This window comes from Bombus affinis, unplaced genomic scaffold (genome assembly GCF_024516045.1).
Source record: "Bombus affinis isolate iyBomAffi1 unplaced genomic scaffold, iyBomAffi1.2 ctg00000275.1, whole genome shotgun sequence".
Taxonomy (NCBI): Eukaryota; Metazoa; Arthropoda; class Insecta; order Hymenoptera; family Apidae; genus Bombus; species Bombus affinis.
Genome location: NW_026108965.1, coordinates 39,257 through 164,479, shown reverse-complemented (window position 1 = coordinate 164,479; position 125,223 = coordinate 39,257). Strand labels below are relative to the sequence as shown.

General features: G+C 38.0%; 2 protein-coding genes and 2 long non-coding RNA genes across 9 annotated transcripts; 3 read left to right on the top strand and 1 right to left on the bottom strand.

Annotated features, from left to right (window-relative positions):
* Positions 1 to 5,021: 5,021 nt before the first annotated feature.
* Positions 5,022 to 100,742, bottom strand: LOC126927834 (uncharacterized). Its single transcript, XM_050743823.1, has 2 exons — positions 99,966 to 100,742; positions 5,022 to 7,344 (listed from the first exon to the last, which is right to left on the bottom strand). The coding sequence occupies exon 2, from the start codon at positions 7,165 to 7,167 to the stop codon at positions 5,500 to 5,502; it is 1,668 nt and encodes a 555-aa protein (XP_050599780.1). The 5' UTR covers positions 7,168 to 7,344; positions 99,966 to 100,742; the 3' UTR covers positions 5,022 to 5,499.
* On the top strand, positions 39,956 to 55,567 carry LOC126927838 (uncharacterized). Its single transcript, XR_007715963.1, has 2 exons — positions 39,956 to 40,187; positions 54,166 to 55,567. It is a non-coding gene; the product is annotated as an uncharacterized LOC126927838 (long non-coding RNA).
* LOC126927836 (omega-amidase NIT2-like) lies at positions 42,708 to 47,447 on the top strand. Of its 6 annotated transcripts, none has more exons than XM_050743834.1 (5): positions 44,613 to 44,762; positions 44,983 to 45,172; positions 45,615 to 45,783; positions 46,063 to 46,296; positions 46,448 to 47,447. In XM_050743834.1, the coding sequence occupies exons 3-5, from the start codon at positions 45,696 to 45,698 to the stop codon at positions 46,537 to 46,539; spliced, it is 414 nt and encodes a 137-aa protein (XP_050599791.1). In that variant the 5' UTR covers positions 44,613 to 44,762; positions 44,983 to 45,172; positions 45,615 to 45,695; the 3' UTR covers positions 46,540 to 47,447. The 6 variants fall into 6 exon arrangements, with proteins under 6 accessions (XP_050599790.1, XP_050599789.1, XP_050599791.1 ...); XM_050743835.1 differs by having other exon boundaries at positions 44,622 to 44,838; XM_050743833.1 differs by lacking the exons at positions 44,613 to 44,762; positions 45,615 to 45,783; positions 46,063 to 46,296; positions 46,448 to 47,447 and adding exons at positions 42,708 to 42,811; positions 42,926 to 43,169; positions 43,455 to 44,411 and having other exon boundaries at positions 44,983 to 45,149.
* On the top strand, positions 70,872 to 73,169 carry LOC126927839 (uncharacterized). The gene is made up of 3 exons (XR_007715964.1): positions 70,872 to 71,244; positions 71,360 to 71,953; positions 72,064 to 73,169. It is a non-coding gene; the product is annotated as an uncharacterized LOC126927839 (long non-coding RNA).
* Positions 100,743 to 125,223: the final 24,481 nt, after the last annotated feature.

The window sequence follows — 125,223 nt, the reverse complement described above, 5'->3', positions numbered from 1 at the left end:
ACGAATGTCTCAATCAATGTGCAGCTCGAAACAAATAAAAGATAATTAACTTTTCAATATAACGATTGATATGTTTGATGAGGAAAAATGTATGAATTTTTAAAAACGTCTCCTAGTACATTTAGCATTTTTATAGTAAAAAACTTAGAACACACACGCACACATATACTATTCCATGAAATGATTTACACAGCTATGAGTCTAATCCTATCATATTATAAAGGGATGAACGAACTTTTCCTAATAAATATAACTTTATACAAAATCTTGTTTAAAAAATTAGTTTTTTATTCTCATTAAATTAATTTAATATCAGAATATATAATTTTAGTCGTTATCAAAATTTTATGTCAAATGCGTTCATAGATACATATATAAATAAATGTCTAATCCTATGTATTTATTTCAACTGAAATCTTAACTTAAATAATTTATTAACAATATTCTGACGAATATGCAATGAAAGATAAAAACAACTATATTTTTCTTATAGAATGTCTCATGCTTCTTACTCATTTTATGTTTCTCGTTGTCAGTGCGTAACTACTTATCAGCCGCAGGAATGCTAAGTTTTACTACTGAGAAACGAAGAGACATATAGATGCAAATATACGCTATCTCGCGTGAAAAAACATCAGATACATTAACCAGAAGGAATATCCGATACATATAAAATTCAGAGCGTAGTTATTTATACATACGGAATATTTCTTTCTGTATGAAATATTCTTTCTTCTGAATTCTTATTATAAATGTATGTCCATTTCCTACCTTAAAATGTCTCTCCTTTGAAAAACTCCATTTATATATAACGATCAACAAAATATTACCAATAAAAATATTAAAACGAGATGCTGAAAGAACCTTTTAATGAAGTACAAATGATTATTTCAACTTTAATTCTGTTAAATTTGAATTGAATCATTTATAAACCGAACAGGTGTATAAAATTTTATTGCGTAAAAATCGTGAAGCTGGAAAATTAGGAACGAATAACGAATGGGTAACCTAGTTTCATTAAAAGGTACGTGTACGCCGATCCGCGTAACAACTTCGACACTCCAATTATTATAAAGCATGTATCCTTCAGAGATTTTTTGCGCGAACGCAAGATACCTTTTACACGCGCAACTGAATAAGTGGAACGTGATTTTCAATATTTCTTCTTGTAGAACTTGTAACAACGTAACTGTTTCACGAATATTTTCCCTGACACTTTTACAACGATCCGTAGAAATCTCCTTTTCTAATTAATAATTTCAGCATTTCTCTGAACAGTTTCGTTGCGATTCAAAAATATACAAAGCTTACGACGTGGTTGTTTAAAAATATTTATATGTAACAAGATTTCGAATTTGTCACATCAATCGCGATCTCAGCAGGTGTAAATTAATTCGTTCTAATGAACGAATAAATTAAACGGCTCGTGACAAAAATTATCCCTGTCCATGTTTGTCTTTCTAAAACTAATTCAAGGCGAGTTAAATGAATCGCTGTGTACCCTATTCGCGCAGCATGTGTTTTAACGACCAGCATGCAAGCGTTAACGGTGTACTTATTAATTAACGGTAACTTATTAATTAATTAAATTCGTGTATATCAAGTTTCCTATCATTTAATACTTTCGTGTAACTACAGAGATTTGATACTATGAAATGAAATATAAAACTTGGTAAAAAAAACGCGCTTCATTAGGAAATGAGGGTGATGATGCAAATATTTTTTGTAGCCATTATATAGAATTTCGATGGTATAATTAATCAGTATCAACTTACCAGCCCCTGACGGGACGAAAGTGACGAAAATAATTTGCAAACAGATGAAGATTGCAAGTATTTTCGAGTCCTTCATGGTTGTAAAAAATCAGGTAATGTTATCGCTGTAGAATATGGGAAAATCAGGCGTTTCAATATGAGTTGTGCGGGCACTGGAGTGCGTAGACCAGAAATATCTGCGACAAAAATCAGAATACATTTGTTTTCGCATGATTGGATCAGTTTTGTGTAGGACTAAGCTGATTGAACCTAACACGGGATAATTGTCCAACTTACGACCTTAACAAGCTCGCTTGATTCCCTGTAAGTGCTTGAAACTGATGCTTGTATTCTTTCCAGATTAACAAGCTTTGCCCCCCCTTCCCTCTCTATTTCCTTAGATCGAGTTAGACTGCCACAACATATAATCTTTCTTCTTTTCTTTTCTTTTCTTTCGATCTTTTAAAGCCTTAAATCGCTGGTTATTACAGTGTATACATTCAATTACCCTGTAAGTCGTAAGTACATGTTTTACGTTATTTTTCATTTTCCAGCTAAATTCCACAAAAACAAGAAATATACTTCCAACGTGTTTTCACGTGTCTCTAGCAAAGATCTCAAAAACAAGTTGCGGCGCAATTTAAAACGACAAATAGCACCGTGTGTCTCGTTGTGGCAACGCACGTGTAACGTAAATCACATCAGAGACCAGGACACACACACACACACCGCGGGCAGGATGGTGTCCCGGTTGGCATACTTCGAACCCGATGGACCGATGAGGGAAACACATGGCGACCTTGGCGACAATGTATATTGCCGGAGTACCTGAGGATTCATTTATGGACTAACGGTCCTTCCACAAAATGTTCTAGAAGCGTAGCAACGGTCACGTACGCCTACAGGGGTAGTGGGGATAATGAGGGAACAGATGTCACCGAAAGTAAAAAGATTGTAAGAGACTCAGTCTCGTACGGTCACGGCTAGAGCTCAGAAGTGTCTTATAAGTGTATAAACGAAGGAAAAATAAAGTTTTCTTCTTTCTTTTAAATTTTCTTTTATTTTACGTGACACACGCTTCGTCAGCTTTTTAAAAGCGCTCTCTGTCTGCTTTTTTCTCTCTTCACCGCCTATTTTTTTTTAACGAGTTTTTTTCTTAACGAGTGAAACCGTTTATACGAGGACGGGAGCACAGAAATGACGTACTGGCAATTCTGTTTTGTGATGACACAAGCAGCCCGGTTTCAGTGAATTAAACCTGGCCCCAAGCTTCCAATTATCTCTCCCTTCCTTTCCTTTATTTTTCCCTTCTATATCGAGTTTGAGGTTTTCTAAATTTCCATTACAATCAACTATGGCTTTTCTCTATTTTATATGTTAGCCGATGATTCATGGCAAAGGCGTCGGCTGTAAAAATATTTGGAGTTGCAACAGCAACAAGTGTGTTTTCTCAAACAGAAAATATTGGAAGCGTACTCGTTGGCAAAACAGTTCACGGATAGTTCGTCCTCTGCTTGTTATTTGTTTCAATACCGTTAGCAAATAAATTCATGAAACATAGTGTGTTTCAACCGTTCGCGGAGAGACGCGAACGCTGGATAACGCGTCAACGAGAGTCATAAATTCTCGTTACTATTAAACAATCGACGCCACTAACTGATTGATCCTCTATTTCTATTACCAGAATAGAGGTGGTTAGGTTTGAGTGTATACGAACAACTATACTGGGTTGGTTGATAAAAGTTTAATAAAAATAACGAAACAACAAGTTCAGTCAAAGATCAACAATTATAAACGAAAAAGATAACAGTCAAGGTTTGTTTAGCGGTTTGCTTATAACGAGACCTATCGCACAAGCAACAGCTTGAGACAGACGTTATGTGTTAGATTCGATTCAATGTGTAACGTTCGACGCGTCACAAGGAACTGATCGACTTTAGATGATTTCTTTGTCTCATCTTTAAGACGACCCCCACTATACTTAGGTCACGCCACCGTTCGCGCCTATGATCACGTATGTCTGTTCTTGCGTGGAAAACGTAACGGACCAAATTCGACGTTTCGAGAACTCGCTGCTTGGCGATAGCTATGCGCTCGTCGATACATTGTATATGATCCGGCGGTCAGATAAGACGATCTGACTGAGACATTGTAGGGCCGCGAGTGACGGTTAGAAAATACAGCCTGTGTTAAGCCTCGTGGCGTAACATCCTCCCCCCGTTGAGAGGGTACCGATCAAATGATATGGTGTGGAGTCAGGTGCGTCGCTGACGAATCTCCTTCGCTCCGTGTGGGTGGTCGGACTCGTCTGGATCTGGGTGAATGGGTAAGGGGACCAGTCTTTTGACGCCACGATCCAGGGTTAGTTGTTGCCGTCTGCACGGTAGCGGTCCGTATGATTCCGTCGACTCCTGGATGGACCTTGATCACGCGGCCCAAAGGCCATTGCATGGATGGTACGTTATCCTCCCTGAGGACTACTACGGTGCCTTCTCGGATGTCGTGACTGCCCTTGCTCCATTTGTTTCGGATGTTTTAGCTCGTTCAGGTACTCTCGATGCCAGCGGCGCCAGAAATGTTGTTTGACCCTTTGAATGTGTTGCCAGCTGGAGAGACGATTGGATGGAGTGTCCCGGAAATCTCGTTCTCGAAAGCTTGTTAATGCATCTCCGATGAGGAAGTGACCGGGAGTAAGGACAAGAAGATCGTTTGGGTCAGATGATATTGGAGTCAGAGGACGGGAGTCGAAGATAGACTCGATTTCAATGATCAGTGTGTTCAAGTTTTCGAATGTTAAGAGCTCGTTACCTGCGACACGTCTGAGATGTCGTTTGAAGGACTTCACCGCAGCCTCCCACAACCCGCCAAAGTGAGGTGAGTTGGGAGGAATGAAGTGCCATTCGATCCGTCGATCGGCTAAAAAGGAGTGAACCTTTACCTTATGATCGTCGGACTGCAGGAGGTTTCGGAGCTCTCGTAATTCGTTGTTGGCGCCAACGAAGTTGGCACCGTTGTCAGAATAAATTGTTACACAGAATCCTCGGCGAGCGATGAATCTTCGCCGAGCAGCAATGAAGGCCTCGCTAGTGAGATCGGTGACCAGCTCGAGGTGGACTGCTTTAACTGCAAGACATACGAAGATTGCTACATATACCTTGATTTTGCGTCGGTTGCGATCCTTTCGTTCCTTGATGTAGAACGGTCCGCAATAATCAATTCCGACGTTGGTAAATGGACGAGATTCCGTTATCCGTGCAGCTGGGAAGGTCGCCCAGTACGTAATCCACTGGAGGTGGATTGGCTCGGCAGCAACATACGCACTTCTTCAGCGTGCTCCAAACTTGACTACGGCCGTCGATAGGCCAATAAGATCTCCTTAAGGCATATAAGGTAGCTTGAGTTCCGGAGTGGAGATTTAGGAGGTGTTCATGCTCGATAATGTGTGCTGTAACTGAGGATTTGGGTAGAATGATTGGGTGTTTCTGAGTGAAGGGCATTGGTGAGTGACTGAGTCGGCCTCCGACTCGCAATATCTCGTCCTTGTCCAGAAATGGATTGAGTCGTTGCACCTTCCCCTTCACTGCAGAATTTCGATCTGTTCGGAGAGTACGTATTTCATCTGGAAAATAGCAGAGCTGTAACAATTTGACCAATTTGTTATGCGCATTGGTTAAATCATGTGTGGTTAGAGGTCCCCCCCGATCCTGTTTTTGTCTCCATCGGAAGCAACGAGCGGCAATTCTTATCAGCTTGGGCCAAGAAGAAAATCTCTCCAGTCCAGTAGACTGTGGTCAGGCGGAGTCACGGACAGACATGTTGCCTTCTTCTGCTCTGGTATTTCAGCTAATGGTACCGGGTTCCACGTCGGCCAGTATTTTTCAGGTTGTTGGAGCCATTCCGGTCCATGTTGCCAAATGGTTGATCGCAAGAAGTCTTCGGGTGATTGGCCTCGCGATATGAGATCTGCAGGGTTTTCGGTAGTGGGAATGTGGCGCCAATCGGAGGTGTGAGTTTTCTGTTGAATCTCTGTCACACGATTCGCGACGAAGGCTTTCAGCGTATGGGGTGATGTATTAATCCAATGTAGAACGATTGTAGAATCAGTCCAGTAAACGGTCCGAGAAATGTTGCTTGGTAACGCTTGAAGGACTGTAGTGGCCAATGATGTGAGAAGAAGTGCTCCACTCAGTTCCAGCCTTGGAATGGTTTGTGATTTGAGTGGAGCCACCTTTGACCTTGCAGTGAGGAGTCGTGTCCAGGCATGACCCTCCGGAGTGATGGTGCGAAGGTAGACGCATGCCCCATACGCCCTTTCGCTGGCGTCGCAGAATCCGTGTAATTCAATTTCCGCTGCAGTCTTGATTATAGTTTTACGTGGAAACTTCACGTTATTTAGCAAAGGTAGCTGTGAATAATATTTGCTCCATTCTGTGTGTACGTCAGCCGGAAGAGATTCGTCCCAGTCAATTTTTAAAGTCCAAAGTCGTTGGAGCAACATTTTAGCGCGAACGATCACTGATGCCAGTAATCCAAGAGGGTCGTAGATCTTGGCAATTTCGGAGCTGACTGTTCTCTTCGTAATTCGAGAGGTGGTAGGATTGATTTTGACGGAATATAGGATCGAATAGTCAAAGGAATTCCAAACAACACCCAGAGTTTTGAAAGTTTGCGATTCGCCTAGTAGCAGCTTATCGTTTATGTCCTGCTCGGAAAGTCCTCGTAGCAGTTCCCGGTCGTTCGCTGCCCATTTTCGAATGTTTAAGCCGGCTAGTTTAAGCAATTCTATGTGCTCCGTTCTCAGTGATAGTGCCTCGTCCTTTGTATCAGCTCCTGTGAGAACATCGTCGACGTAGAAGTCTCGCTGTAAGACCATCGCTGCTCGTGGGTATCGATGTCCCTCGTCGTCTGCCCGTTGTTTCAGGCACCGAATGGCTAGATAGGGGGCCGCTGATAGCCCGAATGTCACTGTGTTAAGTTGATAGGTGTCAACTTCTCCATCAGAGTTGCGCCACAAAATTTGTTGGAATTTCCGATCCACTGGACGCACAAGAAATTGTCGATACATCTTTTCGACATCGCCTGTAATGACGTACTGATGAGAACGAAATCTTAAAAGGATAAGAAATATGTCGTCTTGTAGTTTCGGTCCCGTATGAAGTACGTCGTTTAATGAAACTCCGGTGGTTGTTGGTGCAGATCCGTCAAACACAACTCGGAGTTTTGTAGTCCGACTGGATTCTTTGATCACGCCGTGATGTGGCAGAAAATATCCGTCGTCCGTGCAGTGGTCCGTGGTAATCTTCGTCATATGTCCTAATTCCAAGTATTCTTCTATTACGGCGTGATAGTCGGCTTCGAATTGTTTGTCTCGTTGGAATCGACGGCAAAGGGAAGTGAGTCGCTTCATTGCCATGGCTTTCGAGGATCCAAGCGGAGGAGTTGTTTCGTTGAATGGGAGAGCGACAACGTATCGCCCTTCGTTGGTGCGTTGAACGTGATTTCGAAAGTGCTCCTCGCACTGTCGTTCCGCTTCCGAAATTCGTGCGGTGGGCGGTCCCTCGTCGATTTCCCAAAAACGGGCGAGGTCCGCCTGTAAAGCCGTCGTGAAGGCGTGAAATGCGTATGCTAATGATTGCGAGGTTGGGCTCCCCCCGATGACCCATCCGAATCGCGTTTTTTGCAGACGCAAGTCGGGCCCGTTTGCTTGACTGATATCAAGTTGGCCGACACAGAGTGATGCTAGTGTTGGTCCGGCGCTCAACAATATTTCGATCGGAGCAGGTCTATGGAATCTTGGATCGGCTAATTGGAGATTCCTAGGTATCTGTATATTCAGCGATCTACGGGTTGATTTGGGACCCAAGACGCGATAGTCGGTATGATTAGAAACGTCAAGTTGCGTTCGTATGTGCCGTCAATGGAGGTGATCATGGCCGTGATGTAGCGTTTCGAGATCTTCGATAACGTGTTGAGTGTTCCGATTGGGACCGAACATTTCCGTTGGTTGAGTTTTAATGAGTTAGCGAGCCTTTCGGTGATAAAGTTCATGCTAGAGCCGGTGTCTAGCAGAGCTCTACAACGAAATGGTTGAATTTCATTGTTCAAGATGTTGACCTGCGCTGTGACTAACAAGTCGTGCTGCAATGGTTCAAAAGGAGGCGAGGTCAATGAGTCCGTTTTCTGTGGTTCGGTCCCTAACACAGTCGTCTGATGCTGTCATTGTTTTCCTTGTCGTTTAGGACTGGACGATATAGTCGATCCCGATGCCGCCGTTCGCGATAACCGAGATTCGCGTTTCGGAGATGTTCGCGGAGACGTTCGGGGAGACGCTCGGCGAGACGCTTGGGGCGATGCTCGGGGAGACGATCGGGGAGACGAGGATGTGCGTCTCGAACGATGTGAGGAATGCGGGGTCGGTGAACTAGGCGAAGATCGACCGCTCGATGTTCGGTTGACACGTGTTCGTGGTTTGCTATGCCCATGGTCTTGATGCAGATACGTGTGGTGTCGCTGTCTACAGATGCGACATGACCCCGCGGAGCATTGAGTAAGAGCGTGTTCCTTGCCTAAACAATTGGTACAGAGCGACGCCCTTTTAGCGATTTCCAGGCGTTCTTTGGGCGACTTCGCTTTGAAGACATGACAATTCCATAATTCGTGTTGTCGCATGCAGATTTGACGGTGGCAGTCGAATTTTTCCTTAAGAACGTCAATGGCGATTGCGTAATTTGACTCGGTGATGGCTAATGACTGTATGCTTCGCGCGGCCCATCCAGTCAGGGCTGATCGGAGATGATAAAATTTCTGAACTGGTGCTAAATGTTCATTTTGATCTATCGTTGACGAGAAGGAATCGTAAAATGACTGCCAATCCTCGAGGGCGCCATCAAATGTAGGTATCCGAACCTCCGGTAGTTTAAGCGAAGCAGACACGCGACCGGCGGTTGATGCGCCGCTTGTCGATTGTGACGGCGTACTTCGTCGTATATTGATCAATTGTTTAGTTATTCGGCGTTGTAGTTTTTCGTATCCTTCCGCTAGTTCAATGCCGCGCGCGATCTCTCCCTCGTCTATAGCTACGATCTGGTTTTGTATGGCACGGAGTTCCGTCTCGTAGATTTCTAGACGATCTTTAATTTGTATCAAGTCGATCTCTTCCGGACAGCCTGATTGTTCAATGTCGTCCAGTTTTTTTTGCGAAGCGTGTAAACTGGGCGATATAGTAGCCCCGCTGTCGACGCAAGGTGGCGAATTCGTTTCCGGTTGCCATTATTTGTTATGTAATTGAGAGCGAAATCGTTTGAACTTACTTCTGTTGGCGATTGCCCACTTTGCGGCAGGAGGCTGTGTGGTTGCGTTTCAACCACCGAATTATACCTCTTCAAAGGTGACGACCCTTTACGTTACTGACCTCGCTGGGGTAGTAACGCTTCCGCTGCTGGTTGTGTTGGGTTCACGTGGCACTGTATGGTAGTGGGTGTCACTGGCGTGCACCTTTCACTTGACACTGAATCCGGCTCGAAGGACCAAATGCTTCAACCGTTCGCAGAGAGACGCGATCGCTAGATAACGCGTCAACGAGAGTCGTAAATTCTCGTTACGATTAAACAATCGATGCCACGAACTGATTGATCCCCTATTTCTATTACGAGAATAGAGGTGGTTAGGTTTGAGTGTATACGAACAACTATATTGGGTTGGTTGATAAAAGTTTAATAAAAATAACGAAACAACAAGTTCAGTCAAAGATCAACAATTAAAAACGAAAAAGATAACAGTCAAGGTTTGTTTAGCGGTTTGCATATAACGAGACCTATCGCACTACGCAGCTTGAGACAGACGTTATGTGTTAGATTCGATTCAATGTGTAACGTTCGACGCGTCACAAGGAACTGATCGACTTTAGATGATTTCTTTGTCTCATCTTTAAGACGACCCCCACTATACTTAGGTCACGCCACCGTTCGCGCCTATGATCACGTATGTCTGTTCTTGCGAGGAAAACGTAACGGACCAAATTCGACGTTTCGAGAACTCGCTGCTTGGCGACAGCTATGCGCTCGTCGATACATTGTATATGATCCGGCGGTCAGATAAAACGATCTGACTGCGACATTGTAGGGCCGTGAGCGACGGTTAGAAAATACAGCCTGTGGTAAGCCTCGTGGCGTAACAGATAGTGAGGAGGAAATAAAATAGCAATGCAGATACCAACTATAAACATAGCAACAAAGGGAGAAACATATTATATAAAAAACAAACAAATTAACATGGAGACAGAAGAAACAAAAGAGCAGCGGGGACAGGAAGAGAGCAATTCAGATTATGAAAGATACTATCAGGACGTGTTGAAGAGGTCACCACTTCTAGGAAAACTCCACATCTGGTCTTTTTAACTTTCTCAAGCGCTGAAGCCATCGACAGCACATAGACAAAAGAATAGCAGGGAGGCAGACCATAAACTCTAGACAGGCGACGTTGGCTTCGGGGTTTTCAGTCATAAAGTAACACTGCTAGCGTGCGGATCTGGACCAGCTCAAATTGTATTCCTGTATTTCATCATTAAGTCAAATATATACTTTGTATCTTACACTTTATCCACGCGTATTTCTCTCTTTATATACCGAATAACCTCAACAGGACGAAAGCTGGAAGCTAGCGAAGGCTAGCAAAAAACGCAAAACAACTCCAGACATAAGTGCCATAGAAAACCCAGCTACAGAAAAGCAGCGATGGCTGCAAGAATTACCATTAAGCAACTCCTTCAGCTCACTAACAGAAGAAACAGACGCTGACCCCATAAATAAAACCACAATCCAAACAAATCATATTACAAAACCACCACCAATTTTTGTTGAGGCCCAAATAATAGACCCGCTCATCGATCTACTATATAATCTAGCCGAGAAAAACAACTACACAATAAAGCAAACAAAACTGGAACAAGTAAAAATTCAAACAAACACACCAGAAACATTTAGGAAAGTTATAAAAGCATTAAAAGAAAAAAATGCTATTTACCACACGTATCAGCTAAAAACTGAAAGGAGCTATAAAATTGTCATAAGAGGATTGCATCCTAAAACGAACATATATAAACTAAGCGATGAGTTAGCAAAAATTGGTCATCAAACAAGAACAATAAACAATATAACAAGATTCGACACAAAGCAACCATTACCACTATTCTTAATAGAACTGGAACCCGGAAACAACAACAAGGAAATATATGATATCAAACAAATACTAAACACAATAGTAACAGTGGAACCACCACGACACAAAAAAGATATACCTCAATGCATGCGGTGTCAACAATACGGACACACTGAAAATTATTGCAACAGAAGCCCAGCTTGCGTCAAGTGCGCAAAAAAACCACTTAACTATACACTGCCCATCTTCTGGAAAAATAGAAGAAGTTAAATGCTATAACTGTAACGGAAACCACCCAGCCAGCTATAAAGGATGTGAAGTAAGAAAACAATTACAACGTAAACTGTTCCCGCCCCTACGAAGCAGGACAATCACTAACACACAAGCCCAACAGGACAGCACAAATCCTGAAATAATACCAAATACAGAGCAAGCAACAAACACCAAACCCATCAGCACCAACACCATTGGTGGTCTAAGCTACGCTCAAGTAACCAGCCAATCGACACATACACACAACGAATATCACAGCAATAGTAACAATGACACTGCAGAAATCAAAGAACTGCTCAAACAATCTATAAAGAACACCGAAATGCTAACCAGAATGATAAGCGAGCAAAACGCAGTACTCAGACAGCAAACCCAACAAATCACAGTCATGCTACAACTAATTACAAACGTGCTAAGCAAAAAATAAAAAACGGACATTCTAAAAATAGCAGCCTGGAACTCAAACGGCCTACAACAACGGGCCCTCGAAATTAAAACATTCATATACAGTAACAATATAGACATACTACTTGTCTTAGAAACACACTTCACTACAAAAAGCTACATGAAAATACCATACTACACCATATATGATAACAAACACCCCTCAGGAAAAGCTCACGGAGGGACAGCAGTGACAGTCAGAAACGATATCAAACATTATCTACACAGCCAAGTTAACAAAGAATATTTACAAGCAACCACTGTTACAGTTCAAACTAGCAGCAACTACTTCCAGTTGTCAGCAGTGCCTCCGCAACACAAAATAACATCACAAATGTGGGAAGAATACTTCCAGGACCTAGGGGACAAGTACATCGCAGCGGGAGAATACAACTCAAAGCACACGTTATGGGGGGTCAAGAAACATTATACCTCGAGGCACAACACTGGAAAAATACATTAGAAATAATAACCTCAATATATTATCCACAGGAACACCGACACATTGGCCGACTGACCTGAACAAAAAACCAGATCTTCTGGACTTTGCAGTAACAAGGGGACTAAACACAAATAAACTAAAAATAACACCCAACCTCGAGCTCAGCTCCGATCATACACCCATAATAATTGAATACAGAAACAAACCAATACACTATAGCAAACCAGAAACACTATGCAATAAAACCACCAAATGGCAAACTTTCAAAGAAATAATAGAAAGCAAAATAAACTGCAACATCCCGTTGAAAACTCCTGAACACATAGAAGAGGCAGTAGCAACATTGACAGCAACTGTTCAAGAAGCAGCAAGGACAACCACTACACCCGAATCAACCAGCAGACAAACAATAACAATCCCGCAAGAAATACTCGACAAAATCAGAGAAAAAAGAAAAGCAAAAGCAAAATAGCAAAAATACAGAACTCGAGAAAACAAAAAACACTTAAACAAACTTGCAAAGGAAATAAAAAACAAAATAAAGGAGCACAACGATAACGAATTCGCAAAGTTCATAGGGACACTCTCCACACACGAGAACACCAACTATTCACTATGGAAAGCCACGAAAAAAATAAGGAAGCAAATAATACCCGTCCCAGCAATCAGAAAAGCAGGTAACACATGGGTAAGAAGCAACGAAGAACAAGCTGAAGAATTCTCCAACCACCTTTGCAACACATTCACACCACACATTATCAACAACAGCAACCTCAAAAGTCATACGGAGGAGGATCCACAAACCACTATTACCACAACCGACAAGGAATACACCATACCTAAAACATCAGCACAAGAAATTAGAAACATAATTGTTGGGAATATGATACATTTACACTGTACATGTGAATGTGTGTGTAAGCGTCAGAGGACGTCCGGGTCTTGGTTGAGACAAAAGACAAGAGCCAGTCGTTAGAAGTATCTGGAAGAGTCGGTTGACAACAAGCGTGCGTGCGAGTAGGATTTTGAGGTCTTAAGAGTATAAGATATATGTGTCGGGTTGGCGTTACGATTAGAGTTAGGGTTAAGGGCGTGAAACGAATCCCTATTGACACTGGACGTGATCATTATGCAATAGAGGAGATATTTACCAGTGCAAACATGACCATGATGGAATTGGACAGGTAATCGCGATAATTTGATACTCGAGAGGCTAATGGCAATGATCCTAGGCTCAATAACGAATCCACGGTCAACGGGATGACGAACTCTACTCTTCTTTAGCGCCTAAGTTGTACTCAATGTTAATGCATGGGGCAATCACTACGTATCCGAGAGTTACTCGAATCGTCGTCGAGATCGTATCGGAGAGTAACTCTCCGTCTCGACGATGCCGTCGAGGAAAACTATAATGGGTGGGTCTAAGGACATGAGATCCTCGGATTCGTCAAAGAAAGCTTTCGTTCCAAAGGTGAGGGAAATTAGCGCTGTTGCTAATTGGTCGATCTCCATATCGGCGTTTTGAAAGAGATGCTGGCCGCCCTTGAGGGGAGGTTGTTGACGGGGGGCATCGTTCGTGGAAGATAGGTTTCTCCTATCTTCCCGTAGTTGCAACAAAGACTACTTGTCTATATGAAGGACTTTGCTTGACTAAATCTTAAGATTTATTGCGGGTCCTCACGTTAGCTAAACATATACTGCGGAGGTATGTTGACATCTGGAGATCATCTTACCCGGAGTATAGAATCTGCGTGTGGCGAGCCACGGGACAGAAACCATTGAAATATTTACTGCCGCGTGTCGCTACGACTATTTCTTTTAAGGAGAGGTATAGAATTACTCTGTGCTTTTGTTAGATAAAACGTTCATCCCTTGACCGTGGCTACGTTCGGCGACTGGTTGTCGCCTCGAGCCCAAGCTCACTATCATAAATCTCGAACAATCGGGGTGACATTTGTTTAATCTAAATTACGACATTACGGTTTTCCCGAGAATCCAAGGAGAGGTTCCGGTGTTTTTCCATCTCCGACATATGTATAACAGTTGTGTGCTAAATAAAGGGAATTATTTGTATTTCCGAATCCATTCTATATCTTTTCATGGTAGCAGAGCGTGGTTCATAATTTTGCAAGTTATTTTAGTGCCTGTTTTTCAATATTGCGAGTTAGTTCGAGTGAGTTCTCAGTAAGGAAAGAAACGTTCAAAGGTTACAAAGAGGAAAAATACACTTCGAGCACGTAGGAACGCTTGAGTAAGAGATAAGGAATCATTTAAAATGGAGAGATCGGAAATCATGATACCTATTTTCGATGGTGAGGATTACGGTATGTGGAAGCAAAGAATAACGATGTTTCTCAGATATAAAGAATGCGAGATTGTCACAACTAGGGTGAAGACAGAAACAGACAATGAAGACTGGGACAAAAAGGATTTGAAGGCAATAAATATAATTTATAGTACCGTCACAAATAGACAATTGGAATATATTAGAGAAGAAAAAACGGCGTATGAGATAGTAAAAAAGTTCGATGAAATGTACTCGAAAGAGTCGACGGCACTACAGATCGTATGCAGAAGGAGATTGGAAAAGATAAGACTTGAGAACTACACTGATTCAGCATCGTTTTTTAGCGATTTCGAAAAATTAATAAACGAATTAAAAGGTGCGGGTGCACAAGTGAGTGAGAGAGAATAACTAAATTACATGCTGAATACGTTACCCGAAGAATACATCTACATAGCGGATATAGTAGATGTATTGAAAGCAGAAAATCAAACGGTAGCGTATGTAAAAAATAAAATTGAAATAGCGGAGAAGAAAAATAAGTCCAATCGAGGAGAAATGCAAAACAACGCCTTTTCTGCAAAAAAGGAAGGATGCTTCAGATGTGGAAGAGTAGGACATTTTGCGAGAGAGTGTCAAAATGGCGTCGAAGCGGGAAGCAGTAACAGTTTTTGGCGTGGGTCAACACGTGGTCGCAGCAGACGAAGAGGAAACAAAGGAAATACGAGCAGGGGACGTGGAAATTTCCATCGTCAATCAACAACCGGCACGAGCGAGCATGGTAACTCAAGATCAGGCACATGGATAGTGTCACGACCGGCATACTTCAAATCCGATGGACCGATGATGGAGATAGAGATGTGGCGGCCTTGGCGACAATGTATATCGCCGAAGTGCCTAATGAGTCATCTGTATCCTAACGGTCCTTCCACCGAATGTCCTAGAAGCGTGACAGCGGTCACGTACGCCTACAGGGTAGTGGGGATATTGAGGGATGACAAACAAAGAAGAAACAGATGTTACCGAAAGTCAAATTGTAAGAGCTTCAGTCTTGGAAAGTCACGGCTGGAGCTCAGAACAAAATCGCAGTCAGTGTAAATTCAGAAATAAATTCTCTTGTTTTTTTGTTATCTTAATTTTTTCTTTTCGTTCGAGCCTCCTGCTTTTTTATTTTACGTGACAATAGCAACGGCGCACGCAGCACACAGCGGCGAGGCGAACGAGATAAGTAATAATGAAGTAATGTGGCTATTAGATAGCGGTTGCACAGATCACATAATTAACAACGTAAATTATTTCGATAAATCTATTGACCTTAAAGAACCGGTAAATATATATTTAGGCGATAATAGATCGATAAAGGCAACAAAAGTAGGGAATGTTATAAGTTATTTTGAAGCATTTGGAAAGCAAAATGAAATAAATATGAATAATGTTTTTTACGCGAAAGAAATGTCCGCAAACTTGATTAGTTTGGGCAAATTAACAGATAATAAGAACACGGTTATTTCAAAAGGAAATATTGCAAAAGTAATAGATGAGGACAATAAGCTTACAGCGGTAGCGGTTAAAGAAAAGGGAACATATAGAATGAAAAGTATATTGAAAGGGAAGGAGCACTTAGCAAACAGCGCCGAACGTAGTGATATGAGTAAAAAGGAAGGATGGCGTAGGATGTTAGGACACGTAAATTTTAAATATTTAAATATTTTGGGTAAAGAGCAGCTAGTTACTGGTATACCGAATGAATTTGAGAAGGAATTTTTGAAATGTAGGGTGTGTATAGAAAGTAAAATGCACAATTTACCATTCAAAAATAATCGAACCAAGGCTAGGGAGATAATGGAAATTATTCATACGGACGTGTGCGGTCCCTTTAAGACTACCGGATTCAATGAAGAGAAATATTTCATCTCATTTATCGATGATTATAGCAAAATAGCTAGAATTTATTGTATAAAATCAAAGGGTGAGGTCTTTGATTGTTTCGTACAGTTTGTAAATGAAGCCGAGAATTTAACGGGCAAGAAGTTAAAAATATTGAGATGTGATAATGGAAAAGAGTATTTGAATAATCGAATTTATAAATTTGCTAGGGATAAAGGTATCAGAATAAATAATTGCCCAACCTACGTACATGAATTAAACGGGACAGCGGAAAGGTATAATAGAACAGTTATGGACATGGCGCGTTGCTTGTTAGCGGAAGCGAAAGTACATAAAAGGTACTGGCCGGAAATAGTTTGTACAGCGGTATACTTGAAAAATCGAATACTGGCAAATACTATAGAGAGAAAGACACCTTTTGAAATATTCTTCGAGAGAAAACCAAGTGTTGAAAATCTACATCTATATGGAAGTAAAGTTTTTGTAAGAAGACGAGAACAAAAAAGAGTTTCTAAATGGGATAAGAAGGCAGATATGGGAATTTTGTTAGGATATAGTGAAGTCGGTTACAGAGTCTTATTAGGTGGGAAAATAACAATAGCGAGACATGTAGAGGTCATAGGAACAGACACAAAATGTATCGGCTTTGTGGAAAATTCATTCGATAAAGATAACGATGACATTGAGGATAATGATTTATTGGTAAACATGAATAAGGAAGAGTTAGAAAGTAGGGAAGGTGAAAATAATAACAGTCTTGAAAGCTTAAACATCCCTAGAAGATCTACACGTAATAAGAGAACTCCAGTAAGATATCCAGAAAAAGAAAACATTAGTGAAATCCATGCAAATTATTGTAGAGTAGATATCCCTTGTACATTTGAGGAGGCGATTTGTTGCGAAGATAGTGAAGATTGGAAACAAGCTATGGATGAGGAAATAGAATGTCTTTATAAGAATAAAACTTGGAAATTGGTAGAAAGGGTAAAAGGCAAAGACGTATTAGATGTAAAATGGGTTTACACGAGAAAATCAGATGACAGGTATAAGGCTAGATTAGTGGTAAGAGGATTCCAACAAAGAAACGTAGCTGATGACATATACTCCCCAGTAGCGAGAAAATCAGACCTTTAAGATATTGCTATCATATTGTTGTCAAAATGGATTAATTATTGAGCAAATGGATGTAGAAACTGCCTTTTTAAATGGTGAAGTAACCTCGGAGGTATATGTAAATCAACCAAAGGGATATGCGGACGGAATGAATAGAGTTTGTAAACTATCGAAAGCGCTGTATGGGTTAAAAGAAAGTCCAAGGGACTGGTATGAGTGTTTTGATAAGTATGTGACGAGATTAGGTTTTAAAAAAGAATAACATAGAGTTGTGCCTATATACACATGGAGAGGGAGAAAATGTTGCTTATTTGTTAATATATGTAGACGATTTGCTAATTTGTAGTAAAAACAAAAGGAAGATACAAAGTGTAAAGAAGTTACTAACTAATAGATTTGAAATGAAAGATTTAAGTGAAGTCAAAGAATAGAGAGGATATTGGATACAAAAATTTAATTGGCGCATTGTTGTATATTAGTGTAAATACCAGACCCGATATAAGTTATAGTGTAAATTATTTGAGTAGATTTCAAGATTGTTGTAATGAGACACATTTTAAATATGCTTTGCGAATATTGAAATATTTGTACCGGACTAGAGATTTAAGATTAGATTATAAAAGGAATGAAAAATGTGAAACGATAGATTGTTATGTGGACGCTGATTGGGCAGGAGATCATTTAGATAGGAAATCGACTTCTGTATATGTAATTAGATTGTATGGAAATGTAATTGGTTGGAAGTCTAAAAAACAAAGGTGTGTGACAAAAGCCTTGACGTATGCAGAGTATGTAGCTCTATCGGAAGCGGTGAGTGAATTAATGTCTATTAGGGAAATTATTTTTTTTTTTATTTATTTATTTAAATTCACTATTTGTCCAATTTGGACATTTGGTGGAATTTTTTAGCGGTTAAATTAGCATGTTGGTGGCTACCCCCAGCGGGGTACCATCATCGTGTTTGTTAGGTTATGTCCTTTATAAGGTCTGCTGGGTGCTTCCTTTTTAGTCTTTTGTCCATATTTATGATTTTGTATGTTTCCGCAGCTAGCCGGTTTATGTGTGTTGCTATTCTTGATTTGTATTTCTCGGAGTATCTGCTGATTTCTTCCTTGACCGTTGGCATTCCCAGGTCCCTTCGTATATCTTCGTTTCTGACGTACCAAGGTCCGTTTACTATTGTTCTGAGGATTTTAGCCTGTATTACCTCTATTTTGTGTATATGGCTCATTGCTGCCGTCCCCCATAGTGGTATTCCGTACGTCCAGATTGGTTTTATGATCGTTTTATATATTTTTACTTTATTTTCTGTGCTTAGTTTGGATTTTCGGCTTGTTAGCCAATGCATTTGTCTCCTTGTTTTCTGTATTTTTTCTACTATTGATTTGATGTGTAGTTTCCAGGTGAGTTTTTGATCTAAGTGGAGTCCTAGGTATTTGACATGCTTTGTTTGCGTTATATGCGTGCCGTTCAATAGGATGTTTGGTGGTATCTTTTTCCGTAGCGTGAATGTAATATGGTTGCATTTATTGGGGTTTGCTTTTATTTGTTTTTCTTGTAGCCAATTTTCTATTTTTACGATATGTTCTTGTAGTATTTTGACTGCCGTTTCTGGGTTAGTATGCCTGACTAGTATAGCTGTGTCGTCCGCGAATGTCAATACTGTGCTGTTGGTAGTTGTTGGTATGTTCGCCGTGTATAATGTGTATAGTATTGGGCCTAGGACGCTTCCTTGTGGTACCCCGGCCTTGATGTCTTTAACTTGAGAATGTGTGTCCTTGATTTTTATTACGAAGGTTCTGCTGCTTAGATAGGATTTTATTAATTGGTGTATTTGCTCCGGGAATTGTTTCCTAATTGTTTGTAGTAGACTTTCATGGTTAATTTTATCGAATGCTTTCTCTATGTCTATAAAGAGGGCTGTGCAGTATTCCTTGTTTTCTAGTGCTATTATTATTTCGTTTATAAGCCTGTGCATTTGCTCTATCGTGGAGTGCTTGTTTCTGAAACCAAATTGGTGATCCGGTATTAGTTTTTTTGTCACTATTATTGGTTTTATGCGGTCGTATATTATCTTTTCCAGTATTTTGGAAAATACTGGAAGCAGTGATATTGGTCTGTAAGATGCAGTTTGGTGCGGGTCTTTGCCTGGTTTATGTAACATTTTGATCTGTGCTAATTTCCATGGTTTGGGGAAGTATTGAATTCTTAGAATTGCATTGAATATTACTGTCATTAGTCTTATTGCTTTTGGCGGAAGGTTTTTCAAGATTTTACCATTGATTAGGTCGATTCCTGGCGCTTTGTTGTTTTTTGTTTTATCAATTATGTTTCTAATTTCTTGTGCCGATGTTTTAGGTATGGTGTATTCCTTGTCGGCTGTGGTAGTAGTGGTTTGTGGATCCTCCTCCGTATGACTTTTGAGGTTGCTGTTGTTGATAATGTGTGGTGTGAATGTGTTGCAGAGGTGGTTGGAGAATTCTTCAGCTTGTTCTTCGTTGCTTCTTACCCATGTGTTATCTGCTTTTCTGATTGCTGGGACGGGTATTATTTGCTTCCTTATTTTTTTCGTGGCTTTCCATAGTGAATAGTTGGTGTTCTCGTGTGTGGAGAGTGTCCCTATGAACTTTGCGAATTCGTTATCGTTGTGCTCCTTTATTTTGTTTTTTATTTCCTTTGCAAGTTTGTTTAAGTGTTTTTTGTTTTCTCGGGTTCTGTATTTTTGCCATTTTGCTTTTGCTTTTCTTTTTTCTTTGATTTTGTCGAGTATTTCTTGCGGGATTGTTATTGTTTGTCTGCTGGTTGGTTCGGGAGTAGTGGTTGTCCTTGCTGCTTCCTGAATAGTTGCTGTCAATGTTGCTACTGTCTGTTCTATGTGTTCAGGAGTTTTTAACGGGATGTTGCAGTTTATTTTGCTTTCTATTATTTCTTTGAAAGTTTGCCATTTGGTGGTTTTATTGCATAGTGTTTCTGGTTTGCTATAGTGAATTGGTTTGTTTCTGTATTCAATTATTATGGGTGTATGATCGGAGCTGAGCTCGAGGTTGGGTGTTATTTTTAGTTTATTTGTGTTTAGTCCCCTTGTAACTGCAAAGTCCAGAAGATCTGGTTTTTTGTTCAGGTCAGTCGGCCAATGTGTCGGTGTTCCTGTGGATAATATATTGAGGTTATTATTTCTAATGTATTTTTCCAGTGTTCTACCTCGAAGTGTAATGTTTCTTGACCCCCAAAGCGTGTGCTTTGAGTTGTAGTCTCCCGCTGCGATGTACTTGTCCCCTAGGTCCTGGAAGTATTCTTCCCACATTTGTGTTGTTATTTTGTGTCGCGGAGGCACATATACTGCTGACAACTGGAAGTAGTTGCTGCTAGTTTGAACTGTAACAGTGGTTGCTTGTAAATATTCTTTGCTAACTTGGCTGTGTAGATAATGTTTGATATCGTTTCTGACTATCACTGCTGTCCCTCCGTGAGCTTTTCCTGAGGGGTGTTTGGTATCATATACGGTGTAGTATGGTATTTTCAAATAGCTTTTTGTAGTGAAGTGTGTTTCTGAGACAAGTAGTATGTCTATATTATTATTGTATATGAATGTTTTAGTTTCGAGGGCCCATTGTTGTAGGCCGTTTGAGTTCCAGGCTGCTATTTTTAGAGTGTCCGTTTTTATTTTTTGCTTAGCACGTTTGTAATTAGTTGTAGCATGACTGTGATTTGTTGGGTTTGCTGTTTGAGTACTGCGTTTTGTTCGCTTATCATTCTGGTTAGCATTTCGGTGTTCTTTATAGATTGTTTGAGCAGTTCTTTGATTTCTGCAGTGTCATTGTTACTATTGCTGTGGTATTGGTTGTGTGTATGTGTCGATTGGCTGGTTACTTGAGCGTAGCTTAGACCACCAATGGTGTTGGTGCTGATGGGTTTGGTGTTTGTTGCTTGCTCTGTATTTGGTATTATTTCAGGATTTGTGCTGTCCTGTTGGGCTTGTGTGTTAGTGATTGTCCTGCTTCGTAGGGGCGGGAACAGTTTACGTTGTAGTTGTTTTCTTACTTCACATCCTTTATAGCTGGCTGGGTGGTTTCCGTTACAGTTGAAGCATTTAACTTTTTCTATTTTTCCTGAATATGGGCAGTGTACAGTTAAGTGATTTTTTGCGCACTTGACGCAAGCTGGGCTTCTGTTGCAATAGTTTTTAGTGTGTCCGTATTGTTGACACCGCATGCATTGAGGTATATCTTTTTTGTGTCGTGGTGGTTCGACTATTACTATTGTGTTTAGTATTTGTTTGATATCATATATTTCCTTGTTATTGATTCTGGGTTCAAGTTCTATTAAGAATAGTGGTAGTGGTTGCTTTGTGTCGAATCTTGTTATATTGTTTATTGTTCTTGTTTGATGTTCAATTTTAGCTAACTCATCGCTTAGTTTATGTATGTTGGTTTTAGGATGCAATCCTCTTATGACAATTTTATAGCTCCTTTCAGTTTTAAGCTGATATGTGTGGTAGATAGCATTTTTCTCTTTTAATGCTTTTATAACTTTCCTAAATGTTTCTGGTGTGTTTGTTTGTATTTTCACTTGATCCAATTTTGTTTGCTTTATTGTGTAGTTGTTTTTCTCATCTAGATTATTTAGTAGATCGATGAGCGGGTCTATTATTTGGGCCTCTACAAAGATTGGTGGTGGTTTTGTAATATGATTTGTTTGGATAGTGGTTTTATTTACGGGGTCAGCGTCTATTTCTTCCGTTAGTGAGTTGAAGGAGTTACTTAATGGTAATTCTTGCAGCCATCGCTGCTTTTCTGTAACTGGGTTTTCTATGGCACTTATGTCTGTGGTTGTTTTGCGTTTTTTGCTAGCCTTCGCTGGCTTCCAGCTTTCGTCCTGGTAGTATCTTTCATGTTCTGAATTGCTATCTTCCTGTCCCCGATGCTCTTTTGTTTCTTCAGTCTCAATGTTAATTTGTTTGGTTTTTATATAATATGTTTCACCTTTTGTTGCTATGTTTATAGTTGGTATCTGCATTGTTATTTTATTTCCTCCTCACTATCACTTTGCAGCACTATTACTTTGAAGCACTTTTTCACTATTCACTTATACCTGGAGAGGACGACCGTCTAGACATGTCCGTCCTCCTCGGCTGTCCGAGCAGGAGTGATTAGGGAAATTATGAAAATCTTCAATGTAAATCTAGACGATAACCCTGTAAAAATTTATGAGGATAACTCTGGAGTGATAAGTATAGCAAAGCACGGAAATTTTACAAAAAATTCTAAACACATTGAAGTTCATTACCACTATGTTCACGAGTGCTTAAAAGAGGACAAGATAAACATACTTAAAGTAAGTACAGACGAAAATACTGCGGTTATTTTTACGAAGGCACTGTGTAGAGAGAAATTCGAAAGGTTTAGGTCATGGATGAATGTAAACTAAGAGAAATGTAAATAAATAAGTGTTAAAGTTTCTGTTACGTAATTCGTCAAAGCATGTAAATACGATTAAGTGTACAGTATAAATGTAAGGAGGCGTGTTGGGAATATGATACATTTACACTGTACATGTGAATATGTGTGTAAGCGTCAGAGGACGTCCGGGTCTTGGTTGAGACAAAAGACAAGAGCCAGTCGTTAGAAGTATCTGGAAGAGTCGGTTGACAACAAGCGTGCGTGCGAGTAGAATTTTGAGGTCTTAAGAGTATAAGATATATGTATAACAGTTGTGTGCTAAATAAAGGGAATTATTTGTATTTCCGAATCCATTCTATATCTTTTCAAGTATAAACGAGACAAGCCCACAAGTAACAAATATAGCGGCACGAGTCAAACAAAACACCAACCCAACGATAGACTCACCCCAAATAAGCATAATAAATGTCATTGAAGACTTCAAAAAAAGCATTCTAAAAGCTCTAAGCGACCAACAAACACAACTAAACGAAATAAAAAAAGCATAAAATACGCATGAAGAAAGAATCGACTCCATCTTCAACATCATCGAAAATATAGACGAAGATTAGCCAAAACCCACCCGTCCACCAATTACAGCAAAAAACAAATCAGATAAAAGTTAAACATCTGAAAATCATCTCAATAAACGCCAACTCACTAATCTCAAACCAAAAAAGATACAGCATGCTAACCCTAATTAAGAAAGAAACCTCCGACATAGTATTTATCTCAGAAATCAAACTGAACTATAGACATAAAGTTTTTTTTTTTCTTTTTATTTATTAGAATATTTACAATCAATTCTCGTTGAGAATTTTCAGTAACATAATTTGGCGTGATACAATGACATGGATTATAATAGCTTTATATTGTTGATTCTAGTAGGACTAAGGATTTAATCTAGTGGGTATTTTCTTTTTAGTCTGCGGATCTGGTCCGTCGTGTCCAGTAGTTGGGTGACTAGTGGGTTGTGGTGGTTGTTGACTCTTGTGTTATATCTGCTTCTGGACTTGTGTATTTCATCTTTGACTGTAGGTATCTTGAGGTCTCGGTGGATTGTTTCGCTGGTAACATACCAGGGTGCATTTAATAGGGATCTTAGCGTTTTCGATTGGAAGCGTTGGAGTATTTCAATGTTGGAGTTACTTGCTGTTCCCCATAGTTGGATTCCGTAGGTCCAGACAGGTTTTATTACGGCCTTGTAGAGGGTTATTTTGTTCTGTATGTTTAGTTTGGAGCGTCGGCCCGTGAGCCAATAGAATTTTCTTAGTTTTTCCTTTAGTTGCTTTGTTTTTTCCGAGATATGTTTTTTCCAAGTTAGCCTCCTGTCCAGGGTCATGCCCAGGTATCTAACGGAGTCCTTGCTTGGGATTATTGTGTTGTTAATGGTGACCTGGGGGCAGGTTTGTTTTCGGAGCGTGAAGGTTACATGGGAGGATTTTTTTTCGTTTATTTTAAAACCCCATTTTTGGAACCACTTTTCCATGGAGTCGAGACTTCGCTGGAGAGTGGATGAGGCAATTTCCGGGTCTGCGTGGGTAGCTAATAGTGCTGTGTCGTCGGCAAATGTTGCTATTGTTACCTCGTTTGACATAGATAAGTCGGCAGTGTAGATGGAGAATAGTAGGGGTCCGAGGATACTACCTTGCGGTATGTCGGATTCTATTGGGAATGTTGCGGAAGTGGCGCCTAGACATTTAACTATGAATTGTCTGTTGGTAAGGTAGGATTTTAAGATGGAGTAGTATGGGTGGGGTAGGATTTTTTTAAGCTTGTAGAGTAGCCCTTCATGCCATACTTTATCGAATGCCGGTTGGATGTCTAGGAATACGGCTGAACAGTATTTTTTCTTTTCAAGGGTTTGGCTGATCATCTGGGTTATGCGGTGGATTTGCTCTACAGTTGAGTGTTGTTTTCGGAAGCCGAATTGGTGATCTGGGAGAGTTTTCAATTCTTCTAGGAGTGGAAGGAGACGATTCGTGAGCATCCTCTCGAATAGTTTAGACAGGGTAGGTAAGAGACTGATTGGGCGATAGGAGCTGGCTTCATATATTGGTTTACCGGGTTTAGGGATGAGGGTGATCAGTGAGATTTTCCAAGCCTTGGGAAAGTGTTGAAGGCGGAGGATAGCGTTAAAGATTGATGCGATGAGTGCAATCCCTTTTATCGGAAGTTCCTTGATTGCTTTATTTCCTATTAGGTCGTGACCTGCTGCTTTCTTGGGGTTTAGGCGACTGATTGCTTCTATGATCTCTAAAGAAGTGAAGGGTTCAATAGGAGGGGACATTTGGAAGGGAGTGTGCAGATATTCGGTAACGTCCGCTGCAGCTATGGAGGAATGGAGTTGGAATACTTCAGTCAAGTGTTTGGCAAATAGGTTGGCTTTTTCTATAGGGCTACGCGCCCATCCACCCTGCGGACGGCGGATTGGAGGTATTATTTGTGGGAGGCGCGTGAGTTTCCTGGAGGCCTTCCATAGTGAGTAGTTGGAGTCGGCTGTGGGGGACAAGCTGGCGAGATATTTGTGAAAACGGTCATTATTGTAGTTTTTTATAGTTTAGGATAGTTTTCTAGTTGCGTTGTTTAGTTTGCGTTTGTCCTCCGGTGTTCTATGGGTCTGCCATATGCTTCTTAGTCTACGTTTTTCTGCTATTTTTTTTAATATGTACTGGGGGTATTCGTGATTGCTGATGGACGTTTTTGCCGGTGTGGAGAAGCGGATAGCGTTTGTTATGCTCGTGTTTAGGTATTCCGTGGCTGCTTCGATTTCTTCATTGGTTTTTAGTGAAGTTGAGGCTGAAGTTGTGTGTGTAAAGACTTCTCTAAAGAGCTGCCAGTTGGTGTGTTGGTTATGTATGGAGCCATTACGTGTATTCTCGATGATAGTTGAACTGACTGTTACTATCACGGGGGAATGATCAGAGGAGAGATCAGCCGAGGAATTGATTTGGACGTGTCTTGACGAGATATTTTTAGTTATGAGGAAATCAAGGAGATCGGGTATTTTGTTTGTGTCGGTGGGCCAGTGTGTGGGTTCGTATGTGGTAAGGTAGTTGAGCTTGTTGGTTATTATGCTGTTGAGGAGGTTTTTGCCTCTTACTGTAACCAGTCTGCTGCCCCATTGGGTGTGTTTGGCGTTGTAGTCTCCTCCAGCTATGAATCTATTGCCCAGGGTGTCCAGGATGTCGTCAAAGTCTTCTTTGGCGATGGAGTGTCTGGGAGGGCAGTATACAGCTGAAGTGGTGATTGTACCATGACAGTCTTCTATTGCTACGTTTGTTGCTTGGAGGTAGTCTTTCTGGAATGGTGGAAGTTCGTAGTGCTTAATGTTTGATGTGATTATGATTCCGGTGCCGCCGTGGGCCTTTCCGCTGGGGTGTTGGGTATGGTAGAACTTGTATCCGTTTATGTTCAGGTAGTTTTTATCGGTGAAATGGGTTTCGGATATGAGCATCACATCGATTTGCTGTTGTTTTAAGAATAGTTCTAGTTCAAATTTGTGCTGAGCTAGACCGTTGGCGTTCCGCAAAGCTATTCGCATTGGTTTTATTTTGCTTCTGTGCGTATGAATTTGTCCATGAAGAGTGTGAGTAGTGACAGCAAGTTGTTAATTTGCTCTGTTTGCTTCTCGATAAGTTTTTCGAGTCTGGTGAAGTTGTCTGTGTTTTGTGGGGTGGGAATTCTATTTTCTGTGTGTACACTGTGGGTTTTCGAGTTGTTTACGTTTCCTTGTGTCGCCTGCGCGTAGGATACTGATGGTGAGGTGAGTTTTTGGGGTCTAGGTTCTTGTATGGTTATGTCCTTGGGTCTCAGTTTTGGATACTTAATATTATGTAGTGTTTTATATGCTGAGCATCCTTTGTAGTTCGCAGGATGCTCTCCTTGACAGTGGATGCACTTAGCGGGGGTTTCGGGGGATTTAGTGTATTGGTCAGTGGGGTGATTACCTGCACATTTTACGCACCGGAAGTTATGGTTGCAGTATTTCTGCGTGTGGTCGTACCTTTGGCACCTTTTACATTGTACTATTTCTTTCTCTACAAGAGGTGGTTCGAACTTAACTATGGAGTTTATCAGCCGGTTGACGTTGTAGATTTCTTTGTTGTTCCCTTTTTGTTTTAAATCTATGAAGAATAGTAATAGTGGGTTTTTTGAGATTCTATGTTTAATGTTGCTTATGTTTGTTACCTCATGGCCAAGATTTTGAAGTTCGTACTTTAGTTCATCTAGGTCGACTGAGTGGTGGATGTTGCGTAGCACCACACGAAAAGGTCTTTCTTGTTTGAGCTGATATGTATGGAATTTAGCGTTTAACGTTTTTAGCAACTTAGTTAACTTTCTACAGGCGTCTGGGTGGGTCGGCAGAATTTTCACGTGGTTGTTGTTAATTTTTAACTTGTAGTCCTCTTTGCTGATGTCTTTTTCAATGGTCCTTATCATTGACTGTATGTCGATTACGTCGTCAATGAATATTGGTGGAGGAGGGGGAATTTTTTGAGTATGGAGATTATTTACCTTTTCGGTTGTATTCATGGAGTCTTCCGTAGACTCCAGTATTGAGAATCTATTGAAGGTGGTCACCTGGCTGGCTGGTGGTTTAGTTTGACTCTTATTCACATTTGTCTTGGTTGGTTCCAGCTTGCGTTTTTTCGAGTGATGGTCGTTTACCAGGATAGATGTGTTGCCCCCTTGCCACGGGGGAGGAAAAACGGCGGAGTTATAATTTAGCTCCGGAGAGCCTGTTTGGAATGATAGAGCCATCATCGAGCTAGTTAATTCAGTGTGGAAGAACTAGACGAGAGGCTGTTAACCCTTAGCTAGGTTTGTTGGATTTGCTTTCGACAGATGGGCGTCACGTGGAGTTTTGTGAACTTCACAGGGCACTGGACACACGTCTCGGCACTCAGCAGCAACTGGATGGTCACGTGCTGTTTTGTGGACTTCGCAGGACACTGGACACACGTTTGCACGCCTCGGCACTCACCAGCAAACTGTTCACGGTAACGCTGTCGAGGAAAACTATGATGGGTGTGCCTAAGGGCACGAAATCATCGGATTCGTGGAAAAAAGCCTTCGTTCGGAAAGTGAGGGAAATTGGCGTTACTGTTAATTGGTCAATTTCCATGTTGGTGGTTAGGGAAGGGTGCTAGCCGCCCTTAAGAGAGAGTTCGAGAAGAGGAAGCGTCGTTCGTGAGAAAAATAGATTTCTCCTATTTTCTCGTAGTTGGAACGAGGACTGTTTGTCGGTTTGAAGGACTTTAGTTAAACAAATCTTAAGATTTATAGCGAATTTATATTTATTTATAGATATCCTCGGGCTAGCTGAACATGTACTGTGGAGACGCGTCGACATCTGGTAATCATCTTACTCAAAAAATAGAGTCTGCGTGTGGCGAGGCACGGGACAGAAATCGTTGAAATGCTTACCATCGTGCCCCGTCCCAAGTATTTCTTTTAAGGAGAGCTATAGAGTTACTTCATGCCTTTGTTAGACAAAACGTTCATCCCTTGACCGCGATTACGTTCGGCGACTGGTTGTCGCCTCGAGCCCGAGCTCACTATCATAAATCTCAAATAAGTACAGTCGGATCGAATGACAACAGTTTCTTAATTCGGCTATGGTGAAATCTAAATTACAGTACTGGGGGTATTCCCAAAGTTCCGAAGGGAAGGTTCCGGTGTTCTTTCATCTCCGACATATATATATATAATTCTATATTATGCCTACTGATTGATATGAATTTCTTTCGGTCTCGAATGCGTTAAAACGGAGCGCAAAGAAGTCGAAATTACTTATTGTAATTGGTAAAACATCGTGAAAGGCAGACAGATACAAGAAAGAAGTTAAACTATAAATTATATTTGCGACATTGTTATGTTTTTGCTTTCTTTAAGCCTTTCATCGAGACAGCCGATCTATAAATATTAATCGACCAATTTCTCTAAGCTTGTAACTTCAAATTAATGTTTATATATATAAAGAGTTACGTATTAATCTATCTAAATATTTAAAAAGATGTTTAATGTTATAAATGATGGATATTAAAGATGTTCAAAAGAATGTAGTCTTCGCGTGTTCTTTATCATATCCCTGATCAAAGACATTCCAATATTATTACAATATCCAATTACATATTGATACACAAGATATACAGATTATTATTTATAACATTTTGGTTTTCTTAATTGAGTTATTCATTTAGTACAAATGATAAGTAATTAGTAATAATTCATAAAAAAACGGTATTGTAGTAGAAATATTATAAGAAAACATATTCTGTTTCAGTGTAGAGTTACTCCTTTTTATAGACAGTGTCGTACAAATCCGTACGTCTTTGAGAAAATGTAAAAACATACGAAGTAATAAGTAATGCTTGCTAATAAATTCAGCAAATACAGAGGGAGCTGGCAAAATCGATGAACCAACGAGACTAAAAGTTAATTACATCATGGATTTCTCGCTTTTAATGTTAAGCTGGAAATTACCGATATCGGTGACCACCATATTTTCCTGAGTTTCCAAATCATAAAGGATTTTCCCCCAGGGATTTGTCAACTGTGTATGTCCCCATGCGACATAACTTGCTGAAGGAACACGAGCCGGTGATATACAGGCGACGTATAATTGATTGTCATTCGCTCTGGAACAGTTCGCTGTTGAGTGTCGAAGCGTGCAGACGTGTCTCTAGTGCCCAGTGAAGTTCGAAAGTAACACGTGTCACCCAACCGTCGAAAGTGAACACAGCGTGCTCTTACCCTCCCAAGTGTTTCCTATCCGCCAGGCAGAAGAAAAGCCTACGCACCTAACCCCAACCCGAACCTTGCCTCATAGCCTCACGACTAGTTATTCATATTGAAATAGCTAGCTCAATGATGGCCCAGCAAACACGACCAGGCTCGCCTGTGCAAACTCACAACTACCCCGCGCTACTCCCCCCCCCCCCGTGGCAGAAGTGCAGCAGATCCCACCGTGCCAACGACGCCAATAAGGCGAAAAAACGCAAAATTGAACCAAACTCGAACGAACAGCCAACAACACAAATTAACACTCATAATAGGTTCGCAATATTGGAATCCTCAAACGACGCCATGGAAATCGCAGGCCCGCCAACAAACCACCACGCACGGAGAAGCCCCCCTCCCCCACCAATATTTGTTAATGATGTCATTGACACCCAGACTATGATCAAGTCCTTAGAGAGAGATATCTCCAAGGAGGACTACAACCTGAAGATAACCAACAATCGAGTCAAAATCCTGCCGACGAACCCAGAAGCCTACAGGAGGCTTACCAAGATACTTAGGGCCCTGAACGCCAATTTCCACACCTATCAACTCAAAGAAGAAAGACCTTTCCGGGTGGTGCTACGAAACATCCACCACTCTGCAGACATCGACGAGCTAAAAATAGAACTATCGAAACTCGGCCACGAAGTCATCAATGTCAGCAACATAAGGCATAAAGTCTCGAAAAACCCGTTATCCCTATTTTTTATCGGTTTAAAACAGAAACCCAACAATAAGGAATCTACATCAGTCGCCTAATGAACGCTATAGTAAAATTCGAACCACCGCAAATCAAAAAGGAGATAGTGCAATGCAAAAGGTGCCAAAGATACGGGCACACGCAGAAATACTGCAACCATACCTTCCGCTGCGTCAAATGTGCAGGTACACACCCCACCGACCAGTGCAGTAAATCACCGGAAACCCCAGCGAAGTGCATCCACTGTCAAGGTGACCATCCTGCCAACTACAAAGGCTGCTCAGCCTACAAAACACTGTACTCAAACAAGTACCCCAAACTTAGAACAAAAGAGGTAACCTACCAAACACCCAGCGCACCGAAATTCATCTTTACCCCAATCCCCCCAACCAATCAAACACCCAGCCCTACCAAATTCACCACTCCCTCAACCTCCTATGCCCAAGCGGTACAAGGCACTCAAAATATACCAAATAGCCATAGGGATCCTCCTCAAAATAGTGCCCCCAACTCACCTGATACAGACAACGTCTCTAGGCTTGAAAAGCTAATAGAGAAACAATCAGAGCAAATAAACAATTTGCTATCGCTACTAACACTCATTATGGATAAATTAATACGCCCCGGCGCAAAATAAAACCAAGACGCATAGCTCTGTGGAATGCCAACGGTCTAGCGCAACGCAAACTTGAACTAGAACTCTTCCTAAAACACCAGCAAATCGACATAATGCTCATATCTGAAACCCACTTCACCGACAAAAACTACCTGAACATAAACGGATACAAGTTCTACCATACCCAACACACTAGCGGAAAGGCCCACGGCGGCACCGGAATCATAATCAAATCAAACATTAAGCACTACGAACTTCCACCATTCCAGAAAGACTACCTCCAAGCATGGTCTTGAAGACTGTCATGGTACAATCACCACTTCAGCAGTATACTGCCCTCCCAGACACTCCATCGCCAAAGAAGACTTTGACGACTTCCTGGACACCCTGGGCAATAGATTCATAGCTGGAGGAGACTACAACGCCAAACACACCCAATGGGGCAGCAGACTGGTTACAGTAAGAGGCAAAAACCTCCTCAACAGCATAATAACCAACAAGCTCAACTACCTTACCACATACGAACCCACAAACTGGCCCACCGACACAAACAAAATACCCGATCTCCTTGATTTCCTCATAACTAAAAATATCTCGTCAAGACACGTCCAAATCAATTCCTCGGTTGATCTCTCCTCTGATCATTCCCCCGTGATAGTAACAGTCAGTTCAACTATCATCGAGAATACACGTAATGGCTCCATACATAACCAACACACCAACTGGCAGCTCTTTAGAGAAGTCTTTACACACACAACTTCAGCCTCAACTTCACTAAAAACCAATGAAGACATCGAAGCAGCCACGGAATACCTAAACACGAGCATAACAAACGCTATCCGCTTCTCCACACCGGCAAAAACGCCCATCAGCAACCACGAATACCCCCAGTACATATTTAAAAAAATAGCAGAAAAACGTAGACTAAGAAGCATATGGCAGACCCATAGAACACCGGAGGACAAACGCAAACTAAACAACGCAACTAGAAAAATATCCAAAACTATAAAAAACTACAATAATGACCGTTTTCACAAATATCTCGTCAGCTTGTCCCCCACAGCCGACTCCAACTACTCACTATGGAAAGCCTCCAGGAAACTCACGCGCCTCCCACAAATAATACCTCCAATCCGCCGTCCGCAGGGTGGATGGGCGCGTAGCCCTATAGAAAAAGCCAACCTATTTGCCAAACACTTGACTGAAGTATTCCAACCCCATTCCTCCATAGCTGCAGCGGACGTTACCGAATATCTGCACACTCCCTTCCAAATGTCCCCTCCTATTGAACCCTTCACTTCTTCAGAGATCATACAAGCAATCAATCGCCTAAACCCCAAGAAAGCAGCAGGTTACGACCTAATAGGCAATAAAGCAATCAAGGAACTTCCCATAAAAGGGATTGCACTCATCGCATCAATCTTTAACGCTATCCTCCGCATTGAACACTTTCCTCAGGCGTGGAAAATCTCACTGATCACCCTCATCCCTAAACTCGGTAAACCAATATATGAAACCAGCTCCTATCGCCCAATCAGTCTTTTACCTACCTTGTCTAAATTATTCGAGAGGATGCTCACGAATCGTCTCCTTCCACTCCTAGAAGAATTGAAAACACTCCCAGATCAACAATTCGGCTTCCGAAAACAACACTCAACAGTAGAGCAAATCCAGCGCATAACCCACATGATCAGCCAAATCCTTGAAAAGAAAAAATACTGCTCAGCGGTATTCCTAGACATCCAACAGGCATTCGACAAAGTATGGCATCAAGGGCTACTCTACAAGCTCAAAAAGATCCTACCCCATCCATACTACTCCATCTTAAAATCCTACCTAACCAACAGACAATTCATAGTTAAATGTCTAGGCGCCACTTCCGCAACATTCCCAATAGAATCCGGCATACCCCAAGGTAGTGTCCTCGGACCCCTACTGTTCTCCATCTACACTGCCGACTTACCTATATCAAACGAGGTAACAATAGCAACATTTGCCGACGACACAGCACTATTAGCTACCCACGCAGACCCGGAAATTGCCTCATCCACTCTCCAGCGAAGTCTCGACTCCATGGAAAAGTGGTTCCAAAAATGGGGTTTTAAAATAAACGAAAAAAAATCCTCCCATGTAACCTTCACGCTCCGAAAACAAACCTTCCCCCAGGTCACCATTAACAACACAATAATCCCAAGCAAGGACTCCGTTAGATACCTGGGCATGACCCTGGACAGGAGGCTAACTTGGAAAAAACATATCTCGGAAAAAACAAAGCAACTAAAGGAAAAACTAAGAAAATTCTATTGGCTCACGGGCCGACGCTCCAAACTAAACATACAGAACAAAATAACCCTCTACATGGCCGTAATAAAACCTGTCTGGACCTACGGAATCCAACTATGGGGAACAGCAAGTAACTCCAACATTGAAATACTCCAACGCTTCCAATCGAAAACGCTAAGATCCCTATCAAATGCACCCTGGTATGTTACCAACGAAACAATCCACCGTGACCTCAAGATACCTACAGTCAAAGATGAAATACACAAGTCCAGAAGCAGATATAACACAAGAGTCAACAACCACCACAACCCACTAGTCACCCAACTACTGGACACGACGGACCAGATCCGCAGACTAAAAAGAAAATACCCTCTAGTTTAAATCCTTAGTTTCTACTAGAACCAACAATATAAAACTATTATGGTCCATGTCATTGTATCACGCCAAATTAAATTAATTACTGAAAATTCTCAACGAGAACTGATTGTAAATATTCTAATAAAAAAAAAAAATCTCAAAAAAATTCGATGAAAATTCTCATGAAACATCAATTGAAGCAATTAAACGCAACAGAGAATGGGTATAATCATATAATTCCTCCCCATTTCAAAATTCATTCATATACATCGATTTTTGTTTTCATATTTGTTTTATATGTGAAGAATACGTATTTATTGGCATAAAAGTATTTCTGTTTCAATTCCTGATCATTTTAGATCGAAACTTCCAAATATCGTTGATTAAAAATTTTTTAATTTTTAAAATGAAAGGCACTAATTATAGGACAAAAAGTTGTTTCAATTATTTGAACATTCTGCTTCCTTCCTACAATAACATATTTTATTTTAAATTAAAACAAGAATCAATACTATTGTGTATAAGTTTAATGGAGTGACACAGGTGATTTGTAACTAACACTGTAGCTAACATAGTTTCTGCAATATACCCTTTAATCGAGTAGAAACAAGGGGATTTTAGAAATTTCTATTAACCGACAGTATTGTCAACAAGTTTTAACAATGACTGAAGGTTGCAAAATTAAATATAAAATGATTTATTAATAGCATATGCAGTGTTAAATTTGTAAATAAGCAGTTTATCTTTTAAGGATAACAAAGACACCAGAAAATAAAGATAATATTCTAATTATATTGCAAACTAACGAATAATGTAAAGAATTTATTTTTGTTATCTATATCACAGATTTTAGGTAAAATATTAATTTACTTATTACTAGGAGATTGAATTTGAAATATAATTATAATTTATAAGGGACACCTTTAAACTAGCAGATATTTGGTAGCAGTTCTCTAGCCTTTGTACAATATAACACAGTTCAGTTTAATTGAGTTTAATACCTTTGACCAGCCAGTTTCCAATTTCATTTATGACATAATCTCCTGACAATTTCATACCCTTCTAAAGAAACACGACTTTCTATTATTGTTTTACAATCGCGGAATATGATCAGTGTTTCAATTAAGCTCCACTGTTTTAATTTCCCGTCTACGCACGATGTGGGTACACCGTTTTTTTGTTGTTTTTAGATACAAGTGACGAGAAATTATGAAATGATATTTTAAATTTAAACTGATTTCATTCATTGATTTATTGTAGCGACAATGGTAACTTGTTTAAATAAAGAATTTATAAATAAAATATTTAAGGTCTAAAATAATAAATAAACACATGTGAAAACATTAAAGCTGTTATCCTTATTCATGGTCTTGTTGGTACGTGTTTAACGAGCGTAACGTAGGCGTGAAAACGAAAACGTTGAGACTCTTGTGGCGTAAAAAGACTGAATTCCTCATAAAAATACAAGAAACGAATACAAGAAACGTGCACATAGTTTATTCTCGACCTTGGATACATAAAACCAAAAAAAAAAAAAAAAAAAAAAGAAAAAGAAAAAGGAACAAAAATTTTTATTGGTTATTTACCGAAACTCATTGTATCATTTTTATTACTCTATATAAAACGTAGAATCATATACTGACGAATGTTATTTCGAATTTCTAACTTCAGAACGATAATTACATATTTGAAATTACCAATAAGTGGTAGTAGCATTAAAAATATTGAATATTCAACGAGATGAAATATAGGTAAGGTAGTTAAAAGAAAAAAGATTGAAACGTTCGATGTAAAACGATGAAATTAAATGATTGGATTTGAAAACTTGATTCGGTTTAATAATTCGATGAAAAAAGTATTCATCCTATGAAAAAAGAATTCATGTTCCTGTCGATATATCAACGACGTGCGCCGTTACTTCCCACTGCTCTGCAATTCAAATGCAATACTCGAATATACATGGCGAAAGAAATGGAAATTGAGCAATTTAAGGGAACGAATTACTCTCGCATCCACGTAACTTCAAAATGTATCACGTGTCGGTGTTTGCGAAACGAAATTCGTCGTTGTCCAACTAACACGCTTGCAGATGCTACGTTCACTTTGTTGCATATAGGGCTTAAATATATGAACAAATAGAACGACGCAACTGTCACTAGCGTAATTTTTAAAGTGAATTAATGCATAATCTCGTCATCTACGTTTGACCATGATTATGGCAGTGATCATTGTTATATACGAATCTTCGTGCAATATATGTGAAAATTCGTGGTTGTCCAATTAACACGCTTGCTGATGCTACGTTCACTTTGTTGCATATAGGGCTTAAATATATGAACAAATAGTACTGCGCAAGTGTCACTAGCGTAATCTGAAAGTGTTAAAGTGAATCAATACATAACTTCGTCATCTATGTTTGACCATGACTACGGTAGTGGTCATTGATATATGTGAAGCTTCGTGGAGTAGATGTGAAAATTCGTCGTTGTCCAGTTAACACGCTTGCAGATGCTCCGTTCACTTTGTTCCATATAAGGCTCAAATATGTGAACAAATTGAATGGAGCAACTGTCATTAGCGTAATTTTAACGCGTTAAAATAAATTAATGTATAATTTCGTCATTTACGTTTGATCTACATTTTTTCATCTACGTCATCTACGGCACCTACGCGAATCTTATCGATTACGTCTTTGGCAGTGTTCGTTGCTATAAATGAAACTTAATAGTTGTTGAAACCGCTCGAAAGTCGTGTTCCTAAATCATTCCCTCGTCTCGTATCGTGTTTATCAAATGGAAAAGGAGATTGTGTTTTAATGAAATCGCTTGTTACTATCAATCTTGCTGTGTCACTCGCATAGGAGAAGAAAGTGAGGAAGGAGAAAAAAATTAAGGTAAGGTCATCAATGAGCAAAATGTTTAATGTACATTAAAATTGAGTCCGCTGCAACCCTCGTGACTTTTAAAATTCCATACGTATATTGTTATACGTAACATTGCCATATTAAATATATTCGATCAAATATTCAATCTCGTTCCCTGAAAGCTGTTCCTGGATATCTGGTTGGATACTTTACGCACGGAAATAGAGAGTGTTAACAGTAACAAACCCTCTATGTAGTGTTTTTGCTTTGCTCTTTTGAACAGGTAGATGACATTTTGCTTCGAAAAACGGATATACATACCACGGATATGCACATACAGAGTATGTGTATCGATATACACATTGATATACACCTTTGTACAAAGTGTCAAAAAAGTATTTATCGCGGTATTTTTTTCAAGCCATTCTACACCTTCGATTTGATGAAAATTGGTTAAATAAGTGTAGCGCAAAATTGATCTTGACCACAATTTTCAGTGTCAAATTGTTTTTCTATTGCATCATATAGTGCTCATTAGAAAGGAAAGTTCCGTTGTTTTAGAAAAAATGTTTGAAATTTCATTAATACTTAGACTGATTTTATTCATATTTTAAGGTCAAATATGGAATACAATAACATCAATACTAATATCTACTTTTTTGTGCGAATTACTTTACATTTCAATCTTCCTTGATACGCCGTGACAAGCAAAAGTGTAAACACAGCCCGTTGATTTTATGTAGAAAGCGAATGTCGAAGGTATAATGAGAAAAGAGCATTATTTGACCATTCCACAAAATAATTTACCTAAATAGTAGTTAATTCTATTGGATATAATAAACGTGAAGTAGTACTAGTGGACGAAATACCTATGTTGAAACCTTGATTCGACGAGTATAATTAATGTGCAAAACTGTAAACATGGTTTGAGATGTCCATTTTTGTAAAATGTTTTGTACATTATTAATGCTAATGAAAATTAACTATTACATTTCGTTAATAATAACTTGTAGTTACTGTTACCTAATCTTTACCGATCACTTGAAAAATTAGTCTTTTACATTTATGTGTTTACTTTTTTCGCTCGTCGCAGTACATGTTTAAGTCAGATATGAAATATTTGGCGTATTCCAGCGGCTTTGATTAAATCTAAGATGTTGGACCATTGTCAAAATGAAATTACTTAGCATCATATATAGCCTGGCAAGGCTCGAACGTTTTATCTTCCTGTAGATTTTCTTTGCTTTTAGACTTTCCTTCCATTTCTCTGAATTGGTATCTTCTGTACACTATTTATAAAAGAAGAATAAATTACATGTTACATCCAAGTTACCAATCCAAATAATTTTAAGTAAGAAAAGAGATCTAATGCAGCAGTTTCCACTTAAATATAGATCCGACGATTATTTACGAACAAATAGTATAAATCTTTTAGCAATATGAAATTCGCAATATTTATTCAAATATTTATATTTATAGTACGCCATTAGCAAAGAAGACATGTTTGCGTGCGTTATCGATTTTACGCTTTTGCCACGCAAACATGGAAATTGCGATTCGAAATTGAATTTGCACTGGAAACGGTTGACGTTACGACATCAATAACATATTTCAAAAACACTGACGATATCATACGGAATCAGAGAGATTCTATGAGAAGTTAAACGCATAATCATCCTATTGTAAATAATAGGAACAGAAAGTACACAAGGAATAATACAGAATCATCCTATCATCCTATCCTATTATACAGGATTGCTTTGATTCGAGCTCAAACATAGGGAAATCTGAAAGAATTTTTCGCAGAATTTCCTTCCCCTTTGAATTAGCTTTTATACAGAACGACTTTAACCTTTTCAAGGAAATACCTATAGAGTGTGACGATCTATGATTTTAAATAGAGAGGTGTATCTGAAAAGAGGTGGATGTAAAACGTTGCATATAAAACGTAGATCAAATCTTTATTCAAGGTGTGGCGGCACTCGACAAGCCGAAAAATCAGCAGTACCCCGGCAGCGACATCTACAGCCCCCAGTGACAATTACAGCGGAACAGGCCTACTAACTACTACAAGTATAACTCACAACACGGCCACCTCAAACGATTTTTCTCTTCGCAGAGAATCAGGATTTCAAGATCGATCGAATATGTATGCACTTGATTTACACGTGAAGTTGTCATTAAAAATATTGTTGCGTTTAAAAAGATAAATATTCATTTAAATTTAATGAAATTGTTAGTCCAATTGTTTTAAGCTTAAAGATATGTAGGTGTCACATTTATATATTGAAAACCTGGGAGCGGCATTAATTAACAAACCTAGTCACGCGCACACGTACTTTAAAACCATGCTTGAAAATCGATATTCCCTGAAACAATGCATCGTTCTGCGCTTCCAATTTATTTTCGCACGAAGAATCAGTCCATTCATCGTTGCCGTCACCATCGCTACTGTAATCTATATTACTCGAATAAATTCTATATCTTGATTGGAAAATCGCATATTTTAACGAACTTTCTGTGTTTTTTTTTTTCTATGATTTTAATTGGCAATTTCCGAAATTGAACTATAGCTTGAGAATAATCCGATAATATTTGAGGGTATATATACATACATCATGTTTTTGATGGCTTTTGTAGTAAAATAATTGTAGAAAAAGCAAACTTTTTAAGAAAAAATTACCATATTCGAGTAATAAATTATAGAAAATTACCAATGTAATTTAAAACTTCAAAAGAAGAATCTATTACATGTAATAAAGAGAAGGACTTGTTCACGAACGGTAATTCAACAAATACATGCGTTGCAGAAACATAGTTTTGCAAGGGAGAAGAATCTCTCTAGGAACTCGACGATGTCACGTCAAGAGAAAATTCAATAAAGTGATTACTAACCGTATTACCAGCGGCAATTGTGTGTCGGCAATTCGTAAATAAGTTAGTCGTCTATTTGGAGAAACGTCGCTGGCAATATCGTCACATTTTAATTACGTCAGCGCTATCAATTGGTCTTGGAAGAAAATTTACCATTATGTACTTTTGCCCACGGCGTCGTTCCAACAAATGAATCCGAGTTTTGAATCGCTTACTCTTATATCACGAATTTGTAACGGTGTTTCTTCAAACTTTAAACGATTGTAATGAATGCCTTTGCGTACAAAGACTGATACCAGGTTTGACTAGAAGCTTCAGCTAATTAGTGCCCCAGTTAATTTGGATGTTCACTACCACGCCACTTATGAAGTGGCTTCGTGTCCGAGCGGATTTCCTCCACGTAAAAAAAAAAGAAAAAGAAAAAGGAAAAAAAAGAAAAAGAGATAGGAAAAAGAGAAAAGGAAAAAGGAAAAAAAGAAAAAGAGAAAGGAAAAAAGAAAAAGAAAAAGAAAAAGAAAAAGAAAAAAAAAGTTAATTTGGATGTTCACTACCACGCCACTTAAGAAGTGGCTTCGTGTTCGAGCGGATTTCCCCCACGTAAAAAAAACAAGAAAAAGAAAAAGAAAAAAAAAGAAAAAGAGAAAGGAAAAAAAGAAAAAGAAAAAGAAAAAAAACTGTTAATTTGGATGTCCACTACCACGCCACTTAAGAAGTGGCTTCGTGTCCCAGCGAGTTTTCCCCACGTAAAAAAAAAAAAAAGAAAAAGAAAAAGAGAAAGGGAAAAGAGAAAAAGAAAATGGAAAAAAATAGAAAAAGAGAAAGGAAAAAAAAGAAAAAGAAAAAAACAGTTAATTTGGATGTTCACTACTACGCCACTTAAGAAGTGGCTTCGTGTCCGAGCGAATTTTCCCCACGTAAAAAAAAAGAAAAAGAAAAAGGAAAAAAAAGAAAAAGAAAAAGGGAAAAAAAGAAAAAGAGAAAGCAAAAAAAAGAAAAAGAAAAAGGGAAAAAAAGAAAAAGAAAAAAAAAGTTAATAAATAATAAATACATTTGTTAAACTGAGCAGGTTTTATTTGAACTTGCCTATAATTATTCGCCTACAATTATTTTTATCGACGAGATTGACTGAATAGGCACAAATAAAGCAGTAAACTGTACATTGTCTGAACCTGCAAAGAGATTCAGATCAGAACTTCTTTCTAGATTGGATGGATTAGTATCTAACGAAAATTCTAATGTAGTTCTTTTGGCTGCAACTAATTGCCCTTGCTATGTATATCACGCTATTTCAATGTTTTCTAAGTAGAAAATATCTTAATATCATAATTATTCATTATCTTAATCTTAATTATTGTGTTGTGCGGAATATTCCTTTGTTATTATTAATATAACAGAACAATAATATTTATTGTAAATATATTATTAGGGACATTGATGCAGCTTTACGCAGATGCCTTGAAAAGAAAATATACGTATCATTACCAAATGAAGTTACTCGACTTGGTATGTTCAAATTATACCTTAGCAACCAGTTATTAGAGAATATGGATGTTGTAAACCACATAATAAAATCTACTGAAAAATATTCTTGCGTGGATATAAAATTGCTTTGTAAGCAAGCATGGCTGCTCGAAATAAGTCCAATATGGGAAAAACTTGAAAAAAAAAAAAAAAAAAAGAAACATCTGTTACGACTTTGAAATATGAATTAAAGAATTATGAAATAATAGCAAAATTGTTAAAAAACAATGTCACCTACAGTTACGGATGTGGATAGATATGAAGCGTGGAATAAATATGTATGCCATAAGAACATATTTTAAAAAATATAAATGGTTATCATAATATATATCATTAATATAATTATCGTTCGAAAAATTGTTCGTGTGCGTGCATGTATGTGTGCGCACGCGTTATAAACAAGTTTGAAATGTTCGTTCTACATATATGTATACGTGGTATACATCTTCCCTTATAATATATAATATGTGTAATCTGAGTGGTAATATCTCCACGTATTACATATGTGTTAGTGTATTTTATCGATAATCTGTCTTTTATTTCCTCTTATCTTATTAACGCATGTATGGGCGCGTATATGCGCCGGGCGAAAGCTATGGTTATATATGGGATTGTTAACAAATAAAAATTAATCTAGGTGTTATTAAAGAAATTTGTTTCACCTTCTAAACTTTTTGATGATTGGTTTACTTTGAATATTTTGCATATTTTTGCATATCATGAGCATTTTGTACATTTCTATACATTCAAACTTTCTATGAATATAAAATGATCCGCACTACTATCTACTTCATAGTATACTCTATACGTTTAAAATGCTCCATTAGAAGCTTAAATCTATCAAAATACAGCTCCTAGGGAAATGTGAATTTTCACATGAACACATAATATCGATTTTCTCATTGAAACGTATAGGCAGGTATATACTAGCATAAGCCACCTTCGGCATTTGGCCGTATGATGCAGCACTAGCTCTGTAACATAGAAAACCATAGGCGTCAGTTCTTCTTATTTCCTCTTTGATATATGTTTACTTTAATGTCACTTATTCAGACGCTTGATACATTGTCGGAATGAAATTTTAGTAATGTGCAAGTAATTTTGAGTAGATTAATAAAGTATAATAAGATATCAGATTCATGTACGTAGATTCAAGTGACATCAATCTTTATGTCTAGTATATACATGTGTATTGATCTATAAGTCAGTGTTAAAATAACAAATAAATGGCAGAAGAAGGAAAGAAGATTTCCTTCGGTTTTGCGAAATCTATTAAGAAACCTGTGTTAAAAAATGCTATTCCACAAGAAAAAAAGAAAGTTGATTACATTGAATGCCTTGATGAGAAAGGTATTAAAGTAATAGGGTGAGTTCAAAAAGTAAAATTTATAATCAAGAAACATATAACCTCAACCTAACCTATAAAAATCACCAATAGCGGAATATATATATTTGAAAACAATTTTTTTATTTCAATGAGGAAGAAAAAAAAGATGAACCTCTAATTATTCCATTACTAGGTTCAAAAACCTGGCATGATAGAATTCTTAATAAAATAGATGCAGACATTTTCCTTCCGAAGGCAGATAAGGAAAAGGTAGGAGACGCTAGTGTTAACGAGGCAAAATCAAAGCTATCTAATGGAAAAACATCGCCAATAATATCAATAAAGAAAGAGCCAGTTGAAGATAGTGAAAATAAAGTTGTTACTTTAGAAGAGCAAGCGACTAAAGAAATCATTGGGGAACTTAAGTCAAAGAATAAATATGAAACTAAAACAAATGATTTAACTTTACCTTTAGTAGAAGATGAATCATTAAGAGGCAAAGAACAGGTACGTTATCAACATATTGATGTGCAATGCACAGATGTATTACATTTGCATATTATAAATATCGTTTTGTATTTTTCAGTCTACGTTAGAAGATTATGAAAAAATTCCTATTGATGCTTTTGGTGTAGCAATGTTAAGGGGAATGGGATGGCAACCAGGAAAGGGAATTGGTTGAAATGAAAAGTATGAATTTTACTCTGGATTAAATTAATTATATGTATTTAATACATCACTTATTGGAAAGTAAACAGAGAACATCATTTTTTATTTCACAATCGTTTATTCTAACTATTACAGATTAGTAGCAGCTGTCATACCAGAATTACGACCAAAAGGTATGGGTCTTGGAGCAGACAAAGTAGCATTGCAGAAGAAAAATACAGATTTCAAAAAAGAAGAGGAAGAAGTTAAAATCGAGAAAGGAACATTTGTGAAAATTATAGCTGGAGAACAAAGTAATAATTATGGTCAAATAGAAGGATTCGATGATGATGCAGGAAGGCTCATAATAAAACTAGCTCTTGGTGGAAATATAATATCTGTAAATGAATTTATGGTACAGCCAGTGACTAAATCAGAATATTCTAAGAACTCAAAAGTTCAAAGTTAATATGAAGTGTTAGTTTTTCATTAAGGGACATTTAAGAAAATAAATTTGAATTGACATATACATATAAAGACATAATCGGACATGTAGAAAAACTAATTCAAGAGTACCTGTAAGTGTGTTGTTGCATGCAATTTTTTAAAGGTCCCTTCTATCTTTATATAAAATATGATAAATGTAGAGGTTTTAGATTTCAGTATTTTATGGGGTTAATTTCAGATACAAAAAAGTATGAGGAATATAAGGACAAGGAATCCAAGGGACTCAAGCAAAAGATGGATAGAAAAAGATCAATGTCCCCTGACCCCGAAGACGGTGAAGAACAAAAGTAGTAATAAAAGAAAGAAAATCGGAAGTACGATGCACAATAAGAACAAGTATGATAAAGTGGGGGATAAAAAATCAGAAAGACGAAAAAGACGCTCCGAATCTAATGATGACAGCGATAGTGATTCTGAAAAGAAGAGACGGAGAGAAAGAAGTAACTCTAATAGTAATGATTCTTATAAATTAAAAAGATTGAAGAAGTCAAAGAAACGTAAGAAGTACGATTGCTCGTCTGAAAGATCAAGTAAAAAACGAGACGACGAGAAAGATCAAGATCTCGATCATTTAGTAGGCAGTAATATTTTCCAGGAACGTATTCGGTCATTTTACTTTCAAGATAAATTGTACAATTTTATTTATACAGATTTTATAATAAAGTGTATTTTTACAAAAGTATATTTCTTTTCTTACCCTTAACTGAAAATTACATTTAATTATAATATGTAATAATGTTTACAATTACATCAAAGTTAATGTCCTAAACTTTATCAATAATTATTAAAAATCCCCGCGTATTGCTTACGTAATGTTGATATCGAGTAATACCATACATAACCTCAAAGAACATTATGATACTTACGAACATCGTTAAACAAGTAGTGCGAACGATGTCGAGTAAGTATTCACTATGTATAAAGTATTTATAAATAAAAAGTATGGGAAATATATAACCGAGTGTATTTAACTTTTCCAACATTTTAGCATTTCGCTTGGCGTTGGTACAACTTCAAGTAAATGAAGTAAAAAGCAAAAATGTAGAGCGGGCAGTTTCCTACATTTCAAGCGCGAAAGAGCATAATGCTGATATTATCGCTCTTCCTGAATGCTTTAATTCACCATATGGAATACGTAATAATTTGTTTCTTTTTCTAATAATTTATTATATGTATAACAACTATATAGAAAAAAGTAAAAGTAGACAAATTACCTTAACGTTCATACTTCCATAAAGATTGTGAATTGACTCGAGAATATAGAATTTCCCCATTTTTATGATTATCGTGATTTTTGTATAAATATATTTTTTAAGATACTAATAATTAGGTACTTATAAACTAGTATTATCAATTATTTTGTATTTATAATTCCACCTATAATAGTTAAAAATTAAAGTTAGTTAAAATCTAACTTTATGTTTCAAAAAGTACTAGCAAAGTCGTTAAGTAACAAGTCACTGGTACTGACCCAAATAGCATGATTGTAATTAAACATTTCTAAATATTCATTTTTCATCTTGAACCTGTAGAAACAATTTATTATATGTACTATTATCTAAGTAATTATATATTTAAGTAAATCTAAATATAAAATTTAGTTATTTTAATAATTTAAAAAATAAAAAATTGACAAACATTTCAACCTAATTTATGGTTGGAACAAAGGACAGTTATTTTTCATTAATTGAAATATTGCAATGCAGAATAGTTTCCAAAATACGCCGAGAGTATTCCTGATGAAACGGTGAAACGAGCGTTGCTTTATCGAAGGCAGCTAAGGAAAACAGCATTTATGTAGTTGGTGGTACGATACCTGAAATAGAGGGCGATAAATTGTACAATACCTGTACTATTTGGGGTCCCGATGGAACTTTGATAGCAAAACACCGGAAGGTAAATAATATACCTCCATGTGGCTTTGAAATTGAAAATATTGGGGTGGAGAAAGTGACTCTATCTAGGAATAATTTAGGAATATGCATATGTACATACGTGTACTATAACCAATTCTATAATTTAAAAAATATGTTATAGGTTTATAAAATACGTTTTGATACGAGAAACATACATTTTTGTCGTAATATAATATATAAATTTTTGTACAATATATTTGTTTTGTAATATAAATTTTTCACATAGGAAAAAACTTATTTTTTCTTAAAAAATATTCCTTCTCAAATATTATTAAATGATAAAACTTTTTAATAAAAGAAAGTGATAAAAACGCTGTCAGTTATTAAATAAAAAACAATTAAAGTTTAGAAGTTCGTAACATTGATGTTAAATTACAAAAGTTACAGCAATAGAGTTAGCAACTATATTTTTATGTTATTAGGTACATCTATTCGACATCGACATTCCCAACAAGATTACTTTCCGAGAGAGTGATTCACTCAGTCCTGGTAATTCCCTAACAATGTTTGATGTGAAGGGCTGCAAAATAGGTATTGGCATTTGCTATGATATCAGATTCGAGGAAATGGCACGCATTTATCGGAACAAAGGTACAGTAGCTTAATCGAACAATACTTAACTAGCATGAAAGTAACTATCTTTCTTAAATATATTCTATATAAAATATAATCAATATAATCTGTAACTCTGTATAAAAAGGAGCTTAATTTAAAAAACCAGTATATTCGCTGAAAATGAAATAAATAAAAGAATTAGAAGCACGACAAGAGGACTGTTCTCGCATATTCATAAATTATGGAATATGGACTGTGCAGCTACAAAGTTAACTAAAATTCAGTGGTCTCGTATTTCCCATTTCTCTGTGTTAGGTTGCCAAATGCTGATATATCCGGCGGCATTCAATATGACCACTGGACCACTGCACTGGTCATTACTTCAGCGTTCCAGAGCGAATGACAATCAATTATACGTCGCCTGTATATCACCGGCTCGTGTTCCTTCAGCAAGTTATGTCGCATGGGGACATACACAGTTGACAAATCCCTGGGGGAAAATCCTTTATGATTTGGAAACTCAGGAAAATATGGTGGTCACCGATATCGGTAATTTCCAGCTTAACATTAAAAGCGAGAAATCCATGATGTAATTAACTTTTAGTCTCGTTGGTTCATCGATTTTGCCGGCTCCCTCTGTATTTGTTGAATTTATTAGCAAGCATTACTTATTACTTCGTATGTTTTTCTTTTCTCTCAGATTTGAAAGTTGTTGAGGAAGTAAGGGCTCAGATACCTACATTTTCTCAAAGACGTACGGATTTGTACGACACTGTCTATAAAAAGGAGTAACTCTACACTGAAACAGAAAATGTTTTCTTATAATATTTCTACTACAATACCGTCTTTTTTTTTTTTTTTTTTTTATGACTTATTACTAATTACTTATCATTTGTACTAAATGAATAACTCAATTAAGAAAACCAAAATGTTATAAATAATAATCTGTATATCTTGTGTATCAATATGTAATTGGATATTGTAATAATATTGGAATGTCTTTGATCAGGGATATGATAAAGAACACGCGAAGACTACGTTCTTTTGAACATCTTTAATATCCATCATTTATAACATTAAACATCTTTTTAAATATTTAGATAGATTAATACGTAACTCTTTATATATATAAACATTAATTTGAAGTTACAAGCTTAGAGAAATTGGTCGATTAATATTTATAGATCGGCTGTCTTGATGAAAGGCTTAAAGAAAGCAAAAACATAACAATGTCGCAAATATAATTTATAGTTTAACTTCTTTCTTGTATCTGTCTGCCTTTCACGATGTTTTACCAATTACAATAAGTAATTTCGACTTCTTTGCGCTCCGTTTTAACGCATTCGAGACCGAAAGAAATTCATATCAATCAGTAGGCATAATATATATAACTGTACATAATATATTATAGTATAACATAGTATATAATTTTATATTTTAAAAACATGAGGCATAAAATTTAAGATTGTCATCGACTTAAAATTAAAATATGAAAAGAATATTCCAGAGAGAGAAAAGCACAGTATCATTCTAACAAAACATTCAGATCGTACTGACACCCAGGAATCGTATTACAATAAAATCTCGGTCTCGAATGAATTAACACGAACGATTAACATGAAACACACTTGCGGCTTAAACACCTTCGATATCGAGGAAATTCAAACTTTACAAATAAAAGCAGCCTGTTCCTCTTTCCACCACAGACTCTCATACCATATCCGCTCTTATCCAGGCTTTTACTTGAAATCTCTGTCTATTTACAATTTAAATTTACCCGGACCACTCGTTGAGTCGGCAGCCCTTTATAAATATATAATGAACCCAGAACATATACCTGTGCCCCTAGCTGGTATCAGCTCTAGTAACGTTCATACCGGAACTTTCATACGACGCCAATTTGTCACGCGTGAACATCGATTCTTTCAGGGGTCACGGCTTTATGGGATTATATCCTTTAAAGTAATTAAAGTGATACTAATGATACAGAATTTTTTACAAATATTTAATATGTCCATAAAATAGGAAGTTTCGTGCTCTCTTATTTTATATTAATTATAAATTAGTAAGTTTTACATTTGTTATCTATAGATTTAATAAATTATTAAAATTCCATGAAGACATATTCTGGAACACATTAGAAGATTTTGCTGTAATTTACAACGGATGCTCCGAGTACGAACAGGCAGTAAACGAACAAATAGAAATTCAGGCTATTGTGGTAGTATAGCTCACGTGGGATTTTAAGCTCGAATTGGACTTAAACGTTACGATCGTCGTGAATAATTACGATATATACCCTGTACGACGAGCAGAGAATCTTAAATTATTAACGGCAATTCCTTTGTGCAACGTGCAATTTTATTAACGGCCTGTAACGAATGAACGGCTCGTTTTGAATAAAGTTTACATTTAGAAAGTAAACACAGAAACACATTTTAAGAAACTAAGATATCGAGTTCTACTTGTAAACATCAAGTGCTCTTCGTTTGAGAAGATTACGAGTCTCTTCTTCGATAACGACATTAATTAAGAAGTTTCGATACCGTTTATGACATTAAGATCTCATTAGTAAAGTTATATCATTAAAATCTTACTGTTCCTAGAGAATATAATATAGTTAAAACTTCCAGAGGATCAACAGGTAAAGAAATTGTTGATAAAAGCATTGTTAGTGACAACTGACTGTAATCGATATCTGCTGGGTGAAGTTGTGTGTTCTGAGAATCTGTGTTAATGCAAGGATTCTGTTACAAATCATCAACTAAAGAGCCAGCGGGCACGTCCGACCGATCGATCGATACCACGAACCTCGAATGAATTAACGCTCAAGGTGGAACGGATTTAATAGATCGAGTGTTAGTGTAATTTGACACTTTGTTTACACTTGCTTTATGCAAACAAAGTTTGATGTTCTGAACTCGATGGTTATAAGATCTTATTGAAACTCCAGTATTTCACCCGCACGGTACGACACTTTGTTGATGATTGTCCTTGTATGTTGTTGATACTCCCCATCAGCCGTTAAATTTTGTTCGTCTATCGTACTTTTCTAGCCAGAGGTTTTCCCTGATGTTTTTCCCTACTGTCTAAGTCATCAGGTTTGCAGCTCGGGGAGGACAGATAATTCGGAATTTCCCAAAGGAAGGAGAGGTGCCGTCCGAGCCATAAAGGGACGGTCACTCAAAATGCCGAATAGATTCATTTAAATAATTATGAGAAACAAGTAAGTTTTGTAAGCACAAGTTTTCAAATGTTATAGTTTGAATCTGTTCTTATAATTTTAAAAAGACCTTACAGCCAGGATCTCTAAAAAATTCGATGAAAATTCTCATGAGACATCAATTGAAACAATTAAACGCAACAGAGAATGGGTATAATCATATAATTCCTCCCCATTTCAAAATTCATTCATATACATCGATTTTTGTTTTCATATTTGTTTTATGTGTGAAGAATATGTATTTATTGGCATCAAAATATTTTCTGTTTCAATTCCTGGTCATTTTAGATCGAAACTTCCAAATATCGTTGATTAAAAATTTTTTAATTTTTAAAATGAAAGGCACTAGTTATAGGACAAAAAGTTGTTTCAATTATTTGAACATTCTGCTTCATTCCTACAATAACATATTTTATTTTAAATGAAAACAAGAAACAATACTATTGTGTATAAGTTTAACGGAGTGACACAGGTGATTTGTAGCTAACACTGTAGCTAACATAGTTTCTGCAATATACCCTTTAATCGAATAGAAACAAGGGGATTTTAGAAATTTCTATTAACCGACAGTATTGTCAACAAGTTTTAACAATGACTGAAGGTTGCAAAATTAAATATAAAATGATTTATTAATAGCATATGCAGTGTTAAATTTGTAAATAAGCAGTTTATCTTTTAAGAATAACAAAGACACCAGAAAATAAAAATAAAGAATATTCTAATTATATTGCAAACTAACGAATAATGTAAAGAATTTATTTTTGTTATCTATATCACAGATTTTAGGTAAAATATTAATTTACTTATTATTAGGAGATTGAATTTGAAATATAATTATAATTTATAAGGGACACCTTTAAACTAGCAGATATTTGGTAGCAGTTCTCTAGCCTTTGTACAATATAACACAGTTCAGTTTAATTGAGTTTAATACCTTTGACCAGCCAGTTTCCAATTTCATTTATGGCATAATCTCCTGACAATTTCATACCCTTCGAAAGAAACACGATTTTCTATTATTGTTTTACAATCGCGGAATATGATCAGTGTTTCAATTAAGCTCCACTGTTTTAATTTCCCGTCTACGCACGATGTGGGTACACCGTTTTTTTGTTGTTTTTAGATACAAGTGACGAGAAATTATGAAATGATATTTTAAATTTAAACTGATTTCATTCATTGATTTATTGTAGCGACAATGGTAACTTGTTTAAATAAAGATTTTATAAATAAAATATTTAAGGTCTAAAATAATAAATTAACACATGTGAAAACATTAAAGCTGTTACCCTTATTCATGGTCTTGTTGGAACGTGTTTAACGAGCGTAACGTAGGCGTGGAAACGAAAACGTTGAGACTCTTGTGGCGTAAAAAGACTGAATTCCTCATAAAAATACAAGAAACGAATACAAGAAACGTGCACATAGTTTATTCTCGACCTTGGATACATAGAACCAAAAAAAAAAAAGAAAAAAAAAATGGGTTTTCTGAAACTTTCGTTTCTCGTGATGAGTACTTTATGATGCAATAAAAAATTTTGTCTGAAAATTATACTCAAGATCAATTTCATGATCCATTTTCTCTAACAGATCTCCATCTTCCACAGCTATAACAAATAATTTTTTCACACTCTATACATTTAACATCGATTATAATTCTGATAATTGAAACACCGAACATCAATGTGTTTATTCACTACGCTAACACAGATAACAATTAACAACTTTGACAACTTACTGGACACCCTGGGCAATAGATTCATAGCTGGATTCCTCGGCTGATCTCTCCTCTGATCATTCCCCCGTGATAGTAACATAAATGTCCCCTCCTATTGAACCCTTCACTTGTGCAGAGATCATAGAAGCAATCAGTCGCCTAAACCCCAAGAAAGCAGCAGGTCACCACCTAATAGGAAATAAAGCAATCAAGTAACTTCCGATAAAAGGGATTGCACTGGAAAAAAACAAGAGATTAAGAAAAAATTCTGAAAGAGACACAAATCAGTAGTATTATTTTATATTACTTTGCGAATTACTTTTCAAAGTAATTCGCAAGTAAGTAATTTCAAAGTATTTCAAAATATAGAATAAAAAAAATTAAAATATTACAATTACCATCAATAAGCTCAGCGTCCACATATGACTATGTGACACATAGTGATTGACGCTTCCAGATATGGGACTATGGTTCTGAAGTGAACCATTTCTGGGTGAGTCATCGACGGTAGTGACATTAAATTCGATCGGATCTTCTGTGGGGTTTAGGCATTCGATGTTGCAACATCTGCGTTCATACCGGAACTTCTTGCACTTCTGTAATAAAAAGAAATCGATTAATTGTACGGATCAATCGTCACTAGACTATTTGAAAATTCAGGTTATTCAAAGAATGAAAGAAGAAGGAATTGCTCCAATTCCACCATTGCTTTAGCAAAACTAGTATTTGAGAACCATTAGTCAAATATATTATAACACTAATACTAATACTAACGGTTTCACCGTCGAAAAGTGGATCTTTCTAGCATGTCTACGCAAATGAAGGTTGGAGGGGGGAGGGGGAGGGGGGAACTGTACATGCGCCAAACACCTTTACGTTCGTAATTTTTCACACAAATTTACAACTGTAGGGAAAAAATTATCTCTGATGTTTCAGATGTTAGAAATTGACAATATCGCATAACGGAATGCTGTGTTCTAGATATTCTATTTTTGTTACGAAAGTGGTACAAACGAAGTCCACTTAAGAATAGTACAACAAAATCGGTTGACGTTAGGTTATCATGCAGATATCGCGGCTTTTGCTTTGGAAAGCACGCAACTGCCAGTCTCGTCGTCCCTTGTAAACGAGAGAAAGATATTGTAATTGGTCGGGATTAACATAAAACTCGTCGCATGCGATCAGATGGCCTGAATGTTTAAAAAACGAGAGTAGAGTGCGTGCTACGTGGTTCTAACAGTTTAGGCGGAAACTAATTATTGTAACCGGAGCCGAGATATGTAGCGATATTACTTTCCTCGACAAAGCGTATAAGGTGAGGAAAGAATCGCGATAAGGTAGAACAAGAGACAGGAATTCTTTACGTAAAGCAGATCTGTCAACTAGATAGAGATCCTACAGCTATAACTACAGTGAATCCGTACTCTGGCGAATTGTCGTTTCACAAATAAAGCTTCTGAAAAACGGAATTCATAGAATATAACTGCTGTTGTAAGAATCTATATATCTGATTTTGCTGCCGTATTTGTCAGAACGTTTGTTTATCAAAAAAACGCATCCTCTGTAATCTTCTGTAGTTTAACAAGGCACAGTTAATAAAAGAGATAGAGCGTTAAACGGTGACGATTTAATCACAGTTAAATAGATATTGGTCTCTTTAGTTAAAATGCCCTATGATTTATTTGCATCATTTTTTTTCCATGCAATTTAAAATATTTAAATAAACAATATTTACCAAATATTCAAATATTTAAAGAAACAGTAGTCCATACAATATAATTTTATTTGATGGTTATTTGATATTTAATATTTTGGTTTACATACAAAATTGAAATTATACTTTGCTTGAGGACAAAAATTCTAATTGCATTCCTAACATATACCAATAATTATTGATCGAAATAGAAAGAACTGCAGGACTAGGAAGATTACTTAGCATCTTATATAGCCTGGCAAGGCTCGAACGTTTCATCTTCCTGTAGATTTTCTTTGCTTTTAGACTTTCCTTCCATTTCTCTGAATTGGTATCTTCTGTACACTATTTATAAAAGAAGAATAAATTACATGTTACATCCAAGTTACCAATCCAAATAATTTTAAGTAAGAAAAGAGATCTAATGCAGCAGTTTCCACTTAAATATAGATCCGACGATTATTTACGAACAAATAGTATAAATCTTTTAGCAATATGAAATTCGCAATATTTATTCAAATATTTATATTTATAGTACGCCATTAGCAAAGAAGACATGTTTGCGTGCGTTATCGATTTTACGCTTTTGCCACGCAAACATGGAAATTGCGATTCGAAATTGAATTTGCACTGGAAACGGTTGACGTTACGACATCAATAACATATTTCAAAAACATTGACGATATCATACGGAATCAGAGAGATTCTATGAGAAGTTAAACGCATAATCATCCTATTGTAAATAACAGGAACAGAAAGTACACAAGGAATAATACAGAATCATCCTATCATCCTATCCTATTATACAGGATTGTTTTGATTCGAGCTCAAACATAGGGAAATCTGAAAGAATTTTTCGCAGAATTTCCTTCCCCTTTGAATTAGCTTTTATACAGAACGACTTTAACCTTTTCAAGGAAATACCTATAGAGTGTGACGATCTATGATTTTAAATAGAGAGGTATATCTGAAAAGAGGTGGATGTAAAACGTAGCATATAAAACGTAGATCAAATCTTTATTCAAGGATTTTTTCTCTTCGCAGAGAATCAGGTTTTCAAGAACGATCGAATATGTATGCACTTGATTTACACGTGAAGTTGTCATTAAAAATATTGTTGCGTTTAAAAAGATAAATATTCATTTAAATTTAATGAAATTGTTAGTCCAATTGTTTTAAGCTTAAAGATATGTAGGTGTCACATTTATATATTGAAAACCTGGGAGCGGCATTAATTAACAAACCTAGTCACGCGCACACGTACTTTAAAACCATGCTTGAAAATCGATATTCCCTGAAACAATGCATCGTTCTGCGCTTCCAATTTATTTTCGCACGAAGAATCAGTCCATTCATCGTTGCCGTCACCATCGCTACTGTAATCTATATTACTCGAATAAATTCTATATCTTGATTGGAAAATCGCATATTTTAACGAACTTTCTGTGTTTTTTTTTTTTTTTTTCTATGATTTTAATTGGCAATTTCCGAAATTGAACTATAGCTTGAGAATAAACCGATAATATTTGAGGGTATATATACATACATCATGTTTTTGATGGGTTTTGTAGTAAAATAATTGTAGAAAAAGCAAACTTTTTAAGAAAAAATTACCATATTCGAGTAATAAATTATAGAAAATTACCAATGTAATTCAGCTAATTAGTGCCCCAGTTAATTTCGATGTTCACTACCACGCCACTTAAGAAGTGGTTTCGTGTCCGAGCGGATTTCCCCCACGTAAAGAAAAAAAGAAAAAGAAACAGGAAAAAAAAAGAAAAAGAGAAAGGAAAAAAAAGAAAAAGAAAAAGGAAAAAAAAGAAAAAGAGAAAGAAAAAGAAAACGAAAAAGAAAAAAAAAGTTAATTTGGATGTTATAAAATGTTATATAACCAAGAACTTATCTTCTACTTGGTAGTCGCATAAGAGAAGACCGAGCCATTGAATCGCTCAAATAGATTAGCTGATTCGCTTAACGTAATTTTACTTCCGATGACGTAAACAAGAGCAGAAAGTACACAAGTAATAATACAGAAATGTCAAATGTACAGAAGAATAAATTTCGTTAAATCATTAGCACGTAACATTTCCTTATAATTCCATTTGTGTATAGCAAAATAGCTTGTGTGCTTTCATGAATTATAATTGATATTTAGAAGCTTTCATGTAGGTAGATATATAACTCGTGTTAATTAGTAATTTAACAATACATCATGACAACATATCATTTTCGTTTCTTCGTTTATCTCGTTATGCGCGTAAACGAATGTGTAAATAAAGACATATAATCAACGATAACATGTAGTGGCAAACATGATAATTATCGACAAAGGAGAATATTGGTGAAATGATTGTGGGTGATTTCACTCGGTGTATCGGTACATAAACTTTGATAGACATTGCCGGTGGATTCGCTGTCGGTGAAATCGTGTCGATGAAATAATTGTCAGTGATTTAAAGATAACCCAATTTATTGATCTCCCCTTCATAGAGTTGTACGTCTCTCTATAAAACATATTCTACCTGGAAGGGCTGAAACATTTAGCTTAGTCACACTAAACTGGACTGGACTGCAAGTAAGAAGATTGAAATGCAAAATTCACGTGTGAGCGCAACGGTTTAGATGGAAAGTTCGATAAGGCGATTATGTATATTAACCCGAAAGAAAGCTCATGGCTTTGCAACGCGTTACACGCAACACGGAATTTCCCTCGCTGAAATAATCCTATTACAACGATACGATTTTCCTTAACAGATCTCGCAATGTAATTCTCCCTCTACAACTTTTTATTAGGTTTGAAACACGAGAGTTTCGAAGCTCTGCAAAGTCTCGCGAATCTAGAAGTCGAGTTTCAACGTATTTTCGCTTCTTATTTTATAGCTGTTAATAGTTATTATCTCACTCTGCACGTACATCAAACGAGTACTTATGTAAATCCAAAGGAAACGGAAACAACCGAGAATAATTGAGGATAATTCGAATACGTACCGATTAGTAAAGTGTTTGGCAAAGAAAAAAAAAAGGAAAATTGTATCGGAGAAATAGGGGAAAAACGGTGGCGTACATCAAGCAATCTTTATGGCTGTAATACATTTATTATTCATTTATGTTCATTTTCTATCGCGTAACAGACGTTGAAATAACTGGCAGAACGAGCATATAAATCTTGTATCGCTCGACCTGACTTTTCCCGATGGAAAAATATTCACCAGCCTGGGATCGTGCATCGCTAATTACTCCGTTCTACTTTTCGAACGCGTTTCCATCCATACAGGAAAGCAAGAAGGCAAACCCTATCGCACAGTCATGAAGAGATGCAAAAGCAAGAAACCAACCAACGACATGCCGATCGACATGGTGGAAGCAGTCCTACAGAGGCTATTCACCATGGGACACGGACCCTCCCATTACGAGGGCCGCGAAGAGGCAGAGACCGAAGAAGAAGGAGACATCAGCTTCAGCGTCGTCATCGGCGAAGGCGATGTCGTCGATGCCGCCGGAAGAATGAACACCAAGAAGGCTGCAGGAGTCGATGGAAGACTCCTGGACTGCTGGAAGCAGGAGCTGGAAGCAAGCTGGAACCAGACTGCTGGAAGACGGCCAGAGTAATACTGCTACGGAAGCCGGGAAAGGATCCCAGTCTCCCTAACGCGTACCGGCCGATAAGCATACTCCCAGCCATGAGCAAGATCTGGGAAAAATGCTTTAAGAAGATCATCGAGAGATGCATCGGAACGGACCCGTTCCATCGGAGGCAGTATGGGTTCAGAAAGAAGAATTAGCTTAGCGAATACCGATAAGAACAGGAAGAAGCTGAAACGGGCACAACGAACGGCCCTGTGCATAACAACGACGGCATATCGTACCGTCTCCCACGCGGCACTTTGCGTGTTGACCGGAAATCTCCCGATCTACATAAAGATAAAGATGCTCGGAGAGACTTACGAGTGGAACAAGATCCATAAGACCAAGATCGGCGCGGATGACGGCAACGAGCTGAAGGGGGAACTGGAGGCGCAAGGAAATTAATACCGAGTGCGCTGCTATTTACCAAAAAGAAGATGGACATCGATCATCACAGCATGCAGCTGTTAACCGGGCATGGGAGTGTGGCGGCACTCGACACTAACTAGTGTCGGACGACGGCAGCGACATCTACAGCCCCCAGTGACAATTACAGCGGACCAGGCCCAACTACCACAGCTATCACGCACGTCCAATAAATATATAACGCACACACGGCCACCTCTACAGGAGTTTCGGTGTCTATAGAAAGAGGATTGGCAAGAGCAGCGACAGCAACTGTCTCGACTGTGGAGACCCTAACGACGATGCAGAGCACGCCCTCTTCACGTGCCCGAGGTGAACGGACAGAAGGATTGAGCTGGAGAACGCTCTTGGCGAGAAGATAGACGTGGACAATCTGATCGCCACGGTGACCGCCAAGAACGAGAGCTGGGATAAATTCAGGCAATTTCGCAAGACCGTCATGTCTCACAGGAGGGTGACAGCGAAGGCCTTGAAGGAGACAAGGAGGAGAACGAGAGCAACAACAACTACGCGGAGCAGTGAAGGCAGAGATACAAGACAACAAAGAACCACAGAAGGAGATCAGCCCAGTATTCTGAACTAGCTGAGAAGATGACGAGAGCAATACTGAATATACAGAATAGCTGCCCGACGAAGAAGATACAACGGGGCATGAAAGGACAACCCTGATGACTGCCGACAGGTTTTACCGGGGTTGTCTGTCCTCAAAGCAAAGGAAAAAGGAGGAGGGGTTTTTAGTGGGTATGGCAACAACATCCGCCCGAGTCCCACATAACCCAGTGATGCGGATCACTGGGTATGCGTAACAGCATTTTCCCCTCCTCACGCAAAAAAAAAAAAAAAAGAAAAAAAACTATACACTCTATCAATTTTAAGTTGATAATTTCGTTATTATATAATTTTTCTTAGTCTAAACTGAATCCAGGAAGAAGAACTTTCATCCAATTACATACTTCATTAATTCATGAATTGTATTCGTTACCGTACGTACAAAAAGAAAGTTGACTGATATAAAAATTCAAAGGATAGAACTTCTAAGCTCGCGATTGGAAACAGATTCAGTTCAATGGTTTAATTTGCCATTTAATTGAATTCTCTGGCAATTTCAGCGAACTGTGGGCTTTAAAAGTGTCCCGCATTCAAACGCAAGACTTCTCCTCCACCTTTCTCTTTCTTTCAATTCCAACCTCAAGTAATTGACCTATTAATTCGACGATATATTTACATGCTCGCAAGGGATTCAAACAACTTCGTTGCGTTAAATTCGCAATTATAACCAACAGGAATGTCTCAATCAATGTGCAGCTCGAAACAAATAATAGATAATTAACTTTTCAATATAACGATTGATATGTTTGATGAAGAAAAATGTATGAATTTTTAAAAACGTCTCCTAGTACATTTAGCATTTTTATAGTAAAAACTTAGAACACACACGCACACATATACTATTCCATGAAATGATTTACACAGCTATGAGTCTAATCCTATCATATTATAAAGGGATGAACGAACTTTTCCTAATAAATATAACTTTATACAAAATCTTGTTTAAAAAAATTAGTTTTTTATTCTCATTAAATTAATTTAATATCAGAATATATAATTTTAGTCGTTATCAAAATTTTATGTCAAATGCGTTCATAGATATATATATAAATAAATGTCTAATCCTATGTATTTATTTCAACTGAAATCTTAACTTAAATATTTATTAACAATATTCTGACGAATATGCAATGAAAGATAAAAACAAGTTTATTTTTCCTATAGAATGTCTCATGCTTCTTACTCATTTTATGTTTCTCGTTGTCAGTGCGTAACTACTTATCAGCCGCATGAATGCTAAGTTTTACTACTGAGAAACGAAGAGACATATAGATGCAAATATACGCTATCTCGCGTGAAAAAACATCAGATACATTAACCAGAAGGAATATCCGATACATATAAAATTCATAGCGTAGTTATTTATACATACGGAATATTTCTTTCTGTATGAAATATTCTTTCTTCTGAATTCTTATTATAAATGTATGTCCATTTCCTACCTTAAAATGTCTCTCCTTTGAAAAACTCCATTTAAATATAACGATCAACAAAATATTACCAATAAAAATATTGAAACGAGATGCTGAAAGAACCTTTTAATGAAGTACAAATGATTATTTCAACTTTAATTCTGTTAAATTTGAATTGAATCATTTATAAACCGAACAGGTGTATAAAATTTTATTGCGTAAAAATCGTGAAGCTGAAAATTAGGAACGAATAACGAATGAGTAACCTAGTTTCATTAAAAGGTACGTGTACGCCGATCCGTGTAACAACTTCGACACTCCAATTATTATAAAGCATGTATCCTTCAGAGATTTTTTGCGCGAACGCAAGATACCTTTTACACGTGCAACTGAATAAGTGGAACGTGATTTTCGATATTTCTTCTTGTAGAACTTGTAACAACGTAACTGTTTCACGAATATTTTCCCTGACACTTTTACAACGATGCGTAGAAATCTCCTTTTATAATTAATAATTTCAGCATTTCTCTGAACAGTTTCGTTGCGATTAAAAAATATACAAAGCTTACGACGTGCTTGTTTAAAAATATTTATATGGAACAAGATTTCGAATTTGTCGCGTCAATCGCGATCTCAGCAGGTGTAAATTAATTCGTTCTAATGAACGAATAAATTAAACGACTCGTGACAAAAATTATCCCTGTCCATGTTTGTCTTTCTAAAACTAATTCAAGGCGAGTTAAATGAATCGCTGTGTACCCTATTCGCGCAGCATGTGTTTTAACGACCAGCATGCAAGCGTTAACGGTGTACTTTAGTTTCTCATGGTTGTGTTAAGCTGGTTGCTCTTAGAATGAGCATATACTTACCGCAGGAATTGAACAGCGGAGACGCCCGCAAGATGTTGACTTCGAATTGTAACATATGCAGTGTATGCAAATCCAAGGTCCCGGCACATACATCTGTCCATGTAAGACAGATCGTCCTTCGAAATCAGTACAGTTTCCTCCTAAATGCACTGAAAACGATTACCAGCGTCAATATCTTTGTCACTCGACAATCGTACGCGCAGTTACGCTAACCGTTTTAACGCCACGCAGCGTGATCACTCTATTCGCGTACCGTGGTAAATTGTGCCACGATGTATGGTCACGATCATTAATTCGCAACGCGCTCAAGCGTGCTCGTCGCGAGTCATATCAGAGTTTCCTCTCGTAATTACTCGTTTTTCAAATAATCATAAACCAAATAAAAAAAAAAACCAATATAAAAAATTACCTCTTGAATCGGAAAACCAAATCCTGCATTATAGAATGTTATCACACAAACGAAACGCAGAGCATAAATATTTCGCAAACTTTTGAGTGTTTGTTGTAACGCTTCCAGTATAACCGATGAAATGAAGCGCGAGCACGTCGAACGGTATATTTCGATGAAAAAAACAGGATGAAAAAGGGCAGCGCGATCGCGTCGATCGGTACTACTCGCAAATAAATAAACGAAGCGCTATCGCGCTGCACAGCACAAACCGATACGGAGTCTTGAAACATCCGACACTAAAACGGTTAATAACATTACGAAAACGACCGTACCAGGAAATTTTTGTTCAACGGATCCGCATTGCGGCTATCACGATGCTCCTTCGTTGCATCGATGCTTCATCGATGAGATTAAAGCACCGTTGAAATAGGTTATTCGATTTCTTACATGGGCAAAAAGTTTTTATATCGTGTTTGCTGTTTTACTTCGCAAGTGTGCTTTACAGTATACGTTAGAACTCCAAGTCGAGCTATCCGAGTTAAAGTCTCTTGAAACTTAAAACGGCACTTAAAGGATATAGGTATAATAGAAGGTTCGTTTAAAATTCAAAAGTGTATATACGTACATATACATTTGAATAAAAATAGCGGATAATCTCAAGTAAAAAAGTAGGTTCGTGTTAGTAAAATGGTTTCAAAATACTTGTCAAAAGTCAAACGACTTGACTAATTAAGAATGGATGTAAGAGATTGAAAGCAAAGGGCATCTAAGAGTATCAATTAAGTAACAAACTCACGGTGACAAAGAGGTTTTCACTCGCTCGAATTCAAATAAATCGGTTAATTTGAGCGAAACTTTAGGTGCACGAGAAGCGACACGCGTCCTCAAGGACTACGAAGGTTCTACTCGAACGAATGAAAACTTTTCTCTGGCCCGGTGTGTATACACAAGACGTGCGAATTTAAAGTGCAGATTGTATTAATTGAAATAATTGGTTGGTTTGATCAAATTAATCGTTTTAAGCTGAAATGACGAAGGTCATCCAAGTAATTGATGTCCACTGTAATTATTTGTTAATCGCGCGTGGAATCGGAACGATTCGACCTCGTTCCAACGCGAATCGTTACTAAGGCAGAGACGGCAATTAATAATTGTCGCGTCATTTGTTCGATCGTGTTCACAAATTCAAATACGGCTGAGTGGCGAAAACCATTTATAACACGTCCCGTACCGCGTAGGTCGTATACATATCTCAGGATGAATTTTTCGTACTTCGCCGCATATATTCTCCATGTCAGACATACCATAAAATATTTCGTGCAATCGCGTATTCCTGTCTAATGTCAGGAATTCTCTTTCCATAGGTCTGCGTTTTCCATATTATCTATTTTGCTTATCAGTAAACATTCTTACAATTTGTGATTAATACTGTACGTACAAGAACGTTAAGTTTTTGACGTTGTAATATTTCACATGAAATAATAATGGCTGTATATCGACTAACTTATTAATTAATTAAATTCGTGTATATCAAGTTTCCTATCATTTAATACTTTCGTGTAACTACAGAGATTTGATACTATGAAATGAAATATAAAACTTGGTAAAAAAACGCGCTTCGTTAGGAAATGAGGGTAATGATGCAAATATTTTTTGTAGCCATTATATAGAATTTCGATGGTATAATTAATCAGTATCAACTTACCAGCCCCTGACGGGAAGAAAGTGACGAAAATAACCTGCAAGCAGATGAGAATTGCAAGTATTTTCGAGTACAGGTCCTTCATGGTTGTAAAAGATCAGGGGATGTTGTCGCTCTAGAATAGGCGAAAATCAGCTGTTTCAATAACTGCTTTGTGGGCACTGGAGTGCGTAGACCAGAAATATCTGCGACAAAAATCAGAATACATTTGTTTTCACATGATTCGATCAATTTTGTGTAGGACTAAGCTGATTGAACCTAACACGGGATAATTGTCCAACTTACGACCTTAACAAGCCCGCTTGATTCTCTATAAGTGCTTGAAATTGATGCTTGTATTCTTTCCAGATTAACAAGCTTTGCCCCCCCCCCCCAACCCCCTCCCTCTCTATTTCCTTAGATCGAGTTAGACTGCCACAACATATTATCTTTCTTCTTTTCTTTTCTTTTTTTTCGATCTTTTAAAGCCTTAAATCGCTGGTTATTATAGTGTATACATTCAATTACTCTGTAAGTCGTAAGTACATGTTTTACGTTATTTTTTATTTTCCAGCTAAATTCCACAAAAACAAGAAATATACTTCCAACGTGTTTTCACGTGTCTCTAGCAAAGATCTGAAAAACAAGTTGCGGCGCAATTTAAAACGACAAATAGCACCGTGTGTCTCGTTGTGGCAACGCACGCTTCGTCAGCTTTTTAAAAGCGCTCTCTGTCTGCTTTTTTCTCTCTTCACCGCCTATTCGTTTTTTCTTAACGAGTGAAACCGTTTTTACGAGGACGGGAGCACAGAAATGACGTACTGGCAATTCTGTTTCGTGATGACACAAGCAGCCCGGTTTCAGTGAATTAAACCTGGCCCCAAGCTTCCAATTATCTCTCCCTTCCTTTCCTTTATTTTTCCCTTCTATATCGAGTTTCAGGTTTTCTAAATTTCCATTACAATCAACTATGGCTTTTCTCTATTTTATATGTTAGCCGATGATTCATGGCAAAAACGTCGGCTGTAAAAATATTTGGAGTTGCAACAGCAACAAGTGTGTTTTCTCAAACAGAAAATATTGGAAGCGTACTCGTTGGCAAAACAGTTCACGGATAGTTCGTCCTCTGCTTGTTATTTGTTTCAATACCGTTAGCAAATAAATTCATGAAACATAGTGGTGTCGCATAAATTGAAAATAAAAGCTTTGCGTATACTTGGCAGTTGAACTTTGGCTATTATACGTATGTTATATATGTAGTATCGTGGACAAAAGGCCTAAGATATCTGCCGAACCATAAACAATGCCGCGAGAGCCGCGGCATCGTCGGGTACATCAATGTGTCGTCGGTTCTTTTTAAGTGGATAGTTTCGTGGAAAGGGCCTGCGTGACTCTGGCCACGGGCGTTTCGGGACACGTGTCCGATAGGACGGGAAAAGACAAAGAGACGCTAAAGGCAGTGTTAGTTGAGAAGCCGGAGAAGACGGATGCAAAAGGTGTGCAGAGTGTGACTTGAGAAGCGAGAGCGAGCGAGTGTAGAAGCGGAAGAGTGTGAATCGGGAAGTCGGAAGCCGTCTATGAGAATAAGACGTACGACAGCATCGTAATCATTTCGTTGCTTCGAACATTATTTATTAAATCAAAACATCATTACTTGTCCTTTCCTCTAAGACCCATTAAGATACTACATATATATATATATATATATATAGAAGATTGCTTAGAATTTGGAGCTTAATAACATATGTCAAAATCATTGACATTAAAGAAGGTGAACCTTACTTACGAAATTTCCTTCCGTCAAATGATACATAAAAATTGAAAAAAATAATATACATAGTTTTGACTTTCTTCCGCATTATAATTTGAATCACTCGATTTATTCGACTAAAGATAATCAAGCAATAACCTCACTTTACACGTATTCTCATCACGTGAAATAGATCACATCAGGGATTTTCAAAAGTCGATGGAATATTAATGGCGATTAATTATTTATGGATGTATTCTGCACGGTTAAAGCAATCGCCTAGTGAATTATCGAGTTCCAGGAATATGAGCGGTAAACAGGATTGCAGCTATAAATGACTCTCTAACGTGTATATTAGAGATGAATTTGATCATTTATCCTCATAATATGAAATACGCTTTCAAGTGGAAATCATAATTAACAATTTCTGGCAGCGAAAAGTAAATAAATCGATACGTTTAAATCAATATTAGAATTTCTTAATATTTTTATCAAATATTTTTATCAAATATTTTAACATCGTAGAAGTGTCGTTGGAGAGAAATATTAGGTTGTTCCAAAAGTTTCTTTCGGTTTATAAAGAAATGATAGATGTACGATATTTTTTGCATTATATTATTTTATTCAATTATGTGCGATCCACCTTTCTCCAATTTAATATAAAATAACATAAAACAAAAAATGCTGTGTATCTATCATTTCTCTATAAAACGAAAGAAAATTTTGCGAAAATATAATAGAAATTTAGCTTTAACACAATATAAAAATGGATTGTTATGCCCCTAGGAGATAAGAACAATATGATTAATATTAATAATGAATACGTTAACGTAACGAAAAGCAGCTTTTGCAGAAGGCTATAACCTGAAAATGTTTACTAAAGAATGATAACATGAATTTTCTTAAGTACCCCCATTTGATACTTAATCTGCTTTGTAAATACTGTACGTCCTAACTTTGAAAGAATGCAATTTTAGCCAGAATGTTTCAAATTACCTAGCCGTATTGTTTCCTTGTAATGTAATTTATATTTACATTATCTCGCGTAATTCTTTCCACTTTATTGACTTCTAAACGTTAATGTAATATAATTTTTATAATATAATTTTAATCGAAGTTATTTAAAATTTGTAGTATCTCATCCCTACTAGAATAATATTAACAAATGTGCAGAGCTCAAGTCGAATAACACCGGCTCAGATAAATGATCATCAAACTTACTTTTGTTATCGTCGATGTCAGTGATTTTGAACCAGCCAACGTCCATGGCAATCAATATTATTTAGCCGGTCTTAACGCAATGTAAAAAGCAAAAAAAAGAGGAAGGAAGGAACAGGGAAGCAAAGAGATAAAACGAATTTTTCATTTTCTCGAAACTAGATCGAGTTTCAAGCTGCTCGTAAAAGAGTCTGTAGCCAATCCGACTAAATTCGACGAACCGCGCTTGAAAATTCCCAGAGAACTGTGATAACCATCGAAATCTGTACAATTTGTCGATTCATCGCTTGATTAAAAAATGGAACAAAATGAGGCTGATCAGCCGGCCTTTCAACTTCTAATGATCCCTATCGTTTTACCCTAGGTTGAATGCTACGATATAAGCCGAAACAGCTATAAGTAGGGTTCACGTGATTGCCGCCATCTATTATTCACGCGTTACACATTCGCCAGACAGACGCGTCTAACGGTTGACATTGTTTTCTACCCTCAGTTCCAACGCAATTACGTTGCTACGTGCAATCAAGTCTCGAGTGAAGCTAATGATAAGTTGTTGTTCGATCCTACACAATTACTAAAATTATTCAAATTAAACTAATTTAGTCTAAAAAAACAAGTAATTTCGTTATATATTTCCTTTCATAATAAGCCATGGTTGGAATATAGTAGCTGACGAAAATATTCGTATATTTGTAGAAACATTTTAGGGCTGTATTATGCATAACGGCACTATAGAATTAATACTGTAACAGAATTCTACTATCATGGTTATGCTGGTAATATTCGAAACAAATCTGAAAATCTATGTAGATGTTGTAAGATATTCAGTACGAGTACTGTGCATTACTGGTATGTACATAATCACGACGAGATAAGGAAGGTACTGTTCTCTATTGCTCATCGCTACCCGTTGCTAGTAGCAACGTACTATGCATATATATCTCGTAAAGATTTTAAATGTAGCCAACGAGACCATTTTTAATATTTGACTATCGTGACCCATTACAGTTTCATCACTTTCGATTAATTGAACACGACCCGCACCTTAAGACTAAAATACACAATATAAGTATGGCACAGAAAATCTTTTAAAATTTACGGACGACTATTTATGGTATTTAAAGGCAGCAAAGATAATAATTAGCTGCGGATTTTCCTCGAATCGTAGCATACAATATGGAATCTGATTATTAAAAATTACAGTGGAAATACAGTGGATTTCCATAAGATATTCGTGCTTGTGGGATTTTGGAAATAAATTCATGAACCAAATGGACGACCTCGATACTCGAGAAATTTTGTGAAGCTGACGTCAATGGCGATATGTACTGTTGTTGTGCTATCATTTCATAGTAAGCTGTATTGATTGCACTTCTATTCACGGAATTGATTTATTCCACACAAAAGTTGACAACAATAATCGAAAAAAGAAAAATATATTACCGCCTTTCACATCAGCATACACAAGCACATAGGATTTCACACGAATATACACACTTGTAAATTCGACGAAACGATCAAATTTAATTATTTTTCGATTTTTCGGGCATCAAGTACTACATCAAACGTTACACATCAAACGTTAAAATACGGCGAGCATACAAAATGTACAAACCACTCTAAATTAATTAACTTTGAACGTTATTGATTAATTAAAACAAACCACTGTTGCGTTGAGTTTTACATTTTAAAAAGTTGTTATCCGTTTTTGCTTTGTTTAAAACTAAAAACAGGACTACGTTCATTGTAAGTCGTAAATATCCCTTTTATTTATTTAAACAAACAGATATTTAAACAAACAACTTATAAATATATAATTTATTTACGTATATTTGTAATATCTGTTTTATAAATTTGTACAACCATTTATCCATTTATCTATTTTATTTGCATATAATTTTTATAGACTTTTTTTTCTTTTTTCTTATTTTTTTTTTTTTTTTTATTTAAGAACGAAAAATTGTGATTCTATTTTAAGACATGTCAGACTGAAGCGATACGCGATATATATTTCTATTCGGATTTCACCGTCGTCGTAATCGATGCTATTGGAAACGTTTCACGATAGACGTCTTACAAGCGCTTGCAATGTCCGTCATGTGTAAGGCTCTACCACTGAATCGCGGCTGCCATTTAGTGATTAAGGTCGATCACTTAGAGACGTTAATCCGCCATAATGGTGAGCAATACATCGAAGCCATTATTGAAAGCATAGTTACGCGTTAATTTCATCGATCTTATTCACAAATAGAAGTGTACAAATTATAGGATTTCCAAATATTTAGTTTAGTTAAAAGGAGATATGAAAATGACAGGTATATTCAAAGGATAAAACAGAACCGTACGATTGTAAAGTTTCAAATCATTATAACTATTTAAATTTGAAAAATCTTACTATATTTATACAATATATTTTTATTAAGAATGGAAGAAATTTCGAAAAATCCGCCAACACTTTTTACTATCGTCTTGAAGCACACCATATGTTAAGCTTCTTCGTCGTTACAAATTTTATCGCGGATGTAACGAACGTTTCGAACATGTAGCACGCACGCGTCAACGCCTACATTTGGATTTTAAATATATGTTTTATGCATTAAATGTATTTGTACTTTCTTGCGCAATTTCTTTTAATTTGTTACGATATGGAGGGTTTAATTACGTTTAAGATATCTATCTGAATCCTTTAAATTCAATGTTCTTTAAAACATTACGTTACGTAAAATAATCGTTTTTCCACTTTATTGTATCATAAAATAGTTACTTAAATTCATATTACTTAAAGAATCTTCCTACAGAAAGAATAAAAAAGAATAAAATCCTATATGTTAAATTTTACGTGGTTGATGGAATACATAGCGATGACGAGAACTAACTACAGACAACAAGAAACTATTAGCGAAGGCAACTGGTGACTATGAATGTCGTCTTTATAATATGTGGCGACTAAGGAGAACAACTACCAACTACGGATAACAAGTAACAACCAACTGTCTCGTTTCTAAGGGGCAACTAACTTGCAATTATCCTCCTTTGATGGTTCCTGTAGCGTGATATACGTCTTGAACGTAGTTAAAGAATATGGTCGCTGCTGAATGGCGATTTGACAGCAAGGCGATCCCGCCAGTTCAAAGCTTGACATTGCAAGCTACCGAAGACCATTAATCTTGTTATCGAATATCTAGCTTTCAGAAGAACCCTTGTGATATGATATGACGTCATGACATTTTTATGACGAAGATGAACAAACACCGACCTCTAACGAAACAAATTTTTATTAAGTGCCGTATGTGGGTTGCAGGCCGGCCAACCAAGGAAATTTATCGAATGTATAAAGTAAAATATATACGAATATATTGGATATATCATAAAATGCCCGCGTTATATCGTCTAAAGAAAGCTAAATTTAAGGAATTAAAAAATTGAAATACCAATTATAAGAGAGTTAATTAAATTCAAACCTATCGATGGTCTCATAAAGACCTATATTTCCTGGAAATTGATATCTTTCGAATTCTAAATTCTCCTTAGAAAGTATCATAGAGAAAATATGAAACTTGAAAAGTACATCACGCTGATGCCTCGATAAACCGTCGTGTCGATAAATCCATGTGTCCGAGCGATGAATTTTCCCCAAACAACAAAAAACTGAAGGGAAATCTTCTTTGAAGGACGTGACAAAAGGTAGGGGAAGCGGGAACAATGATCACGCGATAAACTGATGGTGTACGTATAGAACGTGTACGTATAGAACGTTGCGAGAGAATTATCGAGAAACAAAAAAAGAAAAAAATAATCGTTGGCCGGCGCGACTATACGCTGTCGACGGGCAAACAGCGACTGAGACTAACTGAAACGAACTCTGTCGCAGTACGAGCACGGGCTGCGTTCGCGGGTCGATCGAACACGTTCTGCGCCTCTCCTCGGCACCGGCGTCAAAGCCACCCCCGATGGCTGCAACGCACTGGTGCACTTGGTGGTCCTTCCTTTTTCGTGTGATATTATACCAGCATCTGTGATGCCATTTCAAAGACCGCAATCAAAGCATTAAATGCCAGATTAAAGCGACGCGATAATATTACCCCAATATTCGTCCGTAAATGTTACCGTATAGATGTTTAATGCTTTATTATGCTTCGATAAAGCAATAACACAGAAATAATTGCATTATTATGCTTCGAATAATTTACTATCACATGAATCGTTCCACAAGAAAACATATGTTTCACTTTTCCCCGTAGTATGATTGTAATTTATAACAAATATTTATAATTTATAATTTAAAATATTTATAATTCACTGAAAGTATCTTCCTGTCACGATTATAGGCGTAAAATGTCAAATTAAAAGTACCAAATTAAAAACATATGGTATCCCGAAACCAAACGTACGACATGGCGAATCACGATGATACGATAAAAATTGATCTATGTCTTGATTTATTCAAACAGAACGAACTTACTCGAACTTTTCCAGAATAAACGATTTATCCGATAATATCCGTCACTAGCTTCTCTTCCTTCAACGGTAACAACTGACACCGAAAGCTCGAGAGACCCGAACGGTGAGACGTACCCAGAAGCAATGCAGTTACCTGGGCAAAGAGTCCCAAAGACCAAGGACGTAGGAAATTTCGAGAAACGGAAATGGAAACTGGAGTGGCGCGTCAATCAGCACTGACGGAAACTAATAAAAATGGAAAAAACCAAACTAATTCGTTTCACAAATTATTAAAACGATATTATTGAAAATTTCACTCGATTTTCTCACTGCACACGTCAATATTTGTCGAAATATCAATATTAAAAAGTTAATAAAAAAAAATATCCTCTTTCTTCATACCTGTCTTTCTCCCGGGCGGCGAAGGAATACTAGAATGTTCGAGAACAACGGATACTTTTTGATTTTATCTCAATATCAATTTCAATCTTTTTAAACGAAATATAATCTGAACGATGAAACGTTTGATCAAATAATGTTCTTCGTTCGATGCTAAAGGAAATTGAGAAGAAACATCGAAAATTCGTTAATAAAACGAATTTCTTTGTTTCTGTTAAATAATAAACTTGATATACGTATTGGTTTTTAAAATCAATATAGCTAACCAATGGGCACACTTTTAACAAGGGTGATGGAACATACCAAAAATCTTTCAAGATGGTCTTGGCAACGGAAGAGTCGAAAATATGACAATTATGAATGAAAAATTCTAATATTTTACAGCTGGCAACGATAAACAACTCCAGATATTCTCCTAATTAATTTACAACAAATTCGCGTATATGATCGATAGCTGACGTCACTGTGTCCCACAGCCCTTGTAAAACGATAAGAATTTCCTGGGAAACTTGTAGCCACGAAATGAAAAAGATGATAAAACTTCTAACAAGAGTACTGAGACGAGCAACTTTGTACTTACCCCTTCGGAGTAGGGAACGTGATTAAACGTCCGCGAGTTCGAAACTTTTGTAAGTCACTGCACGGCCGCTGCTTATGGTGGAAATGTAATAGATATAAGTACAGAGCGCGTGAGCGAACTAAAAACGCGATATAGGGGTAAAGAGAGAGACCGTTCCGTCCTTCTCTAATGCCCGCGTACTTGTACCGGAAATGTGTAACAACGGTAAACGAGCGCCGTCAGTGTCCACTAGTGTGCATGCCTGATTAAACAAGGACAGAAAATGCTTATATACAGCCTTCTCTTTCTATTTCCATGTCGCATCCATCTTACTATACAGTAGACAGGATTCGACTATTCCATCATTATATTCGCACCCTGCTTACGTGTGAACTAACATTGCCATGACAACAAATCGTTCGTCTCCTGTTTGATGCTCAGTTTTCAACGGAGTTGAAGGGAAACTTTATAAGAGAAAGGAAGTGACGGATTGTCTCAAAGTAATAAACGAAAATTCTCGTAACTATCGAAAAACGATAGTCAATACAAGGATATCATTATCACATTTAAAACTATTACAATGAACGGTGATTTATCGCTGCAAGGTACCACAAATAAGATATCTCATAATTTGCGAAAAGACTTTGGAACTTCCATGACAGTCATGAGTGTGTTTTGTCATTGATTTGCCATATTGCGTTTTTCACAATTGTTGTTCATTTTTTGTGATATTTTACACTCGCACATAGTATCTATGATTTTTTCTTTCGATAATTCTTATAATTATTGTCAATAATTAATTATTTATAACCATTTACGCTGTATTATATATCATTAAGATTTATCTTTGCACGTATCAAGATAGTAGATAACAAAATTATGTTTATATATTTATATTATGTGTATATATTTAGATATCTTCTTAGTTGCAATTTTTTCGAATAATATCGGCGACCAATCGAAATAGAAATTAGTGCGGAAAGAGGGGAAGGAACCAAAATTTGAAAATCGACATCGGTAACTCAGTAGTTATAGAGTAACTCAATCGATAACGTAGATTAACTAGTTATAAATGAAAATATATTTAAATTCAAACTTTAAAAATTAGAAATTAAAAGGCAGAAGGCAAAAAATTATCGCCGAGGATTTATATAATAATAAATAGACAGTACATTCTTTTTGTCTGTCTTACCTAGAAATAAAACAGTTAATTGATGATTATCGTATAGTGTGTACTCATAGCATAAAATTTGTTCAATGAATTAAAAATTATATTTTTTAGATATGTAGACATTAGCGATGTATTAATCCGGGAAGCTCGTCTACCTCGGAAATATCGAGTCTGCGACAACGTCGATTTGGAAATTATTCTTACAGAATATGAAAATTATTATTACAAGATGAAATTCCAAAAATATCCTATATTGTGCAAGAAAATAACTGAAAAGGAAATAAAGACGAGGGAAATGACAAATGCGAACAAAGTGTAAGAATTTAAATTATTTAACACTATTCAACGTTCTCAACGTATTCAACGTATCGATTACAATATCATTCAATCTTCGAAGAAGTAGTAAAACGTGTCAAATCTGTTATTAAAGAAACGAGAAGTGAGTCTGTGAAAGGGAGGAATGTACAACAGAAGATGACGGGTGACGCTACGGATGATATTAATCTCGCAATGACATTGACATCAATTTTCGCCAATGAAAGCGATGAATCTTCATCAGAAGAGGAGAGCTATTTAACATCTTAATGGAACAATCCACGCAATCAAAGATATCAAAATAGGCTCAGAAGCTTTATATAGACAATCTGGAATTATGGAAGATTATTGAAGACATTTCATGCGTAAGTTATTTTCGATTAATATACGTATTGTAAATACTGATTTCAGTAAAGCTTTAAATAACGAATTACATAACACTTACGGAAATTAATACGGAGATTATGCGCCATTTCATCTTTGTATTGTCGTAGGAAATCATACTGACAAAATTAAATGTATATTGGGACAACATCGTAGGCCTAGAGGAATGTAAATCTGCTATTAAGGAGGCCATTGTGTATCTCCTCAAGTACCTTATCTTTTTTAAAGGCCCATTTTCTCCCTGGAATGTCAATGCACCTTTTTTAACATAACGGCCAGCTCATTGGTGAGCAAATGGAGAGGTGATTCCGAGAAGTATATCCGTGTAAGTTGATTTCCTTTGTCTATGAAGAAGAGATTCTGGAATATATCATATATAATAATAATCATATATAAATAGAATAGTTACATTAATACATTTGTTAAACTGAACAGGTTTTATTTGAACTTGCCTATAATTTTTCGCCTACAATTATTTTTATCGACGAGATTGACTGGATAGGCACAAATAAAGGAGTAAACTGTACATTGTCTGAACCTGCAAAGAGATTCAGATCAGAACTTCTTTCTAGATTGGATGGATTAGTATCTAACGAAAATTCTAATGTAGTTCTTTTGGCTGCAACTAATTGCCCTTACTATGTATATCACGCTATTTCAATGTTTTCTAAGTAGAAAATATCTTAATATCATAATTATTCATTATCTTAATCTTAATTATTGTGTTGTGCGGAATATTCCTTTGTTATTATTAATATAACAGAACAATAATATTTATTGTAAATATATTATTAGGGACATTGATGCAGCTTTACGCAGATGCCTTGAAAAGAAAATATACGTATCATTACCAAATGAAGTTACTCGACTTGGTATGTTCAAATTATACCTTAGCAACCAGTTATTAGAGAATATGGATGTTGTAAACCACATAATAAAATCTACTGAAAAATATTCTTGCGTGGATATAAAATTGCTTTGTAAGCAAGCATGGCTGCTCGAAATAAGTCCAATATGGGAAAAACTTGAAAAAAAAAAAAAAAAAAGAAACATCTGTTACGACTTTGAAATATGAATTAAAGAATTATGAAATAATAGCAAAATTGTTAAAAAACAATGTCACCTACAGTTACGGATGTGGATAGATATGAAGCGTGGAATAAATATGTATGCCATAAGAACATATTTTAAAAAATATAAATGGTTATCATAATATATATCATTAATATAATTATCGTTCGAAAAATTGTTCGTGTGCGTGCATGTATGTGTGCGCACGCGTTATAAACAAGTTTGAAATGTTCGTTCTACATATATGTATACGTGGTATACATCTTCCCTTATAATATATAATATGTGTAATCTGAGTGGTAATATCTCCACGTATTACATATGTGTTAGTGTATTTTATCGATAATCTGTCTTTTATTTCCTCTTATCTTATTAACGCATGTATGGGCGCGTATATGCGCCGGGCGAAAGCTATGGTTATATATGGGATTGTTAACAAATAAAAATTAATCTAGGTGTTATTAAAGAAATTTGTTTCACCTTCTAAACTTTTTGATGATTGGTTTACTTTGAATATTTTGCATATTTTTGCATATCATGAGCATTTTGTACATTTCTATACATTCAAACTTTCTATGAATATAAAATGATCCGCACTACTATCTACTTCATAGTATACTCTATACGTTTAAAATGCTCCATTAGAAGCTTAAATCTATCAAAATACAGCTCCTAGGGAAATGTGAATTTTCACATGAACACATAATATCGATTTTCTCATTGAAACGTATAGGCAGGTATATACTAGCATAAGCCACCTTCGGCATTTGGCCGTATGATGCAGCACTAGCTCTGTAACATAGAAAACCATAGGCGTCAGTTCTTCTTATTTCCTCTTTGATATATGTTTACTTTAATGTCACTTATTCAGACGCTTGATACATTGTCGGAATGAAATTTTAGTAATGTGCAAGTAATTTTGAGTAGATTAATAAAGTATAATAAGATATCAGATTCATGTACGTAGATTCAAGTGACATCAATCTTTATGTCTAGTATATACATGTGTATTGATCTATAAGTCAGTGTTAAAATAACAAATAAATGGCAGAAGAAGGAAAGAAGATTTCCTTCGGTTTTGCGAAATCTATTAAGAAACCTGTGTTAAAAAATGCTATTCCACAAGAAAAAAAGAAAGTTGATTACATTGAATGCCTTGATGAGAAAGGTATTAAAGTAATAGGGTGAGTTCAAAAAGTAAAATTTATAATCAAGAAACATATAACCTCAACCTAACCTATAAAAATCACCAATAGCGGAATATATATATTTGAAAACAATTTTTTTATTTCAATGAGGAAGAAAAAAAAGATGAACCTCTAATTATTCCATTACTAGGTTCAAAAACCTGGCATGATAGAATTCTTAATAAAATAGATGCAGACATTTTCCTTCCGAAGGCAGATAAGGAAAAGGTAGGAGACGCTAGTGTTAACGAGGCAAAATCAAAGCTATCTAATGGAAAAACATCGCCAATAATATCAATAAAGAAAGAGCCAGTTGAAGATAGTGAAAATAAAGTTGTTACTTTAGAAGAGCAAGCGACTAAAGAAATCATTGGGGAACTTAAGTCAAAGAATAAATATGAAACTAAAACAAATGATTTAACTTTACCTTTAGTAGAAGATGAATCATTAAGAGGCAAAGAACAGGTACGTTATCAACATATTGATGTGCAATGCACAGATGTATTACATTTGCATATTATAAATATCGTTTTGTATTTTTCAGTCTACGTTAGAAGATTATGAAAAAATTCCTATTGATGCTTTTGGTGTAGCAATGTTAAGGGGAATGGGATGGCAACCAGGAAAGGGAATTGGTTGAAATGAAAAGTATGAATTTTACTCTGGATTAAATTAATTATATGTATTTAATACATCACTTATTGGAAAGTAAACAGAGAACATCATTTTTTATTTCACAATCGTTTATTCTAACTATTACAGATTAGTAGCAGCTGTCATACCAGAATTACGACCAAAAGGTATGGGTCTTGGAGCAGACAAAGTAGCATTGCAGAAGAAAAATACAGATTTCAAAAAAGAAGAGGAAGAAGTTAAAATCGAGAAAGGAACATTTGTGAAAATTATAGCTGGAGAACAAAGTAATAATTATGGTCAAATAGAAGGATTCGATGATGATGCAGGAAGGCTCATAATAAAACTAGCTCTTGGTGGAAATATAATATCTGTAAATGAATTTATGGTACAGCCAGTGACTAAATCAGAATATTCTAAGAACTCAAAAGTTCAAAGTTAATATGAAGTGTTAGTTTTTCATTAAGGGACATTTAAGAAAATAAATTTGAATTGACATATACATATAAAGACATAATCGGACATGTAGAAAAACTAATTCAAGAGTACCTGTAAGTGTGTTGTTGCATGCAATTTTTTAAAGGTCCCTTCTAATTTTATATAAAATATGATAAATGTAGATCCGTCCGTCGTGTCCAGTAGTTGGGTGACTAGTGGGTTGTGGTGGTTGTTGACTCTTGTGTTATATCTGCTTCTGGACTTGTGTATTTCATCTTTGACTGTAGGTATCTTGATGTCACGGTGGATTGTTTCGTTGGTAACATACCAGGGTGCATTTGATAGGGATCTTAGCGTTTTCGATTGGAAGCGTTGGAGTATTTCAATGTTGGAATTACTTGCTGTTCCCCATAGTTGGATTCCATAGGTCCAGACAGGTTTTATTACGGCCTTGTAGAGGATTATTTTGTTCTGTATGTTTAGTTTGGAGCGTCGGCCCGTGAACCAATAGAATTTTCTTAATTTTTCCTTTAGTTGCTTTGTTTTTTCTGAGATATGTTTTTTCCAAGTTAGCCTCCTGTCCAGGGTCATGCCCATGTATCTTACGGAGTCCTTGCTTGGGATTATTGTGTTGTTAATGGTGACCTGGGGGCAGGTTTGTTTTCGGAGCGTGAAGGTTACATGAGAGGATTTTTTTTCGTTTATTTTGAAACCCCATTTTTGGAACCACTTTTCCATGGTGTCGATACTTCGCTGGAGAGTGGATGAGGCAATTGCCGGGTCTGCGTGGGTAGCTAATAGTGCTATGTCGTCGGCAAATGTTGCTATTGTTACCTCGTTTGCTATAGGTAAGTCGGCAGTGTAGATGGAAAACAGTAGGGGTCCGAGGACACTACCTTGGGGTATGCCGGATTCTATTGGGAATGTTGCGGAAGTGGCGCCTAGACATTTAACTATGAATTGTCTGTTGGTTAGGTAGGATTTTAAGATGGAGTAGTATGGATGAGGTAGGATCTTTTTGAGCTTGTAGAGTAGCCCTTTATGCCATACTTTGTCGAATGCCTGTTGGATGTCTAGGAATACCGCTGAGCAGTATTTTTTCTTTTCAAGGGTTTGGCTGATCATGTGGGTTATGCGGTGGATTTGCTCTACTGTTGAGTGTTGTTTTCGGAAGCCGAATTGGTGGTCTGGGAGTGTTTTCAATTCTTCTAGGAGTGGAAGGAGACGATTCGTGAGCATCCTCTCGAATAGTTTAGACAGGGTAGGTAAAAGACTGATTGGGCGATAGAAGCTGGTTTCATATATTGGTTTACCGGGATTAGGGATGAGGGTGATCAGTGGGATTTTCCAAGCCTAGGGAAAGTGTTGAAGGCGGAGGATAGCGTTAAAGATTGATGCGATGAGTGCAATCCCTTTTATCGGAAGTTCCTTGATTGCTTTATTTCCTATTAGGTCGTGACCTGCTGCTTTCTTGGGGTTTAGGCGACTGATTGCTTCTATGATCTCTGAAGAAGTGAAGGGTTCAATAGGAGGGGACATTTGGAAGGGAGTGTGCAGATATTCGGTAACGTCCGCTGCAGCTATGGAGGAATGGAGTTGGAATACTTCAGTCAAGTGTTTGGCAAATAGGTTGGCTTTTTCTATAGGGCTACGCGCCCATCCACCCTGCGGACGGCGGATTGGAGGTATTATTTGTGGGAGGCGCGTGAGTTTCCTGGAGGCCTTCCATAGTGAGTAGTTGGAGTCGGCTGTGGGGGACAAGCTGGCGAGATATTTGTGAAAACGGTCATTATTGTAGTTTTTTATAGTTTAGGATAGTTTTCTAGTTGCGTTGTTTAGTTTGCGTTTGTCCTCCGGTGTTCTATGGGTCTGCCATATGCTTCTTAGTCTACGTTTTTGTGTGAAACATTGTGTCAAACATGTGAAAACATTAAAGCTGTTATCCTTATTCATGGTCTTGTTGGAACGTGTTTAACGAGCGTAACGTAGGCGTGAAAACGAAAACGTTGAGACTCTTGTGGCGTAAAAAGACTGAATTCCTCATAAAAATACAAGAAACGAATACAAGAAACGTGCACATAGTTTATTCTCGACCTTGGATACATAAAACCAAAAAAAAAAAAAAAAAAAAAGAAAAAGAAAAAGGAACAAAAATTTTTATTGGTTATTTACCGAAACTCATTGTATCATTTTTATTACTCTATATAAAACGTAGAATCATATACTGACGAATGTTATTTCGAATTTCTAACTTCAGAACGATAATTACATATTTGAAATTACCAATAAGTGGTAGTAGCATTAAAAATATGGAATATTCAACGAGATGAAATATAGGTAAGGTATTTAAAAGAAAAAAGATTGAAACGTTCGATGTAAAACGATGAAATTAAATGATTGGATTTGAAAACTTGATTCGGTTTAATAATTCGATGAAAAAAGTATTCATCCTATGAAAAAAGAATTCATGTTCCTGTCGATATATCAACGACGTGCGCCGTTACTTCCCACTGCTCTGCAATTCAAATGCAATACTCGAATATACATGGCGAAAGAAATGGAAATTGAGCAATTTAAGGGAACGAATTACTCTCGCGTCCACGTAACTTCAAAATGTATCACGTGTCGGTGTTTGCGAAACGAAATTCGTCGTTGTCCAATTAACACGCTTGCAGATGCTACGTTCACTTTGTTGCATATAGGGCTTAAATATATGAACAAATAGTACTGCGCAAGTGTCACTAGCGTAATTTTTAAAGTGAATTAATGCATAATCTCGTCATCTACGTTTGACCATGATTATGGCAGTGATCATTGTTATATACGAATCTTCGTGCAATATATGTGAAAATTCGTGGTTGTCCAATTAATACGCTTGCTGATGCTACGTTCACTTTGTTGCATATAGGGCTTAAATATATGAACAAATAGTACTGCGCAAGTGTCACTAGCGTAATTTTTAAAGTGAATTAATGCATAATCTCGTCATCTACGTTTGACCATGATTATGGCAGTGATCATTGTTATATACGAATCTTCGTGCAATATATGTGAAAATTCGTGGTTGTCCAATTAACACGCTTGCTGATGCTACGTTCACTTTGTTGCATATAGGGCTTAAATATATGAACAAATAGTACTGCGCAAGTGTCACTAGCGTAATCTGAACGTGTTAAAGTGAATCAATACATAACTTCGTCATCTATGTTTGACCATGACTACGGTAGTGGTCATTGATATATGTGAAGCTTCGTGGAGTAGATGTGAAAATTCGTCGTTGTCCGGTTAACACGTTTGCAGATGTTCCGTTCACTTTGTTCCATATAGGGCTCAAATATGTGAACAAATTGAATGGAACAACTGTCATTAGCGTAATTTTAACGCGTTAAAATAAATTAATGTATAATTTCGTCATTTACGTTTGATCTACGTTTTTTCATCTACGTCATCTACGGCACCTACGCGAATCTTATTGATTACGTCTTTGGCAGTGTTCGTTGCTATAAATGAAACTTAATAGTTGTTGAAACCGCTCGAAAGTCGTGTTCCTAAATCATTCCCTCGTCTCGTATCGTGTTCATCAAATGGAAAAGGAGATTGTGTTTTAATGAAATCGCTTGTTACTATCAATCTTGCTGTGTCACTCGCATAGGAGAAGAAAGTGAGGAAGGAGAAAAAAATTAAGGTAAGGTCATCAATGAGCAAAATGTTTAATGTACATTAAAATTGAGTCCGCTGCAACCCTCGTGACTTTTAAAATTCCATACGTATATTGTTATACGTAACATTGCCATATTAAATATATTCGATCAAATATTCAATCTCGTTCCCTGAAAGCTGTTCCTGGATATCTGGTTGGATACTTTACGCACGGAAATAGAGAGTGTTAACAGTAACAAACCCTCTATGTAATGTTTTTGCTTTGCTCTTTTGAACAGGTAGATGACATTTTGCTTCGAAAAACGGATATATATACCACGGATATGCACATACAGAGTATGTGTATCGATATACACATTGATATACACCTTTGTACAAAGTGTCAAAAAAGTATTTATCGCGGTATTTTTTTCAAGCCATTCTACACCTTCGATTTGATGAAAATTGGTTAAATAAGTGTAGCGCAAAATTGATCTTGACCACAATTTTCAGTGTCAAATTGTTTTTCTATTGCATCATATAGTGCTCATTAGAAAGGAAAGTTCCGTTGTTTTAGAAAAAATGTTTGAAATTTCATTAATACTTAGACTGATTTTATTCATATTTTAAGGTCAAATATGGAATACAATAACATCAATACTAATATCTACTTTTTTGTGCGAATTACTTTACATTTCAATCTTCCTTGATACGCCGTGACAAGCAAAAGTGTAAACACAGCCCGTTGATTTTATGTAGAAAGCGAATGTCGAAGGTATAATGAGAAAAGAGCATTATTTGACCATTCCACAAAATAATTTACCTAAATAGTAGTTAATTCTATTGGATATAATAAACGTGAAGTAGTACTAGTGGACGAAATACCTATGTTGAAACCTTGATTCGACGAGTATAATTAATGTGCAAAACTGTAAACATGGTTTGAGATGTCCATTTTTGTAAAATGTTTTGTACATTATTAATGTTAATGAAAATTAATTATTACATTTCGTTAATAATAACTTGTAGTTACTGTTACCTAATCTTTACCGATCACTTGAAAAATTAGTCTTTTACATTTATGTGTTTACTTTTTTCGCTCGTCGCAGTACATGTTTAAGTCAGATATGAAATATCTAGCGTATTCCAGCGGCTTTGATTAAATCAAAGATGTTCATATCCTTAATATTGAGAATGTTGTTAGTAAAGTAACTATTTCTATCCAAAAACAAGATATCTTTGAGACAACGTGAATTTTCGTTCCAATTTTCTTAACTTACAAGTATAAAATTTTCATCGCATGATACAATCTATCCTACAAAGTTCTTGCACACGACGAAGCTGAGAACATAGATCTTCTTCAAATATTATTTTTCTCACTGCTTCGTGTGGAATTTCTACTCGACGAGATGTTATTAAACGCTTAAAAGCTTATTATTAAACGATAACATACTTTTTCCTACATGAATGAACATGAAAGACGTCGAGTGAGGAATTAGAACAATTGTGGATGGTTGGAAACTATTATGCTGCGGTCTACCATTCGTTTTTGCCTATATATACCACGGAACAAAGGATAATTTTCACCGAATTCATCCAGAGCATATTTTCTAAGTTTTACTGTATATGATTACGCCCATTATATTATATTATGTTATTACGATGTTATCTAATTAATTGTTGTCTATTTATTTTGATACTTATATTAACCATTATTTATAACATAATATACTAAATACAATTAGTATACACAATTAGTATAGGGATTAGTATAAGAAATTTTAAACAGCTTTTTTCAAAAGAACGAATTATTTACGATCCAGGGGTTTTCTGAAACTTTCGTTTCTCGTGATGAGTACTTTATGATGCAATAAAAAATTTTGTCTGAAAATTATACTCAAGATCAATTTCATGATCCATTTTCTCTAACAGATCTCCATCTTCCACAGCTCTAACAAATAATTTTTTCACACTCTATACATTTAACATCGATTATAATTCTGATAATTGAAACACCGAACATCAATGTGTTTATTCACTACGCCAACACAGATAACAATTAACATTGATATATAATATATATTTGACGATATATATCTGAAAGAATAGAAATTTCATTTAATCGACTATATGACCATACTCGGTTAAGTACCAACAACGACTATCTATCAACCTTATCTTACTTCCTCAAAGATATAGAAAGACTTTAAAAATTTCAGCCATGTGATTTGGTCCTTTAAAATTTAGAAGTAATATAACGATAAAATACCATCAAAACCTTTAAATTTAACGCACGAAAACATGTCTTCTTTGCTAATGGCGTACTATAAATATAAATATTTGAATAAATATTGCGAATTTCATATTGCTAAAAGATTTATACTATTCGTTCGTAAATAATCGTCGGATCTATATTTAAGTTGAAACTGTTGCATTAGATCTCTTTTCTTACTTAAAATTATTTGGATTGGTAACTTGGATGTAACATGTAATTTATTCTTCCTTTATAAATAGTATACAGAAGATACCAATTCAAAGAAATGGAAGGAAAGTCTAAAAGCAAAGAAAATCTACAGGAAGATAAAACGTTCGAGCCTTGCCAGGCTATATAAGATGCTAAATAATTTCATTTTGACAATGGTCCTACATCCTATTATGCATAAATTTAATATTAATATCAGCAGGTTTCATGCCAAGTATTACATCTAACGTATAACCACAAGCCCTGGTTTTAAATGCCTTATAGTAACACCGAAAAGATTATTCAGTTGGATGTCTGACTCAACATCAATATTTTACTTAGAAGATAATACGTCGAGAGCATGTTGGTGGATGGAATGGGAGATGAATGAAGGCTTACTTCTGTAAAATACGTAAAATGGTAGTCGGAATGAATTTTGGCGCTTGGGGACAGAAAAAGAGCTGACTGACACTGTCATACACCTGAATTTATAAAATTTTGAAAATCGATGTAACCTTTGAACTTTATCGTATTCTGTTTCATAGCACAAATTATTCTTCCCGAAATGTACGTTTAGTGTTATAATATATTTGACCAACGGTTCTCAAATACTAGTTTTGCAAAAGCAATGGTGGAATTGGAGCAATTCTTTCTTCTTTCATTCTTTGAATGACCTGGATTTTCGAGTAGTCTAGTGACGATTGATCCGTACAATTAATCGATTTCTTTTTATTACACAAGTGCAAGAAATTCCGCTTTGAACGCAGATGTTGCAACATCGAATGCCTGAACCCCACAGAAGATCCGACCGCATTTAATGTCACTACCGTCGATGATTCACCCAGAAATGGTTCACTTCAGAACCATAGTCCCATATCTGGAAGCGTCAATCACTATGTGTCACATAGTCATATGTGGATGCTGAGCTTATTGATGGTAATTGTAATATTTTAATTTTTTTTATTCTATATTTTCGACTTCTTTTTTCGAGTAGAATCACCAATTTTCCGCTTGTACTATCAATTACCAACCAGCCCGTATGACAAAATTCTATTTTAAACACAAAACTCGCCATGAGTGGCTATTTTGTTTACGAAATTAAACGAATTTAATAAATGAAATGGCAAGGAAGGAACTACAAGTGACCGTCAAACTATTTTTATGCTTGAAAAGTAATTCGCGAAGTAATATAAAATAATACTACTGATTTGTGTCAGAATTTTTCAGAATTTTTTCTTAATCTCTTGTTTTTTCCCTTCAAATTTATTATTTATTATTTATTCGGTGTCACGAAAACCGATTAAATATTGTCAGTTTGCTGAACTTTCTTTGAATTGGTATCTTCTGTATACTATTTATAAAGGAAGAATAAATTACATGTTACATCCAAGTTACCAATCCAAATAATTTTAAGTAAGAAAAGAGATCTAATGCAACAGTTTCAACTTAAATATAGATCCGACGATTATTTACGAACGAATAGTATAAATCTTTTAGCAATATGAAATTCGCAATATTTATTCAAATATTTATATTTATAGTACGCCATTAGCAAAGAAGACATGTTTTCGTGCGTTAAATTTAAAGGTTTTGATGGTATTTTATCGTTATATTACTTCTAAATTTTAAAGGACCAAATCACATGGCTGAAATTTTTAAAGTCTTTCTATATCTTTGAGGAAGTAAGATAAGGTTGATAGATAGTCGTTGTTGGTACTTAACCGAGTATGGTCATATAGTCGATTAAATGAAATTTCTATTCTTTCAGATATATATCGTCAAATATATATTATATATCAATGTTAATTGTTATCTGTGTTGGCGTAGTGAATAAACACATTGATGTTCGGTGTTTCAATTATCAGAATTATAATCGATGTTAAATGTATAGAGTGTGAAAAAATTATTTGTTATAGCTGTGGAAGATGGAGATCTGTTAGAGAAAATGGATCATGAAATTGATCTTGAGTATAATTTTCAGACAAAATTTTTTATTGCATCATAAAGTACTCATCACGAGAAACGAAAGTTTCAGAAAACATACTTTTTGCTTCAAATAATTAAGATAAAATTTAGATACGGGGCTTTCAGCTTATGAAAGTCGAAGAGAAGATATATATTCCATTTGGTCATATTCTATTTAAATTCGTAACTACTCGTTCCATTTACGTTATTAATAAAACATTTTTCTCGTCAAGCTACCTAACAGAAAGACCTTTTTGTCACTCTAAATTGCCTCAAAAGAAAATCCCTTGTCAAACATACCATGTTTCTCGTACGAAAATCCAAAAAGGATTTTCCAAAAAGATATATTCAGTGAACCATGGTTTGTGACTGGTGAGTTTGAAAAGAGATGAAGCGTCGAAGCGTCAAAGTTTATATTCCACGAAGCTCTCGACCCTTCTATCTCAATAATCCTGATCAAAATTCGAATGAACTACCCAACGAAACGATCACCGTTTTCTATAGAATCTCTTTAAGCATTCTTCATTAAGGAATAGTCAGATTTTACCCCATTACGTTCTTCCATCACAATCTTCGTAATGATGAATAAAAAAATAAAAGCTTTTAAAACCCGACAGCGCTGTCATTTTCTAAAAACGTCGTCTTTATACTCCTGATGGCCACGAGCACATCCGACTATCAAATATAAAATGCATTGTGAGTGTGTCATCAGCATAATTTTCGTGAAAAGAGCAATTTTTCTTGATAACTATAATTTGTAACATAGATTAAAATCGCTGATTTGATCCCTCTGATATTGTTGTCTTATGAGAGTTTCGCCTGGTCTTAATTGGTTCTGTTGATTCTTATCGTTGTGAAAAGTCGATTCGCTATATATCTTTTGTATAGAGAACTATTATGTGATGTAAGAGTGTAATGTTGTAATATTTGTGATCCTTACTTTATTAATTTTGTCACTGAGCCGTTCTTTGGTTCGCTGAGCAGTTCATGTTCCCTACTTGTTTCGCTTGGGACTTTCATAATTTTCGTAATTACAATAAAAGGTTTAATTTGTAATAAGTTAAAGATTTGGTCCCTTGCTTTATGATGTATGAGAACCTTTGAACTAACAACTTTGAAGTGACAATTGAACGAGAACTGACAATATTTAATCGGTTTTCGTGACACCGAATAAATAATAAATAATAAATTTGAAGGGAAAAAACAAGAGATTAAGAAAAAGTTCTGAAAGAGACACAAATCAGTAGTATTATTTTATATTACTTCGCGAATTACTTTTCAAGCATAAAAATAGTTTGACGGTCACTTGTAGTTCCTTCCTTGCCATTTCATTTATTAAATTCGTTTAATTTCGTAAACAAAATAGCCACTCATGGCGAGTTTTGTGTTTAAAATAGAATTTTGTCATACGGGCTGGTTGGTAATTGATAGTACAAGCGGAAAATTGGTGATTCTACTCGAAAAAAGAAGTCGAAAATATAGAATAAAAAAAATTAAAATATTACAATTACCATCAATAAGCTCAGCATCCACATATGACTATGTGACACATAGTGATTGACGCTTCCAGATATGGGACTATGGTTCTGAAGTGAACCATTTCTGGGTGAATCATCGACGGTAGTGACATTAAATGCGGTCGGATCTTCTGTGGGGTTCAGGCATTCGATGTTGCAACATCTGCGTTCAAAGCGGAATTTCTTGCACTTGTGTAATAAAAAGAAATCGATTAATTGTACGGATCAATCGTCACTAGACTACTCGAAAATCCAGGTCATTCAAAGAATGAAAGAAGAAAGAATTGCTCCAATTCCACCATTGCTTTTGCAAAACTAGTATTTGAGAACCGTTGGTCAAATATATTATAACACTAAACGTACATTTCGGGAAGAATAATTTGTGCTATGAAACAGAATACGATAAAGTTCAAAGGTTACATCGATTTTCAAAATTTTATAAATTCAGGTGTATGACAGTGTCAGTCAGCTCTTTTTCTGTCCCCAAGCGCCAAAATTCATTCCGACTACCATTTTACGTATTTTACAGAAGTAAGCCTTCATTCATCTCCCATTCCATCCACCAACATGCTCTCGACGTATTATCTTCTAAGTAAAATATTGATGTTGAGTCAGACATCCAACTGAATAATCTTTTCGGTGTTACTATAAGGCATTTAAAACCAGGGCTTGTGGTTATACGTTAGATGTAATACTTGGCATGAAACCTGCTGATATTAATATTAAATTTATGCATAGTAGGATGTAGGACCATTGTCAAAATGAAATTATTTAGCATCTTATATAGCCTGGCAAGGCTCGAACGTTTTATCTTCCTGTAGATTTTCTTTGCTTTTAGACTTTCCTTCCATTTCCTTGAATTGGTATCTTCTGTACACTATTTATAAAGGAAGAATAAATTACATGCTACATCCAAGTTACCAATCCAAATAATTTTAAGTAAGAAAAGAGATCTAATGCAGCAGTTTCCACTTAAATATAGATCCGACGATTATTTACGAACGAATAGTATAAATCTTTTAGCAATATGAAATTCGCAATATTTATTCAAATATTTATATTTATAGTACGCCATTAGCAAAGAAGACATGTTTGCGTGCGTTATCGATTTTACGCTTTTGCCACGCAAACATGGAAATTGCGATTCGAAATTGAATTTGCACTGGAAACGGTTGACGTTACGACATCAATAACATATTTCAAAAACACTGACGATATCATACGGAATCAGAGAGATTCTATGAGAAGTTAAACGCATAATCATCCTATTGTAAATAACAGGAACAGAAAGTACACAAGGAATAATACAGAATCATCCTATCATCCTATCCTATTATACAGGATTGCTTTGATTCGAGCTCAAACATAGGGAAATCTGAAAGAATTTTTCGCAGAATTTCCTTCCCCTTTGAATTGGCTTTTATACAAAACGACTTTAACCTTTTCAGGGAAATACCTATAGAGTGTGACGATCTATGATTTTAAATAGAGGGGTATATCTGAAAAGAGGTGGATGTAAAACGTAGCATATAAAACGTAGATCAAATCTTTATTCAAGGATTTTTTCTCTTCGCAGAGAATCAGGTTTTCAAGAACGATCGAATATGTATGCACTTGATTTACACGTGAAGTTGTCATTAAAAATATTGTTGCGTTTAAAAAGATAAATATTGATTTAAATTTAATGAAATTGTTAGTCCAATTGTTTTAAGCTTAAAGATATGTAGGTGTCACATTTATATATTGAAAACCTGGGAGCGGCATTAATTAACAAACCTAGTCACGCGCACACGTACTTTAAAACCATGCTTGAAAATCGATATTCCCTGAAACAATGCATCGTTCTGCGCTTCCAATTTATTTTCGCACGAAGAATCAGTCCATTCATCGTTGCCGTCACCATCGCTACTGTAATCTATATTACTCGAATAAATTCTATATCTTGATGGGAAAATCGCATATTTTAACGAACTTTCTGTGTTTTTTTTATGATTTTAATTGGCAATTTCCGAAATTGAACTATAGCTTGAGAATAAACCGATAATATTTGAGGGTATATATACATACATCATGTTTTTGATGGGTTTTGTAGTAAAATAATTGTAGAAAAAGCAAACTTTTTAAGAAAAAATTACCATATTCGAGTAATAAATTATAGAAAATTACCAATGTAATTTAAAACTTCAAAAGAAGAATCTATTACACGTAATAAAGAGAAGGACTTGTTCACGAACGGTAATTCAACAAATACAGTCGTTGCAGAAACATAGTTTTACAAGGGAGAAGAATCTCTCTAGGAACTCGACGATGTCACGTCAAGCGAAAATTCAATAAAGTGATTACTAACCGTATCACCAGCGGCAATCGTGTTGCGGCAATTCGTAAATAAGTTAGTCGTCTATTTGGAGAAACGTCGCTGGCAATATCGTCACATTTTAATTACGTCAGCGCTATCAATTGGTCTTGGAAGAAAGTTTTCCATTATCTACTTTTGCCCACGGCGTCGTTCCAACAAATGAATCCGAGCTTTGAATCGCTTTCTCTTATATCACGAATTTGTAACGGTGTTTCTTCAAACTATAAACGATTGTAATGAATGCCTTTGCGTACAAAGACTGATACCTGGTTTGACTAGAAGCTTCAGCTAATTAGTGCCCCAGTTAATTTGGATGTTCACTACCACGCCACGTCCCCCCCCCCTCAAAAGTGGCTTGGTGTCCTCCACGTAAAAAAAAAAAAGAAAAAGAAAAAGGAAAAAAAAAGAAAAAGAGAAAGGAAAAAAAAAGAAAAAGATAAAGGGAAAAAAAAGAAAAAAAGAAAGGAAAAAAAAGAAATAGAAAAAGGGGAACAAAAGAAAAAGAGAAAGAAAAAGAAAAAGAAAAAAAAAAGTTAATTTGGATGTTATAAAATGTTATATAACCAAGAACTTATCTTCTACTTGGTAGTCGCATAAGAGAAGACCGAGCCATTGAATCGCTCAAATAGATTAGCTGATTCGCTTAACGTAATTTTACTTCCGATGACGTAAACAAGAGCAGAAAGTACACAAGTAATAATACAGAAATGTCAAATGTACAGAAGAATAAATTTCGTTAAATCATTAGCACGTAACATTTCCTTATAATTCCATTTGTGTATAGCAAAATAGCTTGTGTGCTTTCATGAATTATAATTGATATTTAGAAGCTTTCATGTAGGTAGATATATAACTCGTGTTAATTAGTAATTTAACAATACATCATGACAACATATCATTTTCGTTTCTTCGTTTATCTCGTTATGCGCGTAAACGAATGTGTAAATAAAGACATATAATCAACGATAACATGTAGTGGCAAACATGATAATTATCGACAAAGGAGAATATTGGTGAAATGATTGTGGGTGATTTCACTCGGTGTATCGGTACATAAACTTTGATAGACATTGCCGGTGGATTCGCTGTCGGTGAAATCGTGTCGATGAAATAATTGTCAGTGATTTAAAGATAACCCAATTTATTGATCTCCCCTTCATAGAGTTGTACGTCTCTCTATAAAACATATTCTACCTGGAAGGGCTGAAACATTTAGCTTAGTCACACTAAACTGGACTGGACTGCAAGTAAGAAGATTGAAATGCAAAATTCACGTGTGAGCGCAACGGTTTAGATGGAAAGTTCGATAAGGCGATTATGTATATTAACCCGAAAGAAAGCTCATGGCTTTGCAACGCGTTACACGCAACACGGAATTTCCCTCGCTGAAATAATCCTATTAGAACGATACGATTTTCCTTAACAGATCTCGCAATGTAATTCTCCCTCTACAACTTTTTATTAGGTTTGAAACACGAGAGTTTCGAAGCTCTGCAAAGTCTCGCGAATCTAGAAGTCGAGTTTCAACGTATTTTCGCTTCTTATTTTATAGCTGTTAATAGTTATTATCTCACTCTGCACGTACATCAAACGAGTACTTATGTAAATCCAAAGGAAACGGAAACAACCGAGAATAATTGAGGATAATTCGAATACGTACCGATTAGTAAAGTGTTTGGCAAAGAAAAAAAAAGGAAAATTGTATCGGAGAAGTAGGGGAAAAACGGTGGCGTACATCAAGCAATCTTTATGGCTGTAATACATTTATTATTCATTTATGTTCATTTTCTATCGCGTAACAGACGTTGAAATAACTGGCAGAACGAGCATATAAATCTTGTATCGCTCGACCTGACTTTTCCCGATGGAAAAATATTCACCAGCCTGGGATCGTGCATCGCTAATTACTCCGTTCTACTTTTCGAACGCGTTTCCATCCATACAGAAAAGCAAGAAGGCAAACCCTATCGCACAGTCATGAAGAGATGCAAAAGCAAGAAACCAACCAACGACATGCCGATCGACATGGTGGAAGCAGTCCTACAGAGGCTATTCACCATGGGACACGGACCCTCCCATTACGAGGGCCGCGAAGAGGCAGAGACCGAAGAAGAAGGAGACATCAGCTTCAGCGTCGTCATCGGCGAAGGCGATGTCGTCGATGCCGCCGGAAGAATGAACACCAAGAAGGCTGCAGGAGTCGATGGAAGACTCCTGGACTGCTGGAAGCAGGAGCTGGAAGCAAGCTGGAACCAGACTGCTGGAAGACGGCCAGAGTAATACTGCTAAGGAAGCCGGGAAAGGATCCCAGTCTCCCTAACGCGTACCGGCCGATAAGCATACTCCCAGCCATGAGCAAGATCTGGGAAAAATGCTTTAAGAAGATCATCGAGAGATGCATCGGAACGGACCCGTTCCATCGGAGGCAGTATGGGTTCAGAAAGAAGAATTAGCTTAGCGAATACCGATAAGAACAGGAAGAAGCTGAAACGGGCACAACGAACGGCCCTGTGCATAACAACGACGGCATATCGTACCGTCTCTCACGCGGCACTTTGCGTGTTGACCGGAAATCTCCCGATCTACATAAAGATAAAGATGCTCGGAGAGACTTACGAATGGAACAAGATCCATAAGACCAAGATCGGCGCGGATGACGGCAACGAGCTGAAGGGGGAACTGGAGGCGCAAGGAAATTAATACCGAGTGCGCTGCTATTTACCAAAAAGAAGATGGACATCGATCATCACACCATGCAGCTGTTAACCGGGCATGGGAGCGTGGCGGCACTCGACACTAACTAGTGTCGGACGACGGCAGCGACATCTACAGCCCCCAGTGACAATTACAGCGGACCAGGCCCAACTACCACAGCTATCACGCACGTCCAATAAATATATAACGCACACACGGCCACCTCTACAGGAGTTTCGGTGTCTATAGAAAGAGGATTGGCAAGTGCAGCGACAGCAACTGTCTCGACTGTGGAGACCCTAACGACGATGCAGAGCACGCCCTCTTCACGTGCCCGAAGTGAACGTACAGAAGGATTGAGCTGGAGAACGCTCTTGGCGAGAACATAGACGTGGACAATCTGATCGCCACGGTGACCGCCAAGAACGAGAGCTGAGATAAATTCAGGCAATTTCGCAAGACCGTCATGTCTCACAGGAGGGTGACAGCGAAGGCCTTGAAGGAAGCAAAGAGGAGAACGAGAGCAACAACAACTACGCGGAGCAGTGAAGGCAGAGATACAAGACAACAAAGAACCACAGAAGGAGATCAGCCCAGTATTCTGAACTAGCTGAGAAGATGACGAGAGCAATACAGAATATACAGAATAACTGCCTGAAGAAGAAGATACAACGGGGCATGAAAGGACAACCCTGATGACTGCCGACAGGTTTTACCGGGGTTGTCTGTCCTCAAAGTAAAGGAAAAAGGAGGAGGGGTTTTTAGTGGGTATGGCAACAACATCCGCCCGAGTCCCACATAACCCAGTGATGCGGATCACTGGGTATGCGTAACAGCATTTTCCCCTCCTCACGCAAAAAAAAAAAAAAAAAAAAAAAAAAAAAACTATCACACTCTATCAATTTTAAGTTGATAATTTCGTTATTATATAATTTTTCTTAGTCTAAACTGAATCCAGGAAGAAGAACTTTCATCCAATTACATACTTCATTAATTCATGAATTATATTCGTTACCGTACCTACAAAAAGAAAGTTGACTGATATAAAAATTCAAAGGATAGAATTTCTAAGCTCGCGATTGGAAACAGATTCAGTTCAATGGTTTAATTTGCCATTTAATTGAATTCTCTGGCAATTTCAGCGAACTGTGGGCTTTAAAAGCGTCCCGCATTCAAACGCAAGACTTCTCCTCCACCTTTCCCTTTCTTTCAATTCCAACCTCAAGTAATTGACCAATTAATTCGAAGATATATTTACATGCTTGCAAGGGATTCAAACAACTTCGTTGCGTTAAATTCGCAATTATAACCAACACGAATGTCTCAATCAATGTGCAGCTCGAAACAAATAAAAGATAATTAACTTTTCAATATAACGATTGATATGTTTGATGAAGAAAAATGTATGAATTTTTAAAAACGTCTCCTAGTACATTTAGCATTTTTATAGTAAAAACTTAGAACACACACGCACACATATACTATTCCATGAAATGATTTACACAGCTATGAGTCTAATCCTATCATATTATAAAGGGATGAACGAACTTTTCCTAATAAATATAACTTTATACAAAATCTTGTTTAAAAAAATTAGTTTTTTATTCTCATTAAATTAATTTAATATCAGAATATATAATTTTAGTCGTTATCAAAATTTTATGTCAAATGCGTTCATAGATACATATATAAATAAATGTCTAATCCTATGTATTTATTTCAACTGAAATCTTAACTTAAATATTTATTAACAATATTCTGACGAATATGCAATGAAAGATAAAAACAACTATATTTTTCTTATAGAATGTCTCATGCTTCTTACTCATTTTATGTTTCTCGTTGTCAGTGCGTAACTACTTATCAGCCGCAGGAATGCTAAGTTTTACTACTGAGAAACGAAGAGACATATAGATGCAAATATACGCTATCTCGCGTGAAAAAACATCAGATACATTAACCAGAAGGAATATCCGATACATATAAAATTCAGAGCGTAGTTATTTATACATACGGAATATTTCTTTCTGTATGAAATATTCTTTCTTCTGAATTCTTATTATAAATGTATGTCCATTTCCTACCTTAAAATGTCTCTCCTTTGAAAAACTCCATTTATATATAACGATCAACAAAATATTACCAATAAAAATATTAAAACGAGATGCTGAAAGAACCTTTTAATGAAGTACAAATGATTATTTCAACTTTAATTCTGTTAAATTTGAATTGAATCATTTATAAACCGAACAGGTGTATAAAATTTTATTGCGTAAAAATCGTGAAGCTGAAAATTAGGAACGAATAACGAATGGGTAACCTAGTTTCATTAAAAGGTACGTGTACGCCGATCCGCGTAACAGCTTCGACACTCCAATTATTATAAAGCATGTATCCTTCAGAGATTTTTTGCGCGAACGCAAGATACCTTTTACACGCGCAACTGAATAAGTGGAACGTGATTTTCAATATTTCTTCTTGTAGAACTTGTAACAACGTAACTGTTTCACGAATATTTTCCCTGACACTTTTACAACGATCCGTAGAAATCTCCTTTTCTAATTAATAATTTCAGCATTTCTCTGAACAGTTTCGTTGCGATTCAAAAATATACAAAGCTTACGACGTGGTTGTTTAAAAATATTTATATGTAACAAGATTTCGAATTTGTCACATCAATCGCGATCTCAGCAGGTGTAAATTAATTCGTTCTAATGAACGAATAAATTAAACGGCTCGTGACAAAAATTATCCCTGTCCATGTTTGTCTTTCTAAAACTAATTCAAGGCGAGTTAAATGAATCGCTGTGTACCCTATTCGCGCAGCATGTGTTTTAACGACCAGCATGCAAGCGTTAACGGTGTACTTATTAATTAACTGTAACTTATTAATTAATTAAATTCGTGTATATCAAGTTTCCTATCATTTAATACTTTCGTGTAACTACAGAGATTTGATACTATGAAATGAAATATAAAACTTGGTAAAAAAAACGCGCTTCATTAGGAAATGAGGGTGATGATGCAAATATTTTTTGTAGCCATTATATAGAATTTCGATGGTATAATTAATCAGTATCAACTTACCAGCCCCTGACGGGACGAAAGTGACGAAAATAATTTGCAAACAGATGAAGATTGCAAGTATTTTCGAGTCCTTCATGGTTGTAAAAAATCAGGTAATGTTATCGCTGTAGAATATGGGAAAATCAGGCGTTTCAATATGAGTTGTGCGGGCACTGGAGTGCGTAGACCAGAAATATCTGCGACAAAAATCAGAATACATTTGTTTTCGCATGATTGGATCAGTTTTGTGTAGGACTAAGCTGATTGAACCTAACACGGGGTAATTGTCCAACTTACGACCTTAACAAGCTCGCTTGATTCCCTGTAAGTGCTTGAAACTGATGCTTGTATTCTTTCCAGATTAACAAGCTTTGCCCCCCCCCTCCCTCTCTATTTCCTTAGATCGAGTTAGACTGCCACAACATATTATCTTTCTTCTTTTCTTTTCTTTTCTTTCGATCTTTTAAAGCCTTAAATCGCTGGTTATTACAGTGTATACATTCAATTACCCTGTAAGTCGTAAGTACATGTTTTACGTTATTTTTCATTTTCCAGCTAAATTCCACAAAAACAAGAAATATACTTCCAACGTGTTTTTTTTGACGTGTCTCTAGCAAAGATCTCAAAAACAAGTTGCGGCGCAATTTAAAACGACAAATAGCACCGTGTGTCTCGTTGTGGCAACGCACGTGTAACGTAAATCACATCAGAGACCAGGACACACACACACACACCGCGGGCAGGATGGTGTCCCGGTTGGCATACTTCGAACCCGATGGACCGATGAGGGAAACACATGGCGACCTTGGCGACAATGTATATTGCCGGAGTACCTGAGGATTCATTTATGGACTAACGGTCCTTCCACAAAATGTTCTAGAAGCGTAGCAACGGTCACGTACGCCTACAGGGTAGTGGGGATAATGAGGGAACAGATGTCACCGAAAGTAAAAAGATTGTAAGAGACTCAGTCTCGTACGGTCACGGCTAGAGCTCAGAAGTGTCTTATAAGTGTATAAACGAAGGAAAAATAAAGTTTTCTTCTTTCTTTTAAATTTTCTTTTATTTTACGTGACACACGCTTCGTCAGCTTTTTAAAAGCGCTCTCTGTCTGCTTTTTTCTCTCTTCACCGCCTATTTTTTTTTAACGAGTTTTTTCTTAACGAGTGAAACCGTTTATACGAGGACGGGAGCACAGAAATGACGTACTGGCAATTCTGTTTTGTGATGACACAAGCAGCCCGGTTTCAGTGAATTAAACCTGGCCCCAAGCTTCCAATTATCTCTCCCTTCCTTTCCTTTATTTTTCCCTTCTATATCGAGTTTGAGGTTTTCTAAATTTCCATTACAATCAACTATGGCTTTTCTCTATTTTATATGTTAGCCGATGATTCATGGCAAAAACGTCGGCTGTAAAAATATTTGGAGTTGCAACAGCAACAAGTGTGTTTTCTCAAACAGAAAATATTGGAAGCGTACTCGTTGGCAAAACAGTTCACGGATAGTTCGTCCTCTGCTTGTTATTTGTTTCAATACCGTTAGCAAATAAATTCATGAAACATAGTGTGTTTCAACCGTTCGCGGAGAGACGCGAACGCTGGATAACGCGTCAACGAGAGTCATAAATTCTCGTTACTATTAAACAATCGACGCCACTAACTGATTGATCCTCTATTTCTATTACCAGAATAGAGGTGGTTAGGTTTGAGTGTATACGAACAACTATACTGGGTTGGTTGATAAAAGTTTAATAAAAATAACGAAACAACAAGTTCAGTCAAAGATCAACAATTATAAACGAAAAAGATAACAGTCAAGGTTTGTTTAGCGGTTTGCTTATAACGAGACCTATCGCACAAGCAACAGCTTGAGACAGACGTTATGTGTTAGATTCGATTCAATGTGTAACGTTCGACGCGTCACAAGGAACTGATCGACTTTAGATGATTTCTTTGTCTCATCTTTAAGACGACCCCCACTATACTTAGGTCACGCCACCGTTCGCGCCTATGATCACGTATGTCTGTTCTTGCGTGGAAAACGTAACGGACCAAATTCGACGTTTCGAGAACTCGCTGCTTGGCGATAGCTATGCGCTCGTCGATACATTGTATATGATCCGGCGGTCAGATAAGACGATCTGACTGAGACATTGTAGGGCCGCGAGTGACGGTTAGAAAATACAGCCTGTGTTAAGCCTCGTGGCGTAACATCCTCCCCCCGTTGAGAGGGTACCGATCAAATGATATGGTGTGGAGTCAGGTGCGTCGCTGACGAATCTCCTTCGCTCCGTGTGGGTGGTCGGACTCGTCTGGATCTGGGTGAATGGGTAAGGGGACCAGTCTTTTGACGCCACGATCCAGGGTAGTTGTTGCCGTCTGCACGGTAGCGGTCCGTATGATTCCGTCGACTCCTGGATGGACCTTGATCACGCGGCCCAAAGGCCATTGCATGGATGGTACGTTATCCTCCCTGAGGACTACTACGGTGCCTTCTCGGATGTCGTGACTGCCCTTGCTCCATTTGTTTCGGATGTTTAGCTCGTTCAGGTACTCTCGATGCCAGCGGCGCCAGAAATGTTGTTTGACCCTTTGAATGTGTTGCCAGCTGGAGAGACGATTGGATGGAGTGTCCCGGAAATCTCGTTCTCGAAAGCTTGTTAATGCATCTCCGATGAGGAAGTGACCGGGAGTAAGGACAAGAAGATCGTTTGGGTCAGATGATATTGGAGTCAGAGGACGGGAGTCGAAGATAGACTCGATTTCAATGATCAGTGTGTTCAAGTTTTCGAATGTTAAGAGCTCGTTACCTGCGACACGTCTGAGATGTCGTTTGAAGGACTTCACCGCAGCCTCCCACAACCCGCCAAAGTGAGGTGAGTTGGGAGGAATGAAGTGCCATTCGATCCGTCGATCGGCTAAAAAGGAGTGAACCTTTACCTTATGATCGTCGGACTGCAGGAGGTTTCGGAGCTCTCGTAATTCGTTGTTGGCGCCAACGAAGTTGGCACCGTTGTCAGAATAAATTGTTACACAGAATCCTCGGCGAGCGATGAATCTTCGCCGAGCAGCAATGAAGGCCTCGCTAGTGAGATCGGTGACCAGCTCGAGGTGGACTGCTTTAACTGCAAGACATACGAAGATTGCTACATATACCTTGATTTTGCGTCGGTTGCGATCCTTTCGTTCCTTGATGTAGAACGGTCCGCAATAATCAATTCCGACGTTGGTAAATGGACGAGATTCCGTTATCCGTGCAGCTGGAAGGTCGCCCAGTACGTAATCCACTGGAGGTGGATTGGCTCGGCAGCAACATACGCACTTCTTCAGCGTGCTCCAAACTTGACTACGGCCGTCGATAGGCCAATAAGATCTCCTTAAGGCATATAAGGTAGCTTGAGTTCCGGAGTGGAGATTTAGGAGGTGTTCATGCTCGATAATGTGTGCTGTAACTGAGGATTTGGGTAGAATGATTGGGTGTTTCTGAGTGAAGGGCATTGGTGAGTGACTGAGTCGGCCTCCGACTCGCAATATCTCGTCCTTGTCCAGAAATGGATTGAGTCGTTGCACCTTCCCCTTCACTGCAGAATTTCGATCTGTTCGGAGAGTACGTATTTCATCTGGAAAATAGCAGAGCTGTAACAATTTGACCAATTTGTTATGCGCATTGGTTAAATCATGTGTGGTTAGAGGTCCCCCCCGATCCTGTTTTTGTCTCCATCGGAAGCAACGAGCGGCAATTCTTATCAGCTTGGGCCAAGAAGAAAATCTCTCCAGTCCAGTAGACTGTGGTCAGGCGGAGTCACGGACAGACATGTTGCCTTCTTCTGCTCTGGTATTTCAGCTAATGGTACCGGGTTCCACGTCGGCCAGTATTTTTCAGGTTGTTGGAGCCATTCCGGTCCATGTTGCCAAATGGTTGATCGCAAGAAGTCTTCGGGTGATTGGCCTCGCGATATGAGATCTGCAGGGTTTTCGGTAGTGGGAATGTGGCGCCAATCGGAGGTGTGAGTTTTCTGTTGAATCTCTGTCACACGATTCGCGACGAAGGCTTTCAGCGTATGGGGTGATGTATTAATCCAATGTAGAACGATTGTAGAATCAGTCCAGTAAACGGTCCGAGAAATGTTGCTTGGTAACGCTTGAAGGACTGTAGTGGCCAATGATGTGAGAAGAAGTGCTCCACTCAGTTCCAGCCTTGGAATGGTTTGTGATTTGAGTGGAGCCACCTTTGACCTTGCAGTGAGGAGTCGTGTCCAGGCATGACCCTCCGGAGTGATGGTGCGAAGGTAGACGCATGCCCCATACGCCCTTTCGCTGGCGTCGCAGAATCCGTGTAATTCAATTTCCGCTGCAGTCTTGATTATAGTTTTACGTGGAAACTTCACGTTATTTAGCAAAGGTAGCTGTGAATAATATTTGCTCCATTCTGTGTGTACGTCAGCCGGAAGAGATTCGTCCCAGTCAATTTTTAAAGTCCAAAGTCGTTGGAGCAACATTTTAGCGCGAACGATCACTGATGCCAGTAATCCAAGAGGGTCGTAGATCTTGGCAATTTCGGAGCTGACTGTTCTCTTCGTAATTCGAGAGGTGGTAGGATTGATTTTGACGGAATATAGGATCGAATAGTCAAAGGAATTCCAAACAACACCCAGAGTTTTGAAAGTTTGCGATTCGCCTAGTAGCAGCTTATCGTTTATGTCCTGCTCGGAAAGTCCTCGTAGCAGTTCCCGGTCGTTCGCTGCCCATTTTCGAATGTTTAAGCCGGCTAGTTTAAGCAATTCTATGTGCTCCGTTCTCAGTGATAGTGCCTCGTCCTTTGTATCAGCTCCTGTGAGAACATCGTCGACGTAGAAGTCTCGCTGTAAGACCATCGCTGCTCGTGGGTATCGATGTCCCTCGTCGTCTGCCCGTTGTTTCAGGCACCGAATGGCTAGATAGGGGGCCGCTGATAGCCCGAATGTCACTGTGTTAAGTTGATAGGTGTCAACTTCTCCATCAGAGTTGCGCCACAAAATTTGTTGGAATTTCCGATCCACTGGACGCACAAGAAATTGTCGATACATCTTTTCGACATCGCCTGTAATGACGTACTGATGAGAACGAAATCTTAAAAGGATAAGAAATATGTCGTCTTGTAGTTTCGGTCCCGTATGAAGTACGTCGTTTAATGAAACTCCGGTGGTTGTTGGTGCAGATCCGTCAAACACAACTCGGAGTTTTGTAGTCCGACTGGATTCTTTGATCACGCCGTGATGTGGCAGAAAATATCCGTCGTCCGTGCAGTGGTCCGTGGTAATCTTCGTCATATGTCCTAATTCCAAGTATTCTTCTATTACGGCGTGATAGTCGGCTTCGAATTGTTTGTCTCGTTGGAATCGACGGCAAAGGGAAGTGAGTCGCTTCATTGCCATGGCTTTCGAGGATCCAAGCGGAGGAGTTGTTTCGTTGAATGGGAGAGCGACAACGTATCGCCCTTCGTTGGTGCGTTGAACGTGATTTCGAAAGTGCTCCTCGCACTGTCGTTCCGCTTCCGAAATTCGTGCGGTGGGCGGTCCCTCGTCGATTTCCCAAAAACGGGCGAGGTCCGCCTGTAAAGCCGTCGTGAAGGCGTGAAATGCGTATGCTAATGATTGCGAGGTTGGGCTCCCCCCGATGACCCATCCGAATCGCGTTTTTTGCAGACGCAAGTCGGGCCCGTTTGCTTGACTGATATCAAGTTGGCCGACACAGAGTGATGCTAGTGTTGGTCCGGCGCTCAACAATATTTCGATCGGAGCAGGTCTATGGAATCTTGGATCGGCTAATTGGAGATTCCTAGGTATCTGTATATTCAGCGATCTACGGGTTGATTTGGGACCCAAGACGCGATAGTCGGTATGATTAGAAACGTCAAGTTGCGTTCGTATGTGCCGTCAATGGAGGTGATCATGGCCGTGATGTAGCGTTTCGAGATCTTCGATAACGTGTTGAGTGTTCCGATTGGGACCGAACATTTCCGTTGGTTGAGTTTTAATGAGTTAGCGAGCCTTTCGGTGATAAAGTTCATGCTAGAGCCGGTGTCTAGCAGAGCTCTACAACGAAATGGTTGAATTTCATTGTTCAAGATGTTGACCTGCGCTGTGACTAACAAGTCGTGCTGCAATGGTTCAAAAGGAGGCGAGGTCAATGAGTCCGTTTTCTGTGGTTCGGTCCCTAACACAGTCGTCTGATGCTGTCATTGTTTTCCTTGTCGTTTAGGACTGGACGATATAGTCGATCCCGATGCCGCCGTTCGCGATAACCGAGATTCGCGTTTCGGAGATGTTCGCGGAGACGTTCGGGGAGACGCTCGGCGAGACGCTTGGGGCGATGCTCGGGGAGACGATCGGGGAGACGAGGATGTGCGTCTCGAACGATGTGAGGAATGCGGGGTCGGTGAACTAGGCGAAGATCGACCGCTCGATGTTCGGTTGACACGTGTTCGTGGTTTGCTATGCCCATGGTCTTGATGCAGATACGTGTGGTGTCGCTGTCTACAGATGCGACATGACCCCGCGGAGCATTGAGTAAGAGCGTGTTCCTTGCCTAAACAATTGGTACAGAGCGACGCCCTTTTAGCGATTTCCAGGCGTTCTTTGGGCGACTTCGCTTTGAAGACATGACAATTCCATAATTCGTGTTGTCGCATGCAGATTTGACGGTGGCAGTCGAATTTTTCCTTAAGAACGTCAATGGCGATTGCGTAATTTGACTCGGTGATGGCTAATGACTGTATGCTTCGCGCGGCCCATCCAGTCAGGGCTGATCGGAGATGATAAAATTTCTGAACTGGTGCTAAATGTTCATTTTGATCTATCGTTGACGAGAAGGAATCGTAAAATGACTGCCAATCCTCGAGGGCGCCATCAAATGTAGGTATCCGAACCTCCGGTAGTTTAAGCGAAGCAGACACGCGACCGGCGGTTGATGCGCCGCTTGTCGATTGTGACGGCGTACTTCGTCGTATATTGATCAATTGTTTAGTTATTCGGCGTTGTAGTTTTTCGTATCCTTCCGCTAGTTCAATGCCGCGCGCGATCTCTCCCTCGTCTATAGCTACGATCTGGTTTTGTATGGCACGGAGTTCCGTCTCGTAGATTTCTAGACGATCTTTAATTTGTATCAAGTCGATCTCTTCCGGACAGCCTGATTGTTCAATGTCGTCCAGTTTTTTTTGCGAAGCGTGTAAACTGGGCGATATAGTAGCCCCGCTGTCGACGCAAGGTGGCGAATTCGTTTCCGGTTGCCATTATTTGTTATGTAATTGAGAGCGAAATCGTTTGAACTTACTTCTGTTGGCGATTGCCCACTTTGCGGCAGGAGGCTGTGTGGTTGCGTTTCAACCACCGAATTATACCTCTTCAAAGGTGACGACCCTTTACGTTACTGACCTCGCTGGGGTAGTAACGCTTCCGCTGCTGGTTGTGTTGGGTTCACGTGGCACTGTATGGTAGTGGGTGTCACTGGCGTGCACCTTTCACTTGACACTGAATCCGGCTCGAAGGACCAAATGCTTCAACCGTTCGCAGAGAGACGCGATCGCTAGATAACGCGTCAACGAGAGTCGTAAATTCTCGTTACGATTAAACAATCGATGCCACGAACTGATTGATCCCCTATTTCTATTACGAGAATAGAGGTGGTTAGGTTTGAGTGTATACGAACAACTATATTGGGTTGGTTGATAAAAGTTTAATAAAAATAACGAAACAACAAGTTCAGTCAAAGATCAACAATTAAAAACGAAAAAGATAACAGTCAAGGTTTGTTTAGCGGTTTGCATATAACGAGACCTATCGCACTACGCAGCTTGAGACAGACGTTATGTGTTAGATTCGATTCAATGTGTAACGTTCGACGCGTCACAAGGAACTGATCGACTTTAGATGATTTCTTTGTCTCATCTTTAAGACGACCCCCACTATACTTAGGTCACGCCACCGTTCGCGCCTATGATCACGTATGTCTGTTCTTGCGAGGAAAACGTAACGGACCAAATTCGACGTTTCGAGAACTCGCTGCTTGGCGACAGCTATGCGCTCGTCGATACATTGTATATGATCCGGCGGTCAGATAAAACGATCTGACTGCGACATTGTAGGGCCGTGAGCGACGGTTAGAAAATACAGCCTGTGGTAAGCCTCGTGGCGTAACAGATAGTGAGGAGGAAATAAAATAGCAATGCAGATACCAACTATAAACATAGCAACAAAGGGAGAAACATATTATATAAAAAACAAACAAATTAACATGGAGACAGAAGAAACAAAAGAGCAGCGGGGACAGGAAGAGAGCAATTCAGATTATGAAAGATACTATCAGGACGTGTTGAAGAGGTCACCACTTCTAGGAAAACTCCACATCTGGTCTTTTTAACTTTCTCAAGCGCTGAAGCCATCGACAGCACATAGACAAAAGAATAGCAGGGAGGCAGACCATAAACTCTAGACAGGCGACGTTGGCTTCGGGGTTTTCAGTCATAAAGTAACACTGCTAGCGTGCGGATCTGGACCAGCTCAAATTGTATTCCTGTATTTCATCATTAAGTCAAATATATACTTTGTATCTTACACTTTATCCACGCGTATTTCTCTCTTTATATACCGAATAACCTCAACAGGACGAAAGCTGGAAGCTAGCGAAGGCTAGCAAAAAACGCAAAACAACTCCAGACATAAGTGCCATAGAAAACCCAGCTACAGAAAAGCAGCGATGGCTGCAAGAATTACCATTAAGCAACTCCTTCAGCTCACTAACAGAAGAAACAGACGCTGACCCCATAAATAAAACCACAATCCAAACAAATCATATTACAAAACCACCACCAATTTTTGTTGAGGCCCAAATAATAGACCCGCTCATCGATCTACTATATAATCTAGACGAGAAAAACAACTACACAATAAAGCAAACAAAACTGGAACAAGTAAAAATTCAAACAAACACACCAGAAACATTTAGGAAAGTTATAAAAGCATTAAAAGAAAAAAATGCTATTTACCACACGTATCAGCTAAAAACTGAAAGGAGCTATAAAATTGTCATAAGAGGATTGCATCCTAAAACGAACATATATAAACTAAGCGATGAGTTAGCAAAAATTGGTCATCAAACAAGAACAATAAACAATATAACAAGATTCGACACAAAGCAACCATTACCACTATTCTTAATAGAACTGGAACCCGGAAACAACAACAAGGAAATATATGATATCAAACAAATACTAAACACAATAGTAACAGTGGAACCACCACGACACAAAAAAGATATACCTCAATGCATGCGGTGTCAACAATACGGACACACTGAAAATTATTGCAACAGAAGCCCAGCTTGCGTCAAGTGCGCAAAAAACCACTTAACTATACACTGCCCATCTTCTGGAAAAATAGAAGAAGTTAAATGCTATAACTGTAACGGAAACCACCCAGCCAGCTATAAAGGATGTGAAGTAAGAAAACAATTACAACGTAAACTGTTCCCGCCCCTACGAAGCAGGACAATCACTAACACACAAGCCCAACAGGACAGCACAAATCCTGAAATAATACCAAATACAGAGCAAGCAACAAACACCAAACCCATCAGCACCAACACCATTGGTGGTCTAAGCTACGCTCAAGTAACCAGCCAATCGACACATACACACAACGAATATCACAGCAATAGTAACAATGACACTGCAGAAATCAAAGAACTGCTCAAACAATCTATAAAGAACACCGAAATGCTAACCAGAATGATAAGCGAGCAAAACGCAGTACTCAGACAGCAAACCCAACAAATCACAGTCATGCTACAACTAATTACAAACGTGCTAAGCAAAAAATAAAAAACGGACATTCTAAAAATAGCAGCCTGGAACTCAAACGGCCTACAACAACGGGCCCTCGAAATTAAAACATTCATATACAGTAACAATATAGACATACTACTTGTCTTAGAAACACACTTCACTACAAAAAGCTACATGAAAATACCATACTACACCATATATGATAACAAACACCCCTCAGGAAAAGCTCACGGAGGGACAGCAGTGACAGTCAGAAACGATATCAAACATTATCTACACAGCCAAGTTAACAAAGAATATTTACAAGCAACCACTGTTACAGTTCAAACTAGCAGCAACTACTTCCAGTTGTCAGCAGTGCCTCCGCAACACAAAATAACATCACAAATGTGGGAAGAATACTTCCAGGACCTAGGGGACAAGTACATCGCAGCGGGAGAATACAACTCAAAGCACACGTTATGGGGGGTCAAGAAACATTATACCTCGAGGCACAACACTGGAAAAATACATTAGAAATAATAACCTCAATATATTATCCACAGGAACACCGACACATTGGCCGACTGACCTGAACAAAAAACCAGATCTTCTGGACTTTGCAGTAACAAGGGGACTAAACACAAATAAACTAAAAATAACACCCAACCTCGAGCTCAGCTCCGATCATACACCCATAATAATTGAATACAGAAACAAACCAATACACTATAGCAAACCAGAAACACTATGCAATAAAACCACCAAATGGCAAACTTTCAAAGAAATAATAGAAAGCAAAATAAACTGCAACATCCCGTTGAAAACTCCTGAACACATAGAACAGACAGTAGCAACATTGACAGCAACTATTCAAGAAGCAGCAAGGACAACCACTACACCCGAATCAACCAGCAGACAAACAATAACAATCCCGCAAGAAATACTCGACAAAATCAGAGAAAAAAGAAAAGCAAAAGCAAAATAGCAAAAATACAGAACTCGAGAAAACAAAAAACACTTAAACAAACTTGCAAAGGAAATAAAAAACAAAATAAAGGAGCACAACGATAACGAATTCGCAAAGTTCATAGGGACACTCTCCACACACGAGAACACCAACTATTCACTATGGAAAGCCACGAAAAAAATAAGGAAGCAAATAATACCCGTCCCAGCAATCAGAAAAGCAGGTAACACATGGGTAAGAAGCAACGAAGAACAAGCTGAAGAATTCTCCAACCACCTTTGCAACACATTCACACCACACATTATCAACAACAGCAACCTCAAAAGTCATACGGAGGAGGATCCACAAACCACTATTACCACAACCGACAAGGAATACACCATACCTAAAACATCAGCACAAGAAATTAGAAACATAATTGTTGGGAATATGATACATTTACACTGTACATGTGAATGTGTGTGTAAGCGTCAGAGGACGTCCGGGTCTTGGTTGAGACAAAAGACAAGAGCCAGTCGTTAGAAGTATCTGGAAGAGTCGGTTGACAACAAGCGTGCGTGCGAGTAGGATTTTGAGGTCTTAAGAGTATAAGATATATGTGTCGGGTTGGCGTTACGATTAGAGTTAGGGTTAAGGGCGTGAAACGAATCCCTATTGACACTGGACGTGATCATTATGCAATAGAGGAGATATTTACCAGTGCAAACATGACCATGATGGAATTGGACAGGTAATCGCGATAATTTGATACTCGAGAGGCTAATGGCAATGATCCTAGGCTCAATAACGAATCCACGGTCAACGGGATGACGAACTCTACTCTTCTTTAGCGCCTAAGTTGTACTCAATGTTAATGCATGGGGCAATCACTACGTATCCGAGAGTTACTCGAATCGTCGTCGAGATCGTATCGGAGAGTAACTCTCCGTCTCGACGATGCCGTCGAGGAAAACTATAATGGGTGGGTCTAAGGACATGAGATCCTCGGATTCGTCAAAGAAAGCTTTCGTTCCAAAGGTGAGGGAAATTAGCGCTGTTGCTAATTGGTCGATCTCCATATCGGCGTTTTGAAAGAGATGCTGGCCGCCCTTGAGGGGAGGTTGTTGACGGGGGGCATCGTTCGTGGAAGATAGGTTTCTCCTATCTTCCCGTAGTTGCAACAAAGACTACTTGTCTATATGAAGGACTTTGCTTGACTAAATCTTAAGATTTATTGCGGGTCCTCACGTTAGCTAAACATATACTGCGGAGGTATGTTGACATCTGGAGATCATCTTACCCGGAGTATAGAATCTGCGTGTGGCGAGCCACGGGACAGAAACCATTGAAATATTTACTGCCGCGTGTCGCTACGACTATTTCTTTTAAGGAGAGGTATAGAATTACTCTGTGCTTTTGTTAGATAAAACGTTCATCCCTTGACCGTGGCTACGTTCGGCGACTGGTTGTCGCCTCGAGCCCAAGCTCACTATCATAAATCTCGAACAATCGGGGTGACATTTGTTTAATCTAAATTACGACATTACGGTTTTCCCGAGAATCCAAGGAGAGGTTCCGGTGTTTTTCCATCTCCGACATATGTATAACAGTTGTGTGCTAAATAAAGGGAATTATTTGTATTTCCGAATCCATTCTATATCTTTTCATGGTAGCAGAGCGTGGTTCATAATTTTGCAAGTTATTTTAGTGCCTGTTTTTCAATATTGCGAGTTAGTTCGAGTGAGTTCTCAGTAAGGAAAGAAACGTTCAAAGGTTACAAAGAGGAAAAATACACTTCGAGCACGTAGGAACGCTTGAGTAAGAGATAAGGAATCATTTAAAATGGAGAGATCGGAAATCATGATACCTATTTTCGATGGTGAGGATTACGGTATGTGGAAGCAAAGAATAACGATGTTTCTCAGATATAAAGAATGCGAGATTGTCACAACTAGGGTGAAGACAGAAACAGACAATGAAGACTGGGACAAAAAGGATTTGAAGGCAATAAATATAATTTATAGTACCGTCACAAATAGACAATTGGAATATATTAGAGAAGAAAAAACGGCGTATGAGATAGTAAAAAAGTTCGATGAAATGTACTCGAAAGAGTCGACGGCACTACAGATCGTATGCAGAAGGAGATTGGAAAAGATAAGACTTGAGAACTACACTGATTCAGCATCGTTTTTTAGCGATTTCGAAAAATTAATAAACGAATTAAAAGGTGCGGGTGCACAAGTGAGTGAGAGAGAATAACTAAATTACATGCTGAATACGTTACCCGAAGAATACATCTACATAGCGGATATAGTAGATGTATTGAAAGCAGAAAATCAAACGGTAGCGTATGTAAAAAATAAAATTGAAATAGCGGAGAAGAAAAATAAGTCCAATCGAGGAGAAATGCAAAACAACGCCTTTTCTGCAAAAAAGGAAGGATGCTTCAGATGTGGAAGAGTAGGACATTTTGCGAGAGAGTGTCAAAATGGCGTCGAAGCGGGAAGCAGTAACAGTTTTTGGCGTGGGTCAACACGTGGTCGCAGCAGACGAAGAGGAAACAAAGGAAATACGAGCAGGGGACGTGGAAATTTCCATCGTCAATCAACAACCGGCACGAGCGAGCATGGTAACTCAAGATCAGGCACATGGATAGTGTCACGACCGGCATACTTCAAATCCGATGGACCGATGATGGAGATAGAGATGTGGCGGCCTTGGCGACAATGTATATCGCCGAAGTGCCTAATGAGTCATCTGTATCCTAACGGTCCTTCCACCGAATGTCCTAGAAGCGTGACAGCGGTCACGTACGCCTACAGGGTAGTGGGGATATTGAGGGATGACAAACAAAGAAGAAACAGATGTTACCGAAAGTCAAATTGTAAGAGCTTCAGTCTTGGAAAGTCACGGCTGGAGCTCAGAACAAAATCGCAGTCAGTGTAAATTCAGAAATAAATTCTCTTGTTTTTTTGTTATCTTAATTTTTTCTTTTCGTTCGAGCCTCCTGCTTTTTTATTTTACGTGACAATAGCAACGGCGCACGCAGCACACAGCGGCGAGGCGAACGAGATAAGTAATAATGAAGTAATGTGGCTATTAGATAGCGGTTGCACAGATCACATAATTAACAACGTAAATTATTTCGATAAATCTATTGACCTTAAAGAACCGGTAAATATATATTTAGGCGATAATAGATCGATAAAGGCAACAAAAGTAGGGAATGTTATAAGTTATTTTGAAGCATTTGGAAAGCAAAATGAAATAAATATGAATAATGTTTTTTACGCGAAAGAAATGTCCGCAAACTTGATTAGTTTGGGCAAATTAACAGATAATAAGAACACGGTTATTTCAAAAGGAAATATTGCAAAAGTAATAGATGAGGACAATAAGCTTACAGCGGTAGCGGTTAAAGAAAAGGGAACATATAGAATGAAAAGTATATTGAAAGGGAAGGAGCACTTAGCAAACAGCGCCGAACGTAGTGATATGAGTAAAAAGGAAGGATGGCGTAGGATGTTAGGACACGTAAATTTTAAATATTTAAATATTTTGGGCAAAGAGCAGCTAGTTACTGGTATACCGAATGAATTTGAGAAGGAATTTTTGAAATGTAGGGTGTGTATAGAAAGTAAAATGCACAATTTACCATTCAAAAATAATCGAACCAAGGCTAGGGAGATAATGGAAATTATTCATACGGACGTGTGCGGTCCCTTTAAGACTACCGGATTCAATGAAGAGAAATATTTCATCTCATTTATCGATGATTATAGCAAAATAGCTAGAATTTATTGTATAAAATCAAAGGGTGAGGTCTTTGATTGTTTCGTACAGTTTGTAAATGAAGCCGAGAATTTAACGGGCAAGAAGTTAAAAATATTGAGATGTGATAATGGAAAAGAGTATTTGAATAATCGAATTTATAAATTTGCTAGGGATAAAGGTATCAGAATAAATAATTGCCCAACCTACGTACATGAATTAAACGGGACAGCGGAAAGGTATAATAGAACAGTTATGGACATGGCGCGTTGCTTGTTAGCGGAAGCGAAAGTACATAAAAGGTACTGGCCGGAAATAGTTTGTACAGCGGTATACTTGAAAAATCGAATACTGGCAAATACTATAGAGAGAAAGACACCTTTTGAAATATTCTTCGAGAGAAAACCAAGTGTTGAAAATCTACATCTATATGGAAGTAAAGTTTTTGTAAGAAGACGAGAACAAAAAAGAGTTTCTAAATGGGATAAGAAGGCAGATATGGGAATTTTGTTAGGATATAGTGAAGTCGGTTACAGAGTCTTATTAGGTGGGAAAATAACAATAGCGAGACATGTAGAGGTCATAGGAACAGACACAAAATGTATCGGCTTTGTGGAAAATTCATTCGATAAAGATAACGATGACATTGAGGATAATGATTTATTGGTAAACATGAATAAGGAAGAGTTAGAAAGTAGGGAAGGTGAAAATAATAACAGTCTTGAAAGCTTAAACATCCCTAGAAGATCTACACGTAATAAGAGAACTCCAGTAAGATATCCAGAAAAAGAAAACATTAGTGAAATCCATGCAAATTATTGTAGAGTAGATATCCCTTGTACATTTGAGGAGGCGATTTGTTGCGAAGATAGTGAAGATTGGAAACAAGCTATGGATGAGGAAATAGAATGTCTTTATAAGAATAAAACTTGGAAATTGGTAGAAAGGGTAAAAGGCAAAGACGTATTAGATGTAAAATGGGTTTACACGAGAAAATCAGATGACAGGTATAAGGCTAGATTAGTGGTAAGAGGATTCCAACAAAGAAACGTAGCTGATGACATATACTCCCCAGTAGCGAGAAAATCAGACCTTTAAGATATTGCTATCATATTGTTGTCAAAATGGATTAATTATTGAGCAAATGGATGTAGAAACTGCCTTTTTAAATGGTGAAGTAACCTCGGAGGTATATGTAAATCAACCAAAGGGATATGCGGACGGAATGAATAGAGTTTGTAAACTATCGAAAGCGCTGTATGGGTTAAAAGAAAGTCCAAGGGACTGGTATGAGTGTTTTGATAAGTATGTGACGAGATTAGGTTTTAAAAAAGAATAACATAGAGTTGTGCCTATATACACATGGAGAGGGAGAAAATGTTGCTTATTTGTTAATATATGTAGACGATTTGCTAATTTGTAGTAAAAACAAAAGGAAGATACAAAGTGTAAAGAAGTTACTAACTAATAGATTTGAAATGAAAGATTTAAGTGAAGTCAAAGAATAGAGAGGATATTGGATACAAAAATTTAATTGGCGCATTGTTGTATATTAGTGTAAATACCAGACCCGATATAAGTTATAGTGTAAATTATTTGAGTAGATTTCAAGATTGTTGTAATGAGACACATTTTAAATATGCTTTGCGAATATTGAAATATTTGTACCGGACTAGAGATTTAAGATTAGATTATAAAAGGAATGAAAAATGTGAAACGATAGATTGTTATGTGGACGCTGATTGGGCAGGAGATCATTTAGATAGGAAATCGACTTCTGTATATGTAATTAGATTGTATGGAAATGTAATTGGTTGGAAGTCTAAAAAACAAAGGTGTGTGACAAAAGCCTTGACGTATGCAGAGTATGTAGCTCTATCGGAAGCGGTGAGTGAATTAATGTCTATTAGGGAAATTATTTTTTTTTTTATTTATTTATTTAAATTCACTATTTGTCCAATTTGGACATTTGGTGGAATTTTTTAGCGGTTAAATTAGCATGTTGGTGGCTACCCCCAGCGGGGTACCATCATCGTGTTTGTTAGGTTATGTCCTTTATAAGGTCTGCTGGGTGCTTCCTTTTTAGTCTTTTGTCCATATTTATGATTTTGTATGTTTCCGCAGCTAGCCGGTTTATGTGTGTTGCTATTCTTGATTTGTATTTCTCGGAGTATCTGCTGATTTCTTCCTTGACCGTTGGCATTCCCAGGTCCCTTCGTATATCTTCGTTTCTGACGTACCAAGGTCCGTTTACTATTGTTCTGAGGATTTTAGCCTGTATTACCTCTATTTTGTGTATATGGCTCATTGCTGCCGTCCCCCATAGTGGTATTCCGTACGTCCAGATTGGTTTTATGATCGTTTTATATATTTTTACTTTATTTTCTGTGCTTAGTTTGGATTTTCGGCTTGTTAGCCAATGCATTTGTCTCCTTGTTTTCTGTATTTTTTCTACTATTGATTTGATGTGTAGTTTCCAGGTGAGTTTTTGATCTAAGTGGAGTCCTAGGTATTTGACATGCTTTGTTTGCGTTATATGCGTGCCGTTCAATAGGATGTTTGGTGGTATCTTTTTCCGTAGCGTGAATGTAATATGGTTGCATTTATTGGGGTTTGCTTTTATTTGTTTTTCTTGTAGCCAATTTTCTATTTTTACGATATGTTCTTGTAGTATTTTGACTGCCGTTTCTGGGTTAGTATGCCTGACTAGTATAGCTGTGTCGTCCGCGAATGTCAATACTGTGCTGTTGGTAGTTGTTGGTATGTTCGCCGTGTATAATGTGTATAGTATTGGGCCTAGGACGCTTCCTTGTGGTACCCCGGCCTTGATGTCTTTAACTTGAGAATGTGTGTCCTTGATTTTTATTACGAAGGTTCTGCTGCTTAGATAGGATTTTATTAATTGGTGTATTTGCTCCGGGAATTGTTTCCTAATTGTTTGTAGTAGACTTTCATGGTTAATTTTATCGAATGCTTTCTCTATGTCTATAAAGAGGGCTGTGCAGTATTCCTTGTTTTCTAGTGCTATTATTATTTCGTTTATAAGCCTGTGCATTTGCTCTATCGTGGAGTGCTTGTTTCTGAAACCAAATTGGTGATCCGGTATTAGTTTTTTTGTCACTATTATTGGTTTTATGCGGTCGTATATTATCTTTTCCAGTATTTTGGAAAATACTGGAAGCAGTGATATTGGTCTGTAAGATGCAGTTTGGTGCGGGTCTTTGCCTGGTTTATGTAACATTTTGATCTGTGCTAATTTCCATGGTTTGGGGAAGTATTGAATTCTTAGAATTGCATTGAATATTACTGTCATTAGTCTTATTGCTTTTGGCGGAAGGTTTTTCAAGATTTTACCATTGATTAGGTCGATTCCTGGCGCTTTGTTGTTTTTTGTTTTATCAATTATGTTTCTAATTTCTTGTGCCGATGTTTTAGGTATGGTGTATTCCTTGTCGGCTGTGGTAGTAGTGGTTTGTGGATCCTCCTCCGTATGACTTTTGAGGTTGCTGTTGTTGATAATGTGTGGTTGCAGAGGTGGTTGGAGAATTCTTCAGCTTGTTCTTCGTTGCTTCTTGCCCATGTGTTATCTGCTTTTCTGATTGCCGGGACGGGTATTATTGGCTTCCTTATTTTTTTCGTGGCTTTCCATAGTGAATAGATGGTGTTCTCGTGTGTGGAGAGTGTCCCTATGAACTTTGCGAATTCGTTATCGTTGTGCTCCTTTATTTTGTTTTTTATTTCCTTTGCAAGTTTGTTTAAGTGTTTTTTGTTTTCTCGGGTTCTGTATTTTTGCCATTTTGCTTTTGCTTTTCTTTTTTCTTTAATTTTGTCGAGTATTTCTTGCGGGATTGTTATTGTTTGTCTGCTGGTTGGTTCGGGAGTAGTGGTTGTCCTTGCTGCTTCCTGAATAGTTGCTGTCAATGTTGCTACTGTCTGTTCTATGTGTTCAGGAGTTTTTAACGGGATGTTGCAGTTTATTTTGCTTTCTATTATTTCTTTGAAAGTTTGCCATTTGGTGGTTTTATTGCATAGTGTTTCTGGTTTGCTATAGTGAATTGGTTTGTTTCTGTATTCAATTATTATGGGTGTATGATCGGAGCTGAGCTCGAGGTTGGGTGTTATTTTTAGTTTATTTGTGTTTAGTCCCCTTGTAACTGCAAAGTCCAGAAGATCTGGTTTTTTGTTCAGGTCAGTCGGCCAATGTGTCGGTGTTCCTGTGGATAATATATTGAGGTTATTATTTCTAATGTATTTTTCCAGTGTTCTACCTCGAAGTGTAATGTTTCTTGACCCCCAAAGCGTGTGCTTTGAGTTGTAGTCTCCCGCTGCGATGTACTTGTCCCCTAGGTCCTGGAAGTATTCTTCCCACATTTGTGTTGTTATTTTGTGTCGCGGAGGCACATATACTGCTGACAACTGGAAGTAGTTGCTGCTAGTTTGAACTGTAACAGTGGTTGCTTGTAAATATTCTTTGCTAACTTGGCTGTGTAGATAATGTTTGATATCGTTTCTGACTATCACTGCTGTCCCTCCGTGAGCTTTTCCTGAGGGGTGTTTGGTATCATATACGGTGTAGTATGGTATTTTCAAATAGCTTTTTGTAGTGAAGTGTGTTTCTGAGACAAGTAGTATGTCTATATTATTATTGTATATGAATGTTTTAGTTTCGAGGGCCCATTGTTGTAGGCCGTTTGAGTTCCAGGCTGCTATTTTTAGAGTGTCCGTTTTTATTTTTTGCTTAGCACGTTTGTAATTAGTTGTAGCATGACTGTGATTTGTTGGGTTTGCTGTTTGAGTACTGCGTTTTGTTCGCTTATCATTCTGGTTAGCATTTCGGTGTTCTTTATAGATTGTTTGAGCAGTTCTTTGATTTCTGCAGTGTCATTGTTACTATTGCTGTGGTATTGGTTGTGTGTATGTGTCGATTGGCTGGTTACTTGAGCGTAGCTTAGACCACCAATGGTGTTGGTGCTGATGGGTTTGGTGTTTGTTGCTTGCTCTGTATTTGGTATTATTTCAGGATTTGTGCTGTCCTGTTGGGCTTGTGTGTTAGTGATTGTCCTGCTTCGTAGGGGCGGGAACAGTTTACGTTGTAGTTGTTTTCTTACTTCACATCCTTTATAGCTGGCTGGGTGGTTTCCGTTACAGTTGAAGCATTTAACTTTTTCTATTTTTCCTGAATATGGGCAGTGTACAGTTAAGTGATTTTTTGCGCACTTGACGCAAGCTGGGCTTCTGTTGCAATAGTTTTTAGTGTGTCCGTATTGTTGACACCGCATGCATTGAGGTATATCTTTTTTGTGTCGTGGTAGTTCGACTATTACTATTGTGTTTAGTATTTGTTTGATATCATATATTTCCTTGTTATTGATTCTGGGTTCAAGTTCTATTAAGAATAGTGGTAGTGGTTGCTTTGTGTCGAATCTTGTTATATTGTTTATTGTTCTTGTTTGATGTTCAATTTTAGCTAACTCATCGCTTAGTTTATGTATGTTGGTTTTAGGATGCAATCCTCTTATGACAATTTTATAGCTCCTTTCAGTTTTAAGCTGATATGTGTGGTAGATAGCATTTTTTTCTTTTAATGCTTTTATAACTTTCCTAAATGTTTCTGGTGTGTTTGTTTGTATTTTCACTTGATCCAATTTTGTTTGCTTTATTGTGTAGTTGTTTTTCTCATCTAGATTATTTAGTAGATCGATGAGCGGGTCTATTATTTGGGCCTCTACAAAGATTGGTGGTGGTTTTGTAATATGATTTGTTTGGATAGTGGTTTTATTTACGGGGTCAGCGTCTATTTCTTCCGTTAGTGAGTTGAAGGAGTTACTTAATGGTAATTCTTGCAGCCATCGCTGCTTTTCTGTAACTGGGTTTTCTATGGCACTTATGTCTGTGGTTGTTTTGCGTTTTTTGCTAGCCTTCGCTGGCTTCCAGCTTTCGTCCTGGTAGTATCTTTCATGTTCTGAATTGCTATCTTCCTGTCCCCGATGCTCTTTTGTTTCTTCAGTCTCAATGTTAATTTGTTTGGTTTTTATATAATATGTTTCACCTTTTGTTGCTATGTTTATAGTTGGTATCTGCATTGTTATTTTATTTCCTCCTCACTATCACTTTGCAGCACTATTACTTTGAAGCACTTTTTCACTATTCACTTATACCTGGAGAGGAAGACCGTCTAGACATGTCCGTCCTCCTCGGCTGTCCGAGCAGGAGTGATTAGGGAAATTATGAAAATCTTCAATGTAAATCTAGACGATAACCCTGTAAAAATTTATGAGGATAACTCTGGAGTGATAAGTATAGCAAAGCACGGGAATTTTACAAAAAATTCTAAACACATTGAAGTTCATTACCACTATGTTCACGAGTGCTTAAAAGAGAACAAGATAAACATACTTAAAGTAAGTACAGACGAAAATTTTTTTTTTTTTTTTTATTTATTAGAATATTTACAATCAATTCTCGTTGAGAATTTTCAGTAACTTAATTTGGCGTGATACAATGACATGGATTATAATTGCTTTATATTGTTGATTCTAGTAGGACTAGGGGTTTAATCTAGTGGGTATTTTCTTTTTAGTCTGCGGATCTGGTCCGTCGTGTCCAGTAGCTGGGTGACTAGTGGGTTGTGGTGGTTGTTGACTCTTGTGCTATATCTGCTTCTGGACTTGTGTATTTCATCTTTGACTGTAGGTATCTTGAGGTCTCGGTGGATTGTTTCGTTGGTAACATACCAGGGTGCATTTAATAGGGATCTTAGCGTTTTCGATTGGAAGCGTTGGAGTATTTCAATGTTGGAGTTACTTGCTGTTCCCCATAGTTGGATTCCGTAGGTCCAGACAGGTTTTATTACGGCCTTGTAGAGGGTTATTTTGTTCTGTATGTTTAGTTTGGAGCGTCGGCCCGTGAGCCAATAGAATTTTCTTAGTTTTTCCTTTAGTTGCTTTGTTTTTTCCGAGATATGTTTTTTCCAAGTTAGCCTCCTGTCCAGGGTCATGCCCAGGTATCTTACGGAGTCCTTGCTTGGGATTATTGTGTTGTTAATGGTGATCTGGGGGCAGGTTTGTTTTCGGAGCGTGAAGGTTACATGGGAGGATTTTTTTCGTTTATTTTAAAACCCCATTTTTGGAACCACTTTTCCATGGAGTCGAGACTTCGCTGGAGAGTGGATGAGGCAATTGCCGGGTCTGCGTGGGTAGCTAATAGTGCTGTGTCGTCGGCAAATGTTGCTATTGTTACCTCGTTTGATATGGGTAAGTCGGCAGTGTAGATGGAGAATAGTAGGGGTCCGAGGACACTACCTTGCGGTATGCCGGATTCTATTTGGAATGTTGCGGAAGTGGCGCCTAGACATTTAACTATGAATTGTCTGTTGGTAAGGTAGGATTTTAAGATGGAGTAGTACGGGTGGGGTAGGATTTTTTTAAGCTTGTAGAGTAGCCCTTCATGCCATACTTTATCGAATGCTTGTTGGATGTCTAGGAATACGGCTGAGCAGTATTTTTTCTTTTCAAGGGTCTGGCTGATCATGTGGGTTATGCGGTGGATTTGCTCTACTGTTGAGTGTTGTTTTCGGAAGCCGAATTGGTGATCTGGGAGAGTTTTCAATTCTTCTAGGAGTGGAAGGAGACGATTCGTGAGCATCCTCTCGAATAGTTTAGAAAGGGTAGGTAAGAGACTGATTGGGCGATAGGAGCTGGCTTCATATATTGGTTTACCTGGTTTGGGGATGAGAGTGATTAGTGAGATTTTCCACGCCTTAGGAAAGTGTTCAAGGCGGAGGATGGCGTTAAAGATTGATGCGATGAGTGCGATCCCTTTTATGGGGAGTTCCTTGATTGCTTTATTTCCTATTAGGTCGTGACCTGCTGCTTTCTTGGGGTTTAGGCGACTGATTGCTTCTATGATCTCTGCAGAAGTGAAGGGTTGGATAGGAGGGGACATTTGGAAGGGAGTGTGCAGGTATTCGGTAACGTCTGCTGCAGCTATGGAGGAATGGGGTTGGAATACTTCAGTCAAGTGTTTAGCAAATAGGTTGGCTTTTTCTATAGGGCTACGCGCCCATCCACCCTGCGGGCGGCGGATTGGAGGTATTATTTGTGGGGGGCGCGTGAGTTTCCTGGAGGCTTTCCATAGTGAGTAGTTTGAGTCGGCTGTGGGGGACAGGCTGGCGAGATATTTGTGAAAACGGTCGTTATTGTAGTTCTTTATGGTTTTGGATAGTTTTCTAGTTGCGTTTAGTTTGCGTTTGTCCTCCGGTGTTCTGTGGGACAGACGAAAATACTGCGGTTATTTTTACGAAGGCACTGTGTAGAGAGAAATTCGAAAGGTTTAGGTCATGGATGAATGTAAACTAAGAGAAATGTAAATAAATAAGTGTTAAAGTTTCTGTTACGTAATTCGTCAAAGCATGTAAATACGATTAAGTGTACAGTATAAATGTAAGGAGGCGTGTTGGGAATATGATACATTTACACTGTACATGTGAATATGTGTGTAAGCGTCAGAGGACGTCCGGGTCTTGGTTGAGACAAAAGACAAGAGCCAGTCGTTAGAAGTATCTGGAAGAGTCGGTTGACAACAAGCGTGCGTGCGAGTAGAATTTTGAGGTCTTAAGAGTATAAGATATATGTATAACAGTTGTGTGCTAAATAAAGGGAATTATTTGTATTTCCGAATCCATTCTATATCTTTTCAAGTATAAACGAGACAAGCCCACAAGTAACAAATATAGCGGCACGAGTCAAACAAAACACCAACCCAACGATAGACTCACCCCAAATAAGCATAATAAATGTCATTGAAGACTTCAAAAAAAGCATTCTAAAAGCTCTAAGCGACCAACAAACACAACTAAACGAAATAAAAAAAGCATAAAATACGCATGAAGAAAGAATCGACTCCATCTTCAACATCATCGAAAATATAGACGAAGATTAGCCAAAACCCACCCGTCCACCAATTACAGCAAAAAACAAATCAGATAAAAGTTAAACATCTGAAAATCATCTCAATAAACGCCAACTCACTAATCTCAAACCAAAAAAGATACAGCATGCTAACCCTAATTAAGAAAGAAACCTCCGACATAGTATTTATCTCAGAAATCAAACTGAACTATAGACATAAAGTTTTTTTTTTTTCTTTTTATTTATTAGAATATTTACAATCAATTCTCGTTGAGAATTTTCAGTAACATAATTTGGCGTGATACAATGACATGGATTATAATAGCTTTATATTGTTGATTCTAGTAGGACTAAGGATTTAATCTAGTGGGTATTTTCTTTTTAGTCTGCGGATCTGGTCCGTCGTGTCCAGTAGTTGGGTGACTAGTGGGTTGTGGTGGTTGTTGACTCTTGTGTTATATCTGCTTCTGGACTTGTGTATTTCATCTTTGACTGTAGGTATCTTGAGGTCTCGGTGGATTGTTTCGCTGGTAACATACCAGGGTGCATTTAATAGGGATCTTAGCGTTTTCGATTGGAAGCGTTGGAGTATTTCAATGTTGGAGTTACTTGCTGTTCCCCATAGTTGGATTCCGTAGGTCCAGACAGGTTTTATTACGGCCTTGTAGAGGGTTATTTTGTTCTGTATGTTTAGTTTGGAGCGTCGGCCCGTGAGCCAATAGAATTTTCTTAGTTTTTCCTTTAGTTGCTTTGTTTTTTCCGAGATATGTTTTTTCCAAGTTAGCCTCCTGTCCAGGGTCATGCCCAGGTATCTAACGGAGTCCTTGCTTGGGATTATTGTGTTGTTAATGGTGACCTGGGGGCAGGTTTGTTTTCGGAGCGTGAAGGTTACATGGGAGGATTTTTTTTCGTGTATTTTAAAACCCCATTTTTGGAACCACTTTTCCATGGAGTCGAGACTTCGCTGGAGAGTGGATGAGGCAATTTCCGGGTCTGCGTGGGTAGCTAATAGTGCTGTGTCGTCGGCAAATGTTGCTATTGTTACCTCGTTTGACATAGATAAGTCGGCAGTGTAGATGGAGAATAGTAGGGGTCCGAGGATACTACCTTGCGGTATGTCGGATTCTATTGGGAATGTTGCGGAAGTGGCGCCTAGACATTTAACTATGAATTGTCTGTTGGTAAGGTAGGATTTTAAGATGGAGTAGTATGGGTGGGGTAGGATTTTTTTAAGCTTGTAGAGTAGCCCTTCATGCCATACTTTATCGAATGCCGGTTGGATGTCTAGGAATACGGCTGAACAGTATTTTTTCTTTTCAAGGGTTTGGCTGATCATCTGGGTTATGCGGTGGATTTGCTCTACAGTTGAGTGTTGTTTTCGGAAGCCGAATTGGTGATCTGGGAGAGTTTTAATTCTTCTAGGAGTGGAAGGAGACGATTCGTGAGCATCCTCTCGAATAGTTTAGACAGGGTAGGTAAGAGACTGATTGGGCGATAGGAGCTGGCTTCATATATTGGTTTACCGGGTTTAGGGATGAGGGTGATCAGTGAGATTTTCCAAGCCTTGGGAAAGTGTTGAAGGCGGAGGATAGCGTTAAAGATTGATGCGATGAGTGCAATCCCTTTTATCGGAAGTTCCTTGATTGCTTTATTTCCTATTAGGTCGTGACCTGCTGCTTTCTTGGGGTTTAGGCGACTGATTGCTTCTATGATCTCTAAAGAAGTGAAGGGTTCAATAGGAGGGGACATTTGGAAGGGAGTGTGCAGATATTCGGTAACGTCCGCTGCAGCTATGGAGGAATGGAGTTGGAATACTTCAGTCAAGTGTTTGGCAAATAGGTTGGCTTTTTCTATAGGGCTACGCGCCCATCCACCCTGCGGACGGCGGATTGGAGGTATTATTTGTGGGAGGCGCGTGAGTTTCCTGGAGGCCTTCCATAGTGAGTAGTTGGAGTCGGCTGTGGGGGACAAGCTGGCGAGATATTTGTGAAAACGGTCATTATTGTAGTTTTTTATAGTTTAGGATAGTTTTCTAGTTGCGTTGTTTAGTTTGCGTTTGTCCTCCGGTGTTCTATGGGTCTGCCATATGCTTCTTAGTCTACGTTTTTCTGCTATTTTTTTTAATATGTACTGGGGGTATTCGTGATTGCTGATGGACGTTTTTGCCGGTGTGGAGAAGCGGATAGCGTTTGTTATGCTCGTGTTTAGGTATTCCGTGGCTGCTTCGATGTCTTCATTGGTTTTTAGTGAAGTTGAGGCTGAAGTTGTGTGTGTAAAGACTTCTCTAAAGAGCTGCCAGTTGGTGTGTTGGTTATGTATGGAGCCATTACGTGTATTCTCGATGATAGTTGAACTGACTGTTACTATCACGGGGGAATGATCAGAGGAGAGATCAACCGAGGAATTGATTTGGACGTGTCTTGACGAGATATTTTTAGTTATGAGGAAATCAAGGAGATCGGGTATTTTGTTTGTGTCGGTGGGCCAGTGTGTGGGTTCGTATGTGGTAAGGTAGTTGAGCTTGTTGGTTATTATGCTGTTGAGGAGGTTTTTGCCTCTTACTGTAACCAGTCTGCTGCCCCATTGGGTGTGTTTGGCGTTGTAGTCTCCTCCAGCTATGAATCTATTGCCCAGGGTGTCCAGGATGTCGTCAAAGTCTTCTTTGGCGATGGAGTGTCTGGGAGGGCAGTATACAGCTGAAGTGGTGATTGTACCATGACAGTCTTCTATTGCTACGTTTGTTGCTTGGAGGTAGTCTTTCTGGAATGGTGGAAGTTCGTAGTGCTTAATGTTTGATTTGATTATGATTCCGGTGCCGCCGTGGGCCTTTCCGCTGGGGTGTTGGGTATGGTAGAACTTGTATCCGTTTATGTTCAGGTAGTTTTTATCGGTGAAATGGGTTTCGGATATGAGCATCACATCGATTTGCTGTTGTTTTAAGAATAGTTCTAGTTCAAATTTGTGCTGAGCTAGACCGTTGGCGTTCCGCAAAGCTATTCGCATTGGTTTTATTTTGCTTCTGTGCGTATGAATTTGTCCATGAAGAGTGTGAGTAGTGACAGCAAGTTGTTAATTTGCTCTGTTTGCTTCTCGATAAGTTTTTCGAGTCTGGTGAAGTTGTCTGTGTTTTGTGGGGTGGGAATTCTATTTTCTGTGTGTACACTGTGGGTTTTCGAGTTGTTTACGTTTCCTTGTGTCGCCTGCGCGTAGGATACTGATGGTGAGGTGAGTTTTTGGGGTCTAGGTTCTTGTATGGTTATGTCCTTGGGTCTCAGTTTTGGATACTTAATATTATGTAGTGTTTTATATGCTGAGCATCCTTTGTAGTTCGCAGGATGCTCTCCTTGACAGTGGATGCACTTAGCGGGGGTTTCGGGGGATTTAGTGTATTGGTCAGTGGGGTGATTACCTGCACATTTTACGCACCGGAAGTTATGGTTGCAGTATTTCTGCGTGTGGTCGTACCTTTGGCACCTTTTACATTGTACTATTTCTTTCTCTACAAGAGGTGGTTCGAACTTAACTATGGAGTTTATCAGCCGGTTGACGTTGTAGATTTCTTTGTTGTTCCCTTTTTGTTTTAAATCTATGAAGAATAGTAATAGTGGGTTTTTTGAGATTCTATGTTTAATGTTGCTTATGTTTGTTACCTCATGGCCAAGATTTTGAAGTTCGTACTTTAGTTCATCTAGGTCGACTGAGTGGTGGATGTTGCGTAGCACCACACGAAAAGGTCTTTCTTGTTTGAGCTGATATGTATGGAATTTAGCGTTTAACGTTTTTAGCAACTTAGTTAACTTTCTACAGGCGTCTGGGTGGGTCGGCAGAATTTTCACGTGGTTGTTGTTAATTTTTAACTTGTAGTCCTCTTTGCTGATGTCTTTTTCAATGGTCCTTATCATTGACTGTATGTCGATTACGTCGTCAATGAATATTGGTGGAGGAGGGGGAATTTTTTGAGTATGGAGATTATTTACCTTTTCGGTTGTATTCATGGAGTCTTCCGTAGACTCCAGTATTGAGAATCTATTGAAGGTGGTCACCTGGCTGGCTGGTGGTTTAGTTTGACTCTTATTCACATTTGTCTTGGTTGGTTCCAGCTTGCGTTTTTTCGAGTGATGGTCGTTTACCAGGATAGATGTGTTGCCCCCTTGCCACGGGGGAGGAAAAACGGCGGAGTTATAATTTAGCTCCGGAGAGCCTGTTTGGAATGATAGAGCCATCATCGAGCTAGTTAATTCAGTGTGGAAGAACTAGACGAGAGGCTGTTAACCCTTAGCTAGGTTTGTTGGATTTGCTTTCGACAGATGGGCGTCACGTGGAGTTTTGTGAACTTCACAGGGCACTGGACACACGTCTCGGCACTCAGCAGCAACTGGATGGTCACGTGCTGTTTTGTGGACTTCGCAGGACACTGGACACACGTTTACACGCCTCGGCACTCACCAGCAAACTGTTCACGGTAACGCTGTCGAGGAAAACTATGATGGGTGTGCCTAAGGGCACGAAATCATCGGATTCGTGGAAAAAAGCCTTCGTTCGGAAAGTGAGGGAAATTGGCGTTACTGTTAATTGGTCAATTTCCATGTTGGTGGTTAGGGAAGGGTGCTAGCCGCCCTTAAGAGAGAGTTCGAGAAGAGGAAGCGTCGTTCGTGAGAAAAATAGATTTCTCCTATTTTCTCGTAGTTGGAACGAGGACTGTTTGTCGGTTTGAAGGACTTTAGTTAAACAAATCTTAAGATTTATAGCGAATTTATATTTATTTATAGATATCCTCGGGCTAGCTGAACATGTACTGTGGAGACGCGTCGACATCTGGTAATCATCTTACTCAAAAAATAGAGTCTGCGTGTGGCGAGGCACGGGACAGAAATCGTTGAAATGCTTACCATCGTGCCCCGTCCCAAGTATTTCTTTTAAGGAGAGCTATAGAGTTACTTCATGCCTTTGTTAGACAAAACGTTCATCCCTTGACCGCGATTACGTTCGGCGACTGGTTGTCGCCTCGAGCCCGAGCTCACTATCATAAATCTCAAATAAGTACAGTCGGATCGAATGACAACAGTTTCTTAATTCGGCTATGGTGAAATCTAAATTACAGTACTGGGGGTATTCCCAAAGTTCCGAAGGGAAGGTTCCGGTGTTCTTTCATCTCCGACATATATATATATAATTCTATATTATGCCTACTGATTGATATGAATTTCTTTCGGTCTCGAATGCGTTAAAACGGAGCGCAAAGAAGTCGAAATTACTTATTGTAATTGGTAAAACATCGTGAAAGGCAGACAGATACAAGAAAGAAGTTAAACTATAAATTATATTTGCGACATTGTTATGTTTTTGCTTTCTTTAAGCCTTTCATCGAGACAGCCGATCTATAAATATTAATCGACCAATTTCTCTAAGCTTGTAACTTCAAATTAATGTTTATATATATAAAGAGTTACGTATTAATCTATCTAAATATTTAAAAAGATGTTTAATGTTATAAATGATGGATATTAAAGATGTTCAAAAGAATGTAGTCTTCGCGTGTTCTTTATCATATCCCTGATCAAAGACATTCCAATATTATTACAATATCCAATTACATATTGATACACAAGATATACAGATTATTATTTATAACATTTTGGTTTTCTTAATTGAGTTATTCATTTAGTACAAATGATAAGTAATTAGTAATAATTCATAAAAAAACGGTATTGTAGTAGAAATATTATAAGAAAACATATTCTGTTTCAGTGTAGAGTTACTCCTTTTTATAGACAGTGTCGTACAAATCCGTACGTCTTTGAGAAAATGTAAAAACATACGAAGTAATAAGTAATGCTTGCTAATAAATTCAGCAAATACAGAGGGAGCTGGCAAAATCGATGAACCAACGAGACTAAAAGTTAATTACATCATGGATTTCTCGCTTTTAATGTTAAGCTGGAAATTACCGATATCGGTGACCACCATATTTTCCTGAGTTTCCAAATCATAAAGGATTTTCCCCCAGGGATTTGTCAACTGTGTATGTCCCCATGCGACATAACTTGCTGAAGGAACACGAGCCGGTGATATACAGGCGACGTATAATTGATTGTCATTCGCTCTGGAACAGTTCGCTGTTGAGTGTCGAAGCGTGCAGACGTGTCTCTAGTGCCCAGTGAAGTTCGAAAGTAACACGTGTCACCCAACCGTCGAAAGTGAACACAGCGTGCTCTTACCCTCCCAAGTGTTTCCTATCCGCCAGGCAGAAGAAAAGCCTACGCACCTAACCCCAACCCGAACCTTGCCTCATAGCCTCACGACTAGTTATTCATATTGAAATAGCTAGCTCAATGATGGCCCAGCAAACACGACCAGGCTCGCCTGTGCAAACTCACAACTACCCCGCGCTACTCCCCCCCCCCCCCCGTGGCAGAAGTGCAGCAGATCCCACCGTGCCAACGACGCCAATAAGGCGAAAAAACGCAAAATTGAACCAAACTCGAACGAACAGCCAACAACACAAATTAACACTCATAATAGGTTCGCAATATTGGAATCCTCAAACGACGCCATGGAAATCGCAGGCCCGCCAACAAACCACCACGCACGGAGAAGCCCCCCTCCCCCACCAATATTTGTTAATGATGTCATTGACACCCAGACTATGATCAAGTCCTTAGAGAGAGATATCTCCAAGGAGGACTACAACCTGAAGATAACCAACAATCGAGTCAAAATCCTGCCGACGAACCCAGAAGCCTACAGGAGGCTTACCAAGATACTTAGGGCCCTGAACGCCAATTTCCACACCTATCAACTCAAAGAAGAAAGACCTTTCCGGGTGGTGCTACGAAACATCCACCACTCTGCAGACATCGACGAGCTAAAAATAGAACTATCGAAACTCGGCCACGAAGTCATCAATGTCAGCAACATAAGGCATAAAGTCTCGAAAAACCCGTTATCCCTATTTTTTATCGGTTTAAAACAGAAACCCAACAATAAGGAATCTACATCAGTCGCCTAATGAACGCTATAGTAAAATTCGAACCACCGCAAATCAAAAAGGAGATAGTGCAATGCAAAAGGTGCCAAAGATACGGGCACACGCAGAAATACTGCAACCATACCTTCCGCTGCGTCAAATGTGCAGGTACACACCCCACCGACCAGTGCAGTAAATCACCGGAAACCCCAGCGAAGTGCATCCACTGTCAAGGTGACCATCCTGCCAACTACAAAGGCTGCTCAGCCTACAAAACACTGTACTCAAACAAGTACCCCAAACTTAGAACAAAAGAGGTAACCTACCAAACACCCAGCGCACCGAAATTCATCTTTACCCCAATCCCCCCAACCAATCAAACACCCAGCCCTACCAAATTCACCACTCCCTCAACCTCCTATGCCCAAGCGGTACAAGGCACTCAAAATATACCAAATAGCCATAGGGATCCTCCTCAAAATAGTGCCCCCAACTCACCTGATACAGACAACGTCTCTAGGCTTGAAAAGCTAATAGAGAAACAATCAGAGCAAATAAACAATTTGCTATCGCTACTAACACTCATTATGGATAAATTAATACGCCCCGGCGCAAAATAAAACCAAGACGCATAGCTCTGTGGAATGCCAACGGTCTAGCGCAACGCAAACTTGAACTAGAACTCTTCCTAAAACACCAGCAAATCGACATAATGCTCATATCTGAAACCCACTTCACCGACAAAAACTACCTGAACATAAACGGATACAAGTTCTACCATACCCAACACACTAGCGGAAAGGCCCACGGCGGCACCGGAATCATAATCAAATCAAACATTAAGCACTACGAACTTCCACCATTCCAGAAAGACTACCTCCAAGCATGGTCTTGAAGACTGTCATGGTACAATCACCACTTCAGCAGTATACTGCCCTCCCAGACACTCCATCGCCAAAGAAGACTTTGACGACTTCCTGGACACCCTGGGCAATAGATTCATAGCTGGAGGAGACTACAACGCCAAACACACCCAATGGGGCAGCAGACTGGTTACAGTAAGAGGCAAAAACCTCCTCAACAGCATAATAACCAACAAGCTCAACTACCTTACCACATACGAACCCACAAACTGGCCCACCGACACAAACAAAATACCCGATCTCCTTGATTTCCTCATAACTAAAAATATCTCGTCAAGACACGTCCAAATCAATTCCTCGGTTGATCTCTCCTCTGATCATTCCCCCGTGATAGTAACAGTCAGTTCAACTATCATCGAGAATACACGTAATGGCTCCATACATAACCAACACACCAACTGGCAGCTCTTTAGAGAAGTCTTTACACACACAACTTCAGCCTCAACTTCACTAAAAACCAATGAAGACATCGAAGCAGCCACGGAATACCTAAACACGAGCATAACAAACGCTATCCGCTTCTCCACACCGGCAAAAACGCCCATCAGCAACCACGAATACCCCCAGTACATATTTAAAAAAATAGCAGAAAAACGTAGACTAAGAAGCATATGGCAGACCCATAGAACACCGGAGGACAAACGCAAACTAAACAACGCAACTAGCAAAATATCCAAAACTATAAAAAACTACAATAATGACCGTTTTCACAAATATCTCGTCAGCTTGTCCCCCACAGCCGACTCCAACTACTCACTATGGAAAGCCTCCAGGAAACTCACGCGCCTCCCACAAATAATACCTCCAATCCGCCGTCCGCAGGGTGGATGGGCGCGTAGCCCTATAGAAAAAGCCAACCTATTTGCCAAACACTTGACTGAAGTATTCCAACCCCATTCCTCCATAGCTGCAGCGGACGTTACCGAATATCTGCACACTCCCTTCCAAATGTCCCCTCCTATTGAACCCTTCACTTCTTCAGAGATCATACAAGCAATCAATCGCCTAAACCCCAAGAAAGCAGCAGGTTACGACCTAATAGGCAATAAAGCAATCAAGGAACTTCCCATAAAAGGGATTGCACTCATCGCATCAATCTTTAACGCTATCCTCCGCATTGAACACTTTCCTCAGGCGTGGAAAATCTCACTGATCACCCTCATCCCTAAACTCGGTAAACCAATATATGAAACCAGCTCCTATCGCCCAATCAGTCTTTTACCTACCTTGTCTAAATTATTCGAGAGG

Coding starts and splice junctions, on each gene's coding strand:
- LOC126927836 (XM_050743832.1), top strand. CDS start 42,966: ATGGGTCTTGGAGCAGACAAAGTAGCATTGCAGAAGAAAAATACAGAT. Junction 43,185..43,454: donor TATCTGTAAATGAATTTATG/GTACAGCCAGTG, acceptor GGTTAATTTCAG/ATACAAAAAAGTATGAGGAA.
- LOC126927834 (XM_050743823.1), bottom strand. CDS start 7,167: ATGGCAATGAAGCGACTCACTTCCCTTTGCCGTCGATTCCAACGAGAC.